Raw genomic sequence first — 116,147 nt, 5'->3', positions numbered from 1 at the left:
TGCTCTAAACGCAACATTCCGATTCGAGGGTGCAACTTTGTTTTGTCACTGTGTCTGTGCAACAGTGTGTGTGTATCTGTATGCGTGCTTGCAACATTTGTAATGCGTTTTCAATTATAGACTAGACGCGCCACACAAACCAACTGGGATTACGCCGATTGCTGAGAACGGAGTAGGTAAGTGCCTGGGCCTGAGACTGAGCCGGGACCTGCGCCCATGTTAATGGCTTGGGGGCGTGGCCAGCAATTGCCACAGCGACTGTCAATTGATTTTAATTTAAGCCGCGGCGATTCGCCTTAAATTGCCAATTATATTTAGTCGCTAGATATACGATAAAAGCCGAGCGGAGAGCCAAAACGAAACTGAACTAAGCCAACAATTTGGCGAGCGTTTTCCTGTGCGCCTTTTTCCTTTTGTGCCTTTTCGCATTGTAAATAAAACGGGTAATTGGCGGACTACAGACTGCAGACTACAGACAACAGTGATTTAATCGCAGCCGCGTCTCAGACGGAGACCAGAAATGCCAACACTTTGGCAATGCCCCAATCCCAAGTCCCAAATCCCCCAATCCCCAGACTATCCCACATCCCATACAACACCAATCCGTGCCGTTTCGTTCTGTTTTCCCCTACACTTGCTCATTAAAAGCGCGCCACACTGACCTCAAAGAGCTTAACTTATTCGCTCTGCCACCCTCTCTCTCTCTCTCACCCTTTCTCTCTCCATACGGCTGGACCAGGACAAAAACAATACAGAAACAAGTGAGAGGGGTTAGCAATCGCGCTATCGAAGCTTTTGATACCCTGTCAGATCCATGTTTTGATCAAAGTCAAATGTACCATGGAATCCGATCTGATCAGGAATTTGTATACATTCTTCCCCTTTTAGGGGCAAAGCCTCTGGTAAAACTCATAGTACCCTCGCCAAGGGTATCAAAAGAATTAAAATAAATTGCAAAAACAAACGAAATCGAGGGAGAAACAATGGGAGGGTCCGTTTGGATTGCGCTGAGGGGACGGGTGGGGGGCTGAAACAGCGAAGAGTTAACAACTTAATTGGATTTGCATGTAATTTTACTGTCCAGATTGAAAAAATCGACAGTTGTTGGCAGTTTGTTTGCCGGCCAGCATCGCAGATAAGCGCAAACGAGGGCCAAAAGGATGCCAGCCAGTGGCGAAAAAAGTCGCACACAAAACGCACTCAAAACGCTCGCGAAACGCTTGCAAAACGCAGCCAATTTGGCTTAACTTTTTTCATTTATTCATTGACATATTAAGCTGCTTTCCATACACAGTTTTGCTTAAGTTAGTTGTGGAGCAATCAAGTGGGGGAAGTGGGGGTGGCAGGTGGGCGGTGGGCGGTAGTTAACAGGCTTTTCCACCAAGTGAAAATCCAGTCTTGCCGGTTTATCGCATCGCCTTTGGTGCCCACTGTGCTGCCGAGTAATACCATTTGGCATAAATTATGTCTTTGGCGCTTAGTCAAATGGACATCGCTTGACCAGAAGTGACACTAAAGCCAATGTCTACTGTAGGCTGGATCCAGCAGTCCCCACCCCGAATATCCACTGCCTCCCGTTAGGCTGCACTCAAAGCGCCTTCGATTTCAATTAACGCTTCGCTTAACAATTTTCTGGCCAAATATTTCAGCAGCCGATAAGTGTTACCTTCGCGTCTTGGCTTCCTTGATAATTCCGATTGCTGGGCCGCTGACAGGCCATAAAATTTGGTGCTACAGAAGCTGACAGCATTTGTCGCCGTAAATGCGATTTAAAGTGGATTTTTCGGGCGCTTTTCAGCTGTCGCTTGCCGTATGACTTAACAGGTATAAACTAAGCGAGGGCTCCACCGAAAGTTTACCTTACTCTTGGTTTGGCTTGATCCTTTAAGCCTTTAAAAGTTGGATCATGTATGCAGATACTCTGACCAACTCTCAAATCAACTCTCGTTCGCCTTTAAGCCTTTTGCTTTGACAGTCGCCAAACTTCTTATCTGCGCGGCTCGAAAATTAAACATGTCAGCGCTTTAAGAGAGGTCTGATAAGCACCGATCCACTACCGAATGCCTTGTCCTGTTCCGTCTGGAGGAGGCCTCCTGGCTCTGCCTTGGCTCAGGGGATCAGGGATTACGCAATCGGAGCCTCGCCGCGCCTTATATGGCATGTCCATTGATGTGGTCCATAAATTTGACTGCCTTTTTGATTATTTCTATAAAAATAAATACTCATAAGCAGTTCATAAGTCGCTGGGGCCTTTTGTTTCTGCTTCTAGCTGGCTTTCGGTTGCGGGCCTTGTTAGGTCCCGAGTTTTGGTTGAGTTGAGTCGAGCAGAGCCGAGTGTGCATGTGCCATAAATTAACGTCAATTGGCGGCAGGGCATATACTCGTACAACAGAGACAGGCTCGGGAGCAGACACAGACACAGATACAGATGCGGACGCAGTTGCAGCAGTGGAAAAGTGCAGCCAAGCCAGGCAGTCAGGGCCGTCAGTAAGCGGCGGCGCATGCGCCCATAAATCTTTTTTTTTGTGTTTTTTTTTTTTTTTTGGCTATGGAACGGCGGCGGCGGTCAGCAGAGTTCATGTATTCATTTCTGACAAGCCTACATTCGAGTGGAGAGAAGTATGTGTGCATTCAAATTGTGAAATTAAAGTGGAAATTGGCAACAGGAAACATAAAGAAGAGAAGCCACAGGCCAGGGGCCAATTTATCGGCATTGTTTCCACATCTCTGGCTCATTTTGATTGAATTCAAATCGCAATTGGCCAAGACAAAGGAATGCTTCGCAGCTCTCAGGCTCTCCACCACAGCACAGCAAAGCACAGCACCAGCCCAGCCCAGCCCGGTGGAATGTCACAGTCATTTCGGGTCTGGTTCTGAGCTCTCCAGCTCTTAAGCTCTCAGCTGCGAGACGAACAAGTGGGGCCCAGCTGTGTCGGGGACCCTGTAAAATGTTCATCAAATGAACGCTTAAGCGGTGCAGCCCGGTCCGTCCCCAAGCCCAGCCCCACACTCGCACACAATGCAACATTTAAACAAACAGAGGGATCCACCAGCAGCAAAAGCAAAAAAAAAAAAAACAAACCAGAGACACAACCAACTGCGCAGCGTTAGCCGTAGAGAACCCAATTTAAGATGTTGTTCTGGAGCCGAGGCTGTCGGTTCTGGTTTTTGTTCATCTGCAATTTTTCACATGCCTCGTCAGATACGTCATTGTCAAGTGCGCAAGCGGCGGGCCTAATGAAAGTAACGACTGGCCACGGCCACAGCAACGACAGCGACAGCAGCAGCGGCTGGGTGCAGTCTTGGGTCCCTAGATCCGGCCAAAGTGTGCGCCTGCCCAGGCGGAGATGCGGCAATGGCGGCCCATGAAGTAGATGACATCCTTCGATCTAACTAAGAACAGAAACGGTCTTGTGGCGCAATCGAATGTGTGGTTGGTGTAGAAGAAGCGCAATGGATTGACGGGCTCTGTTGGCGGGAAGGAAGGTGGGACGGCAGGACGGGAGGAAGGGTTAAGTTAACATTATTATGGTAATCGCTGGAGCAAAGGGCAGGCTATCGAGGCACGAACCTTGTACTGGGGAGGAACGGGAAGAGCCACCATGAGTGTGGATACGCATGCTGATCGTCTGAACGAACCGCTTGATGCGAGTGCGTCGGGGATTGTTGAACATGCCCTGGTACGGCAGCTCGGCGTCGAACAGCCAGCTCATCTAAGGACCGGCACAAGTTACTTATTCCAGGTGTTGGTGCAGCTACAGGAAGACACTCACTCACCTCCTTCTTGGAGCGTTCCATGGTAACCTTGCCGAAAAACTGAAGATTGGGCAGGCGCACAGAAACGCTCGTGGGGAGCAGCTGCCTGGACAGATTCTGGTAGCTGCGCTGATCCGGACCCAGTAGCTGTGCCTCCAGCTGTTCCAGCGATATCTTGGGTCCAGGCATCAGCAGCAGTAGCGTGAGGAGGCCGTGGCCGGACTCAGTTTGGAGCGGCAGCTCCAGGCCCACGCACGGAATACGTTTCTGACCCACCAGCAGTCTTTCCGCGAAGCGAAATCGTCCTCGGGCATAGCTGAACTTTCCCACGGAACGGAACTGCTGGTCCAGATAGGCATGGAACTTGATGCCACTGTACAGCTTCACGTCCGGCGATGCGATGCCGAGCTCTGCCAGGAGCGAAGCCACACCGAGCTGGCGCTTGGACAGGACTTCAATGTTGAAGTATTCCCACACACTCCTGTGAAAGCTGCTGGCAAGCTCGTGGTCGCCGTCGTGGATGAAGAAGTTGCGCACCAATATGTCTGCCCCGAGCTCGGCAAAGTCCTTGGCAAAGAACTTTTTTACGTTGTGCGGAGCAATGTATCCGGTTATCAGGTCGACTGTCCCTTGGCGTAAGCGGACAGGCAATGGGCCCGTTAGGATTTCCGCGACTTTAGTTGGCACAAAGGTGTCGCCGTCGACCAGGCACAGGTCCTGGGCCAGCAAACGCATGTCATCCTGGTAGGTGAAGTTGTAGAACGCGACCAGAAGCTTTTGCATCGAGGCCGGCGAGAAGAGCACCACCGGCTGAGGTGGAAGTTCTGGCGCCAAGGGCATAATGAGGCTGAGAAGCAAACTATTCGCATAGGCATCCCGGGAATTCGGACTGGGCTGGATTATCGTCTCGGTTCCGCAGTAGAAGATGCTCAAGATCAGGACAATTGTTATGGCTGAATAGAGGGAAATCTAAGGGATCAATTCTAGGGAAATCAATTTGTTAAAAACTCACCCAACATCATGTTGAAAATGTTTTCCCATACTTTGGAAAATTGATTGGAAATTACATGAATGTTAGCATGAGCAGGTTGGCTACCATAAATGTGTATAAAACTATGGAGAAAGAAAATATAATAATGAAAACAGACCATCCACTAATCGAAGCAGAGAAAAGCATCCACACAGATAATGCCTGCAAAATAATTTCCAACGATGTCTGAATTTCGATTATTTTATAAATTTAAATCGAAATGGTATTAGCTACAGAGCCGACATAGAAAGCTGAAACAATTCATAAAAACTAAAATTTATCGGCTGCAACAGCTCAACAATTTTCCAAATTTCCATAATATCTTTGCTTATTTTAATGCCGGAACAACGAAATCTGTGAAATTTTTGATGCATGTTAATGCCTCTGACTTAAGCCTTGGCAGGAGGGGTGGGGGGCAACGTTTATGCAACACATGCCACCAAAGAGGATTATCTATCCCACATGCGATACGCAAAAAAGTGTGCAGCCGAGCTGGGGGCGGGGAAAAATGTTTGGCTTTTGTGGAAAATTTTCGAATTTATATGCAAGTTCATAAACAAAGCACTAAAAAGGATTTAAGTTTGGGAAGCAACAATGGGCCACAATGATGCCATAAGCAATAAACAGTCAAGTTTGGTGGAGGGGAGAAGCCTGAAAATTGTTTTTGGCAAACAGAGGCAACCAAATCGGTGGCAGTGGCAGTCCTGCTGCTGCTGCTGCTGCCTCCGCAAGCCGCAAAGCTGCACACAAAACTATGCCGCACACACTCGACTCGCAACTCGATTCGAGTGGAGCCTTGGGTGGAAAGTTGGAAAGTGCCGGGGATTTGTTGCAGCCAAAAAGTTTCACTGTCTGTGTGTGAAATTAATTGTTGGCTGCCTCCGACTCAACTCAACTCGACTCGACTCTCTGCTCTGCTCTGCAGCCATTTTTAAGCCAAAACAAAGCTATCACTTACACGCCGGGCAGGGATTAGTCCAAGGATCCATGGATGGAGACGAGCCAGCCAAAATTCAATTAGGCGCCATGACGTGCCACATTCGAAGGGGCAGGCTGGAGGAAGTTTACTTGCTGTGGCAATAAAACACAATGCAGATAATTTGGCGCTTTTTCAATTCTTTCTTGGAAGCCAAAGGCGCTGTAATTTGCCACATAAGTCACAGAGTCAACAAAAGTCGCTGCAACGCAGAAGAAGAAGGAGGGTGAAGCCCGGCAGACCCAGGCCCAACTCGAAGTCCAAGTCCGAGTCCAGACGGGCCAAAACCAACAACTCAATTCTTCTCTCCCTCTCTGCCAGCCAAGACCACATCAGACACTGACACTGACCTCTTTGCTCTCTGTCCCCCTCGCACATCTCGTACCATATGAAGGGGAGTAGAGGCGTGGCTGCTGCATGTGCCACACCCCAGTGGAAGACCCAGAACACGCAAGGCAAGGCACAAGGCAACTCCGATCCACTTCACTTTCAGCTGCTGCTAGTCCCGCATTCGACTAACAAGATTAAAGTTGAAATTGTAAATTGCTTCTTAGTCTAATTACGATACTCGTATGTTGTTACTGTTGCTGATCACCGTGATCATCAAGAGGCAGCCACAGACGACGACGCATGCAGCGGCAGAGCTCCATTCTTCAGCCTCCTCTGGGGCGGGGGAAGGGGGCCTAATCGACCATCTTGTTCTGGCTGCCTCTTGGTTTGTGGCTGCTGTTGTTACCCGTTCATTTTCGTACTTTAATTACAACAACTAAACGGAGTACAAGACTCCGTGGAGGCAATTACCCCCGCTGATAGGTCGCGGTACAAGAAGCTCACAACTCTGGCAGTTTGCTTTATTAAAAAATTCTAATCATTTCTGCAGATTTACATGGAGATAAGGAATTTGGTTTGTTGGAATGCCCCCTGCTCCTAGCCATCGATGGGACATGGCGATGTATCGGTAGAAGAGCAGAAAGGGAGCATGGGGCATCCATAGAGCAAAGTGAAAGGTAGGAGAGCCAGCCGGTCATCCCAAACGAGAGAGATATAGGAACATTTTGTCAAGCGATTCAGTGAAGCTTTGGGGGTTATGCATTTGCATTTGAATCTCTGAATTGTGTGCTGCCACATTTCTCAAATGTCAAACGGGGCTTTCTGCACTTTTCACATTCAAGTTATGAGTCGCTGCCACCGCTGCAACCGAACCCTAATCGAGCCCATACAACGGTAATTGCACTCGCAGATAAATATCACTGTTAGAAGCCCACACGACGGACTCTGTGGCCTGACTGGGGTTCGGACACAGCCTCTGGACTCGGCTGGGTCTGAAGTTGTTTGCTTAGTTGCAAGAGGAGAACACACACACACACACACACACTACAAAAAGTGGTCAGTGGCCGAATGGAAATGGCAAGACGAGTCCCAGATAGACTGGTCGCCAAGTCTCTCTCTCTATCTATCTGCACTGCCCTGTCTCTGTCTAGCTGTGTTGGCGAAAGCCAGAGCACCGCACCACAGCGGAGGAAGAAGCAGCCAAGGCAAAGATGCTTTATTAATTTTAACCGTTTGCTGCGTGCCAGGCAGCCTTCCCCCCGCCTCTCCATCACATCGATGGCGCAGCAGCAGCAGTACCAGGGTGAAGGAAGATTTCGTTGCCAGGGGTACCATACGAAGCCGACGACTGTTGTCGTGAGACAAGTTTATTTGGCTCAGTGCCGTGTTGACGTTTAATAAATTTACGAATTGTGGCCGTGCGCGGCATGTGGCCAAGACATTGGCATTGGCATTGGCCATGGGTTGGCGATTGGTATTGGGATTGGACGATGGGAGGATGGGAATGCCGCATTGGCAGTTAGACAAAGTACGTGCTCCTTGCAACTGCAACAGCCACTGAGACAGCAGCTCAAGTCGCAGCTCCAGCCCCAGCCCCAGCTCCCCGGCAGCTCTTGTGGCTTACAGTGGCTTCATCAATCTTGGCCAGACCCAGCTCGCGCTCGCCGGGCATCCAGTTGCTGGCGTTTTTAATGTGCCACATCAATCCCGGCATTAAGAGCAACAGCGAAATCCAAATCCAAATACACACAAACACACGGCCATTCCTGCCGTCCGGCTAGAACTTTTAATTTCTCTTAAATAGAGACACACTCAGCCCACTCAAGTGACAGACAAAAAGAAAGAAAGGGGGCGGTGGAGGCGGAGGAGACAGCAGCATTCTGCCGTAATTAAAATCTTGAGTTCACTAAAAAAGGCGACGTCGTTTCGCTTTTAAGAGCCCTTCGAGTGCTTCCACAGCTGTAGCTGTAAGAGAGGAGCTGCAACAATCAAAAGATAAACTGCCGCCGCCAGTGGAGTTGCATTGGCAGTCGCAGTGCCAGTGCCAGTGGTAGTGGCAGGGACTCCAAGCACCAAGCAACGAACAACGAGCTCTGAGGCCAGGCAATGGAGTCGCCACCGTTCCGTTCCGTTCCTCCTGCTGTTGCATTCATTGAAGTCCATTTAGACTGCAATTAAAAAACTCACAACTTATACGCGGGCTGCAGATAAAGGTACGGCAAAAGGCTTCAAGTTCACTTAGCTTTGGCATAAATGTGAGGCTTCCAGCTAAGGAATGCTCCGACCCAGCTCTATCTATGTATCTCTGCGTCCATGTATCTGCCCCTCTCTACCAGGAGGTATCTCTGGAGTATCTGACTGCGTCTCTGACTGTGTGTTTGTGTGTGTGTGTGTGCATTGGGTGTACTAAGTATCTGGGCAACCTGTTCCTGAACTTCAGATACGTCGACTGTCAGTGCGCGGCCAAGGAAAAAAGTGAATTAAGTGAATAAGAAAAACATGTTTGAGAAAAATTGTGCGAATGCTTTAAATAATTAAGTAGGTGGACAGACCGAGACAGAGACAGAGAGAAACAGATAAACTCGTGAAAAGTACAGACAATGTCATGAGCTAAGCTTTGACATAGCTCTGGGGGTTAAGCATACGTCATTCCTGCTAATGAGAAAGAAGTTCACTCCTAGAGAATCTTGCATATGTTAGCAATGTTAATGAGAAGCCACTAGAAGGGGTCACAGCTGCTCGAAATGTCCAGCCAGCTCAGGAATGTGGAGTAGAATGGATAGAAGAAGAAGTGGAATATTTTGAGGGAATGCCAAATGAGTGGATAGTCTCGCTAGTCTCCTTTCTAACTTCTTGAGGCGAACTCCAGCTAAATATATAAATATTTCAGTTCGGAGTATTTGAAATTAAGCCAAAGAACTTAGCTTTGGTCTCCTATCTGCACAGTAGACACCAGCAATATATCCCTGCTCGCTAGCTTCCATTCTCTGCCCATTGTTCTGTGAGAAGCGCATCGGGAATTCGACGTGAACTTCCCACACATTTAGCATAACACATGCGGCTCAATCGATCACTGACTGACGATCTGTGCGAGTATCTGTTCCATCTGGCCCGGCCCCCGACGCCTCTCCCCCGCCGAACACTCAACACGTTTGCGGTTCTCAGCGGACTCGAAGAAGACAAATGGCAGAAGCTTCTGTGGCTGACAAGCATCTTTGAGGCACATCCTGTGTTCAGGCCCCGCTTGGGACAGGCTACATCCAGTTCTCATCTCTCAGTTCTCATTTCTATCCTCACTCCATTTCCCATTCTCCACTCTCCACTCAAATTCCAATAAACCAAAAATTGTGCAAAGAGAAAAGTATTTTTATTTAACAGCTTATGGGGTAAAAGTTTCTGGCTTCATAAGGTCGTTTGTCGCACATGTTTACTTGCACTTGCAGTGGCCATAAATTAGATTGAAAACGGAATCAGAACCGAGTGCCGTCTCTGCCCCGGCCAGCCACTGTCCCGTCCCTGTTCTGGCCCTGTCCCAGTCCTGTCCTGGCTCTGGACCTCTATCGAAACCGACAACAAATCAATTTTTGTGCCATTGCAGCAGAAAATGCCACCCCCTCCCCCCACATGTTTTGGGGAGGACTCTTTCATAGTTTTCAATTTTCCCATCATTGACGAACAGGCAAAAGGCGAACACGATTCGGCATCCCCAAACCCAAACAGCTGGACACGGACACGGACTCGCACACGGTCATGGACACAATCTGTGCGGCATTTCTGTGAGGGTTACGATGGGCGGTGGGCCGGGCCTGGGGTGAGGGGCTGGAACTGTTTAGATGGCCAGTAAAAATGCCATTTCCGCTTGTTGCCGTAAAAACTTTTGCCAAAAGTATTCCGCTCGTAAAATTGCGCCTGACACATGCGAACAAAGTGTTGACTACTGTGAGCGGAGGAGTTCGACGGCGAGGGGATTGTGAATTGGAACTAGGACTAGGAGTGAGACTGTGAGACTGAGAGTACATCCCAGCTTCGAACTCCGGCAATCGTTATTACTGTTTAATAGAAGACGGCTTTTATGACGGGTTGGATCGGAGCATTTGCCCTGAACGTTTTTCACACATTCATTAATTTACTGTGCCAGCGGGGGAGGGCAGTGAACTGAAGAACTGAATGGAGCTGGGGGCGGGGGCTGGAAATAAAAGTTGGCCATCGGAATAAAAGTCGCCAATCTGCAGGGGCAATTTCAATTTCAAATTCGTCAGACTGTCGGAAATTCCACCCTCTCTAGTCACCCCATAAAGAAATAAGGCGCTCAGAGAAAAGCCAAAGAAGAAAGAAACAAAAAAAAAATCATTCAAATACATTGGGGTAAGGGCACCTTTAGCTTCGGCTCGAGGGTAAGTCCACCCGGGCGGGCATCACCTTCATCAGCCAGTGTCGCTAAGTATGGTCGCCTTCTATGCATGGCCGGGAGACCCTGCTCGCCCCCCGCTCGAAGGATATATCCACACGTAATTGGGCAACGGTGCGTAACGCATGCACATTTATAAGAATTGCAAATAACTTTAAGCAAAGTTGTCAACCGGCTCCCTTGCGCCGCAGTGCCGCAGTCCGCGGAACTGGGCCCTGGCCGCAAGATATCCTGGGTCCTGGCCCCTTCCGCTCTTCAGGTTGGTCGTGTGCGGTTATCCGGGGAGCATGGGCTGGGGCAGCCGCAAGGACGACACTTGCCGAGGACACTAGCCATCGTAAATGGCCAAGTCTCAGGGGTGGCATAAATGTCGTCCTTCAGGCTCTGTCCTTCTTCCACTCTCGCTTCCCCCCATTGACTGGCACTTTCCCTGGCTGGTCTCGGTCTCGGCTGCGGGGCTTAAGTGGCTGCATTACGAGTATTGTCGGGGTCTTTACTAACACTAAAACTGATTGATTTTAATTTCCATTCATTTACATTCATTGCAATCTTTTTATTGATGGATTGTCCATTGATGGCCGTTTTAATTGATGCCAAGGCTAATTTTGACGAAGGAAATAAAATGGAAATGTATGGGAAAGCTGTAGCCAGTGAATTCAACTGGAGTTAGCACGGGAGTGCTTTCGACTTATAAAAGATTTGTATCCTCAGTTCTGGGATTTCTTCGCCCCTTTCGCTAGGAAGCTAAACATATTATAGTCCTCTGAGGGCCTACTTTTTCTCTCCCTCCAGTCTCAGATTGTAGTAAACACTTTTATAGGGAACTCTGTTTATCTCTGTTTATCTTAATAATTATTGTATTTTGTAATTAAAAAACAAGGCGTAAGGCAATTAGTTTCTTGCTCTGATATGCCCCAGCTTGAAGATGTTATTGTCCTGTTGTCCCATTCACCTATTATTCATTAATCAGTCATTTAGTCAGGGAAAGCAGTCTTAAAAATAAGATAGTAATGTATATTTTATGGGGAAATTTTGTTTGCATTTACACTGGCAATAATATTTAACCAAAATATTATTATTATTAAGGGAAAAATGGAAACCTAAAATGTACTCTTTACTCGTTTATTACTTGTCAGTTGCCTTGGATATCCATTACACTGGGATGCAGTATCCCACACATTCTTACATAGTAGCTATCAAATCTTAATTTCTGTTGATAAATGATTTAAAATAACTAATGTGTGCATCTAAAATAAATACTTGAATAATGTAATAGTTCGGAAGGTTAGAATTTGTTTTAGTTTTAATAATTTGGTTATTTTTTTATTTAATAATACTATTTTATTATTCATACACTTTTAATTGACTTAATGGCTTGTTGAACCCTTCTCCCCAAGTACTCCCCAATGCAATGGTCGGATCAATTCTGATTGCTTTCGATAACGAACTAAATAATTCGTTTGGCAATTGCCGCCGCCAATCAAAACAACAAATCCGAAACAATCCAAATAAAAAGCGAAGAGAAAGCGGCGGAGAAATCTCTTTCGGCTCTCTTTTGCGGAGCAGAAGAGCGATTTTCGCAGTGCGCCTGTGCGTATGCAACACGGTTCGAAGCCGGCTATGGGGCAAACCAAAACAATGTGCCACATCCACACGCACCCACTTGTCGCGGCTGGTGATGGCACTTGTTCGACGCCAGACTTGGCGTCACCACCGAGCAGCGTGCAGCGTGTCCTTGCCAGACAGTCGGGCACCGCAAGGAGTCCGTAGCTCAGTTGCGGTTTACAAGCGCGGCAATACACAACGTACAGGCGGACTATAACTGTCCTTATGCCAGCTATCCTTTGGCACGCGCTTCCTTCGTCTTCCGTTTGATCTACGCGTACTGTCTGCGCCATTTCCGCTTGGATTGATTCTCGAGTTCGCCTTTGTGTGATGATTGACAGTACATGGACTCCGGGCCAGAGAAGGGATTGAGAACGGTGGTGTCCTAATGAATATTCACGTATCCTCCGGCCGGAGTGTGAGTGCCAGTGCTAGTGCGAATGTGTCGCGTGTGCGTGTCCCCGCATCCGTGCATAATTGAATAACGAAGGTGAAAATTGAAAATTGAAATGTTAACAAATTGAATTTGCACTGCTCGAGTCTCTTTGTGAATTAAATTTCGGTTCGGTTCGGTTCAGCGCGCAAATTGCTTAACGAGACAGTGAAAGTCCATCCAGAAGTCCAACAAAAAGTACGTGCCACAACAAATTTTCTAATTGGATTAGAAGTCAACAAACTCGCAGCCAAGACCAAGACCAAGACGAGGGCTTCCCTTAGACCCTCGCCTCACCGCTACCGAGTCGGGTAAGCGTAATGAACTTCAAGTTCAGTTTCAAGTCCAGGTCCAAGTGGGTCTCAACTGACAATCAAGTGGCCGTGTTAGTCCAACAATATCCCAATGGGATTGTGGATCCCATACTGTGGATTTCCATCACAACAACAGGCCATAAAACAAATTAAATATATATACCTTAATTACCTTCTTTATTAGCATTTATAATCACCTGGCTTATCTGTGCCAGAGTTCCGCCTAGATCTGGACGAGCCCCCAGTCGATCCCCCAGACAATGGCCCCAGGTGGCTCTCGTTATTCCCACTTCTATCGTTACCACTTACCAAACTACAACTACAACTATCCGTTGGAACTACAATTTATTTTAATTTTGCCACTCTGTTCGGCAACTTTTCAACCTAATGGTAGGGGGCTTTGACACGCCCACACTCAGCCGATAAGCCCGGGAATTATGCAAATGCAAGAAGTACTCGTGTACTAGTGGAAAAGAATAGAAGAGAAGAGGATAGAGAATAGGGAAGAGGGCTCTTGAAGCTTATCACCCCGAGGCGACACCTTCTAATGAATACTAATTCGCTCATTAGGGTGGCGATGACATTGTCGGGAAAACATTATTTCCACTTAACTGGGGGCGGGGCTGGGGCCATGCTACCTGCTTGAAGCAAAAGTTGGCCATGCCACACATATGAATTATTAAAGTTAATTAAGTGAATGTGACACTGTCGGTTAGAGGAATGAATCTGAAAAACCTCAAGCAGCCTTCCTCTCCACATACGTATATGAGACTTTACGAGGTTCTCCTCTGCTGCTGGCAGGAGATAATTAAGAATTTAATTATTTACACATCCCAACCCCCATTCAGACACATACAAATACAGCACTGTTTGTTAACTAAGACACACACACACACACAGATACGAGCACATATTAATACTTATGCAAACTGAAGGCTTTCCGCTTGATTTGATGGCAGAGACAGGAAATGAGTAGGGGGTTGGGCATTCAATATTCATAATTCTTTATGAAAGCTCCGCCCATGGGGAGGTAGGGTTTGTACTTCTTCTGGGCGCTTCGCATAGTGGGGTTGGGGGTGCAGTTTTCAGTCGCTTTGCACTGCACTTTTCATTGTGTTCGGCAATGTTTGCCCCGGGGCTCACGTTTTATTTGTTTGCTTATTTGCCCGTGTCAACGTCTCCTAATTGAGGGTGTTGGTTCGAACCAGTCACCCGTCCGCAGTCCACTCTCCAGTGCCATTCATTGTGTGCTTTATACGCATTGCCATTTAATTATGTACACATTTACTTTATCCCACACCCCGCCCCAATGCCATGTCCTCTTTGAGTGTTGTGCTCACATACAGTGAAGTGATTCAGTGATCACAGTTTTTGTGCTGAATTTTCCATCGCATCATCGAATGTGCAACAGCCCCCTGGACAATGCCGCCTTTCACTTTCGCTTGTTGGCAAACAAAAAATAAATATGTACAGACAAGAAACAACAAAAATGTTGGCTAATTACCTGGGCCTGTCAACAAGTTGTTTGACAAATGGGCAAACAATATGGACAGAAATGTTGATTTAATAGCTGTCAAAGCATTTCGCTTAATTCCAACTAATTTCCACCCCAAAACTAGGCAACAGAAAGGGAATAACTAAGGAATTCCAACTACAATTACAATGGGAAATGCGAATTTTCTTAATCTGATCCTGGCCGTCTGTCTATATGAACATCTGGTGCTGTTTTCACATCCCCAAACTTGATTCGTTGGCAATCTGGCAGCCGAAAATTGGAATATTGTAGCATCTTAAGGAATCAAATAAGTATTTCTACCCCTTAATGGAATACTACTCTAGTAGTATTCTTTATCCTAATACATTAAATTAACGGTTTGCCTAGAAGAATTTTAATAGTAAATTGTAAGAATTGTAAGAATGTCAAGTAAGTCCTTTTCCAGAGCTTCTTTACTAACTATATGCCATATCCTAGCTGAACATTTGGCATCATAATATCATTTCCAACTGAAAGATTTTCCTCATCTGCCGCTGACAGCAAATGTTTGTCAAATTAAAAACACAAACCTGTGTTGCGACTCCGTTCCCCGTACGGAGGCGTGAAGAATCAACAGCAAAAAACGCGGCACGCATCAACTGGCGACATCGACAAGAAGGACGACAGCGTCGACGCCGACTGGCAGCATCACGTGGCAACAACAATGCCATAAATAACAAAGGCGAATGTTGCAACACTCTGCTCATGGGGGAAGCCGCTGCCAGGCCAGGCGACAGGTGCAGACGTGCGGGGGTTGGGTTGGCTTTTGGTTAAGGGGGACTGGTTGAATGTGCCGTTAGAAGCGCAGCAACAGTCGCAGGCTCCCCAGTCTCAGTCCCAGCACGAGAACCAATGACAAACAATCGTAGTCAAATACGGGGGAGTCAAAGGAGCGGAGCGGTACAGGGTACAGGGTGTGTGCCACCAGGGCGAAGGCAGGAAAATATTTACAATCAAGTCGATTAACAAAAGGAAACCTTGTGACGCGCACTTTGAGCTTTTTTTTTTCTGCATTTTTTTTCCGCCTTTCTTCTTTCTCGCTCTCTCCCGCTGTTTGGTTTCTCCGGCGCTTCTTCTTGTTATTTTTCTTTTTTTTCCCATTTTTAATTAAAAATCAGTAAGCTCACGTAGTCTCTCCCCTCTCTGCGTAGCCCCTTCAACGGCCGACTGTCATCAGCGCCTTTTGGCAAATCAACGTAATCATTGCATTGCGTCTCCACCGAGCCACCGAGCCACCCACCATCTCTCACTTCTCTCTCCGCTGTTGCTATTGTCTTTTCCTTTCATACAAAAATATTTTTCATAAATATTACGAAGCCTCCACGCCGCATCCCCTCAGCGGGGCAACACTTCAGACTTTTTGCCACATTTCCCCGCTAGCTACAACAATTCATAAGCAGCAGGAGCAACAGCAGGCAGATGAGGAGTGACAGCAGGAGCGGCGGGGACGTCATCATTAGGGAAACATTTGCCGCCTACACAGCTCCTGTTCGAGTGTGTGTGGGTGAATCGTGGCATCTCCTGCTGCTTTCTCCCTGGTTGCTTGCCCCTCCACCAGCTGCCTGCTCGGTGCTTATTGTCTTACGAGGAACTCGGCAGGAGGATTGGCGGAGGAACTGCCACTGAGATTGGCAAGCGGATTGGTGGTACGCATCTCATTTCTCGTTTATTTTTTTCATATAAATGCTCCCTGTTGTTTGCTGCTCGGGCGGATGTAATGAAAGAATTGCATCAAGGGGCTTACAGTGGTTGAAGTTATGAAATTTTAGATATTTACAAGAAGGTATCTGCAAGGCTACCTAAAAGACGGACGCAAGTATAAGAAGTGCATGAAGTGATGATAGTGAGAGTTACACAAAAGAATCTTTCTATATATCTCTCTACCTTTTATCGCCATGATTTTCGTAGCGCTCCACTGTACCTTCACCGTTGAGCGCGCAATTGCAGCTTTACTCTTTCCATGTTCTGTGGGCATCCGTCCGCCCCATTCGAGTGCTTACGAGTGCCGCCTCCTCCTTTCTCTTTCTCATTCCCTTTCCCTTCGCACACTCGCATTATTACGTGTAAGACTGTGTGTGTGTGTGTCTTTGTATTTTCCTATATATATTTCGCAATTTTTCACTTTACGACTTTCACGTTCACGTTGTTTATGCAAATAAGCGGGAAATTCTATTTGAATTTAGTTGAAAGGAATTATGATAACGCGATTGTCAACGGCAGCCTTGATTTTATTTTTATATCGTTCTTTTTCGCGCTTCTGGGGCGGGGACGCTCATACTCTCAAATTGTTGTCATGGTCCCGCTGAGATACAGTTACGATTATGACAGGGCGCCATGTTGAAAAAATACTAATAACAGCTACGACAAGCTACCCCCCTGGCTCAGAGACACCACACCACCCAGACACGTGCTGCGTACAAGCCGCACAACAGTTTGTGTTATTACTGTTGCTTTTTGCCGCTGCTTCTCTCGCTTTTTTACAAAGTGTAAATTGTTTTAATACTTTTTAGTGCTTTATAGCGCCATCTTGCATCGCATAGTGGCGTCAGCTGTGGCAAACGGAGCTGGCAAAACATTTCCACAGTTCCACATCTCTCATACCCAGTCACAGCCCCAGTCCCATTCCATATCAGCCCTTACAACTTTCGACTAACACGTGTACGATGGCGTATCGTGGCGTGGCGCGTTCAAATCTCAACTTTTACGACCTCTGCAACGGCCCCCACTGGGACTGGGCGGATATTATCCTCGTTGTTTTACCAGAGTTACAGTTCTACGTGTGTTTTGCTGTTACTTCTCCTGCTGCGCTGACTTTTACCTGTTGGCCACTGCTGCGGAGTAGAATCCTGCTCGTCCTGCACGTTCCCTGGCAACTCTGGCAGCTGCCAACTACATTCGCTGACATTTCTCCAGTTGTTGGACTGCGTGTCGCACTTTTAATCAAAATTGTTTCATGAATTGTTCAGTTGTTTCAACTGTCAAATAAAGTTTTGACGCCCTCTTCTGCGGGTATTGCTTGGTAAGCCCGCCCGCCGGTTGGTTGGCTGGGGCATCTCGTGGCAATTAAAATACTTTGGCACTCTCTTTGTTTGTCTTGTACGCCATTTACCATTTTCCATTTGCCGTTTGCCGTATCATGTTTAATGTTTTCTGTCGTCCTCTCAATTAGTTGCAACACTTTTGGGCAATTTCGTTCTGTACTCTTTCGGTGGCAAACACAAAGAGCGAACAAATACTCGTATTTGACATGAAATGCGGAAAATTAATTTATTTGTTTTCGACTCTCATTACAGTTGGCAAAACAATTTGTACGTCAGCGCGTTACGAAATGGCAGCGCAGTTGGGAAAGTTCTAAAAGTAAGTTGCCAAGTTGTTTATTCTCTCTTGCTAAATGTTTTAAAAATGTAATTAAATGTAGCAAAATAGTTGAAGTTGTTGCAAACTTTTGCTCAACATTAAAATAATAATATTAATTAAATTCCAATGATACAAAAATCAGATCAATAGATTAAGACGAATAATATTCCTTAAAAACCCTTTTCATTGGCCAGTTTCCTTGCCTACTTTTATTGGTTATTGCCCAATGCCAAACCCAAGACTCTGCCTCTACCTGATTGCCACATTTTCACTTAGCCTAGCAGCATAATGACTGGCTATGTGGCCGCCTGCTAATGTGGCAACAAAACGCCCAAAGGCCACACGCTCCACTCAGTTCCGCTTAAGCCATCAGATTCCACCCTCCTGCGGCTGTCCGCTGTCCACTGTCCGCCGTCCGGTTGCTGCTTGAAATGGGTCAATCACTAAACGGCCTGAAATGTGTCAAATGGCCTGAAGACAAGCAAACAATCAACGTGGCTGGCAACCAGTAGCCGTTGCAGTTGCATCCACAACTCAGAAATCTGCCACTTCGAAGGCTGGCTAATCAATGTGGCCAGAATGGGCTCAAACCACTCGAAATCCACTCACAAGTAGACTCGACTCAGGCAGGCGGCACCTGTGCTACCTGCACTTGCTATACAACAGAGACAGAGAGAGAGAGAGAGAGAGAGAGAGGGGAGTGTCGACTGTGGTGGGTTCGTGGTGAGTTTGACCTGCACCAACCTGGCCAGAGCCGAGCCCGGTTCTTCGCGGCCGTCTTGGCCAGGCCAGCAACTTTCTACGCGCGCCCAAACCCGAAGCGATCTTCAGTTATTTGAGCGGCCTCGAAGCGAGCGGTTCGGAGTCGAGTGTGTTGCTGCGTTTTTATTCACGATACACCTTACACGATAAGGCGAGCGCGATCTGTCCGTGTGGATCGGATCGGAGATCTACGCGATTGATTCTCACCGATTCGCGATTCGCGCACGTAATTGGAGCAAGCGGATTGCCCGTTAATTGCTGGCGACAGTAATTGTCGGTCGCCGCATACCAGTTACGCTTTCTGCTTAAGGTGTTCCCTCGCCCCGTACTGTTAATGTGTCAATTGATTGATTTGCTCCGTGATTGACGCGTGCCTAATTCGAAATGATACCCAAACTATCGAAGAAGCGCTGGTGGAAGATCTGCCTGCCGCAGGGACACCAGGATCAGTCCAAGAACTATCGCGAGATAGTCATGATCAGCGAGTGCGCCTCGGTGCTGGCCACCACCATCTCGAGTGGCAGCACCACCACCACGGCCAGCAGCGGCAGCCCCACCCGCAACCAGAGCTGCGACAGCCTGTCCAAGAGCTCCCAGGCGGATCCGAGCAAGCTCTTCCCGCGGAATATGCCCAGCATTCGAAGGAGTCGCCGCCGCGGTGTGTCCGCAGACAGGGAGAGAGTCGCCAGCAAGGAGAGGGCCGGCAGCAGGGAGAAACCAGATCCCGTTCAGCCCGCACTGCAGCCACAGAAGAGCACTCAGCAGTCCCGCCTCTCCACAGTCACCAAGCTGTCGCCACGGAAGCCGCCCAAGTCCACCTGCTCGAAGAACCGCGCACCCTGCTCCCCCGCCACCAAGTGCGTGGTAAGGTCGGCCGTGCGGACAAAGACCAAGCCGAAGCCAAAGCTCACACTAGCCCCGTATGAGATAGCACTCGAGCTGCCCAATGAGTCGCCGGCACCCAGCCTGGCCATGGCCGTGGCCCTGAGCCACTCGCAGCAGGCGAGCCAGAAGCTGCCCAGTGACGAGCAGTTCCACTCCTCGGGTATCTCCTGCAACGGCGAGACCGACGACGACGTGGAGGTGGCCATGCTGACTGGCAGCCTGAGTGCCACACAGCTGGCCAAGTTGCAGCAGGGAGCGCCCAACCGATCCTTGGCCCTTTCCTTGCCAGTTGGTGATCTGCGCAATCTGAATCTGTGCCGCAACCGCAACGCACTCTGGCTGAACAACAAGGACACGGAACAGCTAATCAAAGCGGACAGAAAGGATACGTTCTGTTATTTCAACAAGGCCATTGCCGACGATATCCAGCTAAGCGATATTGAAGAACAATTGGCCAGGTTTGATGGCCACTCAAAGAGGCCGCCACAGCCTCAGCCACAGCCGCAGCCGCAGCCGCCAGCGACAGCCACAGTCAGAGTCATCGCAGTAGAAGCAGCAACAGCAGCAGCCAAAATGTAAGTTTCTTTTTGGCCTATCTAAATGGCCATAACTCTTGGCGATAAGCGGAGGGGGGAAAACTAATTTGAAATCCATTTGATGAGCTTTAAATTTTTTGGTTTTAAAAGCCATTAAATTGGGGATTAGTTGGAGAGTGGGACCCACTTTATGACCCAATTTAATGACTCCTTAATAGCTTTATATGCGCCGAGTTCTGGCTCCGAATCGAGCCACAGTGCGAGACGTTTGTTTCTAATAACTCCAAGACCATATTTGATGGCTTTTCCAATAAAATAATTTGGGCAAAAGTTACGAGAAAAGTTCACCAGCAGCAGCAGCAGGAAATGACTTGTTGATATTCGCCTAGCACGACTGCAGCGCCTGTAAAGGAGTTTAAGTGGAGTAAGTATTTTTTCTATACAACTCTGGATTGCGTTGGAATAATTAGAGTTGAATTTTTCCATTAGAACTGATTGTTTGAATCGCAAGAATAGATCATTAGACTGGTTCGTTGCTAAGAAGTTCCTCAACCGAACAGCTTCGCCACTGGAGAAACACTTTCCAATCTGAGACTTCCTGTAGGCCATCTCTGAGGGCACTAAAAATACTCGTACAGGTTATAATCTGCAGCAGATCAGTAGACTCTTTGTGGCCGAGCGTCTCAGTTTCAATTGTGTTGAAAGTAAAGATTGTTCAGGTCAGCGACGGAGCGCGATCTTGGAGAAATAATCCCCCATAAGCGGCTCTGTCAGCTGGAGGCGACTGGCGACTCTTTGGACCCGCTAAGAAGGTGTTATTAATGCCCAACTATTTGCAAAACTGACACCGAAAAGTTATTTATCAAGTTGCTGGGCAGCACGTGCTTCTCCAGCCACCCCCTGCTCCTGCTCCTCCTCCTCCTGCTGGCTGCTCCGCCTCCCTGTTGCATCTTTGTCAAGTTTTGTTAACTGGCAAATGAATTGCATGCAGCTAAGTGGCAACAGCAGTTGGCCCTTTTCCTTCGGGGCTTAAACAAAGTTGGCACAACTTCAGGTCCAGTGGCCACCAGCCACCCGTCTCCATCTCCCCAACTCCAGTACACCCATCCCTTCCCTTGTCACATTGTGTTTGCCTCCTGGCCTGGAAGAAGACGCAGGCCTGAAAAGTTTTAGTTCGGGTTCGGGGTCCGCACTCTCATAAATTCCATGTGTCGTCTCCATAAATTGAGTTCTTCTCCTGCTGCATGACTGAGTGCCCTTCATCGATAAGGTACGAGTATTTGGTATCTTGCAGATCTCTTGTATCTTTTAGCGCGCATCGCTGGACGCTGCCTCTCATCTTCATTTGCATCGCGAGGACTTCTGTTCATAAATCTGCGCAAACTGTTAATTAGATTTCCAAAGTTAATCACTTCTTTTTGGTGTTGGCTCTCCGAGTCATAAAAATATTGATGGAAAGTGTGTTGCATAAATTCCTGCCCAGAAACAGGCTTGGTAATCGGAGCCGACTCCAGTTGTGGTCGGTTGTGGTCGGTTGGGCCTCTACTCGCCCTTGCATCCACACGACCCATTAGCAATCAGTTGGGGCTATTAAATTTCCAGTTTAAATAAACCAAAATCAATATTGACTGGCGGCTACTTAAAGCGTAATTAAGCGCATGGCCATGGGCCCCGAGAACACTTTGCATAGGCATCCCGCTCTACAGCCCCAAGTCCCCCCCTTTGGGTCTGGACAATGAAATAAATAAATAGGGTCTGTCGGAGTCGGCGGCCCTCTCTTTGCTTTGTGCCTGTAGCCTGCTCTTGGGGAGAGCGGCTAATTGAAGTTGGCAAAAAGAAGGCCCGGGTGGTCTCCGTTCCACCCATGGCTTATCGGTTTACGATTTGCTTTGATTTCAAAATGAGCTACGCATTTGATTTTAATTGCATTGGATGTGCGCTGTAGTCGCAGATGAAGCGAAAGCGCTCCAGCAGCAGCAGCAGCATCAGCACTGGCCCAAGCTCTTTTGGCCATGATATATGGCATTTTAATTGAAATGGCAAAAAGGCCGACAAACCAGGCGGGTAGGGGTAGGGGTAGAAAGAGAGTTGGGGGGATTAATCCGAGTTTAACTGATTTGCAGACATATCAAGTAACGCCCCTTTAATATTGCTTTGCGTCAGCGGCTCGCTCTCTCTCTCTCTCTGTATCTTTGTCTCGCTCTAAAAGTTTTCTTCTTCTTTGAAATATTTTCTAATTAATTTTTGCACGGGGCGTATGTGCAATTTCTTTAGCTGTCAGCGGATGAAAGCAATCAAAAACTATTCTCACGAAAGCCAGAAATCACCGCCACGAAAAATGTGACACAATCTTTTGACCAAATGTTGTATAACCCACACAAAAGGCACTATAATGACCCAACTCCAGAAGATAGCATTGTCTCAAAGGTGCTGAGCAGCCAGAACTACTCGTAAACTTTTATTGAATCAACACCCAATCGGGAATCCATAAAACGCATTAACGAAACACAAAATTTACAAGTGAATTGGGTTGGGTGGAGGAAGGAGAGGAGAGGAGACAGACAAGTTGATTGATTTTGTCCCAAGTTGGAGGAAATTCAATTTATGTATAATCAAAAAAAAAAAAAACAATGAAAAATAAACTGAAAGACGAAAGAGAAAGAAAAGGCATTGTACGTAGCAAGGAGAAAATGTGTTTATAAAATAAAATCGAAAACCGCAAATAAAATTAGCCTATGGTGAGGAGGGCGACTAAAGGCGGGGGAAGCGGCAAATTGAAGGGCGTTGCTTTGGTAGCTTATTATATTTCCTGTTCCCTCACGGCTTGATTATGATTATCTTCGCTTTGGGCCGGGCTTGATCCCACCAGACATCCATATAGTGTGCGAGTAGAAGCAATTTAGTGGCCATAAGTCAGAGGCGGAGGCAGTGGCAGTGGCAGTGGCAGGGGCAGGGACTGTTCATGTGGCAGAGGTCGTCGGGGCTCGTTGGGAGCGTGTGCAAACCATGTTAAGCGTTCTAGCCACCATCAGGATTCGGCAATGGGCGATAACCAGTTTGGCTCTCTGCCCAGTTTAATTCACGTAATTTATGTTTAATTGAAAATGGAGGAGTGAGCAGCCGAATGTAATTAATTTAATGGCCATCGTTTTGTCCATTAAAACGAGGTGGGCAGGCAGACAGAGAAAAATTTTTTTTTTTGTGTGCTGTCATGCCCCTCACAGACTCCGAGTGTTGCCAAATTGTGGCAACTCCGAGCTGGCCCAGACAATTACCAAAATATGTAATTGCAGAGCTCTTGGGCTCTGCCCACACACCGCATTTTGTTTGTCATTTTGTGCTTGGTCAGAAAACCCCTAAAAATATATTTTAGAAATTGCCATCAATCAGGCGGGCGTCGGAATAAATGAGAATCAAATGTAAATTTAGCAAACTGGCACAAATGTCACTCGGAAGCTTGTGAAAGTGTTGGCTCGCCCGCACAGGTCTCCGTCAAGTTGATAATCGTGATTTTCTTGTAATATTTTAGCCACTCGAGAAGAGTCGAGTCGAGCTGAGATTTCCGCAAATTAATTTACCCCAACCCCAGTCCAGACCAGTCGCAGTCGCAGCATCAGCACGGCACTCTGCAGAGAAAGCCAGACCGAAATGCATTTGGATTTGGTTATTCATGGCCCAATCGCCCGATCGCAATTTAGCTAAGAAAACACGTGTTGCCTCCTGTAGTCCTCCACCTACGGCAGCACTCACAGACCACAGAGCCCAGATCCCAGTTCGGATAGGCCGGCGAGTGAGAGGACGTGAGTGGGGTCAAGTCAAACACAATCGTCAGCATCAATCCCCAAGCCGAACCTAAGCGAACCGAAGCGGAGTCATTCCCATATGTCTCGACGCCTACGCGACTCGAAAGCGTTAATGAGACGCCGCTGGGCCGCATTTCTGGGGCCCTAGCAATTCCACTTGATAAATTGGAGCCCGAGCTGCCACTTGCAACCGCCTCTAACGGTTCTCTTCTGCTCTGTGCAGACGCTCTAACAAGATCCTGTTCACAGTATTGGCGAGTCTCCCATTCAGGCTTCATTAGCAGTTGGCCGCACTACTCTTAAATAGTAAAAGTTGGGGCTCGGTTCTAGCACCGGGAACGGGACTGAGACTGGGACTGGCACTGGATAGTGGCTTTGGCTTCCTGGTTGCACCCAAATGCATTAGTCTAATGCGAGCTGCAGTGCTCTGGGTCTGGTCTCAGAGTCGAGTCTGTCCGGCTGCTGCTGTGTCAAGACACTTGGACACTCGGGCCAAACATTTGATGACTTAATTGCGCATTTTAGCAGATACACATGAATGCAGGCAGCCGCAGGCGAAGCTCTGCACTGAGCAAAATGAGTGCCCATTCCATTTATCTGCCTGCCACTGTCACTCTAGTTTGTAATGGGACAAGTTCGAGACTGCCTCAAATATTGGAGTATTTATTTATCTTTATTTTTCAACATTTGCGTCTTTATTTAATTTGAAGTTAGCTTTGTGTGAGTTTCGCTCAGTGTGGCCTTGTGTCTTGTTGTCTAAGGAGCTTCGGTTCGCCCGTGATGCAACACACAACTTTATTTTGACAGGCGGCGATTAGACGACGGCGAGGATGTTGCCTAGCAGCAGCCTCTTCCCTCATCTCTGTCCCCACTAACTGGCACCCTCTCTGGGTCTTGCCTCTTTTGTTAATTGAAATGTTGTTGTTGCTGCTGCTGTTGCAGATGCAGATGGAGACGCTGCTGCTGCTGCTGTTGCTGCTGATTCCGATGTTTGTTTGTCTCCCCGTCAGATTGCCTGTCCGTCAGATGCTTGTTGCTTTTGTCAGTTGTCATGTTCTGAGCGGGGACCTACACGATTTTGACATTGGCATGGCAATGGCCATTACAGTTACAGTTAGCTCCGTCCCTCTGTCTGTCTGCCTGTCTCCCTGAGTATCTGTGCATTTGTATCTGTATCTGCATCTGTGAAAGTATCTGTGTGTGTGTGTGTTTGCTTGAGTCATGTAGGAAGTCTTGGCGGCTGATCAAACGCCATGTCCGCCATGTCCACATGCAAAAGGTAATCCTTTTACGCCTCAATGGCATTCCAATTGCAAATGCAAATGCAAAATTGAAAATTGGAAGTGGAACGAGTGCAGTTACAGTTGCGTGCGTGAGGTTGCAGTGTGAGAAAGTATCGCTTAGCCCCCCTCTCTGCCAAACACTCTCCAGTGTGCGGCATATATGCCATCATTAATTATAAAGCCAAACATCCTTTTTGGCTGTGAACTGTGCGTTGGCTTGGCTTGTGTTTTTGCTGCTTGCCGAAGCACAAACCAAAATCGTCATAGTTGGTTGCACAGCGCCCACCCTGCCACCCCTGCCACACACCATTCCATATTCCATTTGTTGCACTCGAGTCATGGTCAGGTGAATGCAGAGAAGGAAGAGGAGTAGTGCAACCGCAAGAACGTCGAACCGATACCCCAGGGATTGTGTTTAGCTTGTACATTATTTTTCGGTAATTGCTTTTTGGCCATCTCGGGGTTGCTGCCTTCCGTCTCCGCTGAAACTAGATTCCCACGTTCCAACAGGTGAAACCAGTCACTCCCCTGCCCACCTGTTGGTCAGTATAGCCACAGACACATCCATCCATCCATTCTGAAAGTTCTCTTGTGTCTTGTGTTTGGAACTCTGCTCGCGTTTCATGCTTCGATGGATTTGCTTGGCTGTCATACGAGAACAGACAATAAATTTTACAGCACCATTTCTTGGTTTGTTTTCGTCTTCTTGAGTTCCGTTTTGTAATTCTGTTCTTATTCTCTCTGTCTCTCTCTCTCTCTATGTCTGCTTTGTTCTTCTCCGATTTCACCGAGTTTCTACGAAAACAGACTTTGTCCGTGTCCATTATTTTGGAGGATTGTAACGCACTTTAATTTAATCAACTTATTGTCTGTGTCTCTGCATCTCTCTCTGTCTATTCTTCATCTCCGATTCCCAAACATAATCTTTGCTTTGATGTGCCTTAATTTGATGGAAGCGCAGTGGGGAGCTGGAGATGGCGAGAGAGCAATTACATTTATCATCAGCTTCAATCATCAGCCCCACCATCATCATTAAGTGGAGTACATCAAATTAGAGAAGATATTTAATTTATGTCTAAGAACTGTGGGAGTCTACTGGCACCTCCCTCTCTCCTCCTGCACCACTGGCCTATCCAACTCTGGAATTCACAGCTCACAAAGTGGTTCAGTTGTAGGATGGGAACGAGTGCACTGCTGCATACATACGAACGTATTTAGCCACAAAGTAGGGACTGCCAATTGGAAATGGTTCTGCCAAGGGACTTTCTACGGTTGCATAAACAAAACGTTTTTGTTAATAACAATTAAAAACAAATATACGAGTGTATACTCGTATTTACAGCCAGCAGACAATTATCCCTTAACTGATTTCGACAGAGAAATCAATAAAACAGAGAGAACGACCAACAGCGACTTGGCCATCAACTTGGACTAATGAAGCCCGAAACGAGTTGGCTAAAATGAGCATTTAAGTTTGGTAAAAAGCAGCCAAGAAAATTCCCCAAAATGAGCAAAACAAGTGGCAGAAGGATGGAGTGGTTGAAAACGAAGAGAAGAGAATTCACGAGCGCAAAACGAAATGAATTACAGAAGAAGAACAACATTTTGCATAAATTAGAACGAGCCATGCAACATGAAAATCGCTGAAACGTGTCTAAAGCTGTTGACAGCGGGACAAGAGGGGCACGGTGGGCAGGGGGCATGTGGCAGTGGCAGTCTGCATAAAATTAAGCAAAAGCTGTTAATGACGGAACGCGAATCAGCTCAAGACACACACACCGCAACTCGACTCAAACGACTGCGACTTGAGTGGAGTTGGTTTCACATGCCACATGCAACATGCAACTTGCATCCAGTGTGGGCTGTGCTCTGTGCTCTGTGGACTGTGCGCTGTGCACTGGCTGCTTCTGCTTGTGGCCCCAGCGATTAATTATGCATTTTAGTTGATGCTGAAGCTGAGCTGCTGATGCTGATGCTGCATCTGCAGCGGGTAACAGAATAGACCCAGAACAGACCCAGAACAGAGCCAAAGACGGAGTCGCGTAGAGCTTATCACTAGCCTGGTCTAACGGTAACGCTGCACTAAATCACTACGCGGTACTTAAAGAGGCGTTGCAGCAGGCACACTCATAGATAAAGAGAGGGTTCTGCAAGATACCAGGCAGACTGAGAGTGAGAGAGAGGGAGAGTGAGAGAGAGGAACTTGTGCAACGGGCCTAACTGGCTCCCTGCCCAATGAGCAGCCAAACCCGACAAACTCTCGACTCCGTGCATCAGAGCCAGCCGAAACGATCCTAACCAACCCGTGTAGACAGGCACACAAAAATGTGTTCATGTTCATACAAAAACCCATAAAGAAAAAGAAGAAGCCGAGGCATAAAAACGTTGAGCGACAGCAACACGTGCAACATATGACGCGATTGCATGTACAGACATACATTTTCTGTGGCTGTTTTATGCTCGCATACTAAATATATTACGGGTGTATATAGCCGGGTTCGGTTCGGATCTGTTAGGTTTCGGGTTTTCGTGGCCTTTGTTCGTGTGACGTAAATGCAGTCAAAAGCGGCCGTTTAACCCGCAAGTCAGACTGGGGAGTCAGTCGTCGGAGAATGGTATGCTCGTATATGTAGAAATACATACGAGTATATTTCGGTGTTTGAGTTGGTTCCGTTCGAGCGGCAGACAATGGAACACGCAACAAGGTCACGAGTTGGGGGGGCCATTGAACGAGATTTCATAATGGGGGTGCGCTCCTGCTCGGGTCCGGCCACGCCCCATGGGCTGCACAGAGATGCGTGCAATTCTGGAGTAACTACAGATCAAATCTGGCCAAAGATCGTGTGCTAGCCGGGGGGATAATCAAGCATTAGTAGGCCTAATACCAGGCTTAACCTCCTGGCAAGCCAGGCGTTTATCTTTGGGCCAATTGTGAAAGTAATTTAGTGCGGATTGGCTGCCTGCTAGCTGCCTGCTAGCTTCCTCTGCTCCTTCTACTCGCACAACACAACTCTTTTCAATTATTAAGAATTGCATGTTACGTATTAATTCCGTTTCGTTGTAGTTCAATTGCAGCCATTCTGTGTCGTAGTGCACTTCTGATTTCCCAGAATCGAGGCCCCCATTGCATTGGGAAACAAGTTTCCACTGGGATGACTGTGTGTGTGTGTATCTGTGTGCCTAAATGATTTTGAACCAGTTACGTGGTGGTGCTGTTCCTGGTCCAGGTTTTTTCTGGGGAAATTGCGTGTCTAAAATTTAATGAAATCGTGGAAATACGAGTCCGAGTGTTGTGGAAACATCGTGGATCGAATAGAAATGCAATCGATGCCATGGTGTTGTAGATAATTGAGATATTATTAGCTCTGTGGCATGGTTTTGGCATTTCAACCGAGGAAAACGTGCTGAAATTGCGGAATTATTCGTTAATGAGCAGCGCATAGGATTCGATTGAGATTGAGATTCGGATTCGGATTCGGTTTGGGTAGCAGCTCAAACTTAGGCTGAGGCCGGAGCTGAAGCCGATGTTGAGATGTTGCAATCAGCTAGATAAATCGATTTGAAGCGAATTGTGGGACAGAGATATGTGTGGCGAATATCTCTTGATATTGTTAATGTAATGGGCCAACAAAAGGCAATCTATATAGAGATTTCAGATAAAGTTTTAATGCTGTATGGAATACCAAAGAGCAGGTGAAATAATACTATTTCAAGCCATCCGTAACTAGGGAAATACTCTAAGCATTTTCACTTATATATTTGCTGAAAAGCTACCCATGGCGCATTTAATTAATAAAATATGTTTAAAAAAAAAACAGACTTGCATAACTATGTATGAACCGTAAAAATACCGATAATTCCCAGAAGAGTCTTCAAAACTCGTGAAATTCCCAACGGACTGTAAAGAGTAAGCAACGCGAGCAAACCTGATTGCGGAATGAGTATTTCTCAAGCCCATTCCCCATTCGATTTAAGTGTCAAACAATTTTATTTTAATTATCCTGAGATGTGCGCAACGGGCGACAGGCCATCAAGGAAATGACAGACATCAAACCAAATAAACTCAAAATCTTCTTAACCCAAATTTATGTATATGTCCAGATCGGCATCCATAGTTGGTCATGCTGGTGCGGTGCGGGCCACGACCAGCACCAATTGCCTGTGGCAGCATTTTTGCGTATTTGCTCATGTGTATCTATGTATTTTGCGCCTTTTGCCGAAATGGCTTTAATGCAGAAATTGCATGCACCCATAGAGAAAAAAACGATAGAAACCGTCAACAGGTTTCTCTAACGTCGCGGCGTTGTGTCGTGTCGTGTCGCCGGCTGTGGCCGAAAAGAGAAAACCAAACCGTCTAAGCCGCTGCTGACCAACCATATTTGGCAGTTGGAGCTTGGATTTGTGTTGATTTGAATTGATCTGAGGCCGATTCCATCCGATCATGGTCTGGCCCGGCCTGGCCTGGCGCTTGGCCACTGTTTTCCGCTATCAAAGTCGATCAGCGGGCGCACAATTCATTCAGTGACAGATTATGCCTTGACTTTTGTTTGGACAATCGCGGCGAATGGATCGGTTTAGAAAGTACCCTGTGATCGATCAACTTTTGGCACTGGCACTGGCACTGCCACTGGGCCCTGGCCTTGCCTACGACCCCGGCACCTGGCCCACAACACAAATGAAATTTGCATGGGACGAGCGCTGAAAAAAACAAAAAAAGGCCATAAAACTTTCTCCACAGTCACACGTTCGGGGAATGCCAACGACTGATCTGTGAACCATATGGAGGTGTTAATGGCTCCTGGTCATCCATCAGGTATACGTACAATACAAACAAATATGTATACGAGTTTTTGTACTCCCCAGGGAGCCCCCGGACGGACGTTCACTTTCCGTAGGCTCCGTGGGCTTCGCTTCGTTAGCAGAAGGTTAGCCTCTGATTGTGATGAGATGTCTTTAATTTGCATAAATTTACAAGAAATGTGAATAAATCGCTGGCCGCTGCCTGGCAAATTGGTCTCTCCGACGGCTGATGATATTTCTGCTTCTCACGTTGATTAGTTAATACACCTAAAGTTGGACCGCCTAATGGCTACCAGCTGCCGCTTTGTGCGGCCTGGTATTCATGCTCCAAAAAGTTTCGACACTGGATATGCTCTCGGACAAATGTAAAACGTTTATGAATGAAACAGTTTAATATCTCACATGCGAGCACTCGACGTTGAGTTGTGCCCAACAAATGGCATTAATTACGAAATGAAAACAGGAAAAAAAAAGTAAGAAACAGAAAAACGACACGGAATTAAAGCTGCAACATGACCAAGCGAAGCTAAGCTCTTTGGGCCCCGCACTGTGCCATATGTGCCATGCTGGAATTTCGTTTGGATGTTACTGCCGCAGCAGCGGCTATCTCTGCTTGGCTGCATAATCGCGCAGCGTGCCACAAATCGAGTGAAAGTACAACAGAAAGCGGCAGAAAGAAGATTCCGCAGTGGCCGGTGGCCAGTGGCCGAGAGAGCTGCAGCAAAGACTTTATGACTTTGCACCAAGCTCGGTTGATGGTGGGGCCCAGCCCGGTCCAGCTGCAATTTCGGATTTTCATCAGATTGGACAACAGCACGCATGCGCAGCTGCAGCCTGCCACTGCCACAGACACAGCTAGTGGTCATAATTGCAGTCAAAACTCATTAGAAATGCCTGCAGGAACTCGACTAGAATGAGTTTTCGTCTACTTTTGTGCGAAGTCTAATTGCAAATGACTTGCATGGGGCAGATGGAATCGGGAATTATTTATATGCCTTTTACAAGGGGGAATAAAATTCCAGATGGAGCTGAAGGTTTTATGGTACTTTATGGCCCATGATTCGGGCGAGCATTGCGTATGCGTAATAAAAATTTTCACAGCCCCAAAAGTGAGAGTGGTAATCTCTCTTTCTCTCAAGTTTAATCACATCCGAAACCCAGAGACCAAAACTAATGCTGTACTTGGGTAACACTCGTACCTTTACCTCATATTGATTTCTCTTTCGGTCTTACCTCTTTGCAGCTCTCAACCCGGCCAAGTACTCAGCAAATACAAGCCCACGCCCGCACCCCGCTCAAGCGGCAAGCACCAGACCATCATGCAACAGCAGCCGCAGCCCCACAGCAGCTACTACACGCAGACGGAGAGCGAGCTGCTGCAGATTGAGGCGGGCGGTACGGGGCTAACATTTCCGCCACATCGCAGCGAGATGGCCGCCACCACCTCGCAGCTTCAGCAGGCGTCGATGAGCAGCAATGTGGCATCCACGGCCACGTCCAGCAACCTCGATGTGCCCTCGACCGGCAGCAGTGGCAGCGGCAGCGGTGGGCAGGCGAGCCACTTTGTGTCGCCCCTGCAGCGGCGACACTGCCAGCCGCCCAGTCATCTGCCACTGAACTCGGTGGCGTCTCCGCTGCGCACGGCCAGCTACAAAACGGCAGCCGCTGGCCCAGTGGCCGGTCACGGCTTCCATCACAGCCACCACCAGCAGTTGGACTTCCAGCGCAACTCGCAGTCGGACGATGATAGCGGCTGTGCCCTGGAGGAATACACATGGGTGCCGCCGGGTCTGCGACCCGATCAGGTAAGGGCGTGCCTCCAGCACAGGCAACTAGAGTTTTCAGCAGAAACACCATCATCATCATCATCTTCGTGATCATCATGTGTATCGATTTGTCGGCACTAATTAAGTGAAATCTAAATCTGCGCCATGGCATTACCCGAGGCCACCCGCTGACAACTTTTGCTTTCGTTCGATTTTCCACGCTCCCCAAATCGGAATCCCAAATCCAGTTCAATGCCTGGCTAAAGCTGGGGCTGAGGCTGTGGCTGTGCCTGTGCCTGTAGATTGGGGCCTGGTCTTTTGGCCATTGGACATCGGCCACATGCACGTTTAAGGAAATCGTTTGGGAAACAACTTTAATTACACGCTGAAAAAATTATCGCTCCCAAATCGCTATCTGTATCGATTGGAAAGCGAAAGCGTTTTGTAATTAAATTGCCGATACTCGTATTCCATTCCAGCTGCCGCATTTGGCGGCAATTAAAGCTGGAAAGCATGTCGATATATCTCAGGTGCTGGCTTACATAAGAGCCCCTGGGAAAACTGTAAATTGCCTCCCAATTTTTCATTACCTCGATTGTCGCGGCTCTCCCATGACCATTTGCCACGCCACCATTCATGTCTCCATTTGCACTGACATTCCATTAATTCGTTATGATTTGTTCAGTTTAAAGTGCAGTCGGAACTTGTTGGCTGGAACTAACTGAATTCTCCCCTTCCGTTTTGCACTCCGCAGGTCCGCTTGTACTTCAGTCAACTGCCAGACGACAAGGTGCCCTACGTCAACAGTCCCGGCGAAAAGTATCGCGTTAAACAATTGCTGCACCAGCTGCCGCCACAAGATAACGAAGTGAGTATTAGCCAAAAGCAAAGCTGACTAAAACAGAATGAAAACAAAAGGAAATGCAGTTAGCAGCACAGGCAGCTCGTAAAAATTGAAAGAAAAGCAACTCAAAAGAAAACTTTGGCTAGACGTTAGGGAGGTTCTGTCCATTTTGTTCTTAGAACTGATATCGATTACAAGGGACCAAAGTTTCAAAAAGAAAATGATTAAAATATGCTGATAATAGAAGGATAAATAGCTTGAGTTTGGGATACAAAAAGATCCTCTTGATTTGAAAGATATTTATAAAATAAAATCATAACAAATGCTGCCCGCTTTAATTTATTTTCGTGTTTAAAGAGTATAAACAAAAAGAAACAGCACATCAAAAAGAATATTTGAATGCTTGCAGAAACGAAGGAAACTCCAATCGAGATATAAATAATAAGTATTCACAGTATTCACTGCAGCCCATTCTCGTTCGTGCCGAACGGAGATTGCGACAAGATTTATAATTACCTCTTCGGGGGCATAGAAAACAGAGCATAAAGAAAATACTTCATGAGCAGTGGCAAGATTAAAAAACTTGTCAGTGCCTTTTGAGTTGCCTTAATTAAAATCCATGAATACAACAAACTTTTCGCCCGTCTACGTGTCTGTTGCAGGTGCGCTACTGCCACTCGCTGAGCGACGAGGAGCGCAAGGAGCTGCGCATCTTCTCGGCCCAGAGGAAGCGAGAGGCTCTCGGCCGAGGCGCCGTCCGCCTGCTGTCCGACGAGCGACCCTGCAAGGGGGTAAGTTTGAAAACAATTTTTTTTTACTTAATGCAACCCACCCAGCTGCACCCCAGCCCTCTGACATCTGCCCACCGTCTGATTTAATTGTTGCAAAAATTTGCATTTTATTATGAACAAAAAGTGCGCGAAGAGCACAAGATGAAGAGTCGTTTCGATTTCATTTGTGCCTGGCCGAGCCGGGCCGGGCCGGGCGAAGTTTTCCACCAGAGATTCTTTCTTGCCTGCCATGAATGGCCCGAAAGGGTAGAGGGGGGTAAGCAACAAAAAATCTGACAATGGCTGGCGAAAACAATGAGCTGTCGAGGGTAGCGGGACGGTGGGAAGGGAGCGGTGTTGCCAACTTTCAAACGTCTCGAAATAAAAGATGACAAAAAGATTTCATTAAGTACACTTTTAGCAAACGGCAAAGTGCTGCGAGGAAACCCCAACTGAAACTGAAAATGAAAAACGTTGTTGCAGAAACAATTGCAGTGACTGGGACTGGGACTGGGACTGTGACTGGGCCCGGACTCGGTTTTGGCTCTGACAACATAAAGGCTAAGAGAGTCAGCCAACGTACAAATGCAGCAGTTGGTGTTTCTCTTTTGCCTCCACTTTGGCGAAAAGTGAATGGAGTTGCCTGCCAAAGACGCAATGAAATGGCATTAAAGCACAATGGCAGTGGCATGAAACAGGAGAAGTGGTATCTGCATCGGGCTGCTATTGCCACTGCCACTGCCACCGCCACTATCCTTTCCCAGCTTGTCCCCTGCCCCGCTGCAGAAATTTGCATTGTTATTAGCTGACAGGCGGAGGACTCTACTCTCTCTCTCTCTCCCCGTTCGCGGTGCGTGCCACAAGTTCAACTTCAAATTCAACTTCAAATCCGGAGCCCAGGCATCTCTTGCTCGATGCGCACTTTGGTCACACTGGGGTTCAGTTCTCTGGGCAGATAGTTTGCAGCTCGATTTTATTGTGCTCACATTCGCCACTCGTAAAACTTATTAAAAACTTTATGCCGCATGTTGCGTGTCTGGGGCTTGGTGGGGTCGAGTCTGGTCGGGGTCGGGTCGTGTTTGTCTGCTACGTGCGTGGGCGGTTGTGGTGCTTTGTGGACAGAGGACGAGGACTCGCCCAGAGCTGCCATCGTGCGGGTTTCTGGGTGTGGTGTGTCAGATTTTATTTGGTTTGTCCAAATTGGCAGACAAGTTCCGTTTATTATGGCTAGGACTTGCACTTCCACTGCTCTCAGCTGAGGCTGCAGTTCATTAGACAACCCAAATAATCAGTGCGAAGTTTGGCCAACGAATTCAGATACAGATACGGATATACTTATTTACTGGCATAACGAGAAGCAGAATCCTTTACAAATTTAAAGTTTTCGTTCATTCCTTTCCCCTGTTAAGTTCGCCAGGACTATGCCCAGACTTATTCAACATTTTGCATGCCTCTGCAAACTTTAATCTTTCATTCATAAAAGGAAAGATTAACTTAAAAAAAAAAAAGAATTCAAAATCTAGACCCAAGCCATCCCTCAGACCGGGATAAAAGTGCTTAAAATTCACAGACCATAACTGACTTGCTAAACGGACGTTAAAATGTGAACAAAGGTCCAGTCAACCCAGGGCCATCCAATCGAATGGCGTGGAAAGCATGAGGGAAATTATGAGGGAAAATTTATGAAAACGTTCAATGATCCCGAAAGGGAGGAAGCTTCTCGCATTTGTATTCAGTCAGGCGTAAATGAGTCGCAACGTGGGCCACAAACGTGTGTCACAGCCAACTGGCAATGATTTTGCCAAAAAATAATGTGCCAAGTGGCGTGGAGAGGAGCAAAAACTCCTTGACAGATTTTCCACACGAACAGCACTCAGCAGCAGCAACCCAGCGGAAGCTGAAATTTTGACAAGGATGTGACACTAAAGGTCGTCCTGGCAACAATGAAATAATTACAAGAAAAGCCATCACAGCCCTCGACTCCATGAAATATATATATTTTCTCTAAGAGCAAGGGACTAGCAGCCATTCAAGGTAGCAACCAGCAACAGCAACGGCAAAGCCAAACAAAACGGAAAGCAAGAGAAAAGAAAAGCTGGAGACAAGGAAGGTAAAGCTCGCTGGCTGTTAAGCGAAAAGTTTATGTACTGAAAAGGGCATGATAACGAGCGTCATTAATAATTTGAGTTGCCGTTGCCCGACGCTGCCAAGGGATGGGAAAGGGCTTTGGATCAGGAATTGGGATGGACTGATACTGGTACCGGTACCTGTACCGGCTCTGAGCAGGAAATTGTCTGTCTGTCTGTCTGGGGAACTGGGGAAGTTTGTCGCTAAAAGTTGGATTAATCCAGACACGAAATGGGTTAGCAAGGACACTGCAGTGTTCGGGGTCAGCTCCGGTTCAGCACTGGTCGTATCGGGTAGGTGCTACGAGGGCACGGGCACCGCCAGCAACAATTTGTCAATAGCATAATTGTCTGTCGCTGGGCTCTCCCCTCTTGCCAGGCGGCAAACAGCCAACCGGGATTAATTGGATTGATAAGATAAATGAGCAGCGATTGCTGCTATTTACATGACATTCACCCGGTCGGGCAGCTCTCGATGAAAAATGTCATTTTAAGTGCACGGATTTTCTGGCCAAACTAATCAATGGCGGGGGGTCGCATAGGGCGCCCATCTACCCTGGAAAACTTTGGCACTTTGTCGTGGCCGCAGAAACTACTTAAAGCTCTTTGTGGGGGCAAAGTTTTTTCCAGAGTTTCTGCGGTTTTCCGCAGCAAAGTGCAGAGACAAGTCTATTCCGACTCGGGATGCGTCATTAGCCAGGGATTGCTGGGGAGTGTAGCCAGCGGTAGAGGTGGCAATGGGAGCCACACGACACGGGGTACTCTTCCCGAACAAATTAAAGTGCGCAACTCCCTCATTTGTATGCTACTTTGCGTGGGTTCCTTGCGTGGGTGGCGCTGGCCGGGTACGATAAATTTTTTTTTGGAGTTGCCAAACAATTAACGACGCATGCAGTAAGGCCACTTACATAACGGCCATGGAAATTATCAACCCTGTACAGTCAGCGCCCAAAAGCTTTCGCCTGTCAATGCTTAATGGCTTGCAAAAGTAAATGCTGATTGCGGGGGCCAGGACACAGCGGAACAGCGGCACAGCGCCCGCGCTGAGGTTTAATAGCCTGGAAAGTTAAGGAGCTACGCAGCAAGACTGGAGACAGTCGTGGCAATGGGCCCCTCTTGCGGCTGCTCTGCGGTGGCATCGGGTAATTTGCCTGCGCCAAAAAGCCGTCAAGAAAGCAGACGCACTGAAGCAATCTCGGGCAGTGTCTGGAATGGGGGCGCAAATTGGCAAAGATTCTCAGCGCTGGTGGGTCTGGGCCGGAGCGTGCATCGCTTCTGTTTCGCTTCTGGGGTAATGGAAGGAGGTCGAACATACATATATCAATGCAGTTGGGCTAATTGCTTTTTGTGGGGGGAAAGGTTAGAGGGCAAAGGTTATTTTCTAAACGCAAGAAACAGGAGAACGTTTAGGAATCATAAAGAAACATTTTGACTGTGGCTGCAATTAAAGTCAGAATAATCTTTGTGAATTTCATTCGACAACGCATTTATTTAATAACTGTCCAAGCACTCGTATTTAGCTCTCCCCCTTACCACTTTTGGTTTCCTGTCTCCTGTCTCCTCTTAAAAAACTCAATTAGGATCTAGGGTATAAAAGCGTCACCAAGGATCTCGGTCGGTCGGTACCCTTTCGCCCCGAAATGAGTTCATTATGGCGAACGCGTTTAAATTTAACGAGTCTCGAGGTTCAGGGTTTGCCAGCAGTCATTAAAACAGGAGCTTCCTGCTAGCAGCAGCAGCAGCAGCACAGTTTTCAAAAATGTACCAGTGTCCTCGCTTAAAGTGCTTCGTTATCCACCGGGGAGCACTTGGGGTGGTGGTGGTGGCGTTGGCTGACACGGGCACATGGCCGGCAGCTATTTTTGCATGATTTCCGGTGGGGAAGCGAGGATGGCAGGAGAATAAAGAGCAGCAAAACCACAGAGCACAGAGCACACAGCTCGTGCCCGAGCCTGAGCAGGCACTGCCCGGCCAATGGAGCTGGCTCCTGTTTCTGCCGTGTCCGTGTCCGTGCTTGGGGCACTTTTTGGGTGGAGCGTAGGCGGGGGGCGGGGGCTCTGAGCTTAAGCGTTTTATTACCGTTATTTAGCATTTATAGACGCTTAAATATTTTCGCCCGAGCAGCAGCCAGACGCTGCAGATTTTTATCGCTCGAAGAACTTTAGCATATTTCTCTTATTTATACGATTCCAGCTCTCCCTCTCGCTTTCTCTCACTCTTCCCATCTCTTTTGTCGTTGCAGTGCGAAGAGTCCCTGTCGGGCGGTGACATCGTGGTCTTTGCCCAGCGTCTGGGGGCTCAATTGTGCTGGCATCCGGGCTGCTTTGTGTGCAGCGTGTGCAAGGAGCTGCTGGTGGATTTGATATACTTCCAGCGCGACGGGAATCTCTACTGCGGCCGCCACCACGCCGAGACCCAGAAGCCACGCTGCTCGGCCTGCGATGAGGTGAGTGATCCAGGGCCATGTCCATCCATCTTTCCATTCCGATTCCGATGACTATCTTGAAGATCCTATCCGAATACTGACTGTTGCTTCCCTTTGGCTCTGTTTCTTTTCCATTGACAGATCATCTTCTCCGACGAGTGCACGGAGGCGGAGGGTCGCACCTGGCATATGAAGCACTTTGCCTGCCAGGAGTGCGAGCACCAGTTGGGAGGACAGCGGTACATAATGCGGGAGGGCAAGCCCTACTGCCTGGGATGCTTCGACACGATGTTCGCGGAGTACTGCGACTACTGCGGGGAGGTGATCGGCGTGGACCAGGGCCAGATGAGCCACGACGGGCAGCACTGGCATGCTACGGACCAGTGCTTCAGCTGCTGCACCTGCCGCTGCTCGCTGCTGGGGCGCCCATTCCTGCCGCGGCGGGGCACCATCTACTGCTCGATCGCCTGCAGCAAGGGGGAGCCGCCGACGCCGTCGGACACGAGCTCCGGCCCACAGCTGCGTCCCACCCATCGAGCCTCCACCTCCAGTCAAATCGCCCGCTCGCCCCGCCGCAGCGGAGAGCGGGACAGGGAGAGGGAGTCCGCGCGGAAGGGCAACCATGGACATGGTCATCCAGTCAAGGGCACGGGCACGGGCACAGGCAGCGCTGGCGATCTGCTGGAGCGGCAGGAGCGCAAGCGCATGGAGGCAGCCGGCGTGGCCGATCTGCTGCTGGGCGGTGGGGTGCCAGGCATGCCACGCCCCGCCCACCCGCCGCCCATCGACCTCACCGAGCTGGGGATCAGCCTGGACAACATCTGTGCGGGGGACAAGTCCATCTTCGGCGACACCCAGCTGACGTCATCCATGCCGGACATGCTGCTGTCGAAGGCGGAGGACTCGCACAGCTACCAGAGCATTGACAAGATCAACCTGAACTCGCCGAGCAACTCGGACCTGACGCAGAGCACCCAGGAGCTGGCCAACGAGCTGGAGCTGGACAACGAGCCGGTGCGGGAGCTGCCACACGACGGCTACGAGCAGCTCTTTGCCAGCAATCGAAACACGAAGAAGGGCCACGAGCAGCACGAGATGCATGAGGAGGAAGAGGGAGAGCAGCTGGACAATCGGCCGCTGAAGGAGGTGCGCTTCCACAGCGTCCAGGACACCATGTCGCGCTCCAAGAGCTACACGGACAACTCCAACGCACGCCGCAGGCGGCGACGTCGTAACCAGTCGCGCAGCTCCTCGGAGATGCAGATCAATCAAACGAATCTGCGACTGCACAACGCCCAGACCCAGGCCACCGGCGCCCACAATCTGCTAAACAATCTGGACAACTGCGACGTGGCCAGCATCTGCTCCACCTGCTCGTCCAGCTCTTCCAGCGACATGGACGACTACGTCTACCGCCTGCCCGCCCGCAAGCACTACGGTGGCGTTCGCGTGGCCTACGTGCCCAACGATGCCCTCGCCTACGAGCGCAAGAAGAAGCTGGCCCAGGACCCCACGTTGGCCGCAGCCGCATCGGCCGCTGTGCCCGGAGTGCCGGCAATTATGAACGAGAGCAAGAACTGCACAATATCATGACCACCTCCCATTCTGCCGCCGCCACCCTTCAACCTGAGCAGCTACTACATCCTGGACACCATCCTGGAGGAGCAGAGCCTGATGCTGCCGGAGAAGAAGCCCGGCTGCCTCCGTCGCGTGTGGAACTTCTTTGGGCTGGGCAAGCCGCGTCTACAGCACACCAGCAATGGACGGCTGTACAGCGTTTAGGTGGGACTGCACTGTAAATAACAACATATCGAAATGTATTATACACCGAAAACAGACGACAGATGAGATCATCGAAGCGGAGTGAAGTGAAGTGAAACCTTGTACAAAGCTGAACCTATATCATATTTGCATTTGCATATACCTACATATTACATATACATACCTACATATAGGCATTATCATAACTAATTAGGTATTCTAGTGTTAGATCTAAGAAGATCGGAGGGCAGGAGGAGACGAGACGAGACGAGACCAGACCAGACCACAAGCAGCGCAATCAACGAACAATAAATTCCAACGAAATCAACTTCAACGGCCAACAAAAGAATCTCCCAAAAAGAGTGAAAGTCTTTTTTGTGCAATAAATTTAAAATGGCAAAAAGCAGAACTCGCAAAAGCAAAACCGAAATCTTCCAAAACACCAATCGAAGTAAATCGATAATATAACCAAATTTTACAACATTTGCAGTTTCTATTTTTTACGACGTTTTTCGTCAAATCGAAATAAGATGAAGATTCTTTTGTTTAAATGCCAAATGTTTTATGTAATTTGCCAGCTTTCACCCGCAGTGTGAAAGGGAAACTGTTATGTAAAAGCAATGTGTCCAGAATATTTAATCGTCCTAAAGAAAGTTTTGTTTTGTTAGATCAAAAAGTACTCACGACTAAGGACTATGATTTTGTATTGTATTGGCTATTCGTCTAAGCTATGCTATATCATTCAAATGAAAATTCAACAAATGTGTATGGAAACATAATCAAAAATAAAATATATGTATGTGTATTTTATCCTACTCGAACTGTGTTTGTTTCCTCTATTTTCGTGGCACCAGGCGCATCCAGTAGCCGGCCGTGGAGTTAAGGTTGAATCCGCGAGCCTCCTCCCACAGATCTTTGACGGTCTTGGGCGATCTCTCGATCTTGTACCTGATCAGGAGGTTGTACAACATGCCCTTGACCTGCATCAAAGCATATCGATTGCCTGGGAATAGAATTTATAGTAATTATGGTTAACCAAACAAATAGACGCCAAAGCAGACTCACCTATGCAGTTTCGAGGACCCACTCCAAAGGGCAAATAGGTATAAGGCACTAAGTCATTCTTCCGTTCATCGCTGAACCGCTCTGGATCGAACTTTCGGGGCTCGGGGAAGTACTGATCATCCCAGTGGAGTCCGACAATCGGAATATTGACGCGATCACCCACTTTAAAGTCGAATAACTTGGTGCCATCCTCATCGGTTAGGGTGTAATCCTTTGAGCAGACGCGATCGGTAACGGCGGCAAGGGCCCATTTGCGTAGCGACTCCGATATGACCATGTCCATGTACTTCATCTTCTGCACTGCATCGTACGTGAGGGAGCCACCCTTCAGCGACTCCTGGATCTCCTTGACTTCCTCGTAGAGACGCTGCTGAATGTCGGGGTTCTCGAGCAGCTCCAGGGATGTGGTGCATATCAGATTGGCGTTGTTTTCGAAGGCAGCGAAGAAGAAGATGAAGCACTGGGCCACTATCTCGTCGTCCGTCCAGTTGTTCTCGGCCTCCTTCTTGGACTCCATCAGCAGCTGGATCATGTCCGGACGGTTGATGTTGTGCTCTTCGCGATATTTCATGGCATCCACCACCAGCCGTACAAAGTATTCCACTTTCTGGCCATTGAAGATTTTCATATTAAAGAACTGAAACACAAAGAAATAAATGATAGTTTCAACGCTTGCTAATGCATATTAAGAATAACTCACAACAAACACTTTTGGAAGGAGGGTGGCCAACATGAACTTGAAGAGCTGCGATCCTCTGGAGAAGGTCAGCGACTGACCGATCTGGTAGAACTCATTATCTGGGGTCTCAAAAGAGTTCACCTTTAGACCGAAGGCGGTGGTGGCTATCAGATCGTTCGATAGCTTGTTGCAAAGCACTTTCATGTCCAACTCGATGCCCTCTCCAGATTTGGAACCCTTCGATAGTCCGGACAAGTGTTCGAGGCACTCCCCAAAGCTGTCGTCCATCAGGGCGAACATGCTGCGCATCTTGGCCGCCGTGAAGACCGGCGTCAGGGTGTTTCTCATGTGCTTCCAGCGCTGATCTCTCATCACACTCAGCATGTCGTTCAGGAGTCGCTCCTTGCTCTCCAGAAACAGCTGATGGTTGGGAAAGTGATCAAAGTCTTTGATGCAGATCTTCTTGATTATTTCGGGATCGTTCAGCTGGATCATGGGCGCTCGCAAATTAAAAAATCCAACAATTTTGCTAAAAAATGTATAATGTTCTTATCCGTATCTGGGATGCCTGCTCATTGATAGATGATCACTTACTGCTCCCGTGTCCGATTGTAGAACTCGCTGAGCACCTTGTGGAACGAGGATAGGCCCACCATCGATAAACCAACATTACCGAAAAAGGGCTTGGGCTTCTCAAAGTACACTCCTCGACCATCGAATGCATTGTGTGTTGCTGTAGACCACTTGTATATCATCACACCCACGACCAGAACGGCCAAACATATTTCCAAGCAAACCATAGCAAGGTTCCTTCACTTGATTGTATTATTTCAAACTGAGTTGGACAATTGTGCGACGCTACATTTATACCCGCCGAAATTCATACGCACACACATAATACATATATGTACATAACTAGTATGCCCGCCCGTATATATTCTGTTCTCCGCAAATATTATCTACCGAAGCTCTCCACTCCACTGGCTCTTGCTGCTGGCGATTTATAGATAGATAACTATTTAAACTTTCTGTTGTGAATATTTGTTTGTGCTGTTTGTTTGTGTTCGATAGATACATACATACTTTTTACCCTTACAAACAGTTCTTTAACTTTGATTAGCAGCCAGCAAACATTTCGCAAGGGTTCGTTTTATTGCATGATAAATGTATGTTAGGGCAGCCCAGCTTTAATGACAATTATTTACATATGCATGTTCGAACAACCGAATAAAACAATTGCGTTTCACAACTTTATAATGTTTTCTCTCTCTCTCCCTCTGTCTCTCTGTTATGCCTGGTCATATAAATGTCACAGAAAGAGAGATAAAAGCAACCATAGAGAGATGAAGCATAACTAATTTGGGCTTCGAAGCTAAAGCCGAAGCAGAGCTGCCGAATGTCAGCGTTTACACTACATACATATATGTATGTGTATGTACATAGTTTGTTAATTAATGCCTTATACATCTATTATCTAATTCTGTTGGCAATAGAATTAACGACTGTCCCCAAGCAATATCAAAATTTAAACCTTACAATACACTAGCCGCCATGGGGATCTTTGATATTGCAATATCCAAATCCAAATCTTTCGATTCAAAATGTGAGGGTATTCGAAGCGTCGTGCTTGGAAGCTTCATGTGCCTTAATTTGCCTGAATTTCGCAACTGATAAACCGGTTTCACAACCCTGAGCAATGCTCTAAGCTCAGAGAGAGAACGTTCTGATAAGAAAGCTTTCAGCTGACTCTCGCTCTCTATTCACTCTTCTCTCTTTGTTTTTGTCAATATCTTTACGTTTTGTTTACTGATTACCTATCATATGTTCATTGGAGTGGAGTGTATTCATTTGCTTGGCAACGTAATCTTATCTGAAGCAACAAACACTTAATTATTCATAATCGAACAAAGTTTGGCCACTGAAATCTGAGTTCCATATCAGTTGGGAATTGTTGTTGGTTTCATCTATCGAAATGCAATGATAGTGGAAGACCATTTAGCCACTCTAGCTAGGAAATGACTCAAAAATATAAAGAGGGTACGAAAACAATACACCCCAACACTTGCCGAGGCATGGGTATTCGCCTCGATCAATTGAGAGCTGTTCTATTTATACACAACTTGCTGGAGCAATGGCATCTGATGAATTTAAAATGAATAATTGACTTAACCTTTATTCCATTTAAGGAAAACCCTTAAAAACTAACTAAAATATATACATATGTAAAAATATATACATATGTAATAATCTAAAGTTGTGGGTACCGAACCAACTACTTTTAGAAGTAAAATCCACTATTGCTTTAAGTTTTTTGGCTTTAATACTGATATTTTTAATAAATACATTTTAAGGAGGTCTTAAAATTATACGTAAGCGTTTAGCCGGAATTGTTTTCGGAGCCAATGACTTTGACTCTCTCTCTATCTCTTTATCTTTTTGTATGGCTGTTCGCTATAAATATTCGCTTTATCAGATTTGGATGTGCGGTCAGACAGACAGACATTACTGATGCCGATCTGGAATATATATATTTATATATACAACGCTATGCATTGTTTGGTACTTTCCGCCCACTCGAGAGGGCACTCTTATGTACATACATACATATATATGTATATAATTCAAATTCAATTCAACAAATACATATTTATTTACGTTTATTTGATCCTTTATCGACTATTTTCAATTAATTTGCTTGCGAGGCACCAGGCGCATCCAGTAGCCGGCCTTGGGGGCAAGGTTGAATCCGCGAGCCTCCTCCCACAGATCTTTGACGGTCTTGGGCGATCTCTCGATCTTGTACCTGATCAGGAGGTTGTACAACATGCCCTTGACCTGCATCAAAGCATATCGATTGCCTGGGAATAGAATTTATAGTAATTATGGTTAACCAAACAAATAGACGCCAAAGCAGACTCACCTATGCAGTTTCGGGGACCCACTCCAAAGGGCAAATAGGTATAAGGCACTAAGTCGTTCTTCCGTTCATCGCTGAACCGCTCTGGATCGAACTTTCGGGGCTCGGGGAAGTACTGATCATCCCAGTGGAGTCCGACAATCGGAATATTGACGCGATCACCCACTTTAAAGTCGAATAACTTGGTGCCATCCTCATCGGTCAGGGTGTAATCCTTCGAGCAAAGGCGGTCAGTCGCTGCGGCCAGCGTCCACTTGCGTAGCGACTCGGAGATGACCATGTCCATGTACTTCATCTTCTGCACTGCATCGTACGTGAGGGAGCCACCCTTCAGCGATTCCTGGATCTCCTTGACCTCCTCGTAGAGACGTTGCTGAATGTCGGGGTTCTCGAGCAGCTCCAGGGATGTGGTGCATATCAGATTGGCGTTGTTTTCGAAGGCAGCGAAGAAGAAGATGAAGCACTGGGCCACTATCTCGTCGTCCGTCCAGTTGTTCTCGTTCTCCTTCTTAGACTCCATCAGCAGCTGGATCATGTCCGGACGGTTGATGTTGTGCTCTTCGCGATATTTCATGGCATCCACCACCAGCCGTACAAAGTATTCCACTTTCTGTCCATTGAAGATCTTGAGATTGAAGAACTGAAACTCAAAGAAATATCTGTATAGTGTCAATACATAGGCAAAAATAACGCCATTAATAACTCACAAGGAACACTTTCGGAACGATGATGGACAACATGAACTTGAACAGCTGCGATCCCCTGGAGAAGGTCAGCGACTGACCGATCCGGTAGAACTCATTATCTGGGGTCTCAAATGAGTTCACCTTCAGACCGAAGGCGGTGGTGGCTATCAGATCGTTCGATAGCTTGTTGCAAAGCACTTTCATGTCCAACTCGATGCCCTCTCCAGATTTGGAACCCTTCGATAGTCCGGACAAGTGTTCGAGGCACTCCCCAAAGCTGTCGTCCATCAGGGCGAACATGCTGCGCATCTTGGCCGCCGTGAAGACCGGCGTCAAGGTGTTTCTCATGTGCTTCCAGCGCTGATCTGTCATCATGCTGAGCATGTCGTTCAGGAGACGCTCGTTGCTCTGGATAAAGCTGGGATGGTTGGGAAAGTGATCAAAGTCTTTGATGCAGATCTTCTTGATTATTTCGGGATCATTCAGCTGGATCATGGGCGTGCGGAAACTAAATAGCCCAACAATTTTGCTGAAAAATTTACATACAACATTATCCGTGTGTTGATCTGTGTCTTATAAACAGAACACTTACTACTGCTTGGTGCGGTTGTACAACTTGCTGAGTTGCTTTTGAAACGACGTTCGGAATAGAATCGATGCTCCCATATTTCCAAAAAATGGACGGGGCTTCTCAAAGTACACTCCTCGACCATCGAATGCATTGTGTGTTGCTGTAGACCACTTGTATATAAGCACAGCCAGGCCAAGAATGGCCAGACATATTTCCAAGCAAACCATAGCAAGGTTCTTTCACTTGATTGTATTATTTCAAACTGAGTTGGACAATTGCGCGAAGCTACAATTTATACCCGCCAATGATATGTACGTACATGCAGACATACATGTACATATGTTCTATATTATCCACAATTAATGTACACATACAAGCTTTTCTTCTCTTTCTATTGTTGTGGGGGATCTCTAGATAGATGACTCTCACTCTCTTTTCGTGGTACACTATCAAGCAGTACTTTAACTTTAATCAGCAGCCTGAAAACATTTTGCAAGGGGGCACAGAATAGCTAAAGAATACTAGCTGCCATCTTGATCTTCGATATTGCCATGGTCCAGTAGTTTATGTTATCCGAATGGCATTACAGTGTATGTTTGGATTCAAGCTGTAAGGCTATTTGAATCATCGTGCTTCGAAGCATCTTAAATCTATTTGTTTTAAATTTTGCAACTGAGGAGCAGGTTCCCCAGCTCTGAGCTCAGAGAACGTTCTGATAAGAAAGCTTCTAATTGACTCTCGCTCTCTATTTCTCTCTTTGTTTTTGTCAAAATCTTTCCATTTAGTTTACTAACTATATTTACATACATATACCTATGTATATAGGAATTTAATATTCTAATGTTTGGGTTGCCAAAATACACTTTTTATGTGGATTTAAGTGGATGTGAACATTTCCGACCCCATAAATATATATATATATATATATATTCTTGATCAGCATCAATAGCCGAGTCAATTTAGCCATGTCTATCTGTCCGTCTGTACACTGTACATTTAAACTGATAAAATATCTAAAAATTCCACATATGTAAATACACATATATGTATACATATATATGTATATATAGTGACTGAGTACGGGTATAAAAGTAGAGTCGCGGAAACAGAAGCTACTCACAACGTTCCTTCTCGTTTTTTATCAGTGTTCCACCCTACCAGTCGAGTATATTTGTTTACCAATCAGACTGATGCAATGTCCAGAAATATGTGTTAAATTGTTTTCCACCTTATCAGTCGAGTGTATTTGCTTACCAATCAGACTGATGCAATGTCCAGAAATTTGTGTTAAATGGGGAAAACCTCGAAGGCTTGAATATCTGTAGAAATAAGAGTAACCAAGACCTGATAACAAACTATCAATTTATATATAATAAATTATTCAAGGGCTTATCAGTATTAATTTACTAAGTTTTCGACCTTGCCCTTGGCCTAATAAGAAGCAACAAACTCCGAAGAGCTGTCAGCTCTGTGAGATCCAACTTAATTTCAATTAAGTTAGAAAACTTTCTCCTCTCCCCCTCATCAATCTATGTGGGCTTATGTCATCCAACTAGAACTTCAGTCTGTCATGTCACGCGTGGCGGCCAAAAATGATGTAAACCCGGGCTTTGAAAGAGCTTCGACTCCAAAAGTATTGTCTTCGTGCGGAGGTTTACTGTTTGAATATTTAAGCATATTGACCGACGGCGAGTCACAGCCAACAACACAAGCAATGGAGCTGAGCTCCACTCCGATGGGGTAAAAACAGTTAAAGCATCAAATTAGCCGCAAGCGTTATGCCAGAAATATAATTAAATATTTAGACAGTTTTGTTATCGAGCAGAGTTTTGGCTCTGACTGGCGGATGTTTGTTTGATTGTTGGTTTTGCTGCTATTTCGCTTCATTTTGGCAGTTTGGAAATTTGCAACAAAATTTCTGTGACAAACGCACAGTGGAGGCAAATCAAAGGCAGAAGAAGGGAACTGAAGAAATATTTCAGCAGCTATCATCCATCAAATGCCATTGGCAAAGGCAGAAGACGGTAGAGAGGTACTTGTGCAAGTTTCAGACTAACAAACTACAGTGTATACTCTTGTGGAAAATAAATCACCAAGTATTCCCCTTAAATTTGTCGTATAATAGTTCCATGGAAGATTGTGAACATTTGAAGCTGTTTTATTAAATACGATATATGTATCTTTAATCTGTCAAAAAATTGGCTTGTGGACTAGTTGTGCAGATTAGTAAATTATCACAATCTGGATACACGTTGTAAGTTTGCTTCTTAGCCATCTTCACTGTTGCAGCGTAACCATATTCATATGGGTGTTCAGGGTTTATTCACCCCTTTCTGCTTGGGAATTCACACATGCATACTGATATGTATATGCATGTATGTATGAATGTAAATGTATGTACATAAACCCCCATATGTACATATGCATGCATTCCCCATATAACTTTCGTTTGCTTGGCTGTTTCCTCGTATTTATGTTATATGAACGCCTTTTACATTTTATGCGCAACTAAAATGTAGGAATATACATACATACATATATGTATATTTATGTATTTATATGTAGGTACTGGTATGTGCTTAGGTATCTGTGTGTTTGTGTGTGCATCTGTGTTTATGTGTACTGCATTTTATCAAAGCTTGCCCAGCAACTGACAATGTCTGTCAAAAGCTATGAAGCTCTCCAGCTTCATACTCCTTCTCTACTCCTACTACTGTATGCTCCACTCTTTGCTTCACTTTGCTTCTATTCCATTTCATTCTATTCTATTTCGCTTCTTTTTTATGCTCAAATCATGCTGCATCATTAAATCTTTTCCGCTGTGGCTGTCGCTGCTGTCGCTGCTGCCTCTGAGTCTCTCCTTTTGTAGCTGTTACTATTTCGCTTTTTGCATTTCCTTTCGCTTTCTGTTCAGTAGCGGGCGCTGTCTCTCTCTCTCTCTCTCTGTCTTTCTGTGGAGAGAATTTATAGCTTTCAGCGTTGATTTTGTTTGGGAATCATTCTGTTCTGTTCTCCCTTCTCCATTTTCTTTTTTTATTCGGGTTTGTTCTTTTTTATGTGTTTTTAAGTAGTCGTAAAGCGTAACACTTGATGAGATATTAAACGTTGCCCCAGCAGCAGAAACAGAAAGGATACCACATAAAACAGGAGCAGGGATCCGGATCGGGATCACACATTGTTGCACTTTGTTTGATTTGATGGCATGTTAAATATTGGTTTTTGAATTTTTCATTATTTCCTGGACCCGAATCGACGACGAGCAAAAGACTTTGAAGGGCCGTTTAATAGATTTGAGGCCTCGTAAAAAAGGGAGAGACATGGAAAGAGTGTGTATGATAGAATGAATGGTGGCCTAAGACATGAGGAAGTCGTGAGGCAGGCACACCTGACTGCCATGGCTGTCTGCCTCATCAGGGCGCATAAAGAGACCACAAAAACCCGAGGACCTTGTCTGCAAACTTGTCAATGAGCCCTGGCAACTAAATATTTTATTAGGCAGTTGGCAGCACCAAACACACACACACACACACACACCGAAAAAAATACGGTGGAAAATTGAAGAACAAGAAGAGGCAGATGGAGAATGGATGTGTGTGGGTATGTGTGTGTGTTCGTGATTGCGTGAAATTTAGTAGCTCTTGGGGCAATGTAGGGACAGACAAGTTGATGCTGATGAGCCTCATGATGATGATGATGATGATGGTGGACGAGGATGTGGATGATGTGGATGCGGCTACTGCCTGATGAAGTTGCCACTGCCTCTGCCAGTGGCAGTGGCTGTGCCTCCGCCTGTCAGGGGAATTGGGGATATGGCGGCAAAGTTCCTTGAATCCTCCCCAGCCCTCCATCTGGGGCATGTTTGCTCACAATTGGCTGTACGTGTGCAACATTTTTAAGTAGCTTTCCTCTTGCTTTCTCCCTCTGCCGCACTGTGCCGCTTTCCGTTCCTATACTCTCAGGTTTTCTTTTTTTTCTTTGCTTTGCTTGAAGAAAAATGCCAGGGAAACATATGTTTTCAATTTGACTGGCAAATGGAGGACCTTGATTGAATTTACCTACGCCCAAATGAAGATCGATGCTGTGTCTGGCCCAGCTTTAAGAGCTTCAAGTTCAGCTAACCAAAAACTATCCAAAAGTTCATCTGTCAACTGGCAGAGTCCCCAAAGAGGGACCAAGGGAGAGAGACAACGGGGAGAGACTGAGTGAGAGTCACAAATTACATTTGCGGCGTCTGCTTTTCTGCATCAATCATACGCACCGTGTTCCGGAGTAGCAGGACCAGCTGTCGAGGCGACGGGGGACATGTGCTGGGGCAACGGCAACCCCTTGGGGGCGGACACAGCGTTGACAGCAGGAGCAGCCTTCGCCTCCGCCTGTCTGATGCCAGTGAAAGCGTCGCCTAATTGTATGCTACATGATTTGCAAGTGAGAATGCTCCCAAACTCCAACTCCAACTCTAACTACTGGAATCGTCTGGCAAATTAAAATAAATTGTCAAAATTAAACAGAAACTTTTGCTTTCGCTTCATCCTCGACATTGTTCGTTCCGTAGCTTGTTTGCCTGCTTAGGAATTCAAATGCCGTCGTTCAGGGGGATCCTACATGGCCATGACTTGTCGTACAAGCATGTCTCTGCCTCTGTATCCGTATCCGTCTGTGTCTGTGTCGGTAACACTAGTACCCGCTCTCCCCCCACTTTCTCCAGTCTACATGTGTGTGTGTGCGTTTGTCCTTTGGCTGACATTCATTTGGAATGCGACGAGCATAACGATGGAGCTCAACTTTTTGCATATTACGCACTTGGTCACGTACATTCCTTATATTTATTTTGCATAAGTCACGGGCTCCCGCGCTGGATGATGGATGCCAGGGCCAAGAGTTTGCAACTTTAAGACCGGATTCGGTTCAAAATTAGCTCAATTAAGTTGGGGCATATGCAGACAGTGCCCCCGATAAGGCCGAACAATGGTGGTAGGCAATTTTCCTTAGACACGGTAATTGGACACAGTCCAAGGAGAGACGACGACGGAGGCAGTGTATGAATTATGGCCCAGCACTTATGAACGTTTTTTACTGTTTTCATTTTATTTATTTGGCTTTTCATTCCCGCTCTGTGACCTTTCGCCCAGCCACAGCCAGCCGTAGCAAGTTCAATGGCTGTGCCACACTTACACACCGCCCCTCCCCACACCTACGGCAGCAGCAACAGCCCCAAAAAGCAGGAGCATTTTTTATTTCGCATGTTGTGACGCTAAGTGCTTCCTGGCTGCCCCCTGGCTGGGGTCTGGGCAAGGTGCCACATCAACTTTGGCTGCCATGCCATAATATTAATTGTGCTCCGCTTGAAAATGTATTTTTTTGTATCCCCCCCACTCCTTTGCTCTATATATATGTATATGCGAGTATATCTGAAGGGACATTGCTGGAGGCCACTTAAATGCCATTAAATTTTTATACATTGCCATGAATGATGTGCGTGCGCAGTTAAATTTTTCATAATTATTCATAGCCCGGCATTTGCCTGATAATCGGCCTTTGTTCTTTAGCTGCCTTTGGTCCAGGCTCGCAGCTATTTGGTCAGCAGCCATTAAAGCCAGCTTTTGGAGTTCCACTTGGCTTACGAGTATTTGCATTTCCGCACTTCACTTTCCCTTACTCGGGGGCTGGGCCGGCGAATTATGATTATTTTTAGCAGCCAGATGATGCAGCCCACAGACAAAGAGGGTGTCAGTGGCTGCCGCCTCAGCTGTTGTCAGACCTCCAACTAGTTCCACTGTCAGCGTTTGTCAACCCTCCCAAGAGTCTTGCCCCCCGTCATCATACGGTTCGTGGGTCGCGTCTGCAGCAGATGACAAATTGTCTCATCAGTCAGTGTAGAACAGAGCTGAACAGAATAGAACAGAACTCAACAGAACGGTGTGGAGTAGAATAGAACGCACTGGAACGGAAGTGGACCGGTGCTCGAGCAGAAGTTTTTTGTGGCTCACTGGAAAAACAATCATTATTATTGTCTACTTTCGAGGGCTTCATCTGCATCTACACAGAGAGAAATGCAATTAAAGACGGAACTAAGCGGTGCGAATTGAAGAGGATACAGAAATAATACATGATGAAACGGAAAAGAGGCAAAATATTTGTCGGGTTTATTTGTCAATTGTTTCTTTACTACCATCTACCTTCATTTCTCTCAGTGAAACTCCGATTCATTTCCCTCCTACACACACAAACACTCACACTACTGACGCACCAACTCAGACAGTCAGACACATGTGTTTCTGACAACCTGCCGCTCATCGCCTCGTGTGACATCATTTATTATATTTCATTTGCCATGTCTTACCTTGTCTGCATGCGTTTCCCCGCTCTCCGTTCTTGGCTAAGATGAGTAATGGAATGCAAAATATATGAAAACTTTCCGCTCCTTGGCTTCGCTCAGCCATTTAATGAGCAAAGTTTCAATTAAATCGAAGCTTTTTGCGCCATGTCTCTGTCGCTGTCCTCCGCTGTAGTCTCAGCTGCTGCGCAAACAAATCGAAACAAATAGAAACCATCTCCCACCAGCTACACCCCCATCCACCCTCCCTCCCCGCCCTCATTCGCTGACAGCAATGCCAATAAAATACAAAGCCAAAAGGGAGCAAAAAGTTTATGGGTTTTTCAGCGATTTTCCCGACTAAATCACAGCTAAATCTCTCATCCTCTCAATGGGTGGATTTTATTTGTTTGTTGTTCAATGTTTTTTTTTCTTCTCTGCTTTTTGTTTCGTTTCCTTTTTTTATATTTTTTTTCAATGTAAACTGATAAAAACAATTGAAAGCAAACAAAACCAAATGGGGGGAAAAAAGTAATCTTTAAATTAAGGGTCGTACAGTGCCTTTCCTCTGGGGAGAGTGGTGGAACCTACCCCTCTGCCCGCGCCATCTTCGGTAGAGCATATAAGTGAAGTCATTTGGTTTCGATTTGAATTTAAATGGTTTTCGGTTTTGTTCTTTTGGCCATATTAAAGTGCTTACCACAAAAATGGAAATTAAAGATATTTCTGCTGCCTTTATGCGTGTGTGGGACTTGCGCTCACACGCACACCAGTCTGTGGGGGCGGCGGCACCCAAAACGCGTGCTAGGCTTTAATTGATTTTTACTCTCTGACCCGCGCATGTGAAGGCCTCATTATGATTTAATTAACTGTTTCACTCCGGGTATATGCGAGTATTTTCGCGGTAATTCATATTTAGCCCCCCATTAGCGTGCCTGGCCCAACAATCGTGCAGATGTGTGTTTGTTTTATAAATTAACCGCTGCCTGGCCTGGCCCTGCATAATTTTCCCATTTTAGCTTTATCTAAATGTTTAATTTAGTTTTTCATTATTTAACACAATTTTTGGCGTGTTGCTAGCATGTGGGTGTGTGACAGATTGACCTTGGGAGCAAACTTCTTTTTCGATTCCTGAGGCAGTGAGGTTGGAATGATAAAGAAGTCTTGGTCCCAAAAGAATAGACAGGCTGCAGCCATATCTCTGGAATATAAATATATTCTAGATTCTAAAATGTCGAATATTTTTTAATTGTTTTTCCAAATGTACATTAATTTCATGATAACTTTCGAGTTAGGATTCCATATTTCCACTCCCCATTGCTTGGGTAATTTGCATAATTCCGCCATTTAATTTGGCATGCTCTAATTAACCAAGTTAATGGCCTTTTGCGGCTGTCGCCTCTTCGTCCAATTAAAACGTTTTCTAGCTGCTGAACCCACTAGCTCTACTCTTGAGACGTAGTTCTTAGTGCCAGGCAGGGAGGGTCCTTTAAGGCGAGCGCACTAAGGAGCAGCACTTAGCTGCGTATTTTACAGTTCATTGCATTGTTATATAATTTAACAGGCAAACACCTTGCCCGAGTGCACACACTCAAACACACATTTCCGCACCCATTGTGCTGTGATGGGGGGTGGGGTGATGGGGGGATGACCGAAAGCCAGGCAACAATGTAGCCAAGTTTATTTGTGCTAAAAAGAGTTTTCCCAGACTTAGCTCCCCCGTCGCTTCTGCTGCTTGGGCAGGGGTCCCATATCAAATGTTCAGCCAGCCACCACACACACCCTCGTACTTATGAAATGGCTTTGAGGAGAGTGTATATAAAAAATTGCTACAAAAGATGCCATTAAAAAATCTTTGTGTTGCCACAAATAAATCCAGAGCACACACACACGCTCCAGCACGCACACACACTCGCAAAACAAGGAGCTTTACATCCATCAAAGTGAAAACTAAGTCACTGGAGAGGTAGGAGGGCAGAGACCAGGGCAGGCCAGCAACAAAAGTTCCTAAGCCGGTTGGGGGGAGTGGAATTGGGTGTGGAGTGGATGGGTACCTTTCTATCCACATTTCAGATGGCTTAACACATTTTACACTTTTACAATTGTTTTGCCCGGCCGGCGCGCACTCTCACTCTCCACCTTCCCCACTCACTCGCACTCTCCGCTCCCCACTCACTCACACTCTTCTCTCATAACACTCAACTCTCCCTCCCACTCTACACTTTCAGGCGGGACCCATTTAAATGTCACTTTAGACGCGTCAGGAGGGGCTTCAGTCCGAATCCGAATTCAAATCCAAATCCGAATCGGAATCTCGCACATTAACACATCTTCGTGTGGCGCCAAAAACCTCATAAAACGCACTCTACGAAACTATTTTGGCAGGGGCGTGTCGAACAATAAATTTTGTACCCCCTCCTCAAAAGCGTTGCCTAAACTCCCTTCTAAGCCCTGTTCGTGGATCGTAAAAAGTGGCAGCGACAATTTCCGTGGAAAATCCGCTTTTAAAACGCACATGTGTGTGTGTGCGTGGATGGGTGTGTAGGAAACGCGATTTGAACTTTTTGGTTTCAGTGTATTTGCATATAAAGTGAGGCAAAGATAGAGTGACAGATGGGAAAAGGATGCGTGCCCTGCTGTCGCTATTCACACGCCGGGTTAGAGCCTTTTAGCCAGTGCCAATACGTCAATAAATTGGTTCGCTGTGGGAGCAAAAACTGCGCGAAACTGATGGACAGTTCAATTTGGGCTATGCTACTACTGGGGCCATTGTCTTTACACCCTTTCTTGGAGGAGTATTATTAGAAATATCAGAAGCTTCAAACTTTGTTAAGTATTTTCATTCATTTCAGCTCTCCAGAGACAGACAAAGACAGATCTTTTTCTATGCAAGAGGGTCCTAGAGGTAAGGTGAAAGGGTATCAAAAGCCTCGGACCCCAAGGTTAGTTTATTTCTGCCTATCTACATAAGACTTCTTTTTATTGTCTATTCGCTCATCTTGCTTATTTATCTTTTCGCTCTTTTCTTTGTTTCCATTCCATTGTCGCTGAAAATCGACTGTCAGCGACAAGGTATACTTTCAGGCTAAAACGGGAAATGGAGTTGCATACCACGCAGGGAGATGGCCAATCCAATACATTTTATGGCGCTCTCTCCTCGTCCCTTTCGACCTGATCGATGTGTCATTTTGACAAGCAAATTAGCATACTCCAAAGGAGAAACGGGGGAGGTGCAACAAGAGGAGACAGCGTCATTTGTTGAGGATGATCGCCTGGGAGCTGCAATGGGGATGGGTTAAGGTGGGATCGGTTGAGATGGGATGGGACCAGGACCACCATCATCATCATCGTTATCTTCATGGCCATTCCCGCTGAGCGTGTGCTTTGGCCAAACATTTCCATTTCGAATGCATCTTCAAAGACAGCATTTGCAATGCAAAATGTGGTTGGCCCCCGCTGCCGTTTGAATGGGGATCGTTACATAAAGTACGCCACCAGAGCCGCAAAGCACAGCACAGCACAGCGCCAGCGAAAGGCCAGGAAAGAAAAGGAATAGAAATGGCTGGCCTGGCCTGGCTGGTTGGCGAAGATGGCGAAGGTGCAGCCCGAGTTGGAGTGCGGCAGCAGCCTCTGGCAACGGCATCTTGATCATGTCATTTGTTCTGGGCCGTGGCACCGACTTCTGTGGCAGTCGCTTCTGCGGCTGGTCTGCCGCAGCCGCTGCCGCTGCCACATCCCGTTGGCCATAAACTGAGTCTAAAATAATTGCCCCAGAGCTGATTTCAATCAGCTAATTGACATTTTATGATGGACACATTCCTCTTCAATAGACAAATGAACGTCGAAGGTTGCCCAAATATTACATGAATTGATATGTTGTCCATCATATCGAGAACGTTCCTCATCATCATCATCATAGTTTTCTCCAATTCAATTCAATTCGATTTAGTTGGTTCGATGGATCACCGCTCGATCGCTCGATCGGTCTGGAGATCGTCTGTTCTGTTGCTCAGTGCCCACTTTGGGCATAGCAATCGACTGCCTAGGCGGCTGTCAGATGCCTTAACGGACGGGCTACAACATGGTGTGGCATGTTTCCTCCTGATAGATGTCTCTGATTTCGTAGAAAACGAAAGGCTGCCTAGGGTCTACGTCTACCCAGCCGCCTCCTGCCCTGCGCCCTGCCCGCTCTCCTAGTTGCCTATTTTAGTGCTAATTAATGAGAAGTACAAGCAGTCGTTCTAGTCGTTGCAGCTTAATTTGTCGCGGCTAGAGCGACTCGGATTGGCGAAGCCAGTTCCATGTTGCATGCACCAAGTGGGTAGCGCAAGATTGACGTGTCATCCGTGCTGTTGTTGTTGCTGTTGCTGCTGCGGCGTCTGTCCCTGTCAGTGACTGGACCTCTGTCGCCTGGTCAAGTGGACTTGGACTGGAGTCCGACTCTAACTCCAACTCCATCTCCATCTCCGACTCTTAGTCCGCATCGAACTCTGCTGCGTGTCTTGTGCCTGACTTGTCGAGTAGTGTGTGGTGTGGCAAGTTTCTATTTGCATACGCTGCAAGTGCCCCGCTTGATTTGAATGAAAGTTTTTCGGCACGGCCAACGCCTCGCGGTTTTCACTAAAGTGCCTCGGTCGAGCCGTCGATTAGATTGGGCCACAGCATTTAGCTAATTACCGAGCTTGTCGAAGAGTTGTCTTCGCATTAGGGGGAGGGGAGCAGCGAGGTGGAGTCACCTGAGTGGCGGTCAAACCGCTTAGAAGATGTCAGCCTGGTCGGATAGTCAAGTCGGATGCGGATTTTCTGAATTACTTCCAGTTAAAGAGTAGCGAAAGCATAGCCTCTGAGGATATACAGCATGAGCAGTAAAATATATTGAAATAAATAATAGCACCTGATGCACAAATCACATCAGTTGTTGAGTTATGTTGAGGCTTTGATGGGATGGGGAAAGTTACTCTGCACCAACACTGATAAGACGTTTTAAGCTATATTTATTTTTTGTTTATTAGGAGAAGAAATAAACAAATAGAAACCATATTCGATTTTGATTTTACTACCAGAAATGTGTTAACTCAACGAAAATTGTTCAGTAGCAGCAGCAGTGCTTTTAATTATGTTTTTAAAATATTTTATATATCATAATTATTTTATTATGATATTTACTCTTTATTTTGTAACATTTTGTTACTAAGCTGAATACCAGCTATATAGTGGCAAAATCCTTCTTTGGAACTCTCAGCCATTCTGTTCTCCCACAACCTGCCCATCATGAGTGTCTACCCCACCAGCACCACCAGCACCACCACCACCAGAGATACCATTCGACCATCAATTGTTCGGGCTGTGAACACGCACATCCAGGACAGGGCTAATCCCCCTGGGGGATACTCCTGCGATACTATGCAAATTTCGAGTATTCTGTTTTAGTTATGTGCAAATTTATTGTTTATAAAAAGCAGCAGCACCAGCAGGGTGATGGGAATGGGCTGGGAGCAGTGGGAACAAAGGGACAGTGGAGAGCGATTGATGCCATTGTTTTTTTGTTATTTCTGTATTTATTTATTTATTTTTTATTTCGGTGGTGTTTGGGGAGTTTTTGTGCCCCGAGTTGTGCTTCTGCTCTATCATCAACTGGTTTCGGGTTACGTGCACGCACACAGAGCAGCGTCCGGCGAAGAAGAGAGCGGAGATGCAGCAGCGATCACATAATTCGTGTTGCTGCCTCATCATTCTTATGCTTTTCCAAGCTGCGGCTCTGGCTGGGGCTCAGACTGGGGGCTTTGGCTTTGGCTATGGTGTACGAGAGGGAGATGGAGATGGAGAAGGCAGGAAGGAGCATCAGAACAAGAAGACGTTTTTTGCCAAGTTTATTTTTATCAACAGCGGCAGCATTTTGCTGCCGTTGCATGATGCCTTCTCCTCCTTAGCCCGGCCAGTGCCTCTCTCTCGCTCTGCTGCTGTGTGTATCTATAAAGACAAGAGCCAGGGCTTTTTTTGCGGCCCAGCATCTCACGATCTTTAACATGTTTTGTCTCGATCAGTGAAATCATTCAATCAGAACGGTCAGCATCGGTCTGCGGTCGTTGCCAGGAGACGGTTCACACACAAACACAGAAACACACACACACCACACACACTCGGAGAAACAATCTTGTAGTTGTAAATTATATAAGGCTAAACCGAATCTGGTTTTGTGCTTTTAAGGAAGGATGCCAAAGCCACAGCCACAGTCACAGCCACATTCACATCTCTCCCCAGTGCGATCGATCCCCAGCGATCGATTGAAAGTGTTTGCCTCTTTTTGTGCCGCGTAATGCTCCGATCAGCTCCGCAATTCATCTCACTTCTCATATCTATACCGTAATTATGCAATATCTGAATACATCCACCCATACATATGTATCTGTAACGTAATTCTGCAAGATCTCACCAGCCATCAGTCAAATGCAGGAGCTGCCCATCCATCCCACGGTAGCTGCCAATTTATGACACCCCAAGCAGCAGAACAATATAAAAGGTACTTCAATTTTTTCCAGAGTCATCCTCGTTGTTCCTTTTTGGAGCAGCCGCAGCAGCAGCAGCAGCAGCAGCAGGAGTGCGGGTCCCGAGTCCATAAAGCATGTTTTTAAAATTCCATTAAAATTTATTAGCATTTCACACAAAATGTGCATAAATAACCTGGACCCAAATCGGGACTTTTGATACCACAGAGGGGCAAAGAGATAAGGACAGAGAGGTAGCTGGAACGGTACCCGCGCGCCCTTTTAATGATAAAAAATTGGTTAACGTTTTTGGCCTTTGATACGCTCGTTGAGCATGCTGTGATTTCGATTTTTGGGGTCTTTTCAATCTTTGGGGTTTCGTAAATACATTATGTGTGTGCTGGGCAGGGCAGGGCCTCTACCCCTCCGATAAACAGTTTATGCGCAACTCTGTTTGCTTTCGTTTCTCCCCTTGCCCAACTCCATGCACAACCTTTGTTTATGGACGCATTATCTAAACAAATACGAAAATAACTCATTAAATTCAGAGGCAATAAAACAGGGGCATTTTAAGGTGTTTTTCCTGGGAGGTGGAGAATACTCGAACAAGAAATTAGAGTTAATGAAATCCCCATCTAGTACGTACGCTCCTCCACCCTGTTGCGCCACTGCTTCTTCCGCTCTTCCCCATCTCTCTTTTATTCTCTGGTTCTTGTGATCGCTCTCCAAGCAGGCATGTAAATAATTTGACAGAAGAGTAAATCCCGAGAGGTGAGACACAAGTGCAAAAGGCAACTCAAGTGCACGTCCAAAGGGTATTAAGACAGGGTCAGGCTAATCGCAGAGAACGCTCTCGCAATAAATTCGTAGCTTGTTTTGCTGTGTGGGAGAGCGGAAATGCGCTTCACCCTATTTAATACACCTTGCGCACAAGTGCATTGCAGACGAGAGAGAGGAGATTGTGCGAGAGTGAGCGAGAGTGAGTTTGCGTGCGTGGAGAGCATGTGGAAGACCCCGTTTCGCTTTATCTCTTCCCAGTATTTTCAGCTGTTGCTGCCAGAACCTTCCCGATCGCTCACATTCTCCATCCTTTCTTTACTTCTTTTATTGCGTCGCTTGTTCTTTTTCTTCTGCCTGCAATGCAAAGTGCATTAAGCTGCTGTCGCTGCCTATGTCGCTGCCTCTGTTACCGTCACTGCCTCTGCTGGCGCTCCTCTTGGCCGTGATTCCTGGCGCGGCTATAAATGACAGGTTCCAGGCGCTTTTCCCTTTCAGTCTCGACTTATCGACGCAGGCGCAATGAATCGCTGGCTAACCTGTGAGTGCCTCTGCCGCCCCAACCACAATCTACACCACATCCCGATCCCTATAATCTCTCCCTCTTCTCTCAGTTCTACTTTTAGTTGGAGTGCTGTCTGTACCCGGAGGGCGGTGCAACACCATCAAGGAGCGCAATCTGTTCGCCACGGAACTGTTCCAGACCCTGGCCACGGAGCGCCAGGACGAGAATGTAATCATCTCGCCAGTGTCCATCCAGCTGGCCTTGGGCCTGGCCTACTACGGGGCGGAGGGCAGAACTGCCACGGAGCTGCAGAAGACACTGCACGCCTCGGCCAAGGAGAGCAAGGACGGACTGGCCGAGAGCTTACCACCGGCTGCTGCACTCCTACATCAAGTCCAAGACTGTGCTGGAGATCGCCAACAAGGTGTACACGCGGGAGAACCTCAAGGTCGCACCCCACTTCCGGGAGGTGGCCCAGAAGTACTTTGACTCAGACGTGGAGGCACTGGACTTCAGTCGCGAGACGGAGGCCGTTGACCGCATCAACGCGTGGGTGAAACAGGAGACCCAGGAAAAGATTGAGCGGGTGGTGGACAGCCTGGAGCCGGACACAAACGTGGCTCTGGTTAATGCCATTTACTTCAAGGCCCGCTGGGCGAGGCCCTTCAACGACGATGACACTCGGGACCGCGATTTCTGGCTGGGCGAGCGCCAGTCCGTCCAGGTGCCCACGATGTTCGCTGACAACTGGTACTACTACGCCGACTACCCAGAGCTGGACGCCAAGGCCATTGAGCTGTTCTTCGAGAACATCAACATGACCATGTGGTTCATCCTGCCCAACCAGCGCACCGGGCTGCGCGCCCTCGAGGAAAAGCTGAAGGGCGTGGACTTCAAGCTGCTCGAGGACCGCTGGCAGTGGCAGAGCGTGTCCGTCTATCTACCCAAATTCAAGTTCGAATTCGACACTGATCTGAAGCCCACTCTGAGCAAGGTAAGAGAAATGGCATGGGATGGGCCAATGCATCCTCATCTTTATATTTGTCTCTCTTTCAATTTCCAAGATGGGCATTAGTGCCATGTTCTCGGATGCGGCTGACTTTAGCAACATCTTCGAGGACTCCCCCATTGGCACTCGCATCACCAAGGTGCAGCACAAGACGTTCATCGATGTGAACGAGATCGGCTGCGAGGCAGCAGGAGCCAGTTGTAAGTAGTAGCCTGTATAATCCCCTCCATTCCTGGTTTATCCCCCATAATATTCCATGCCAACAGATGCCGCTGGGGTGCCCATGTCACTGCCCCTGGATCCCAAGACCTTTGTGGCAGATCATCCGTTTGTGTTCATCATACGTGACCAGCATGCAGTCTACTTTACCGGACACATTGTCAAGTTTTAGATATATTCATACATGTATCATCATCAGTTCATACATATAAATACATTTGTAATCGCTTCAGTAATGAATAAATTGAAAGCTCTCCACAAGATCTAAAAGGTCACGGTTGTGCAATATGGGGTTTGGGTCTCGTTGTTGCACACTCCCTCAGAGACCACTTTCACCACTGAAATGAAACTCTGCTATAGGGAAATGGACACTAGATTTGGCTTTCCTCGATCCTTACCGCTCATTCCCTTCACCTGGCGATGGCAGTTGAACGTTTTGATGGTGCAGAACTCCGTGTTGAAGAAGCAGCCGTTATAGGCACAAACTGTTTTGCCATCGGGAGTCGGACAGGTGTTCAGGCATAGTGATTCGGGTGTAGCCACTTGGATGAGGGCTAATACTGTAATAAAGGATGGCAATAAAATCTTGTAAAAATCCCATTAAATTTCTAGCTGATACCAAAGAGGAGAACTGCAAAGAGCTGCATGTTCGATCGATCCATGAAAATGATTCTGAAAACTAGAAGGTTCTTCCAAAGTGGCAGGCGTGACTTCCAGCCGTGCCAAATCCATTATACTGGGTTAAAGAATCCAATTATGATAAATGCAAGTCACAGAAAACCACTTTAGTATTAACGATCGCCGGACAATGGGGCATCTGTGTGAGTATTAACTTAACCCTCTATCTTGGGATCTGTGGGGTGCCCGTCCAGGAGAGATTTCTGTGATATTTCATAACGTAGTCATGTTTACAGCGACCTGTGTGCAGTGGGTCTCTTTTATTGGCCTTCTCGAAAGCTAAAAATAAACATTAAAGGCGTGGAAAACAATAAATGAATATTATGGAAGTCAATTGCAATATTTAACTCGAAACTGAAAACCAGAACGTGCGACCCAAAAAACATTTAAAAAGTGTGGAGAAATTAAATTTGAACGAAAGCCCGTAATACGACCACTGTATGCCCTTTCCTTCCATCAACGATTCCATCAAGATTTAGTTGGATTATTCTCCCCACTGCGATAGGCCCCGTCTAGGATCTGGGATTAGTTAAATGAACTGTCAGATCTACGAAGAAACGAGTTTGTTTGTCCAAACGAAACGATCAAGATCTCTAGCCTAGCCCTTCTCTGGAGCGGCAGTACTTGTAGACAGGGACAGAGATATTTCTGGCATTTGTTTTAAAAGCGCCTGCGCCTGCGCCTGCACCTGCACCTGCTGCTGCACTGCTGCTGCTGTTGCACTGGGGAAGGGGTTAAGCATTTTAAAATTCCGCTCACAAAACAAGAAAACAAAGAAAGAAAAGGAGAAACAGAAGAAACAGGGAGAACTTGTCAGGGCGCACATAAACAATTCTAACAAAAAGGGACGGGCACGGACGGACACTCGCGAGGAGACATGCCACATGCGAAGCGTTCCAAGAGGGAGCACTGCAGGAATTACAATTACAACGGCAGAGGCAAGGTATATTCATATAAGGTGAATCAGTACCCCCGACAGTTGCATTTTATATTTTGCGCGCATAAATGCCAGCCCTTGATTTAATATACTTTTGTGGAGCGAAGAACTGGCTGTGTTCCCACTATCCATCGTTCAGCAATTACCAGTATTTCCACTGCCGAAAGAGCGAGCGAGAGACTTGTGAGAGAGAGAGAGGGCGACCCCCAGTAAGAGCGCGTGCTAGGCGGCGGACGACTCCCCGATTGGAGTTCGTCTTTGGGGCCGATCGCAGCGCGCCGTCAGTCTGCTTTCAGACACGATCACGCGCGCGCGCTCTCGCCCCACGTTGAACAGTCCATGCTGCGCATGCGCGAAACGGAGCGAAAGAAACGTTATTGCAACTGCAACGGCAACGGCAAACGGCAACGGCAAACGGCGACTGCCCCCGCGTTTTGGCCAGGCCTTGTTATCAAGTGGCGAGGATCGGATCCGGGGCAGCTGTCTCAACATCTCCCCAACCGCCCGAGGCTTGCGTGTGCACCGTCCCGTGCTACTGCCAAAGGAGTTTTAATGAATAAAAAATAAATATACATATATGCAGCAAGTAGCCGCAACCATACGAGTGTATGCATATCAGTGTGTGTTGTGTGTCTGTGTGTGTGCTTTTGTGTGTGTTTTTGGTGAAGTAAGAAAATGTGCATCAATTATTTTAAATGGTCAACTTAATGCCCCTGTTGCAGTACCCCTGCCACAGTGCATGCCCCTGCCACAGTGCGACATCCAATCAGCGCGAAATGTCCACCACTTTGTGCGACTTGCCCCCAAACACAGATCCCCAGCAGTAAACACAATTAAGGCGAATGGTAGCCAGAGCCAGAGCCCCGCCAAGAGCCAAACGTAATTCGGGCCCGCGAACCAGTTTCTAATGCCAATCCACCAATCGACAGGCACACTCCACCTCCGCCTCCAATCCCGCCAATGTTTCTCCCAAGAAATACAACGGCAAAAAAAAAAGTAATAGCCAAAAAATAAATAAAAAATAACAAACCTAATAATAAATACGCCTAAGCTCAAATTGTTGTCAGTTTTGTGCGGCTTTTGTTGATTTATGTCCGCGATTAAAGGAAACAGCAACAGCAACAGCAGAAAAGTCAGAAAAGCAGCGACAGAATACGATAATAAATAAATCCGAAGGAGAAATATATATGCTGCACCCCACCCTTGCCCCCAAGTGTTTTCCCCAATCACCAGTGAGATACCCATGAATGCAAATCAAGCGAAAAACAAAGCCAAAAGGCAAAAGCTGATAAAACGCCAGAGATAAGCAAAACAAGGATAAATCCCCAACATGGATAAACCCAATCAGATGCCCATGGAGCTAGAGAGGTGAGTTTGCCCCCAAAAATACATAGCGAAATACATAGATGTAGATTTCTTGTTATAGTTTTTATTCATGAAATACCGAAACAAAAAAAATCATATTGCAAGTTCCTTCTAAACGAGTTCCACTGAATACATGTCATCCAAAAAGTTATCTATGGCTCACAGATTTGTGGACGTTTATTTTTTTTTCATTAGTTAACATCAAAAGAAAACACTTGACACCTCTCTTGGTTGGTTAATTTTTCGCAAGAATTTAATTTATTTATTATTGTAAATTCAACCACAATGTGGCTTTTTAAAAAGCTTTTACTTAGCTGTTTTTATCAACAATAAGTGTAATTAACAAAGAGTATAAAATATGCAAGAGTACGCCTCAGACATACGCATAGTTGGCAATGTGCCCGATGAAGGCTATCGAGTCCCTGTACTTCACAGCAAACACGAATGGATGATCGGCCTCGAACTTCTTGGACCTCGAGAAGAGGCCCTTGAGTACTATTTTTGGGAGAGAATAAATATATACATATATATTGCGGTTGTAGAGAGACAGAAGACACTTTGAGGAATCGTTTTACTCACCGCCTGATTCCAGGGGTAGTTCGACGCCCGCCTCCGACACTTCAACATTGGCCTTGTGCTCCACGGCATTGATGAAGTGGCTCACAAACATGCGGTACATGTTGCTAAAGTCTCCGTCCCGGGAGAACATGGTGTGGACACCCAGCTATACGGCAGAGATGGATAAATACTGTACTTCTATGGGGGGGGTGGATAAATGCGGCATAAAAACTCACCTGCTTGAAGGGTTTCTCGAGGCTTAGGCCAAAGGTAACGCTGAACTTAGGCAGCTGCACCTCCACCTTATGCTGGCTCATCTCTCCGATCTCCGCGAGCAGATTCTTGCCCACCAGGGACTGCTGGAGGGACCTCAGACCATCCTTGCGATTGGGCAGGAGCAGCAGCATCGAGAAATCGGCGTTCTGGTAGGGCAGCTCCACGACTTTGGCATCCAGGGTGCGCACCTCGGCATAGTTGAAGTTCTGCAGGGTCCACATGGTGTCAACGCGGACGGACTGTCCGTTGCCGGTGCGGAAGGAGCGCTTCTCGGTCTTGTCCAGCTTGAAGGCCTTCATCCAGGGCGCCGCAAAGGAGATTCCATTCACAATGACGCCCTCGGTGCGATCGTTGAGCAGCTCGGCGGCAAGGATGTCGGTGATCTTGCCATTGGTCTTGGTGGCGATCCCTCGGTTGATGCCCTCCGCTGTCCGCTTGTTGTACGGCGGATGGAAGTCCAGCTTGTCGATGTTCGAGTCGAACTGGCGCTGGGCCACGTCCCGGAAGGAGCCCTTGAACTCCAGGTTCTCGTTGATGTAGATGTTATTGGCCAGCCGCAGATTGTTGTCGCGTGTCAGCGACTGCTGGTAGCTCCCAAAGCGCTGGCTTACCTGGTCCACATCCCCAGGGCCCAGCCTCAAGCCCTGCTGCAGCTCGCTGGCCGTCTGACCCTTGGCTCCCACAAAGGCCAATGCCATGGAGCTCTGTATGCTAGCCGGTGAAATCACAACATTCTCATTCAGATGATCCGCGCCCACCGCATTGTAGAGATCAGCGGCCAGCAAATTGCGATCAATTGAGGCATCAAAGCCCGCGTTGGTCTTTGCATGCGAGAGACTCGCAAGGAACACTAAAGGAATCAAGCGAGAAGTTTTTTAGTTGGTGAGAATTTCCTTCTGCTCCTATATTTTAAGAGTGACCCCACAGTAGCCCTTAGGATCGAGTCCCTTTATCATAAGCTGTTAATAAGCTTATAAGAAAATAAACACGACAGTGTCCGCAAGGGTACTAAATGTTTCGGCCCTCAAGTGTGCCTTCTCTTTGGGTTTTTTTTCTCTGGATGAAATATCGTGGCTCTGAACCCATAAAACCAGATCGTATGAGCGTATAAATTGGGGCTTACGTAATAGGCAGCTGACGATGACAGCCATGGTCGTGGCCGTTGTAGCTTGAATTTATATGTGTATGTCGTATAAATGGTTGATTTGATGGGGCGGCGGCTCCTCCACTGATTCGCACTTGAGACCCGATCGCGTCGGAATATGAACTGAACAGGCAGTCGCACGTCGATCCGCCTTGGAGGCTGTCCAAGCTGCGATTCTCACCGAATTCAATTCAATTGCGTTGCGTTGCTCTCTCTCTGAGAGGCGCACACGGCATGGAGTATTTACAAATCATTTGTCACCTTTGGCTTATTTTGGTCTTCGTTTATTTTGCTACGAACTAAAACTGATTTGAGCTGAGCAGGGTCTGATAAGACGATAACCCCAGTGTGGCCTTCCTCCGGCTGGAGTGAATCGCATTGAATATACATTAGGCGGTGGCGAGGGCGGCTACGGCGGCGGAGGGCACTCAGATGTCGACGATGTGGCCGGCCAGCAGCAGGGTCTTGTCATTGCCGATGGCGTAGAAGAACGGATGATTGATGACCAGGGGCAGGGCGCGTCGAAACAAATCCCCAAAGGCTGCAAAGACAGCAGCTGATTAAAGAGAGAGGCTTCCCTGGATACCAAACCGGAGAGCAGTCAACTTACAGAACGAATCGCCAGCGGAGCCACCCGCCTCCTGCAGCTCCAGCAGTGTGCTCTGGGCCATCTCGCCCAGATGGGGGGCCGAGCTGGCGAGCAGCGAGCTGAAGACTTCGCTCAGCTGAGCCTCCGCTGTGAAGAGCCTCCTCAAACCCAACTGCAAAGTCAAATATGGGTTGGGCACACACAGTTTCTTTCTCAGACGGAGATGCCCCCTTTCCTCACCTCTTTCAGAACCTTGGCGAGCTGTGCGTGGACCAGCACCTGGAACTTGGGCAGTGTGAGGGCCACCTTGCGCTCACTCATCTGCCCCCTCAGATACTGAAGATCGTACTTGCCCAGCTGCTGCTCCAGCTCCGGCAGTCCATCCGCTCGCTTCGGGAAGATGAGGAGCAGCCGCAGATCGGCTGTGGCAAAGGGCAGCTCGATCAGCTCCGCGTCCAGAGCGGCTACCTCCGCATACCTGAAGCGATGCTGCCCAAACATGGCCTCCACCAACTTGGGCCGCTGTCCCTCGCTGAAGAAATTGATGCGCTGCGTTTCGTCCGGGTCGAAGCTCTGGGCCCAGGGTGCCCGGAACGTCACCGCCGACACATGCACGAAGGGCGTGTCGTTGTCGGAGATGCTCCCGAGCTGCGAAGCGGTGACCAACTCGCCCACGCTGTAGTTGCTGCGGCTAAGGAAGTCATAGTTGATGGCCTGTGCGGCGCTGGCGGGGGTTTCCCAGTCGAGGCGATGGCTGCCGACTCCCATTTGGTTGGCGAGTGCCTGAAACTCATCCCGATAGTTGAAGGTGAAGCGCTGTAGAGTGTAGAAGTCGCTGAGGAGGCGCAGCCGACAGCCCACGGCAGAGGATTGCTTTAGCTCGGAGAGCAGCTCCCGGAGACCATTGAGCGACTGTCGCGGGCTGCCCGTATACGGCAGATCGAGTGCCTCGCGCAGCTCCCTGGCCGCAGCGGAGTCGGGCTCGGTTCCAGCATACAGTAGGCCGAGTGCCGTCTGCACGAGGATGGGCGAGACGGCGACGTTGACATTGGGCTGACTCCGTCCCAGTCTGGAGGAGAGTCGCAGCCCAAAGCGATAGTTGGAGGCACTGGCTGCGGCATCTCCCGGACTGCCCGAGGCCTCGCCACCGACTGCCAGCAGTTGGATAGCCAGCAGCGTCAGTATCACAGCCAGAGGTATGGCGCGGGGGAGTCGTCCCCAGTGGGTATTGATCATTGCTTCCAGTTTTAGGGGGTGCGGGGGGCTACCTATGGTTATTCCAAGCTTTGGCTTTGCGTAGTTAGTGATCGATCCAGTGGTTTACACACAACTAAGCAGCGTCGTCACACGATCACGAGCGCTCATTCATGGAAATTCAAAATGTTTCGAGACATTGAGCCGGTCCACAGATTGTTTTTATTGTCTCTGTGGGTCATTGATTGTGAAGCCAAAAGCTCGGCATTGAAATTCTTGTAGTGATACGGTGGGGAGGGTGGGGAGGGAGGCTGTCATGTCAGAGAGCCAGAGAACAAACAACAATCACAGCCACACAATCGAATTCGGAGAGAAACTTTAAGAGAGAAGGCAGCCAGCCAGAGGGAGGTAGTGATTCTATCCAGTTTTATTATCGCACACTGCTCGAAATAAATTCAAGAACAGACAGTGCCTCTGCCTCTCTATGCCTTCTGTACACTCCAAGAAAAAGAAGCTATAAATATTCAGCCATAAATTCGAGCCTTATTCCATGATAGTTTTTAGTATATACATTTCTAAGCCCCCTTTTTTCTTCGAGTGCAGTGGCAACCTTGAGTCGAGGCTATTAATTATGCGCAGCTTTCAGCGGGTATTCCAATTACTCATCTCGCTTACGGCTGCCACTCGGGCTTTCCCCTCTCTCTGGCTGGCTTTATCTCTCTCTCTCGATCGATTCAGATATACTCGTACGTATTGTAGTGCGCATGAGGAAGTTCTGCTCGATTTGAAAAATGATTGAGAAATTCGCTTTTTATTTATAGCTAGCCACTTCAGGCAGCTGGAGTCGTGGCTGGGTCCCCAAACGGGTTTGCCAACTTACAGAAGCGGGCAAACAGCAATCGCTGGAAATTCTGAATCCAAATCAGCAACAGAATGATTATCTACGTGCGCTGCCGGGAAAAGGCACCCGCCCCGCGCGCTTTGGAATCGGATTCGCAGTCGTAACGATCTGAAGGTGCAGGTGGGGGCTGTGGGCTGTGGACTGGAAAGGTTATCGCATTGAAGTTCTCCTTCAGTCCAGGAATATGAGTATTTTTCACTTTATTATATGCCTCACAAATGCATCAATCTCTAGCCTAAGGTATGTCGCGGGTTTGCATGAGACGGGGGACATTCTCAGGCCATCGCCGTGGGCTGCAGCACGTGGCCGATGAAGAGCACCGAGTCGGGAGTGCGGAGGGCAAACACGAACGGATGATCGGCATTGAACTCCCGCGACTTGACGGGCAGGGAGAGTGGCACGAACTTGGCATCTAGCGGGAGGGAGAGAGAGTTTTAATTAGTCCTGAACCATGTACTGGGAAATCGTTTTGGGAGTACTCACATGATGCAGCGGCCGCCTCGGATCCCGCCTCGTTCACATCGATGAAGGCCTTCTGCAGGATCTTGGACACGCGCACGGGGCGGTTAAGCATTTTTGTGACCTTGGAGCTGCTCGTGAACATCTCCCGGACGCCGAGCTGCTGCAGGGGCTCCGTCATGTCCTGCTCGAACTGAATGCGGAACTTGGGGATCCTAATGGTCACCGTCTCCTGGCGCAGGCGTGCCGCAATCCTATTGAGATCGTTCTGGGGACGGGCCAGCTGCTGCTCGAGCTGTGCCAGGCCATCCACCTGGTAGGGCAGGAGGATCAGCATGCTGACCTCACTGTCCGCGTAGGGCATTTCCAGGGCAGTGGCGCCAAGGTCCGGCAGATCGGCATAGCCGAACACATCGTCGTTGAACATCATGGCCACGTTGCTGGGTGCGCCGCTGCCACGCCGGAACTTGCCGGAAACCGTATCCGTGGCGGAGAACTCGTTTGCCCAGTGAGCCTTGAAGTAAATGGCGTTCACCAGCAATGCCGCCGTCTGGCCATCGATGTCGCTGGGCTTCACCAGCTCCCGGATCTTGGTCCGCGTCTCGTCCGACACCCAGGCATTTATCACGTTAGCCGTGTCCCTGGAGCGGCCCATGTCCACGGCCTCAATGCCGGAGTTATAGTAGTAGTCGGCGAAATCCGGATAATCGTGATTGATACCCCCCAGATTCTTGTTGTAGAACATCTGGCTGACCATAGTCAGCTCCGCGTTCTGCAGCTGCCGCCTCTGCTTGATCAGCTGGCGGAAGTCCGCCCCCACGGCCAGCGGATCGTTGCTGAACTCTCCTGCCTGCTGCAGCTCCTGGGCGGTCCGACCCTCGGAGGCGCCATAGATCATGCCCAGCAGCGCGTGCACCGATACCGGCGAGAAGACCACATTCTGCCTCTGCGATCTGCTGGCGATCGGCTGGAAGAGCTTCGAGCTGAAGCGATCCTTGAAGCTCTGCTTGGCCGGCGGTCGCGCGGGACTGTTGGATACGGTGGGAAGGGGTACCGCATTGGCACCCAGCACATTTAACGGCTGTCTCTGGGGTGGCTGTCTCTGGTCATCGGGCGTCTGGGGCTGTCTGTTTTCCGGCAGCGGGGCCTCTTCCAGCGGACGTTGGTTGTCTGGCAGTGTCTGGCCCTGAGCTCTGGCCGTTGGTGCAGCTGCGAGTGCACCTCCGAATCGCAGTCCGATGGGGATGGCATATGTGCGGGGATAGGTCTGGGCAGCCATTAGGTAGGGCCCCAACACCAGTAGCAGCAGGATTACTGAAAGAATCGAAATTGGAATACAGATCGTGCCCCCAAAGAGATCTCCTCCTCTGCTTACTGCATTTGCTTGGCATTTTGTTCTGTTATCTCAGCTGCTTGACCCGTTACTGTTCTTTCTGTTTTGTTCACTAGATTCAAATAAATATGAACAAATTCCTTGTCGCTGTCCGGCCTACTGTGGCGTAGTGCTGAGACGATCAGCACGATTGCAGCTTTAATGTAAAACTGATCACGCCAAATTCCCAGAGGCGAGCTCGGACTTAGAGATGATTGCGAATCGCAGATCGGAGCAGAGCTGAGAGCAGCCCCAGAGAGAGAGAGAGACACACACAGAAAGAGAGAGAACCGGTCCAGAACACTGTGGCTTTAGCATATACAATATGCTACATGCTGGAATGGGAGAGCCGCTCAGCAGAACAATCTGGCAAACCAGTTGAGCGGTGTGGTGCTGAGATGAGCTTGACGCTGCTCTCCCGTCTGTTTACAGGCCTTTCGAGTCGGGAAAAACCCCAGGCACTGCTGATTCTAATTGCACAAAGGCAATACGGGTACAGACATCTATCTTTGCATAATGCCACCCCCCTCCCGACTCGAGCTCAAGCACAAAAACACATAGAATGATGCCTGGTTTTCCCGATCTCTGCCCCCAATTGGGGGACGATCTGTTTGCGCGCGTGGGTTGCCGTTGCAATTCCCATTTCCAATTGCCACAGTAATGTGACTCATCCGAATGGATGCGGTGAAAGAGTATCTCCAAGTGGAAACCTGTCGAGAGTTCTGTTTGCTGTGTGTGTTTTGTATTTATAGAAGCATTATCTTGGTCTGGAAATCGACTCATAACTCTGCCACTTCCTGCTGACATTTTTATGCTACAAAATGCTACCTAAGCCCATTAGATAACTTTTCCATTTCCATTTCGTAGTCACAGAACATAAATATTAGCGCGAGAACCTAATTAGGTATTCCTCTCGGCTCTCGGCATCCCGGCAGCAGATACAATCAAAGAGAAGAACAGACCGCACACGGGGTCGGGCCGGTCTCTGCATTGCAGCCTCTCTGCTGCAGCTCCATTTCCAGTTTCCAGTTTCTAGTTTCTGCCCCAAACGCAACCTTCTTAATTATGTAAAACTCGAACACACGAAATGCATTTCATATCAGCACTCAACCCCCAGCACCCCTCTTCCGCCACTCAATCTGGTTGGCGCTGTGACCCAATTGCAGGCGGCCGAATGTGTAAACATAATTTACTCCAATTAGAGTGCTGCCGCCTTATTAGTGCGCCACGCCCAAGCCACGCACACTGCCGCCTGTTGCTTCTGCCATACGAAATTGGGGCAAATTCAAAGTACATCGCAGATAGTAGGAATACCCAGAGACGGGCAGGCATAGGCATAGAATGCAATCAATAAATGGAGTGGAAGCGGAGTTAAAAGTGGCCAGAGAGGTAGAGGCGGCACTCGAGCTAATTGTAGTGCCCCCCAGGTGCGTTCATTCCATTCCATTCAACTCTGCTCCTCTCTCTCTCTCTGTGTCCCCCCTCTGTGTGTTTTGTCTGATATGTCGTTAAGTGTTTTGCCAGTGCAAACAAGAGCCATAGCATAGCTCCAATAAACAGAGTGATACGATTTTGGTCGCGTATCAAGCGGCTATGCAATGGATTGGATCTGTAGGTAGGCAGCTGGCATTTCCGTGACAGTTATTCAGATAACTTTTGGAACCACTTTCAGCTGTCATTTTGGTATAAGAATTGCCTCAATCAGATGCTATCTGCCCCTGCAGCAGATAATGGAAAACATTCTATATACAATTGGAATGTGAATGTGCAGACAACATTCGACTAGAGGATAACCTTTGAAGATCGCAATAAATTACTTTCATCCTCTTGTTGAATTCCAATGAAATATAATTATTTTTGAAAATAAAATACTGGCAAATAATTCCCCAGAAAGGCAAGAAAAGTCAAAGATCCATCAGAGATTTATGGGAATTTCCGAGAATGGCAATGGATGCTCTAAAGTGGAGTCTGCCATTTATCTGCATTGCACTTTTCATTGCGATTTCCTACAATTATTCACTCAATTACCCACGGACACATACACCCCCCACTACTCCTGGCCAACACAGGCCACAGAGTCAGTGGTGCAGACCGCATGAAAATATTATAAATTGTCACTGCAATGTTGCCTCAATTAGCGTGTGCAACATGTTGCTGGTGTGGCAGGCGTGGCAGGGGCGGCAGCGGCGGCGGCGGCAAGCAAACCACAAAAGCAATTTGTTGCTGGCAACCGACTCTAGTTACAACTCATTAATTTGCGTGTTGAGTGGAGAGTCGTTGGAGCATTAAATGGCATAGTAGGAGGAGGAGTGGGTCTCAGATGGATTGGAGGTGGCAAATGAGGCACGGGCACACACGGGCTGTCCGCTGGACTGACCATTGGACTGTCCGTTGGCGTCGCTTACAGAAAAATCGCATTAAATTGCACGCTTGCCGCACGATTTGCCCGATTTGCATATAATTATGGTAAATAAATCATAAAGTTGCCATCAAAATATTTACACATGCGATTTCCATGTTGCGTATGTATGTGGCGAGTGTGTCTGTCTCTGCAACATGTTGCTAACGAGCCGCATGAATGCGGGTTGATGCCACGAAGTGGAGGAGAGCGGAGTCGCACGCTCCTTGTAGCCGCTCTGCATCCGGAGCTGGCATCAATTAAAGCGACATAAAGGAAACTTATAATTTTCCAGCAACTTAATCATAGTCGGCATTCTTTGGTTCCCCCTCTCCCCTTTGGTTTTTCCCCCCCGTTCTGTGGCCACGTAAATGCGGCCGATCAGGCATTTAGCAGCATTTATAGAAATTGCTGGGGAAGATCCGCTCTTTTGCTACCTCTCTCTCTTTCTTCCTCTGTTCTTCCTCTGCTTCCCAAGAATTGGACAGCAAAGGCGGGGGTGCTGGTGGAGTAGTAGAAGGGAGCAAGGGACAGAGGAGAGTCTGGGGGTAATCGCTGTTTAAATTTGTACTTCGTGATGCAATCATTCTGAATGTCAGAGAGCTCAGGAGAGACTCTCTGGCTCTGTCTCTGCCTCTCGCCTGCTAAGCTCTTTGTACGTTAGGCGCCATAATGGGTTGAGCCTTAAACACACACACACACACACACACATACAGATGCATTCAGCACACCCACACAGCTCTGAGGTCAGCAGCCAGTTGTTTTGGGCTCCATTGTTTCCAGCTCCTTTTTTGGGCTTGGCTCTGGTTCTGGCTCTGGCTCCGGCTCTGACTCTGGACCTGCACTCTGCGTGTTCTTTATTGATCTAAATTTGTGGTTTGCAAATTTGTTGGTCTCTCAACTTCTGGGCAGGGGCAGAAAGCGGAGCCCAAATCGCAGTGTCTGCTGCTTATCGTTTGGCATTCCATTGGCATTTGGGGCCGTGCAATTGCTGTTATTTCCTTTATAGATTTAACTCCACTCTAATGAGCCGAAATCTTAAGCACTGCCATCTCTGCTGGCGGCCCATGTCGGGCCGTTGGTATTGTAATCAGTTAACGCTTAATTGGGGCCCCAGCCACGCCCCTAAATCTCTCTGTTGGGGCATGCAATGGTGGCCACAATGGGGAATCAGCAGCGAGATTAGGCGGAAGTACCGCTAAAGTTAAAGCTAAAGCAAACTGCTAATGCCAGTGCCAGTGCCAGCGGCCTGGCATTTTGTTTTATTTCTTGTATCCAACTACTTGACTTGCCAATATATCAGAAAAAAGAGCGGATAAAAAACGAAGGGAACAACCCGCATGTAACAAGTACTGCGAGTACTCGTACAAAAAAACGAGCGGAACACCCTTTCATTAGAGTAAAAGAAAAAAAACCAAAGCGAGAAGAGCCAACAACTACAGAATAATGATGAATTGCGGCATTATCGCACGGTAATACCCCCATGGAGGAGACGACGAGACCCAGAACTACATGGGAAACTGGAGCAGTCAGGCACGAACAGTGCCAGGCCACGTCAGGGTGGAGCAGGGCAGAGGAGAGGCCAGGCCAGGCCAGGCCAGGCCAGGCTGGGCCAGAACAGAACAGACCCAAGAGCCAAGACAAATATGTAATTGGCCGGCAGACACGAAGGTGCGCGAGTATCACGTACCACATAGCCAGGCTCAAATGCATCGACATGATGATTTATTTGCATTGCAAAAGCCAAGAACATGACACTGTGAGAAATTGGTGGCACAGTGAAGGGGGAGAAAGAAAGTTGATTATTTCCCATCAAACTTCAAGGCAACAGATTCGCGTGGCTACAAAACTCTTGGGGAAGGTCAGAGGGTAGAGGAACTGTGGGTTTGTATTGCCAGATTATATTTCAATTAAAATCCATAGCAAATGGGAATCTTTTCTTTGCCCAAGCATTTCTTTCAGTGCGCTTGAAGTGAGGAAAATCCAACACGTAGTCGTGGCCAATTTCCCGAACAACTTAATTGAATTGTGCTCTGGGCTCAGTGCAACGCTTCGTATACGCAATGTTTGCTCCTCTCCTGCAACGCGCCACTCGCGGTGGCAGTCGCTCATTTGCATGTTTCATTCAGCACGCACGCAGACCAGTCCCAGTAGCAGACCCAGACCTCTCCCATAGATCGACCTTAGATGCATAATGTGCTTTATTTCTGGTGTGTACTCTGTTGGCCCCCAAAACCCTGACACACCCTCACAACCCAAGCCGCCTTCAACTTTAACATTTTGCCATGGATCGCAGACTTTGGGCACTTTTTGTGGGTTTGCAATTAAAGTTTAGTTGCCTCAAGAGCGAGACCGAGAGACTGAGGCTGCCAGCAACGCCCAAAAGACTCTCGCGGATCCACCCATGACAATTGCCTTTGACATTTGGGCAGCTGGAAGACTGAAAAACTGGCAAACAGGGAAACAGGGAAACGGACAAGCGAGGAAAACTAAAACCAATTTAAAAGCGTCAGGGATTTGAGGCAGCTTTTTGTTTCTGTTGCTGTATCTGCCATAACTAAGCCGAGGCCCGATCGCTCTCTCAGATCCACAGCTCCACAGCCCCACAACAGAGCCGCACCTTTGTCGGCCTGTCAAACTGGAAAACTGGCCAAGAGCCCCCAAGAGCAGCAGCCGGCCAACAGTTTTGACAATTTACCACCAGCTCGGACTTGGATTTGGACTCTAAACTCGATGTCCGACTTGAATTCGGACGTCTGTCTGACCATTTGTATAATTGGCATCTCTAATTTTTTGCTCTTTGCCGGGAATCTTGGCGGGAATCTCGATCCTCTCCGCATGGACTCACTGACTGGCATGGCTGGCTACCAGTTGGAGTCGCCTGCCCGCCCGGTGACTTATTATGGAGTTGGTAGCTGGAAAATTCACGATCAGCGAGCGGTTCTGGCCGCGGCCGGTTGAGCGTGAGTAATCGGAAAGCTAAGCGCGTTGCATAAATATAAAAAAAAAGGAGAAAAAAATGGGAAAAATTGTGTACAATAATGAAACTGGTTTCTGGTTTTGGGGCGGCCGCTCTAAGAATTACAAGCACACACTCTTAGAAAGAGAGAGAGCGAGAGCGAGATGGAGCGACATGAGCCAGTGTTGCCATAATGCTTGTCATAAATTCTCCAAATTACCCAACACGTCGCAGTCTCTCCGCATCGCAGCCAATGTCGAGTGGGGCTTTCGGGGTTCTCGGGCTCTGCCTGATTGCAAATTGTGTGACAGCGGAGTGCGCTCCGCTCCGATCCGCTCGGCGTAAATTGAATTTATGTAGCTCTCTCTCTCATTCTCTGTGTCGGACTCTGAGCTACTTACTCAAAGGATTAATTGTCCCATGAAGCTAGACTCCAGCCTCAGTACAGTCCAGTCCAGTCGAGTCCATCCGTCAATCAATGTCTCTCTCTACCCCAACTCCTTGTAGCCTGATAATTGATATTGATTTCAAAACATGATCTTCAATTGGTGGCAATTTATATACGGTTTCTGCCCAGTCCATTGAACTTGCCTCGGCTGGGAGATCTTCCATTTCACATCAGAATCCCCTTCACGAGAAAGCCAATCAAATTTTTTAATTTGTTAAAATTTTATGTTTCGTTTAAGCGCTGAAAAAGGATCATTAATATTCAACAAAGATATTTCTTGTGTTCCTTGGCCTGCTATAAAGTCATAAAATATTAATCTCTTGGCATGGCGTAACAAAGATTACATTAAGCCCAGATTGAAATAACAAAATGTGGAAATATCTGACAGTAAAGAATAAACTGGGAATAAATTATACCTCGGGGGTCACTTCGTTTGTGAGCAGTTTTCTGTAGTTAACAAAATAAATAATGTTAATTAATCATAAATTAAATATGAATTATTCCCTGAAGATTCACTGAAATGCATTAAGGAAATTCCATCTAAAAGTTCTTACTCTAAATATTGAATAGAAAGTAAAGTTCTCCCACACAGGTTTATTGCTAAGTTCTTGACTTTCAGCGCCCACCCAGATATTGGCCAAACATTAGCTAAAGTTCTTCTGGCTGTGCGAGGACCAACTTGGCTTGGCTAATTGCAAATGTCAAAGTTGTTCGCTCCCACTGATCTATGTACGGGTATTAGCTCTGTTACCTTTGACTGTTCTCCGTACATACATATGTATGTAAACATTTATGTATTGTAACTGTGATTCATTTGCCGTAAAGCGCGACGAACTTGTTGAAAATGGTTTCTAAAGTTAACTTTATGGCCAACATTTTGTAAACTTTATTTCGCTTTGTCCACTCGGAAGGCACTTGAAGTGGTTGCTGTCGTTGTTGTTGTCGCTGTCGCTGGTAGGTAGCTCAAGTTCCTCACTTTGAGTTGTTGTCAAGGCCCACGCGCCTTCAAAAACGGCTCAGGCTGAAGCTGACGCTGACGCTGAAGCAGAGGCTGGGTCTCAGGCTGAGACTGGAACTGAGACTGAAGGCCTCAGCGACGAAACGACTTTTAACATTCTGTTACCGTTTCTTGGCCTTTCTACCAACACTCGATTATGGTTACACATGTTGCCGCATATCCATCCATATTCATGCGCATTACGCACATTTTCGTAACAGATTCAAGTGCGCGATATGGAGAGTCTCGAGTGCCGCGCGCTGGCGAGAAGAGAGAGTGACAGAGGAGTGGGGAGAAAACATTAAACATTAACCACAGAAAACAAAAAAAAAACAAGAAACTGTTTAAAAAAAAAAATTCATACATACATACATACCTTCTCCATGTGGCGGCCCCATAGTTGGGAGCATTACGCAGCAATACAAGTTTTCAAGTGCCCGCCGAAAAGAAGGCGGAGGGGGGAGGAAGGCGTTGAAAAAACTCAAACTCAGAAACTGAAATATTTTTCTGTTTCGTATTGGATTTGATGTTGGGGCCCCGTAATGAGTCTGCAGAAGTTTTCGCCCCTCTCCCTGGCTGGGAACTGGTTTCCTCATCGTTTCTCATTTTTTTGTTCGTTTTTTCTTTTTCCAATTTGAAAATTAACTGTGTTTTGATTAATACCCGATTATTCCGAACCAAACTGAACGCTGCATGTGTCTATAAATTATGCTTCCCCTTTGCCGCCGCCATCGCTGGGGTTCTGGCTGCGATTGTAATGTGTTAAATGAAGCTGGAAAGTGGCTCCAGCAACGATCACAACGGATGATGGAAGGTTCTTCGTCCCGGATGACAGACGTAAATTGCAGGAGTTTTTGTGTAATTTATGAGCAGTTTTCCCCAACTAATTGGCCTAATTATGGTGCAGTTTACTGCGAGGACAATATAAATTGCAGCCCAGCATTGGTCCAATGTCTCTCTGTCTTCTCCCCCCGGGAGACGATGGCGATTCACACTTCCGCGATTGGTCCAGAGTTTGTTTTAGCCGTGGCAGTTGTGGCATCAGTTGTTGCTTTTGTGGCAGTTGCAAACGGCAAACAACAAAGGCAGGCAGGCGGCATCGACAGTCAACGGTCGACAGCTTGAGAGAGTCAAGAGTCGCCATTGCCATCGCCATTGCCGTTGCCGTCTCTAAACTTGAGAATCGAGTGCAGGGAATGGCACCCAGAGCCAGACTTCAAACTGCAGCATGTGGCAGTGGTAGGGGCAGGGGCAGAGGCAGCTTCGGCCTGCAGTGTGTCTGCTGCCAACATCGTGACTAATTACATGCGACATAAAATGAAAGAAACCCCAAGCCCAAAGCTACAAGCTTCAAGAGGCACAACTGCCAGGGAGAGAGAGAGAGGAAACGATAGAGGCAGGGGCACAGATAGAGACGGAGAGAGAGAGAGAGAGAGAGAGAAAAATCTAGCAACCAGGTCGTATACGTAATTGAAGAAAAAGTATCTGAAAATTGCCAAACAACAACCAGCAGCAGTAATTGGCAGGAAAAAGGCAGCAGCATCATCCACAGCAGCGGCAGCAGCATCCAGCAGACTGGAGTCTTGCAACTTGACAATTCAATAAAACTTGAGCTCTGATTGCCATTCCAGTTGACAAGTCTAATAATCAGCTTTTGGCCATGACATGGCCTGGGTTTCTGATGTAATTTGAGGATTTCCACTGCTGTCAGCTAATTGAAAGTCGCCACTCTCTCTCTCTCTCTGTTTGGCATCTCCCTGTGGCGGCTGTTCATTAAATCTGCATCTGTTGCATTCTCCCGAGCTGAACAATTTATGTGGCAAGTATTTTTAGAGCTGGCCACAAAAAAGTGCAATTGCAACTGCAACTGCAATAGCAATAGCAACTGTTGTTCTGTTTCTGGTTTCTGGATGCTGCTCTCTGTTTCTCATCTTGAACGCCCACTGGCATGCCATTGCCATCTGCTGTTGCAACTTGCGATGCTGCCGCTGCCGCTGCTGTTGCTGCCACACGAAAATAGCGCAAAGTAGTGCATCAATAAACAATAACAATGCTCCTGCTGCCGATGATGCTGCCGCTGCTGCTGCTGCTCCTACGGTGCTCCAACAAAACAGGAAAAGCCAAAGCAGATCTGGCCGGCCACATGTGCGGATGTTGCAACAACTCCAGCCGCTGGCAAGCAGCGGCCTGTCAATAAAAAAAAAGAAAAAGAAATAGGAGGAAAATCCGAGTAAACCGAAAAGTAAAGTAAAGTGTGGCAGGGGAAAATAAAACATGTGCAAGTTGCAGTGGCCCGCGGTTAAGTGAAAGAAATAGCTGCCAATAGCGGAAATATTAGCGTTTGGCCTGACTGCCGTTCCCAGTCGAGGGAGCGCAGCAAGAAAACTCCAAAGAAAACTCCAAAGAAAGCCCCTTACCACCTAGAAGACAATGTGTTTATTATTGCATAGAAAGATGGATAAGAATCGCTGGGGATTTGAGGCGGAGTAGAAGGAGTGGGCTAATGACTGACGTTGAAAGCCTCTGGAATATGGAAAGTATTCACTAATAAATCGATCCGATTCTGAACTGTTGCTGTAGCTGCATTATATGTATAATTATCCATTGAACTTGTATTTCCAGTTATGTGCTCTAACAGCCACCTATTCGTAGATTGAAACGGGATCAACATGTAAGAATTTTATTGATTTGAATATGTTAAGTAAAGTCTTGAATTTCGAACTGAAAGCTATTATTAGATAGCTACAGTTAAGGATCTCCTAGAGAGAAGACTGAGCAGAGCAGATCTGTATTATGGGAATGAATGATCTATCCACTTGAGTGGGTAATCAGATAATCAAACTCAGACGTACTGCAAATTTTACCAAATTGTTCTTGCCCAAATATTTATATTCATTTTGTACCTTTATCCATTTGCATTTCACTGCCATCCTTCAATCTCCAACTGCCCATCTCTTTGTCAACTTCGGCCTGACAAAAACTTTATGAACTTCCCCCAGGGCAATCTGGGGAATGCCAATATCTGAAGTATGCTCGATTACATGTCACCCCATACACATACTCGTATATATATGTATATATATAGAACGAATCAATGCCATCCTGGGCCTAATCCAATTGTCGCTGAAAGGGCAGCAGTTACTGTTACTCCAGGAACCCTACCCTACCCGTGCGAGCATGGGCATGGGCCCAACATCAAATGCCTTGACATGGCAGCAACGGGGACGAAACGGGGAAAGTCAAACCGATTGTGTTAAATCAAATGAAGCATAATTTTTACTCAATTTATGTATGTACGGGAGGGGGGAGGAAACTGCAGGCAGTTTTCCCAGTTAGCGTTACCGTTACCAGAGCCCAATCCCAGTGGATCGCTTAGCCTGTCATTCCATCACCGAAAACCGCCCACACTCGACTTAGCAGAGGGTTGATGCGATGCTTCTGCCTGCTTTGCTGACTTTGATGAGAGCGGACAGGACAGGATGGAGTAGAGATGGAGATGGAGCTGGAGAGTGCCTCGGGTACATCATATTTCTATTAATGACTTGCATATTTATGAGCCCTGAAACCCATTGCCATAGCCATAGCCATAGCCAGCAGTCTCGCCCCGTGGGCAACTCGAAATGAGTGCAAATAAGCTGATTTTAATAATAGACAAACACGAACCCCCCAAAAACACACAAACACAAATACGACTAGTACTCGTAGGCATCAAATGTGTTCCGAGTTTGTTTGAGTTTTGGTCTTGTTCTTGGCCCCCGGGCGATGGATGAATCTATAAAGATACACCACGTACATGGCAATACATAGTCTTGGCCTACGAGAAGGGAGCATTTAACTGGAATTTCGGTTTCCCATTGCGAAAGGCGTAATAAAGGCGGGGCTATGGCAGCGAGGAAGAACGGAAGAACCCCCCCACCGATCTCATGGCGGCCGGCGCTTTCATCCGCATTTTTAGTTGCTTTGATGTGGTTCCCTGGCCACGGATTTCGTCAACATGTGGCTCCGGCTAACGATGCGTGGAAAGTCTTTAAATAAACAGCAGAATCAGCAGCAAGCAGCAAGCAGCAGCAGCAGCACAAAGGCAGGCAGGCCTAGACCAGGGGCCGCCAAGGAAGTTGCCAAACAATATGAACCACATTTGCATATGGTTTTTTCCCCCGCTATATTTTTTTTTTTGGCAACGAGTGTAACGAACCAGAGTTAGGATAGGCTTATGGCTCAGCATTAGGTGGCCGAAAAAAAAGTGGACTAGTTACTGCCAAGTACTCGGAGTGAGCTCTGCCTGCTTTATGACCGCTTCTGTGTGGGCCCATCAACTCTGGGGTTCCCACATCAGACAGGGACAGAAACAGGGCCTACAAACTAATATGAAGACGGCACAACAATGGGCCTATCAAAGTCAGGCAGACAGTCCCATTCCATTCCCATTCCACCCATTAGTGTTGCAGTCACAGACAGCGACAACTAATAGCGCTCCCGTAATGAAGTGTTAAGAAATATCAGACAACGAACAAACCGCTAATGAAATACTCAACCGGCATGTACCCCTAAATAGAAGTACTCCAACAGCGCCGACAAAATTGTAATTGAGCAGCCCCTTTGGTTGTTATTTCGAGCTTGTAGCCAGTTTGGTGTCTTTTGATAATGATGGGAAACATCTTCTGGGCTTGATATTGTCATTATATTAACGGTACTTCAAGGTGAAGTCACTGCCTTGTATTTTTCTTGTAGAAATTCTCCCTGAGAAAGGGGAGCTCTTATCCGTTCGATGATCATAATGTTCCCCCCTTCTATGTGTGTTCCTTGTCCCATATTTAACCCTGAAATTCTGAATACCCAAACTTACATCGATTTCCATCGAAACGATCCAACACTTGAAATTTTCCATGCCACAAAGACCTGCAATATTTGGGTAAACGAACCATAAACCAACCAACCCCAAAAGCAGACAAACGCGTACTCGTAGACCGAACAACATGTCTGGCAAATGGAATTAGGAAATCTTTTTCGCCAAATCCAACAAATCATGTTAAAGGCGGCCCAGAGCGAGGTGAGTATCGTGTCTGGGGTAGAACGAGAACGCCGGCGGGCTGAATGTTTATACCGCTCTCGGTTTTTGGCTGTTTTGAAAACTGTGCGGTTTTTGGGGGAGGACAAGAACGAGGAGTTGGACCTGGACATGGACGGTCTGTGTGGGCGTGGGCGTATGACATTATCGAGGGTGGAAAAGCGTTGCAGGAACGGACCCAAAGAGCAGTCGAAGAAATGCCAGACGGCAAGGGCATAAAGTTTATATAATTATTTTTATGCCGACTCTCATAACCGTAGAGTGGAGTGGATTCGAGTGTGGAGTGTGGGGTGCCGGCCTCTCCTGGGGCTGTGTCAGCGTCAGCCCTTTCCCAGTTCTGTTCTGTCTCCCATTTTGTATCCGAGTTGCTAAATATGTGAGTTATGCAATGAATAAAATTAAATTACACAAATGTCATTGGCTGTGATGTTGCTGTTGTGGCTGCTTGTGGCAGCAACATGTTGCTAATGACAGCCAGGCCTCAAACCCCCCAAAAAAACACCCCAACATCAGATGCATTTTAATTAAAATTTTGTAAAAGGGCTCAGCTCACTTTAATCGAAAGCCTCTGCCCCTGTATCCAAAGCGGAAATTGTGTGCGGCTGTTGAAGTGTTGGTTGTTATTGCTGCCCTCCCCACCCACACCTGCCATTGTGGGTGATCAGCCTCCACTGCGATATGCATGTTTGTTGTCCTGTCTGCAGGGTTGATTTGGCAAACGACGCAATTTGTTTGTGCTAGCAACAGTAACAGCAACAGCAACATGAAGCAACCTCTGCCAAGCAGCGGCGTAGAATGGAGTGGAGTGCCATGGCTTGGCCAGAATGGTGGGTCAGTGGGTGTCAAACATCGCGGAGTATGAGATATTTGCACATTAAATACCGTAGCGTAACCCAGAAGAGCTTTCACTTTTCCCCGAGTGCCAGGGGGCGGTGCAATGTGTGTGTGGGTGTGCATCCTATTCCCTGGGGCCTCGTAAGTGTTGCCAGTTTGATTGTTTTGGCCTGCACTCGGTGTGGTGCGGTGCGGTGCGGGTGTGTGGCGTGGCATGGGGTACAGTTGTGTTGACTAAACTCTTTCCTTTACTTTCCTGTCCTCTATGTTCTGCGTGTTAATTGCTCGAAAAAGCTCTGTCAAGCTGGGTGGAGAAACGTCTCTGTCTCTCGGTCGGATGTCCATGTGGCTCTGGGCATAAGCAGCATATGAAATCATAAAATTTAACGATCGCTGCGTTGGCTGGCATCGAGTGAAACCACCCCTTGGACTGACCAGGCTGCCACCCAGCTCTGCAGCTCTTCAGCTCTTCAGCTCAGCTTCTCTGCTGTTGTGCTGCTCTGCTGCTTGGCACGTGTTCAAATTACCGTGAAGACGCTTAGGGGTGCATTTTCCACAGCACAACAGCCGAGAGGCAAACGAAATTCAAATTGAGTGAGTGAATTAAAAAACCTGGCAATCAGAGAGAAACAAACTACAGACACACCGCGAGAGACTCTCTCTCTCTCTCTCTCTCTCTCTCTCTCTCTCTCTTTGTGTGTGTGGAAAATGTGCTTGCAACAAAATATGAGCATACGTTAGAGCGTTCGTTTCCTTCCTTCCTTTGTTTGCTGTTTTTGGGGTTCGTTCGTTTCGAGTTCCCTTCATGGATATGCTTAGAGGTGTGTGTGTGTGTGTATGTGAGGGGTAAAAGGTTTTCCTGAGCGTATCTGTGTGTGTGAGTTCACGGGGATCGTGTCGGGCAGACTTTTATGGCTATAAGTTACAACTGAACTGAGCACAGTGGTGCGTTGGTCATTGGTTTCTGCTGCAATCCCTTTGCGGCGAAAGCGAATTGGAATTGAAGCGAGACTCGCATAAGATTTAGTAAAGTTTGCCAATTGGAAATCCACATACAAATAGGAGATAAATCATGTCAGAAATTAATTAATAAGATATCTCTTAGAAGATATACAAAAGTTGAAAAGGAATAGGTTTTTCTGTTATTTTATTTTTGATTTATGAATCCGAGTATACACAACGATAACATTTCTTCAGATCTTTTTTAATTGTACATATCTTAGATTTGGCTTTTTTCATTCTATTTATTATCTCATTAAGTATCGGAAATTACAATACCAACTTCATCTGCTCTTTGCCATCTTTATTACGTGTCCCATCTTTTCAACCACTGTACCAATCCATTTTTCGAACTAAATTCAAGAGCTTCAAAAGGTGAACACTCACACACACACCTATGTACCTCTCCACCCCCTGTTGCTGGCACTTTGTACCCTCTCTTTGGCTACATAATTTCAACAATATGCGTGCATTGAACACAGCCCACCCACTGCCTTCTGCCGCCTGCCGCCTGCCTCCTTCCAGCCCACAATCGCTTCAAACCGAAATCAGACATAAAAACATTACATTACAAACCCTTATTTTACACACACACAAACACACACACAATTGCATTAAAAAAGGGAAGAAGGAGCAAGGAAAAAAGAACGGTAACGTAAGGCGAGACAGCAACCAAAACTGAAACTGAAACAGAGAGTATGCAGGATTTGGCAGGGGGGCAGCAGTGGAAGGCGACTCAAGGACGCGAGGCGAAACGGGGCGAGTTCTTCGGCATCGACAAGGGATGCAAAAGCGAACGCCAGATATTAACCCCTCTTGTACATTTGTGTGTGTGTGTGTGTTTGTGCCTGTGTGCCTTTGTGCGATGTGTTTTCGCCGTGCCCGTCAATTTTGGTGCCAAAACAAACGCAACGAGCATTTTCGCCGATTAGAAGGAAGAACAATCCGTGAGTGCAACGTGAGCGGAGAGCAGCGCGCGCGCCCGTCGTCCGCCGTCCGTCGTATAATTTCGTATAATTTCTGATAACCCGCTAAACGATTATCTGAATAAATATTATTAATAATAATTCCCAGATGATGGTGTGGCAAAAACCCAAAATGGGATTCCAGTGAAATTCAAAATCGGGAAAAACGCAAAAATCTCACGAACCAAAAATTTCTTCTGTACGTACAGCCGGCTGTCTTTGTTATTGTTTGCTGCTGTGCTGCTGCTGCTGCTGCTGCGGCTGCTGCTTCTTCTTTTAGTTCTTCTCTCAGTCAAGGAATAGTTCTTCTTTGTGTTGGTGTTCGTCTCTATCTGTGTGTGTCTGTGTGTATCTGTGTGTGCGGAGTGGTCTCTCCCAGGACTTGTGAGTCAGCGCAAATGGCAATGCGCATCTTTGTTTACCCACCAAATCCCCGGCCAGAAGTGAGACTCCCAGTGAAAGCGGCGCCAAAAGTATTGTGATTTTTTTGTTGTATTTTGATTTGGTTTTTCGGTTTTTTTTTCGGCCAGAAACAATGAACGATTCGTTTGATAATTTGCATGCCGATAGCGCTAGCCAAAGTCATCATTTGAGCCACAGCAATAGCAACAATAATGGGAATAATGCCAATGATGGACCCCATAATGATGGCGATTCGGATGAGGAGGTTATCGAGGGCATGGCCCTGCTGGAGGGCAACTATCAAGTGCTGCGCCAATGGGTGCCACCCGCTCCCAACTATTGGGATGCACCGCCCAAGGCCATCATCAAGTCGGCCGAAGTGAGGTAAATATCAAAAGGAAATTGTAAACCAAACAACACTACACTGTGGGAAATTTAAAGCAGTACGGGAATAAAGTTTTTACAGTTTGAGTGTCTGAAAATGGTATCATAAAATATAATGTGAAAGTGAATAATCTTTTTGGTGAATCTTTATGGGTAGTCTGTCCATGATTCCAATCTCTGAATGTGGACACTTCACATCTAAGGGTTATGGCCAGTCCATAAATAAATAAAAACAATCCACCTATCCGTTCTTCCTTCAACAACTAAAGCAATAACTTTTCTGTGAGGTACTCTGTTTTTTTACTTAAAATATTTTTCAGTGTATCAGCATCGACATCTGCCAGAGCAAACACTTGTGTCAGCAACATGCTTATGCAATTAAAAGTGCAATTTTTGCATTTACATTTGGCCATTGCCTTCAATAACTTTTAATTAAGTGCTTCGCTTCGGCATTGATTTGACAGCGCATTCCATTTTGCTGCTCACAAATTGCACAGCAATTAACTCGAATCAGCTAGATCTGCCCCGCATCGGCTCGATTCGAGTAGAGTCTGGAGTCTAGAGTCTGGTCTGACTTGAAGCTTGAGCTGGACATGGAGGTGGAGCTGGTGCTGGTGCCGCGGTGTGGGGACAAGGCGTCTCTAACGGTCCAAGGCAATCGCTGCAGTCGGACACGGAGACGGAGTCGGTGCCATTCAATAAAAGTGCAGTTATTTGTAACGCACTTTTATGGCCACACAAGCGATGGCCAATCTGGTTCGACTACTACCACATACCCCGTACCCGTACCCGTACCCATACCCATAACCGCCGCCCCGACTCCCTGCTCCGAGCGATGGAAATCTCAATGGATTTGGCCTCGACGCTTGACAAATAATTTTCGCATTTTTACAGCCTGCAATTCATTCAATAAAAATTTGATTATTATGGGCATCATCAAATGCTGCATTTACATTTGCATGACAGGCAACCGAACTTACCGAAGGAAATTAAATTGTAGTGCATATTTTCTATACCCTGGATATTGAGTGGAGTGTATACCCTACTCAATTGAGTGGAAGGATCATTGAAGGAATTGATCGGATATGCAAAGTACCAATATTTATATTAGAAATATTTTATTTCTGCTTCACTTGAGTATATTATGGCCTTTTCATCATTAAAAGTTTATAACATACTCGTAGCCACACAGACGGTGTCCACTAGTCGCATACCCTCCATAGTCCCAGCTTTTATACTAGTTTTATGGGTTAATCCAAGAAAAAAAGAAGACATAATCTCAGAGACATCAGTCAAACCGTTGTGGCATGTGCACTAAAAGATAATAAATATTCTTATTATATGGGGAATGTATCACCAACCTCTGCTGATTGGAGCGGGAAATTCTGGGAATGGATCACAGACTTACCCGTATTCTTTTGGGGTTTCATTCACTGACTCAGCTAAGACTCTCCACGAGATACGTGAGATCGCCATTGTGCATCGATAGAGTATAAACAGATTGTCGGCTGTCTGTCAGTCCTCACTCGACGAGCGCCAACAGTTGGCGCTGTCTGGATGCCGCGTCTGCAGAGTTGAGAGTTGCTGCTGTGGCTGTTGTCTCACTGTCAACACCAAGTGGTATGCAACATGCAGCTGGGACACGTGGTGGGGGCAGCTACAGCTCCTCTACAAGTGTCTTCGTCCCAGTCGTCCAAGTCGTCGTCGTCGTCGTTGGCGTTGACAACTGCAGCATGAGTCTGCGAAATTGAGTTGCAGTTGCCGGCTGCCGGCTGCCTGCTGCCGCAGCCTCCTCTATCTGCATGCCTTCTTTTGTGCTGCTGCCTGCTGTTGCTTTTTCTGGTAAATAATAAATGCGTTACTTGAGAGCATTCGAAATGGGAAATCAAAATGCAAACGCTGCCAGATTTCTTGCGGCTCGCGATGCACTTGATGCAGCAACAATGTTTTTCCCGGTTTTGGCCTGGCTTCGTTTTGTTTTTATCCGCCGGGCCGTTAAGTGCAACAGCAGCAGCAGCAGCGGCAGAAGGAGGAGAAACAGCGGGTTGCGCATTGCTGAGAGTATCTTTTGCACGTTCTCAATATGCATTTCTGAATTACAATATGTTGATTGCATTTCGCCGGCACGTAGATGGAACACATGCACTCCACTGCACTGCGCTCCGTGGCTTCCAACTACGCCGCACTCCCCTCTACACCATACCGTCTGGCCATAATAATGATGAGTATTGAAATTGGTAACAATGCAGTGCATTTCCGCACACCACAAGCAAACTCCAACCCCAACCCACTCTCTCTCCCCGTTTGCAGACAGTCGCAGTCAGTGCTTCCTCTGCTGCGGTTAGTGGGGCCTTTGTTCTTGGCCAGGATACGGATACCATACCCCCTCTCCACGACTCTACTCATTCGGGTCTAAATTACTTTATACTCGCCACAGCATATGCTCCTCGTATTGTTGGTTGCCTGGGTAATTGATATGGCTTTGTTTCACTTGGCCAACTCGGGTTGTTCGCTCTGTTTCGTCTTTTGCTTTTTGTTGAGCGAAAAGTTTCCTACGAGGACGAACTTATTTCACTTCCCTTCAATGGGAAATCCTTGACTGCGTTCCGACCTCTAACCTCTGACCCCTAACCACAATAAAGCTCTGCCTCTGCCCTCGGCTCTGTCGAAAACCGCAGATGACATAATTAATGAACCTTCGAACCATCATAAATAAGGAATGGCTTATAGTTATTCCTTGTTGTTAATTTTGCACATGACTCGTATATAAATCAATTTCATATTTGCCCTTTTTCTCTGTCTCCATCTCGTTTTAGGTAAGTTGATATACGACGACGACAACGACGACGATTCCTTTCTCTTTGCCGCTAGATGTTGTGTTGCCTTATGGCTGTTGACGGTGCCAGTCACAATGGCAACATTATTAACTATACTTACTATTTTGAATTGTGTGAAGGCGGCACGTCAATGTCATTGAGTCTCGAGGTAAATGGAAATGGAAATTCCAGGTCGAACAGCCCCAGCGGAGTCCCAGCGAGCTCCCGTGAAAATTACGATGACTTGTCACACGAGCAAACTTTTTCTTTACGTAGAATATATTTTGGAAGGATTGTTAGCGAATTAGCACAACAGTAAGGTAAACCTCATAAATTGCAATTTATTTTGGTAAAACAAAATGGGAATTTCCTTTTGCTAACTTGCTTTAAGAATGTTTCATCTTTAAATTAATTGAGTATACGCACATATAAATGTTTATTGTATGCTGCCAAATATTGAATACAGGAAATACAAAACTTAAGTAATCTTCAGGGATTTCCTATTGATTCGGACACATCAGAGCAGGAATCTATTAGCCCGAAAGAAGGGAAAGAAAATGGGGAAAAACTATTTCCATGCCGGTGGACACACCTGTGCCCCTGATGTGGCGCTAACTTTTCCCATTATTATGGCCTTTAATGGGCCCAATAGAATTGCCCATTTTCGAAGATGTCTGTCCGCCTGCGTCACACCACCTGCCACCCTGCCCCAGTTCCTGCCGCCCCTTTTAATGGGGCTGCAAATGTTGCCCGAAAAAACTTTGTATCCCCCATTGGACTGGCATTTTGCTTTCGGCTTTGGCGCGCTGACGTCGATTCGTGCGCTAGTTTGCATTGATTTGATGACACTTTGGGGGTTCTTTTATTTCACTAATAAACGATCCAACCCCACCCCACCACCGCCCCGTCCCAGAGATGGCGTGTCAAAAAGTTGTCTGCACATTCGGGCTGCTCGTTTGACGTTCCCATTCTGATTCTGGCGTTGACGGTGTCTAACGAAAAGTGGCAACAAACGAGGTCATTATGTTTGCAATTAGCCAAATTGATTTTGTGATAGCGTCGACGGCAGGGCCCTGACACTGTCCCTATGCCTTATGGGCGGTTCTAACCCGCAATCCTAACTCCAGCTGCAGCGCACCTAACGAATTCATTAGGTCCCCTAATTAGGCTTTAGCTAATTGCATTTGATTTTCAGTTTTTAGCCAGTACGTACCCATCCATATGCGTACTCGTGGTACACGCATCTTTGATGGCGACGGCACCTCGGGAGCTTCACACGCCACGCACTGCCGCCGCTCCATAAATCATAAAGGCATAAAGCATCTCGAGCATCGCAGCTCTTGGTGCAACAAGCAACAAAAAAAGCATTTCCGCTCACACTACGTTCCACGCCTGGCATCTAATTAGCCCAGAGACCGCATTAAGAAGCCCTAATGTCATGCCCAGACAGGGGGGCCTAATGATCTTGGGCCCAGCAAACGCATGTGGCTGTGGTGACCAACTAACATGGTCAATGGCGAATTAGCCTTGAACTCTTCACATGGCTAACACGGTTGACATACGCGCTTTTTGTCACTCTTTAATGGTTGAAACAGCAGAGGGCTGGGGTCGCAGAAGCCGCCACTGCAGCCGACATTCTCACGAGTAAAGTTCTCAGAGAGCCACGAGCCATGTGGTCGACTTTTAGAACTATTCAAGTCTACATGTATGAATGTTACATTACATTCTACAGTGATCCTACATCTATAAGGAAAAAAAAAATAGTTCGGAGTGTATCAAAAATTTTTAATTTTTATATTTTCAATTCAAAAAAGTTTCCAAATTTAATTTTTTATTTATAAAACTTTCAAAATGATGTATTAAAACTCTACAAAAACTTGAAAACTCTTCTACAAATCGCTCACATGGCGGCGTACACGGCGCAGAAACTTTATGCATACTTTTAGGATGGGCCATCCATTCAATATCCACCAAACGCGATCCACAGCCAAAGGGTGACGCAAAATTGAGCTTGACTCTCTCTCGGCGCCGCTCTTTTGCTTTGAGTGTGAATTGAGATTAACAGCAACACTCGACAAAAACGACTCAATAAACTTATGAGTCAAGTTCGAGGTTCACTGTAGTCAATTCAGTTTGATGTGAACCAACTGTGTTTATTTTATTCATGGCTTTTACACGAGAGAAGATATATTTCTAAAGATATTCAACTGGCCATCTTTGAGTTGAATAACATCTAGATTTTTTGGTAATTTTCAGTTGAATATTTTACGTAGAGTCACTCAATCGCTAAGCAAAAGCGATCCACAGGCAAGGAGATCCGCATTACCTCTCCTCCGAAACTGTAACATACTTCTGGGATGAATGAGCTTCAAAAAAAAAGTTTTTTCCAAGATAGATCAGATTATGTGGTATTATCTTTACGGATATATCTAATATATAAAATATGATCAACATTTATGGCTTACAAATTAACCTTTAGCTTTTGAGACTTTAGATTGGGATCATTTGAGTTGGTTGAATTTCCTACCAGCAGCCTCGCTCGCTCTCTACGCTCAAGCTCCACTAAATGCGATCCACAGAGAGCACTACAGAGTGCTGATCCACATTGTGGCAGCGATCGTTCAGCCAATCCAAGTTTACACCTGTTGCCGTGCGCTTCGTACCTTCATCGACCGGTGGTTCATTCATTTCGTGGCACGTTCGGGTCGCCCCGTTGATGTCGATGTCGATTTCGGTTCATGTTATCTTGCGCCAGATCTGTCATTTACCGTTCTCGTACCAGATCGGTGCAAAGTGCACAAAAACAACATCGTTTTTAACAGCAGCTGAATTTACACAAATTCGCGACTGCGGTATATAGAGTGAAATCAATAATCGCAACGCTACCCAAGCGATCCATATCTCAGTGTCCCGTGAGTGGAGTGGAGTGTAGAGTGAAGTGCGAAAAAGGATCACAAAAAACTGTGTTCCCAATCCCCAATACCCCCTCGCAACCAAGAGAACTCCTTTTACAGCGCAACGCAACGCGTTCAATTATGCAAAGAGCCGGGCCTCGGGCTCCAGTGAAGGCTCCAGACGGCAGTGGATAAGCCGCCAAAGTGTCGAGTGAGGTGCGACCAGGGCCAGCCCAGGCATTGTCACCAGCGCATTTCAAACGATACGGATACACAGATACCTCCAATACAGATGCAGCAGCTACAACAAAATTACATTAAAACTCAAATGAAATTCGAGTCCGATTTGATATTCGAGGCACAGGCAGCGGGCCGGGCCGGCTGCCCCAGCATAATATTTTTATGGGCTTTATCAAAAATTCAGAATCGGTCACACACACTTCTGTAATGTGTGTGTGTGTTTTTTTTGAGTGCCGAAACTCTTTCGATATTGAGCAACGAACTTGAGGGGATATACCTAAGTATCCACCGACAGCGTAATGGCATTCATAAGCCAGTGGCAGCAGCAGCAGCAGCTCACTCTTTTTGATTTATTTAGATGCGTTAAATTTTAATAGCCGCTTGCTGCGCACTTTCACCATTTCCCATTACCCATTGCCCATTGCCGTGGATGTGGATGGCACAGCATCGCGGAATGAAGTCATAACCAAATAGGCTTACGACCCGCTCTCAGCCATAAAACATGGTCCAACTACACATTACTTGTCTAGCCATAAAAACACTTGGCAAAAAACCCAAAAATAATTTGATTACCGAGCCACACAGTGTGCGGCTTTGGCTTTCTCTGCCTCTTGATCCAATTAGCCAGAAGGAGAGCAGACTGGCAGAGTGGCAGAGCTGGGCTTTAGCCACCCACAAGCCAAACCGACGATTGTTATGGAATTGACTTACATACATGGTCTGCAATGTGTCAACAATGGCTTGTTAGCAATTGAGTCCCGATCCGACTACAAGTCCATGTATCCGTGTGTGTGGTGTGTGTGTGTGTGTGGGACGTCGACATGGGTTTTGCAATGGAAAAAACACCTTATTGACAAGAGACATTTGACTCAACCAACTGCAACGTGTGTGTGTGTGTGTGTGTGGTGTGTGGCGAGCAACTGCGTGTGGGCTTTGGTCAGAATTTATCTTTGATTTCTAATTGCCTGACATGCCAATTTAAATTTAATGCTCGGCCGATAGCAATTTCAAGAGAATTCTTGCCAGATATCCATAAAATTCAAATGCCAGACAGACAGATCCCGAAACGGAACCCCACAATTTGCCACAATATTTTATGACTAGCGCCTTGGTTACAACAGAGCGAGAGACAGAGCCAGAGCCAGAGCCTCGCTTAACCTAATCAATTTTTGCACTGATCGTTTTTGATTTGGCTTTATTAAGAAATTCTTCGTAATTATATACGGATAGCCGCTGGCAGGCGGCAGGCAGCAAATCGAAAGAAAACTGTTGTTTATGGTGTTGCCGCGTTGTGGCAGCAACTAGTTGTCTCAATTATGGCCCCCGACTGCATCAACTTTCTCCCTCACTTTGGCTGCTGCTGCTGCGGCTGCTGAGGCTGCTGCTTAACCCAAATCGACGCCTCTAACTAACTGGCGTGTTAATTTGTTAGTTTCCACTGGACAGACAGACACGCAGACCGACAGACACTCGGAAATTGTCAGAGCATGAAGACTGTGAAGAGAGGGAAAACCAAAGAAAAGAATCTCATCTCGGAATGTGGGGAATAGATTGGCCACTTTACAGTTATCAGTGTGTGGTTAGCATGACAATGGTCCAAAGGGGCAGGGCGGTAGGGGGGCACGCCACACGAGTGGGTCAACAACCTGTAGCCAAAGTCGAGACCCGATAGCCACTTTTCGTTATGTCAAATCGAGTTCGTTGGCAAAGTCTTTTGTCCCAACTTTATATGAAATCACAGTCCAAACAGCTCAACTCATCATTTGCATATTACACATGTTTTGTGTCTATTTTAACCAACAATTAACGAACTATTTCGTGTGACTGTTTTGGCCATTCATCATGGGGCCAGAGGAAACCTCCAGTTATGAGCATTTACGGAGGGAAGTCATAAATAAAGTTATACGAGTATGAGTATCCCACGAATGTGGTGGGAATGCTGTGGTGGGACGGGTGACTGGGGACTGCTGCAACACTGTCGTACATCATCATCGATAGATAGGCAAAAACCCAATTTGATCTGTCATTCTGTCGGGCCGCGTTAGTTTCCCAAACATCTGCCCCAGCGATAAGCCGAACGAGCGAACGAACGAACGGGTTTGGGTTTGCCTGGAAAATGGAGCAGCAGCCGCACTCGTTGGCGTTTCCTTTTCCGCGACGCTGTTTTGATTGCATTTGACATTTAACACGAGTGAGTGCGCCGCTGCCACAGATTAGAGTGGCAACCCGCCCACACACAGCCAGCCAGCCAGCGGAGGGAGGAGACGGGCCCGCGGCTGATATTAATTTTGCACCTCGGATCGCTGCGCTTTGTCTGCGATCAAGTTTCATGTAATCGTAATTAAAATTTAATAGAAATAAAACAGAGATCAGGAATTCCATGGCAATGACAAATTCCCATTAATGGGCAATCAATTCCCAGATGAGACAAAAGCATTTAACACTCGCCACTCGACTCGATTAGGCCAGGACAGGCGTTAGATTATTATCGGGCCCAATGAAATATGAGACTGCCCAGACAATGCCTCATTAGGCCCGCGTCTCAGCTCGGCCCCGACTTTCCCGAAAACTAGTTCTAGGCTCCTCTAAGCCTAAGCTGTGTGTGTAATTATTATGAGCTGAAGAGGAGGCAGTGCCAAAGAACAAGCCAGAACCCCAGCTAGAGCGAAGCGAGGCTTTAGGAAACCTAAATTATAGTTGGGGCATAAAATAGACAAACAAGTTAATCCATTAGCGGGCGCTGTCTCCACGAGTGAGACATCTGCCCACCCCACCCCACCACTGTAATGGTAGAACCGGAAAGAAGTCAACATTGTGTGTAGACCTCTATTAAACGCATATTTCTCATTGTTTATCTGGCTGGCTTTTCGTATGTTAATATTGGAAAATGTGCCAGCTGCCATTGGGCCATCAGACTGCATAATAAATTATGAAATTTTACAGTTGCAGCAGCATCTGTTAGCTGGAAGCTGGAATATGAAGCTGCATGATGCGGCGGGGGGAGGCCGAATGAGTTGTCATGTCTGTGGCGGCTTTCTAAACCACTTAACCAGGCAGTGATAAGTCCATAGATATGCCAGATTCTCTCCACCGCTGAATGGGATTCTTGATAACACAATTCCAGAAGATCAAAAGAGAAAAAAGAGACCTTCTTTTGGAGTTAAATGAAATGCAGTTGAAGTAGGCGGCAGCGGCAGCGGGGACACACACAACAAAAGGTTGAATGCGGTGAATGGCTTAAACAGTTTTTCGGGGTGGGGAGGGGGCCAAAGCCAAAGCCAAAGCCAAAGGAAAGTAAACCAAGACAAAGCAATTGACTTTTTAACCTGCATTCCTGTAAATTAAAGATAGTCCCCCGCCGTTGCCGTTGCCGTCGCCGTTGCAGTTGCAATTGCAGCTACACTTGCAGAAAAATCTACATAAATAGCAATAAAATTAATTGCGCTTGTCTGCCACATTTTCCACGCAGTTTTCCAGCCGCTGGCAATGAAAACCTGAAACTGGACAAATGTCCGGCAATAAAAGGCTGCATAAAACAAAGTGCACAAAAGCACAAAGCACTCTACGTTGAGCAGTGAGTAAAGGGGAGGTAGTGGAGGTAGTGGAGAGGGAGGAGAGAGAGAGGAGAAATCCTGACAAACTGGGTAATTGCAGTTGAGGATTGATGACAGAGCCGCCAGCGAATAAAACAGAAATAAAATCATGCCAAAACATGGCCAAAACAAATCACTTAAAATTGTGTGTAATAATAGTCGTAAAAGGCACTTCTGTATTTGGCTTGATTTGATATTGTGGTTCTATGCAAATTGCTTCTATGTACGACCCGTTATCTGGCCTGCCTCAGATGCCTCCAATCAGATTCATTTCAATCAATTTACCGACTGGCACTGGGTCAGGCCATACTCTCGTATTAGCACTGGCAATTTCCTATGGGGATAAATTATGCGACACCACACATAGATCGATCGGGGCCGTTGATGGCGTCACTTACACATGTCCGAACAGGCATCAATAAATACTAACGGTGCCTGGCGGCATTAAGTCCGACACTCGTCAGAGTCTCCAGTAAACAGCAAGCAGCAGCAGCAGCAACAGATACTCTCCACAAGAGTCTCCACATCTGCCATAGCCGGAAGTCTTTGTTTGGGCATTCTCGTTGGTTGGACTCCATTTTTGCTTTATGATTATTGTGTGATCGCGTTTTAATCGCCTCAAGACTCATTGAAATGGCTGATGCTGTGGCTTTTTGTGGCACATGTGAATCATGCACAAGGTGCCGCTTTTCTTTTGTAAACTGGTTTATTCCCACCCCATGGCCACTTACCCACTCATTGGGCTCTAATCACACCCGCCGTTGCCTATTGCCGTTTCTGGTTCTCGATTCTCTGGCTCTAACTGCAGATCTACCCGCGATCGCGTGCTGTGGTCTCCGACTTTGTTGCGGCTGGAAATCATCTTCAGTTCTGTTTGTGTGTCTGTTTGTGTGTGTGTGTGTGTGTGTGTGTTAGCCGGAAGCCAGCGACAGCCCCACATTCTGCCTACTAGTAGCAGTACCATGTGGGCGGGGGCTCTCAGTTATGATTACATTTGTTCTTCCTTATAATTCAATTATGTACTAGTTTGGGGGAATGAAGAAAAAAACTGGAATTCCTGGCTCAATTGTTGATTCTTTCTGAGTGACTTGGCATGTCTGCCTCTGCCCCTCCCTTGATGGCTGCCTGGGAAGCAGAGTTCTCCTATTTCGAGTGATCTTTGATCTTGAAGCCTTGGGTAATCTGATAAATATTGCCTCCACTTTTGATTGACAGCCTTCGTTCCTTCCTTTCCTCTATTCGCATTGATCTCATAAATATGACTCTTGCGATGCCCCCCACCCCCTAATGGAGTTGGCTTAGAGTTCTAAGAGCACTAAGCTAAAAGCAGCTTAATGCACTCTGGGATAGACACACACACACACACACACAAAACACACGTGTATGGCATGTTGGTTAGCTGCAATGGCTGTTAAGGCATTTGGCTACCACTCAAGCTTGATGCTGCCTCATCCTCAACCTCATCGTCGTCCTCAGCAGCTGCCGTTGCCTTTGCCATTGCCATTTCCCATTCCCGCTGCTGATGATGATGAAGATGAAGTTATTATTATCTGACAAGGGCATCGCCGCCATGGAAAACGGCATTGCAGTTGCATTGGCCTCGCACTTAGCAAAAATGTTTTCCACATTTTCCATCCATCCTCTGGTACCTTCTACGTGTCTTGTGTCTTTATTAGAGGCGTGACTAATCGCCTGATGGCTGTTGGCTGGTGGCTGATGGCTGATCATCATCCTAGCCTGGTCTGGCCATTACGATTACGCTTACTACTGGAAAACGTGGCCAACGCTTTGCTATTTACCTTAGATCCCATCACTATTAAGGCCACAACACAACTGTCAATTTTCGGGGTACACAACAATTTTCGATGATTATTTCTTGGGGAAAGTGTTGGCGTTGGCGGGGCCTTGATTCTGTTTCACAGATTTCCATCTCGTTTCGAGCGTAAATTATGGGCCATCGATCAAACGGCTTTGTTGGCCTTGCTTTTTCTCGCTGTGAAAGTTCCTCAAGATGAAATTTCCGTATCGTTTGAAATGCTGCTGGAAAATGGAAAAATATAAACAAAAGTACCACAAACTAAAGGAACTTTCCCAACTAATTAAAGGCCTCATGAAAAATAATTCTTTTAGAAAAAAAAACTAAACAAAAAAACAGATTAAATAAATTTAAAAACCAAAAAAAAATAAAAGGAAAAAGCTAAAAGGAGTATAAAGAAGGATAATGTCATTGCTAACAAGGAAAGACAACGCGAACTGAAAAATAATTACGGCCCCAGAACAATAATAATAAGCAACATGAGCAGCCTGTCAGCACCGCCAGGCGGCAGTGGAGGAGATGTTGCAGTGGCCACTGCCACTGCCACAAGCACAGCGACAGCGACTGCCACCGCAACTGCCACGGCCACGGGCAGCATGGAGCCAGCGATGGTGCCACGTACCGCCAATTTGCTGGCATGCAAACAATGGTGGCGCGTCTGCTTCTTGTACGGCGACCAGCAGAAATATTATCGACAGCTCTATAGCAAGGCAGCGGCCCAGCGCCTGGCCGGAGCCAATCAGGAGAACGACAATGCGGCCCGAACGGGCGAGGAAGCGGGCCAGGAGTACGACACGGTCGCGATGGGCGATGGCGATTTTATCGCGGCGCAATTAGATGCCGGAGAAGATGCGGACGATGGCATTGATCTGGGAGATAGCAGCCAGCTAGGAGGGTCAAGAGTGGCCAAAGGAGCTGCAGTAGGAGCCACAGCGACAGCAGGTCGCCCACTCTTTCCACTCTCCTCCTCGCCGCGACGCAGCAAAAAGCTGCTGCGCTCTCTGAGAGGCCACGTCAAGGCAGAGAGCAGACCGGAGAAGCCTGTGAAGGCAGCCAAGCTTCAGAGCGAACCGTCCAGCGAGCTGACCAAGCGCAATGCCAGGGTGACCGTGCTCGATGATCCCTTCCTCTTCGGCATCGATGCCGATCACCTGGGCGATCTGGTCAGAGGCAAGGGCAAGCAGTACAGTCCGCTGGAGGCCACCGAGAACATAGCCAGATTCTACGAGCTGCAGCTGGAGACGACGGAGGCCACGGCCCAGGTCCTGGAGATCATCGAACAGGAAGAGGAGCCCGAGCCACCCAAGCCTGCGCTGCCGCCCAAGCAGAAACAGCCACGTCCTGTGCCCCCGCTGCCGGCTCGGATTACCCAGCCAGCGGTGCTGCAACCGCTGACCGCCGGCGATCTACAGTTCCTGAATCTGAGCCTGCGGCATCGGAGTTTACCGCGCAGCATGAAGCCGTTTAAGGATCCCCACGATATCAGTTTCACTTTCAATGAGCTGGACATGAGCACGGGCGCCACTGCCTCAGCCACAGGCCCCGGAGCAGCCGCAACGGAAGTGGCCACAGGAGTCGGCGTCGGCTCCGCGCAGCAGGAGTCAAATGAGTGAGTAACTTTCCGCCTGGCATCTCTCGGTTCATTTGTCAGATGCAATTTGGCTCCCTATCCTCCCTTTTGCATTGCGCATTTAGCATTTCTGGTGCTGCTTTGCTGCTTCTGCTGACAATTTAAATGCATAAGTTTTGTTGCCTCTGCCCCAGTCGCATAATGATTGATTACCGCTGCCTGCGGCAGGAGATCCCGAGACGGCGGCAACTTGTTGCGCAAGTTGGCAGCCAACAGAAACTGAAGCTGGAGCTGGATCTGCAGTCGATGCCAATGTGAGATGGTGATGCTAAAGCAGAAGTCAATGAACACACATTGCGTGTTCTTCGGCCGGCCCAATCCCAGCCAGACCGCAAAATACACGCAACAACCGACAGCCGACAGCGAACCAAACAGCCAGCGACAGCCAAAGTTGGGGGAACTTGTTCTTGTCTTGGCTGGCAGCCTGAAATTGAAACCCACCGAAACAGTGGTCGAAGCTATGGCCAAATCTGATGGCAGAAAGCCAGCAATGGCATTGAACTGCACCAATTCTTGGTTCTATAATTAAGATAACTCTCATCCTTATTGTTTTCCCAAAACCAAAGATGAAACCATCAAATAACAAAGCAAATAACTTTTGGGGACATTTTGCAACCAATTTCCAAAGCAATTTGTGTGCCAAAGAGCATTTCTTTGATAGTACAAATGAATATATCAACTCCCATCCAACAGTTCTTATGGGCCCCACCAATGAGCCCTAATAGACATATAATTCTATGGCAGCTCTCCCACGTAGCTTTGGCTCGGTTCCCACTATCAACAGAATTACCTCTAATAGTTCCCACTGTCTACATTTACCCAGTACTATAAGTAGTGCTTCTCCTGCTCTTTTAATTTGCATTTAACAAAGCAATCTGCTCCCCCCATTCTATGTACATTCCATTTGTGATCACACCTTGCACCAGTGTGCCGCAGCCGCAGCCGCAGCCGCTGGATGTCTGGTTTCGTTGCGCTGCGTTGCACTCTGCTGCTGCCCCCACTCCACTCTCCACTCTGCTGCTTATACGCATCACTCACATCGGAGTCAGAGTCGGAGTGGGTAGCTATGAGTCTCCTCTTACCGGGGCATACTCAGGTTACGCATACGCCGCTTTGCCTCTTTGGCCGTTGCGGCGGTAAACAAACGACAACTGCCAAAGTGTGATTTACCAGAGGCCTTTGTCCGTCCGTCCACCTCTCTTTCTATCTCTACCTCTGCCACTGCCTCTCTCTCTGTCCGTGTCTGTCCATTGGTTGCAGCATAGGTTGCATCGCTGCTGCGCACCGCTGCACTGCTGCACTGCTGCACTCTGCTCTGGCGAGCACAGCTCCGCTTTCATGTCATGATTTTGCATAATGCCATGCAAATATCGGGGGCCACTGCGAGTACGAGTGTATGTATGCCTATGCCTCCTAAGTTATTGTGTTTTGTGGATGGCAGGCACGCAGCTTATGAAATATGGCCGGCGATTGTTTTCCCGCAGCCGCATGACATTTCCTCCTTCTTCTTTTTTTGTTTTTGTTTGCAAGGGTGGGGCGTGGTGGGGGCAGAAACACAATATTGGCATATATTTCTATGGACATTTAAGGGCTTTGATTTAGTATGCAAAGTTTTTGCTGCTAGGGCCAGGCGCAGGCCCTAAAACAAAAGACTTGGGCAACGAACTTGCTGCAGACTGAGAGACGGGGAGAAAAACGAGAGACATGGAGCCACAACTCAATTAGTTTTCATCATGATTATGATGCTGCCCGTCCCGTACTAATGCGGATACTCATGATGCCACACTGATGATGTTGCCACACTGATGATGATGATGATGAACTTTGGCAACTGCAAATTAGAGAGCGGGCCAACACTTGGTGCCCGAACTGTAGGCTGCACTGCCGAATGGCCTGCTAACAGGAACTGCCACCGATGCCTGAGCGAAGGCAATCAAAGCATAATTATTGATAATAACAGACGCCGTTTTGATGGGCCCTGACATGAGTCCGCCCCCCTCTGCACGAGTACGCCTTCCTGTCCCCCCTTTAAATCCGGTAGCCACACGCGATACTCGCCCAGAAGCAACCAATCGATGAAACTCCAGAGAGAGAGAGCGACTCCGATTCCAATTCTGCCATTTAATATTTACCATCTACTAGTTCTATGCAAAACCCGAGATTCGGCATCGGGAATCTGGTTTCGACTGCGTCGGGGATTGCTTAATGAAGTTATTAAAAAATTGCACCGCAATAATTTCTTTCGCGTCAGCTGCAGCCACAGCCGCAGCCCCATCCTTACCCTGTCACTCCGAATGGCTTCTGGTTGGCTCACATCCAACTCTGGCAATTAACTTGTGTTCAGCTCGTGTCTAAGCATTCAATTCAATCTTAACTGCCATCGAATGCCGCATAAATCTTGAGAGCTTAACCGGGAATCCTCCTCACTCCGACTCCGACTCCGACTAGGAGTCCCAGTTGCAGGTCCAGTCTTCGCGGCGTGTTAAGGGGGCGGTGCCACGGAAAGACATTTACGACTTGTTCGGCCGTCCAAATGACAAAAATTGATGTCTTCGACGGGGCAAAAGAGCAGAAGAATTTCCGCGGGTATTTTTTGAAAATATTTTTATATTCATTCTTCGGAATTTTCTGGGATACTCAAATTTAATGGTTAGTGCGAGATCAGTGGATGTTTCGGCTTGGGAAAAATGTGTACTTCCCAGGAATGATGTTGAAAGACTCCACAGCCGCAGCCAGAGAGGGGAGAGATTGCAACAGAGGTCTTGCGGCACATTTATATTGATTTTGGTTTTAATTAACAAAGCCATTAGGAGCACTTGGCCACAAAATGCAACAGCCTCGCCTTCTAGCAGCAGCAGCCACCGCCTGACAAATGCCCACATGTCTTGTGGGCGTGGCCGTGGCACTGGCTCTGTTGCAGATGCAACTTAATTACAAAAACAAAATGCAGCCAGAGCCAAAGCCAGAGCCAAAGCTAAAGCCAAAGCCTGATGGAGATGGAAATGGAGATGGAGCTGGTGACGATGGCGGCAACTTGCATGACTTGCCCCAGACAATTGGCCAACTCTTGCTTGCCACTTGCCACTTGGCAGACGGCGCCAGAGAAGTGCGAGGCAAGCAGCAACATTGCCAGGCTTTGTGATTTATTTATGCATGGCGATAAAATATGATTTTGTTTTCGTTTTTGTCTTATTTTTGAGCTGTTTTGTTTCAGGTTCCACGGTAATGTGAAAATAAAGCAAGGCCATTAAGAGGCTCCTCTCCCTCTTAACATGTTCGCCATGCTAATTGCCTCGAAGCCCACAAGAAGAGGGGGGTACATGGAGGCAGGGGCTGAGGCAGAGGGGCGGGCCGTGCTTAGACCATGTTTATACGCATTTATGGCCACAACACAACTGCCTCGCATATTAATAGGGTTTTGTGAATTTCGTACCCTAGCAGAAGGTATACTGGACTCCAGCAGTCGTTTGGCTGCACAAAAAAAAAATATAGCTGCCAGTGAAATAATCAGACAATTAAAGGATATCCACTACTTCGACCTACAAAAAAGCAATCATTCTTTTTGTTGCTGTTTTTTTGTGGGTGCTTTTTTTGAGGCATTTTTCAAGCGTCTTAAGCTGCTGTCAAAGTGTCTGAACTCCGGAGGGCAGAGAGAAATTGAAATTGAAATCAGTTTGGAGCTCACTCCACGACTTGTCTGCGCCCACATCAAAGCGATTCGTTCAGATCAGATCAGCTCAGATCAGAAATGGGGCTACACAAGAGCCATCAAAACAAGTGCGTTTTTCTAAAGGGATTGTTGTGGATTTTTGGGATTTATTTGGCCAAAAGTTGACACTTGAGTGACAGATCGAGACAGAGACAGAGACCAGGAAATTCCTCAACGGAGAATATAGAGACCGCTCTCTGTTACTCCACCCCCTTGGATCTAATTAATTAAACATTTAACGCACTCACACAGACACGCAAGGCAATAAATTAATGGCTGCTGGTGTGGGCAAGGGGCATGCGGCTTGTGGCAGCGTAGAGGCAGTCGCGTAATTTTTATTGACAGCTTCACTTTTTGCATTTAAATTGCCTGCATGCCACTGGACGCGTCCAATCCAGCCGCAGCGGCAGCGGCAGCGGTGGCAGCAGCCTGCATTAACACTCTTTGCATTCCTGCCTCGTTAGCTCTTGAACTTGCCACAAGCTGGTTTCTGGTGCTCGCAAACAGGGCAGAGCGGAGCAGGCAGTTGCAGGGGACAGGCAAGCGGCTAAATGCGATCCACCGAGAGTGATAAGCGGACCGGCCTCGGAGGCGGCGAGCAGTTGACGCTTCACGCATTATCATTGTTTGAACGGGGATTAGACGCTGGTTTTTCCCAGCCAGAGCGTAGAATGGGGCACGGCAGCATCTAATCGGCTTTCTCATCGCCATCCGGCGACTAAATGACAAATCAGCAATATCATTTGCCCCCTTTAGCCACCAGCATTCTCCTCTCAATGGCGAGACCTACAGCCTGCAACCTGCAACGTGCCGCATCATTTAACTGTCAGGGCATCTCATAAAATGCAATTAGCAGCTAATTATTTTCAGCATGCTGCCATGTTGCCATGCTGCCACGGTGCCATGCTGGCAGTTGTCAACGAGCCGCAGAGAACAGTTAGTGCAAGAGTGCACTTTACCGTTTTAGCTTTTTGTCAAACATTGGCCAAATCAAAAGCAACAAACGGCTGCCCAAGGCGGCCCGAAGTCCTGAATACCCTGAAACTGTTGGCAGTGCAGCTATTACCGTGAGAGGAGCCATTCGATATGATTGTCAGATGTGGCAAGATTACTTGGCGGCATTTATTCGTTATTTATGGTGTGCTATTTGGTTATCATTCGAGAAGCATATCTTAAATGTTGTGTGCCCGGTTTTAAGAAATTTATAAAGAGATTTGAACAATTCTTTTTCGATTTTATAAGGCATTGATAGTTTTGTGAATTGATTGTCCATGGATTGGCCACAAGTCCCATGGACGGTCTTAAGATATCTGGCTGGTAATGCTAGAATTTTATTACTAGGAAACTGAGAGTTATGGTAATTAAATGATGGAATAAACCAGGCCGAAACCTATTTATTAAACTGTGATAAATCGATATACGCTAAGCAGCCCATTCAGACTTAAAATGCTTTGAAAATGCAAGCTTCTGGCCAACACCGTCATACCCTCCCTGTGCACTCTTCCAGAGCCAAGAGACAAGATCCACAGCAGAGCTCACTGCGTAGGCAGACGAACACAATTTCATTGCTGCTGGTTTTGTTAATGGCCAAGAAATTAGATTCCAATTTCAGTTGGCCATAAATCAAAATAAGCCAACATGCAGCAGCAGCAGCAGCTGGAGCAGCGGGAGCAGCAACAACCACAAGAGTTCTGCTTTATTACGGTTAATTTGTGAACAGTTTTGTTGAGATGCAAGCCACATAAATCAAATCGGATTTGGCTGGATTGGAGTGGACTGGACTGGACGATGCCGACATGTTTTAGCATCCAAATGTGTCATTAATAATTATAGTTTTCTAGTCTTGAATGCAGTTTTGCTGGCCCTGGGATAAGCTGGATGATTTATGCCCTGAACACTGTTTCGAAGAGCCATCAAGTGGAAATCTCACAGCTCAAAATTCATCAGCTTAAGGCTGACCTTCGAGGCAAATGTATCCGATGGATACACACGGCAGAGACTCAACGAGGTCTGCTGCCAACACTCAAAGCGTGATATCCCTCACTCTCTATCTGTTTGCATTGGTGCGGATCCACGGCCAAATAAAAATCAATCAATGCCAATTTGTTTACCGAATCATCATAAAAACCAAAGCAGACCCAAGTTCCAATCGAATCCGCTCGACCTAACGGTTGCCGTGTCCGGGCGCGGAAGCTGGTGCGGGCGCGGGGGCTCTGGACACAAAGGAGGGAGAACGAAATGTAATTATGGTCAAAAACAAAATTGAGCATAATCACTCTGGCAATAAAGCCAGCATTAATGTATAAAAATCGAAGCATCAAAGCAACAACAACAAAAAATAGTAGGGAAAAAAAAAAGAAAACCCAAAGACGACAAGGAACAAAAAGCATGGATGGTGGAAGAAAAAAGAACAGAGAGATCCAAAGACACGGCTTCAATTAAAAAATAAGTGCGGAAAGGGGCCACAGGTAGAGGCCGTTGAGGCAGCAAACGGTGGGGGTATGGGGCACAAGAGGCAGACTGGAGAAAACAAGTTCATAGACCAAAGACAACGACCGCAGAAGCAGCAGCAGCTAACAGCCAACAGCCAACAGCCAGGCAACGTCTCCAAATGGATGCCGTAGGCCTACTACTCCTCCTTCCCTTCCTACCCCTTCGCCACCTATTCCGCTTGTGGAACACACACAGCCAAGCGGTGCTTGAGATGGAGATGGAGATGGCGATGGAGTTGGTCCAAAGGAACGGGTGTCGTGGGTAGTGTAGTGTAGGCTCTGTGGGCCAGGCACGGGTCGGAACGGAACGGAACGGGGGCCTGGTGGGCGACCTAGAGCAGCACATGATGCGTCTGCTGGCCATTTGTGTTCTGCTTTGATGTATTGGCAAACAAAGTTTGGAATTAATTGGTGTCCGCTTCGAATAAAAATTAATGCCCTGAATCAATTACCATGAAAACAAATTGGAACTTTGGCCAACACACCTTCTGCGGCGACCCTCTCTCCCCCCTCTCCCTGCAGCAAAATTTGCATTGATGATGCAACAACAAGTAGAAAAGCTGTTGCAAGGCATTCACCTAGCCATAACATTGAGCTGCTGCTGCTGCTGCTGCTGTTGTTGCTGCGTCTTCCACAAACCTGATCACTGTTTTGGTTGTTGTTGTTGCTGCTGCTTCTGTTGCACGTTTCCAGGGAAGCGAGTGTCTGTGTCTGCATTCGCGGTGTCTTTGCCTGTTCTGAGCTGCCTCAGAAGAGTGTTGCATGGGTATGGGGAGATGAGGCCTTCGCTTCAATGTTGCCGCTTAGCACACAAATTGCTGGCATAGTTGTTGCTGCTGTTTGCAGCTGTGAAAATTTGCACGCTCGGAAAACAATTTTCCTGCCCGTTACCACAGTAGAGCAGAGCAGAGCACAGAGGAACAAAGCAACAGAAATGAATTAAAGCAGGGGCAGCGGCAACGGCAGCGGCAGCGTTGTGGCAGCAACATATTTGCCGCCCAACCTTTAATTGGTTTAGTTGTTACCCAAAGATAAGCCGCATAGAATTTGCTCTGCCGCACAATGATGCAACTTTCTAAACTGGCAAATTGAAAACAAGAAATTAGCGGGCAATCGGAGGGTACAGTTGCCTCATACAGCAATTAGTGCCACTTGGCGTATGCGTAATAAACGCACCCAGAGACCACCCTGTCGGGCAGAGGCAGCGGCAGCGGCAGAGCTGCAATGGCATAGAGTCGCGTGGGGCAGCAGACTCACATTCTTAATCAACTTTCAGGTTGAGTGCGAACAGAAAAATGGTTGCCTCCCCCCGCCTGCCGCTTGCCGCCTGCCAAAGTCAATAAAAATGTCAACACGCCAAATGTCATTGTCATGTTGACAAGGCAGACGCGGCAGAACGTGTCGTGGTCCATGCGGCAGTCACTCTAGGAGGAGGGGAATGTAGCGAGCCACGGGGAATATGGACATTCTCTCTCATAGAAACTTTACGAGCTTTTCCTCTCGGTGTCGTGTCCTTTCACTGCCAGCCAGTTTTATGGACAATTCAAAAATCGTTTATGACAATCGCAGCGAACACGACGCTGGCGCAGCTTTTTAATAAACTTTTGTTGTTTCTGCTGGGGGTTTTCCTGTATTTGTGGCTCTGCAAGGGACAGTAAAACAATAAAAGGACATAGAGCGGAAGTGGGGCATGGGCATGGGCATGGCAGTCCTGCCACATAATTGTTGGCCAGCTGAGAGATGTCGTAAAACTTAGACGGTAAGCCAGTCTGGACGGGACTACAAGTACACCTGCCCCGCATGCCATGAGGGAACAACAGAAGCCATACAAGACCCTGGTTTTATGTTGCACGGTGTAACTTTCGCTGTAGAAATGTTTCCCTCAATGTTAACACACACACACACACAAATTTCGACTGCTGCTGCTGCTTCTGCTCATCCGACATTAACCCAAATCACACAAATGACTTGTAAGAAAACCGCACACAAAGTGCCAAAGTGATTTGAGGCTAACCTTTTAAGCCATTGTCTGTCCATCGTTTAGCCGTCTTTGGCCGGGCATTGAGCCGTCGCTCATCGCTCGAGAGCTTTTGGCAATTTGTCAACGCGTCCGCCGCATAATGATCATTCATTGGGATGGATGCCGGATAAAGCTACGATCTGATCTTGCTAAATATAGGCACTGGCACTGGCTCTGGCCAGACACCCCCAGACAGACAGACAGACAGCCAGACAGCAGCTGCTGCTGCAGCCTCGGTTCCCACCTCCAGTTTGCGGTTATCAATGGCCCTCTCATTCGACGTGCCGATGCCGAGTGCCTGGCTTTGAACTAGTTTTCCAAAGGGCCCCTAGAACGGGCCTCGTCAGCGCAAAAAATAAAAACCAGTTCTGGGTCAACGACTGCCAAAGTAATTGGTGCGAACGGAGAACGAATAACACAGAACGGAGGGGTTCCTACTGTCCCCAGAGTCCAGTTCTCGATCAATGCAAATACGAGAAGTGCCAGGCAGCAGCTGCAGATCGGAGCGCGCGCTTTTATGCTGCCACGACAACAATGTTGTGCAACATTTGTGGCACGCACGCACACACACACACACGACACATGTGCTTCTGCACTTTCCATTTTGTTCTCCAGGCCTTAATGACTTCATAGACCAGACCCAGTCGCAGTCCCAGTTCCAGTCCCACTACATTGCAACCAAATTGAAACTTGCCACAATTGCTTTGGCAATTTTACGCAATTCGTTGCAGTCAACAATAAATTTGTAGCGCAAAAGAAAAAACAACTGTGGGACAAAAGGAAAAGAAATGCAATGCAGGTCGGTCGCCCGAGTGGATGGCTGGATGCCTGGATGTGGGTCTTGGATGTTTCCATGTTTCGATGGGGCTGGCCAAAAGTCATACTATAAATTTAAACACGGACCCGCAGGCTCCCTCTCTCTCTCTCTCCTCTGTACGTTCCTGGGTGCCGCGGGCCGTCAACAAATTTTGTGTTTAGGCACAGTTTCGGTTTGCTTTTCATTTGTGGAACAGTTGGAGATTGCAGCAGCTTTGGTTTGGACTGTGGTGTGTGCCGGTCGCTGCCCAGTTGGGGCCATTTGTTTGGTCTGGTAATTTGAGTTTGAATGCAGCTGATTTGACAGCGGACCAACACTTTGGGTACCGGCCGTATCCAGCTGGGACGCTGCACGTGCATGTCCAGCGACTTTTGATTCTCATTTCCCCCCCTCACACAAACGCAATTACAATCCACAGACTGAGTCCCACGCCACGCCACGCACGCCAAAAGAATTCTTTTTACGGACAGTGTACTACAGCATTTTCTACTTAAAAATTCAAATGTCAAACGCTTTTTGTTTGGTTTTTGGCATCCATTGAGAGTACAAAATCTGCGCAATTAATTTGCTGGCAAACCGCAGCAACCGCTTGGCATTCGCACTCGCATCGGCCAGATATTGACACATCAGTGGATACAGATCCAGCCACCACCCACACTAGCCCACTCCCTATGGCTGCTCGACTAGAAATGGAATTGGAAACTGCTGAATGCTGAATGTTGAATGTTGAATCCGGGAGAGAGAATGAAAGAATTCACTGGTTGAAAACAACAAAAGGGCGGACAGCATTGTTTTGATAAAACGCCCGCATGAACTCCACATTTGCAGTTTGGTACAGTCGACGCCCTCATCCACTCCCCACTACATCCCACTGCTCTCTCTCTCTGCCTTTCCCACTCAAAATTCGACGTGAATGTGCCTGCACAGACAATGCACAGTTATCCTTTGATAAAGCAAACTGGCATGAAATGGTGCGTGTTCATTTCCCCTCCGTTGTCAGAGAGCGCAATGCGGAATGCTCTACAAAAGTGGGACACTGAGAGAAAAGCTTTCAGATTTAATCAGTGTTCCTACAGGAGAAAGAAAGAGCGAGAGAGAATTTATTTCACACACAAATTAGTCACAGAGTTACAGCTAAAGCTTAGCTTAGAGAGCGATCGCTGGCAAGCGCTCAGCAAAAGCTCAGCAACCGAAAGCTCCAGCCGTTGAAGCCGCTGCAAATGGATTACAGGGCATGCATTCATCCAGAACCGATGCGATAACAATGTCAGGCTTTAACATGAATGACAACGGCGACAGCCCTGCGGGCTTGGGCTTGGTTTGGTTTTGGTTTGGGGGCTTGGACTTTGGCGGGCGCCGGGAGACAGCGCCAGACAACACACAGCAACAACGTCAGCAGCACGAAGCTTGGCTGTCGATTTGTTTGTGTAAGTGCCATGAAGCGTATATTTTTCATTTTGACGTTTGCAAAAACAATTCCCTCTCCACTCTCCTCACTCTCTCACAGCATATGTACATGTACATATAAAAAACGCATGAAAAACAAACTAAAATTGACAGCTTGTTTGGGAGCGGGCAGAGGCGGCGGCGAGCAGGAATAGGAAGTGAAAAAACCGCATAAATCCGGCAACTTACAAAGGGAATACGAGCACTCGTACAATGCGAAAATGATTGCCATGCGGTTTTTATATTACATTAACAATTTGATCCGAACCGACGCTGCGGCTGGAGATTAACCAGCAAACCTCTAACCCGCCATGTCCAAGCCTCAGCCTCATGCAGGAAACACTTTAATTGGGAATTTTATTATTAAATTTGAAATTAGTCAAGGCTCGACTCTAAAATTGTAAACCTTTTTGCACCTCTTGCAGGCCCATCAGCCGGACGCCGCTAACGCAGATCTCCTATCTGCAGAAGATTCCCACCCTGCCGCGCCACTTCTCGCCCAGCGGCTGCCACCAGGGACTGCCGCCGCCGCCGGCCCTCGCTGGCTGTGGCTCCGCCTTGGGTCTGCCCAGCAGCTCCTCGGCCAGCGCTCTGTATGCCGCCCAGAATGCGGGCATGCTGCCCACCTCCCCACTGCCCCTGCAGCGCCATCAGCAGTACTTGCCGCCCCATCATCAGCAGCATTTGCCGCCACTGGGAGCTGGAACCGGACTTGGACACGGCCTCGGACCGGGAGGATCAGGCGCACCGCAGTATTCGCCCGCTGTTTCGGGCTGCTCCTCCACTGCCAAATACTCGAATGCCCAGCTCCCTCCACACCATCATCAGCTGTCGCCGGCGCTGTCCACACCGTCGCCGCCATCGCTGCTGCATCATCCCGCCGCGGGAACGTCCGCCTCGGCACACGCTCCCTTCCTGGCGGGACCCCACATGGATATGCAGCGGCAGTCGCATTCGGACGATGACAGCGGATGTGCACTGGAGGAGTACACCTGGGTGCCCCCTGGACTGCGACCCGATCAGGTGAGACGCCTTTTAAAACTTTCAAACTCCAAATTTCAGGCCTCCACTTTTAATCCCGCAGTAAAGTATTCCGAGTTACATATATGTTAAAGTTAGTCCTAAAACCCTTTTCTATCCGATGGATGCACTCACGCTCCCATCGCCAGAATGTGCGGCGTGCAGCGCCAAGGGCGATCCCGACTAGGACTGTCGCGTCGCGGGCCAGGCGAGATTTGTGGGCTGGCGATAAGCGAAATACTTGAGTTATTGTGCGTTATTTTGTCACTCGGAGCGAGCTGTAAATAAATACACGCGACGAGGCCATAAATCAGCGGGCCATAGCCATAGCTGGGGATCGCCTTGCCAGACGCAGATGATAGTCGCATGTCTCCTCGACTCAGAGACCAAAGCAGAGAGCTGGCTGATAGCACTGGCACTGACTGGGACCGGCTTTATTGGACTGTGTCAATTAGGCGAAGGTCCACTGTGTCCGTCTATCCAACTATCGAATTAGATTGTGCTAATGAAAGCCGGGACTGGGACTGGGAATGGGACTCTGAGGCCAGGGCCATTCTTCAATGCGAATTTGACTTTAATGGCCAATTCAATTGCGGCAGAACTGAACTCTTTCTGGCCATCGTGACGTGCCTTTTTCAATTATTTGCCAAGCTGCCGAAAAAAGCGAAACGAACTCGTAAATTATTCGCGTGAAATATGCGACAATGCCAAATAAATCTTTCACAATCTTCGCCAGCAGAGGCCCCCAGTTTGGTCGCCACCATTTGCATTCCCTCCTCCACCTCCAAATTTTCCAAATCTTTTTTTTTCGCCATTTTCCGCTGAACTCTTTGGCTTCCGTTAAAGCTGTCCCATCGCATCCCGTTGGGCCTATCAAATGTCTAGCATTGCATTTCTTTTTTCTTCTTTCGGTTCGGTGCGGCTTGGGTCGGTTCGGTTCGGTTCGCTAGCTTTTTTCTGTGACTTTTCAAACAGAATTGAAAATTTATTTACAGCCATGTGGCAGCAATTTACGTTGATGCGGCATAAGCCATGTGTCAGTCACTCGCTGCGAGAGTTGGCATCGCATCTCTCCCTCTCTCTCTCCCTCTACCCTACTAAACCCCCAGCCAGCGACTGGGCGAACGGAGAACGTTCTGCGGCCTGCTGCAAGCGTGGCCAATAAAGTTGGCTTAGCACGTTGTGCACCTTTCAACCTGGCTCAAATGGGGGAAAAACGAAAGAGGAAACCAGAATGAAACCCGACAGCGAGAGAGAGGGAAATCAACGTAATAAAATCAAAAATCTTTACTTTACCCGCTGTGCTGTGCGATCTCAGGCTAGACTCTGGCTAGGCTCTGGCTAGGCTCTGGCTCGGCTCTTAACCCTTTTGCAGAAACTCCTCTCACCAGCAGCAGTCTCTTCCCTACCCTACCCTTCCCTCTCTTAACTGTATTTAAACATTCCCCAATGTATTTCAATGTGGCTGTATTTTTTTTTTTTGCTCCCGCAGGTCCGCTTGTATTTCTCGCAAATACCCGACGACAAAGTGCCATACGTTAACAGTCCGGGGGAGCAGTATCGTGTGCGACAATTGCTGCATCAACTTCCGCCGCATGATAACGAGGTGAGTACACACACACACACACACACACACACACACACACAAAAGTGAGGACTGTGCTTGCCCCACGCTCCAGGGACTCGCTGAACCTGTCAATTTCGTGGCATTTATCCAAATGCTCGCATGGAGGGGCCGGCAGACTGCCGCTTTATCGTGATTGAAACCGACTCGAATTACGGGCTATGACATTTCAAAGTCAAATTGTCCGGTGATTTTTCCCACACACACAACACAGCCCACTCTGCCACCCCCTGGGCGCTGTGTAACCTTTAATTAATCGGGGGAACAACAAGTGCAGCCAGTGCAGAGTTTGCAGTCGGTATTTAGAGCAGACGCAAAAACCACAAAAAACTATCCAAACAAAAAGGCCTGAGCGGATTCCCAGATATCAGTTACGTGGGCTGGAGGCACCCAACCACTGCCATGGCCATGGCCAACACTGCTAACGATGGCTAGAACACTCATTGAAGGCCAAACTGTGTGCCCGAAAAAATAAGTGGATAGCAGCCGAAAAAAATTTGCATACAACACACAAACGAGACGAGACGAGACGAAACGGTATGGGAGATGCTGACCACAGTGGCTCCTTTTGGCAGCGCAGCCAGATGGGGCAGCAGATTCCGATAGAGATGGAGACGGAGATGGAGGTGAAGCGTTGATGGGCAGCCTTGGCTACCGGCTACCGTTTTGCCTTTTGCGGTTTGCTTTTGGGCTTTGTGGGTTGTGTGGATTGTGCTATTGGGGTCTGGGTATGTCTGGCCACCCCACTGACTGCTGGATGGAGGCTAGCTAGCAGCCTGCAGCCTGCAGCCTTCAGCCTTCAGCCGAGACAAACAATCTCCGCCTGTTCTATGTATGCGCTTCTTGGAAAGATCACTTGAAGCTGCTTTCTGAGCTGATTGTGCTGGGACTCCAGCACTCCTCTCGGCCCACGGTTGCTTCAACATGTTTGAGACTCTACTTGAACATATGATTTCCCTGTCCAAAGCACAGTCAAAAGGAAAATGGGGGGGCAGAGAGGTTTGCCCGAACGGTTTTCAGTTACTTTCTGTCATTGCAGGTTCGTTACTGTCACTCACTGACGGATGAGGAGCGCAAGGAGCTGCGGCTCTTCTCCACGCAGCGCAAGCGTGATGCCCTCGGACGCGGCAACGTCCGACAGCTGATGAGTGCCCGGCCATGCGACGGCGTAAGTATACCCTGCCGCCCCACATACAACCCAGTCCGTTTCTGATCCCCCAAACCCCCTCCCGCCCAAAAACTTGCAGTGCGACGAACTAATCTCCACGGGCGACATTGCTGTATTCGCAACGCGCCTGGGCCCCAATGCCAGCTGGCATCCGGCCTGCTTCACGTGCTGCATCTGCCGCGAACTGCTGGTGGATCTCATCTACTTCCATCGCGACGGACGCATGTACTGCGGCCGCCACCACGCGGAGACCCTCAAGCCACGCTGCTCGGCCTGCGATGAGGTAAGTCCCCGAAACCTTTTACTCTCCAAGAGAGAGAGAGGATTATCCTTTCTTTATCGTAGATCATTCTGGCCGACGAGTGCACGGAGGCCGAGGGACGGGCCTGGCACATGAATCACTTCGCCTGCCACGAGTGCGACAAGCAGCTGGGCGGCCAGCGGTACATCATGCGGGAGGGCAAGCCCTACTGCCTCCACTGCTTCGATGCGATGTTTGCGGAGTACTGCGACTACTGTGGAGAGGCCATCGGCGTGGATCAGGGCCAGATGAGCCACGACGGCCAGCACTGGCATGCCACCGACGAGTGCTTCTCGTGCAACACGTGCCGCTGCTCGCTGCTCGGACGCGCCTTCCTGCCCCGCCGTGGAGCCATCTACTGCTCCATTGCCTGCAGCAAGGGGGAACCTCCCACGCCATCCGACAGCTCCGGCACCGGCATGTACACCACCCCCACACCGCCCACGCAGCGGGTGCGCCCCCAGACGCGCATCACCAGCAGCCACGCCTCCAGCTCGCCGCCCATGTCGCCGCAGCAACAGCAGCAGCACCAGGCGAGCTTCAACCAGGCCATGTACCACCTCCAGAGCCAGCAGATGGAGGCGGCAGGCGGTCCAGTGGCTGGAGGCGGCGGCGGTGGCAGTTTGCTCGGCCTGGGCGGGGAGCTGTCCTTGCTGGAGCAGGCCAAGCAGAGCCAGAGCTACGCCACCTCCGACTCGGATGCGGGCGTGGTGAAGGATCTGGAGCACTGCAGGGTGGTGGGTCATGTCGGAGGCGGCGACTTTACCGACTTCTCCGGTGGTCGCGCCTCCAGCACCTCGCAGAACATGTCGCCCCTGAACTCGCCCGGGGACTTCCAGCCGCACCTGATGCCCAAGCCCATGGAGCTGCAGCGCGACGGCGTCTACAACTTCAACGAGATGTCCTCGAATCTGGACGCGGCCTGGCCCGCCAAGCCGCCGCTGGGTGCCACCCACAGCTACCAGCTGCAGCGGCAGCTGATGGAGAATCCGCACACCTCCAGCTTGCCCGAGCTGGCGGGGAAGGGTCCAATGCTGCAGCACCAGATGGCGGCCCACTTTGGGCAGCAGCCGACGCTTCATTCCTCCGCGCAGCAGTTCCAGCACGAGTACGCGGACATCCTGCATCCTCCGCTGCCACCCTGCGAGAGGGGTGCAGGTGGAGAGGTGCCCGAGCTGCCCACGCCCAACCTGAGCGTGGCCTCTACGGCGCTGCCACCCGAGCTCATGGGCTCGCCCACACACTCTGCCGGTGATCGCTCGCTGAACACGCCCCTCTCGACGCACTCGGCCACGCATGCGCCCACGCATCCCGTGTCCATTCTCAGTGGGGCATCCTCTTCGTCGCCGATGAGCGGGGAACCCGCTAAGAAGAAGGGCGTCCGCTTCGAGGGAATCCCAGACACATTGCCCCGCTCCCGCAGCTACTCCGGCAATGGAGCTGGCACGAGCGGCGGCGGCGACAAGGAGCGCGATCGGGACAGAGAGAGGGACAGAGACAGAGACAAGGAGAGGGATAAGGATCGCCATGGGCCAGGACATTCCTCGAGGCGTAGACGCCGCCGCAAGTCCACCACCTCCACCTCTTCCACGTCTGGACACCACCATCGCAGTGGCAGCGGCCATCGTTCGCACTCCACCAGCCGAGCAGACACCTATGCGCCCGCCCAGCCGTTGTCCTCCTCCTACCAGAGCCCGCCCTCCGTTCTGCAGGCGGACAGCGAGACAGCCCACAAGTCACCGCGCCAGCCGAGGGAACGGGAGCGCGAGGAGTCCGCGGAGGAGTCGGACGTGTGCTCCACGTGCAGCTCGAGCTCCTCCAGCTCCGAGGACTACACGATGATGTACCAGCTGCCGCAGCGGCGGCACTACGGCGGCGTGCGCGTCAGCTACGTGCCCAACGATGCGCTGGCCTACGATCGGAAGAGGAAGCCCGCGGAGCTGGCCAACGACAAGGACAAGAACTGCATCATCTCGTGATGCTGCCGACCCGCACCCGAGGGCATTTTAATTAGAGCTGATTGCCGAGGAGCGGGCGCAGGCGCTGGCGCAACAGAGAGCAGGCGAAGCATGGCAAGGGGGGGTTATTAATGAGGCGCCCTGGGCACTCCACTCCTATTCGACGCTAACGAAGTAGCCACAGAAACTGCGAGGGATCATCAATTGTCCGCATTGAGACCAGAATGGAAAGGAATGGAAAGGAATGGAATGTAATCGAGGAAAGAACTCAAGAAAGCAAAGTAAAGTTCAACTTGACATTAAGGCGCCTAGTTAGGGAGAAACACACACACACACACACACACACATATGCAACTCTATCAGAGGACGAAACCATACAATAAGAGCCAGCCAAGTGGGCTCAACACTGTTCCAAATACACATCCCTAGTTAAGCTACAAAAGATCAACTTGCAAAACTATTTTTATACGCGATAGAGTGAAGATATTTTAGAGATATTTAAAACTATTTATACGACGGACAATTAAGAGAGAGATAAGAGAGATACATTTATGCATATAATTTAATTGTATTTATTGCAACCACTACATAAATATATCTACAGGATGCCAGAGAGATCTGTGGCATCCGGGCTAATGATATATTTTAAATTAATTCTAGCTTAAGCCAGTAAATTGTATTACATTCTCTTGAATAAAAAGAGTGCAAAGAAGGTATGTGCAGACTGTATGTGCAACAAATGGAATCTGTCCCCTCTGTAGGGTCAGTCCACTCAGCGCTCTGCGTTCTTGGCTAGGCAGTCGAAGACGACCCGCTACTTGCATCTGTAATTATGCATCGGATAATGAATACAAATTATGCATGTCGGGCATTTGCATTTGCATGCCGCACCACCAGGGGCGGGCAACACGAAAATTAAAATCGAAACTACTCTTACAACTGGCAG

At 47.7% G+C, this 116,147-nt stretch overlaps 10 protein-coding genes across 12 annotated transcripts; 3 read left to right on the top strand and 7 right to left on the bottom strand.

The window, feature by feature from the left end:
* Positions 1-3,064: 3,064 nt before the first annotated feature.
* Positions 3,065-4,905, bottom strand: LOC111076229. Its single transcript, XM_022369924.2, has 4 exons — positions 4,769-4,905; positions 3,778-4,709; positions 3,572-3,713; positions 3,065-3,468 (listed from the first exon to the last, which is right to left on the bottom strand). Exons 1-4 carry the CDS (start codon positions 4,776-4,778, stop codon positions 3,311-3,313), a joined length of 1,242 nt encoding a protein of 413 aa, XP_022225616.2. The 5' UTR covers positions 4,779-4,905; the 3' UTR covers positions 3,065-3,310.
* A 13,704-nt stretch (positions 4,906-18,609) lies between these two features.
* Positions 18,610-40,325, top strand: LOC111080847 (protein espinas). Its single transcript, XM_022376691.2, has 6 exons — positions 18,610-19,965; positions 31,056-31,617; positions 32,333-32,446; positions 33,085-33,213; positions 37,561-37,764; positions 37,885-40,325. The coding sequence occupies exons 1-6, from the start codon at positions 18,890-18,892 to the stop codon at positions 39,334-39,336; spliced, it is 3,537 nt and encodes a 1,178-aa protein (XP_022232383.2). The 5' UTR covers positions 18,610-18,889; the 3' UTR covers positions 39,337-40,325.
* Positions 40,192-42,108, bottom strand: LOC111080848 (cytochrome P450 9b2-like). Its single transcript, XM_022376692.2, has 4 exons — positions 41,843-42,108; positions 41,270-41,777; positions 40,570-41,206; positions 40,192-40,507 (listed from the first exon to the last, which is right to left on the bottom strand). The coding sequence occupies exons 1-4, from the start codon at positions 42,046-42,048 to the stop codon at positions 40,341-40,343; spliced, it is 1,518 nt and encodes a 505-aa protein (XP_022232384.2). The 5' UTR covers positions 42,049-42,108; the 3' UTR covers positions 40,192-40,340.
* Positions 42,109-43,675: 1,567 nt separating this feature from the next.
* Positions 43,676-45,683, bottom strand: LOC111080841 (cytochrome P450 9b2-like). The gene is made up of 4 exons (XM_022376684.2): positions 45,444-45,683; positions 44,873-45,380; positions 44,169-44,805; positions 43,676-44,106 (listed from the first exon to the last, which is right to left on the bottom strand). The coding sequence occupies exons 1-4, from the start codon at positions 45,647-45,649 to the stop codon at positions 43,931-43,933; spliced, it is 1,527 nt and encodes a 508-aa protein (XP_022232376.2). The 5' UTR covers positions 45,650-45,683; the 3' UTR covers positions 43,676-43,930.
* Positions 45,684-59,433: 13,750 nt separating this feature from the next.
* Positions 59,434-60,991, top strand: LOC111080843 (serine protease inhibitor 42Dd). The gene is given in 5 exon segments (XM_022376687.2): positions 59,434-59,538; positions 59,612-59,865; positions 59,867-60,496; positions 60,567-60,711; positions 60,778-60,991. Coding segments are annotated over 5 exon segments (1,173 nt in total). The 5' UTR covers positions 59,434-59,519; the 3' UTR covers positions 60,903-60,991.
* LOC121404138 lies at positions 60,885-61,450 on the bottom strand. The gene is made up of 3 exons (XM_041593136.1): positions 61,350-61,450; positions 61,129-61,290; positions 60,885-61,068 (listed from the first exon to the last, which is right to left on the bottom strand). The coding sequence occupies exons 1-3, from the start codon at positions 61,390-61,392 to the stop codon at positions 60,995-60,997; spliced, it is 279 nt and encodes a 92-aa protein (XP_041449070.1). The 5' UTR covers positions 61,393-61,450; the 3' UTR covers positions 60,885-60,994.
* Positions 61,451-62,645: 1,195 nt separating this feature from the next.
* On the top strand, positions 62,646-115,920 carry LOC111079807 (protein prickle). 3 transcript variants are annotated; one of them, XM_041593248.1, is made up of 6 exons: positions 62,646-63,713; positions 109,556-110,153; positions 111,643-111,756; positions 112,814-112,942; positions 113,022-113,225; positions 113,288-115,920. In XM_041593248.1, the coding sequence occupies exons 1-6, from the start codon at positions 63,676-63,678 to the stop codon at positions 115,220-115,222; spliced, it is 3,018 nt and encodes a 1,005-aa protein (XP_041449182.1). In that variant the 5' UTR covers positions 62,646-63,675; the 3' UTR covers positions 115,223-115,920. The 3 variants fall into 3 exon arrangements, with proteins under 3 accessions (XP_041449182.1, XP_022230804.2, XP_022230803.2); XM_022375112.2 differs by lacking the exon at positions 62,646-63,713 and adding an exon at positions 85,405-85,657; XM_022375111.2 differs by lacking the exon at positions 62,646-63,713 and adding an exon at positions 94,877-98,625.
* LOC111080846 (serine protease inhibitor 42Dd) lies at positions 63,946-65,817 on the bottom strand. Its single transcript, XM_022376690.2, has 4 exons — positions 65,668-65,817; positions 64,505-65,394; positions 64,290-64,434; positions 63,946-64,205 (listed from the first exon to the last, which is right to left on the bottom strand). The coding sequence occupies exons 1-4, from the start codon at positions 65,693-65,695 to the stop codon at positions 64,084-64,086; spliced, it is 1,185 nt and encodes a 394-aa protein (XP_022232382.2). The 5' UTR covers positions 65,696-65,817; the 3' UTR covers positions 63,946-64,083.
* On the bottom strand, positions 65,957-67,625 carry LOC111081187 (serine protease inhibitor 42Dd). The gene is made up of 3 exons (XM_022377176.2): positions 66,518-67,625; positions 66,299-66,449; positions 65,957-66,229 (listed from the first exon to the last, which is right to left on the bottom strand). The coding sequence occupies exons 1-3, from the start codon at positions 67,511-67,513 to the stop codon at positions 66,117-66,119; spliced, it is 1,260 nt and encodes a 419-aa protein (XP_022232868.2). The 5' UTR covers positions 67,514-67,625; the 3' UTR covers positions 65,957-66,116.
* Positions 68,556-70,369, bottom strand: LOC111080844 (alaserpin). The gene is made up of 3 exons (XM_022376688.2): positions 70,207-70,369; positions 68,856-70,145; positions 68,556-68,784 (listed from the first exon to the last, which is right to left on the bottom strand). The coding sequence occupies exons 1-3, from the start codon at positions 70,220-70,222 to the stop codon at positions 68,648-68,650; spliced, it is 1,443 nt and encodes a 480-aa protein (XP_022232380.2). The 5' UTR covers positions 70,223-70,369; the 3' UTR covers positions 68,556-68,647.
* Positions 115,921-116,147: the final 227 nt, after the last annotated feature.

The sequence above is a fragment of the Drosophila obscura genome, unplaced genomic scaffold (genome assembly GCF_018151105.1).
Source record: "Drosophila obscura isolate BZ-5 IFL unplaced genomic scaffold, ASM1815110v1 contig_186, whole genome shotgun sequence".
Taxonomy (NCBI): Eukaryota; Metazoa; Arthropoda; class Insecta; order Diptera; family Drosophilidae; genus Drosophila; species Drosophila obscura.
The sequence above is the reverse complement of the archived record's forward strand: the minus strand, read 5'-3'. Positions and strand labels throughout refer to the sequence as shown.

Bases quoted from the DNA above. Each gene is read 5' to 3' on its own strand.
- LOC111081187 (XM_022377176.2), bottom strand. From the start codon at position 67,513: ATGATCAATACCCACTGGGGACGACTCCCCCGCGCCATACCTCTGGCT. The intron at 66,450-66,517 runs GTGAGGAAAGGG...TTGACTTTGCAG, and splicing joins TCGCCAAGGTTCTGAAAGAG to TTGGGTTTGAGGAGGCTCTT. The intron at 66,230-66,298 runs GTAAGTTGACTG...CTGTCTTTGCAG, and splicing joins CTCCGCTGGCGATTCGTTCT to CCTTTGGGGATTTGTTTCGA.
- LOC111076229 (XM_022369924.2), bottom strand. The intron at 3,714-3,777 runs GTGAGTGAGTGT...GCCGGTCCTTAG, and splicing joins TGGAACGCTCCAAGAAGGAG to ATGAGCTGGCTGTTCGACGC. The intron at 3,469-3,571 runs GTTCGTGCCTCG...TCCCGCCAACAG, and splicing joins CCGTTCCTCCCCAGTACAAG to AGCCCGTCAATCCATTGCGC.
- LOC111080841 (XM_022376684.2), bottom strand. From the start codon at position 45,649: ATGGTTTGCTTGGAAATATGTCTGGCCATTCTTGGCCTGGCTGTGCTT. The intron at 45,381-45,443 runs GTAAGTGTTCTG...TAAATTTTTCAG, and splicing joins TACAACCGCACCAAGCAGTA to CAAAATTGTTGGGCTATTTA. The intron at 44,107-44,168 runs GTGAGTCTGCTT...TTCTATTCCCAG, and splicing joins GGGTCCCCGAAACTGCATAG to GCAATCGATATGCTTTGATG.
- LOC111080846 (XM_022376690.2), bottom strand. From the start codon at position 65,695: ATGGCTGTCATCGTCAGCTGCCTATTAC. The intron at 64,435-64,504 runs GTGAGTTTTTAT...TCTGCCGTATAG, and splicing joins TCGAGAAACCCTTCAAGCAG to CTGGGTGTCCACACCATGTT. The intron at 64,206-64,289 runs GTGAGTAAAACG...TCCCAAAAATAG, and splicing joins ACTACCCCTGGAATCAGGCG to TACTCAAGGGCCTCTTCTCG.
- LOC111079807 (XM_022375111.2), top strand. From the start codon at position 97,496: ATGAGCAGCCTGTCAGCACCGCCAGGCGGCAGTGGAGGAGATGTTGCA. The intron at 110,154-111,642 runs GTGAGACGCCTT...TTGCTCCCGCAG, and splicing joins CTGGACTGCGACCCGATCAG to GTCCGCTTGTATTTCTCGCA. The intron at 113,226-113,287 runs GTAAGTCCCCGA...TCTTTATCGTAG, and splicing joins GCTGCTCGGCCTGCGATGAG to ATCATTCTGGCCGACGAGTG.
- LOC111080844 (XM_022376688.2), bottom strand. The intron at 68,785-68,855 runs GTGAGTACTCCC...CCCTCCCGCTAG, and splicing joins CGAGGCGGCCGCTGCATCAT to ATGCCAAGTTCGTGCCACTC.
- LOC111080848 (XM_022376692.2), bottom strand. From the start codon at position 42,048: ATGGTTTGCTTGGAAATATGTTTGGCCGTTCTGGTCGTGGGTGTGATG. The intron at 41,778-41,842 runs GTAAGTGATCAT...TACATTTTTTAG, and splicing joins TACAATCGGACACGGGAGCA to CAAAATTGTTGGATTTTTTA. The intron at 41,207-41,269 runs GTGAGTTATTCT...TTTGTGTTTCAG, and splicing joins TCCTTCCAAAAGTGTTTGTT to TTCTTTAATATGAAAATCTT.
- LOC111080847 (XM_022376691.2), top strand. From the start codon at position 18,890: ATGATACCCAAACTATCGAAGAAGCGCTGGTGGAAGATCTGCCTGCCG. The intron at 19,966-31,055 runs GTAAGTTTCTTT...ACCTCTTTGCAG, and splicing joins GCAACAGCAGCAGCCAAAAT to CTCTCAACCCGGCCAAGTAC. The intron at 31,618-32,332 runs GTAAGGGCGTGC...TGCACTCCGCAG, and splicing joins CGGGTCTGCGACCCGATCAG to GTCCGCTTGTACTTCAGTCA.
- LOC121404138 (XM_041593136.1), bottom strand. From the start codon at position 61,392: ATGGATCGATCGAACATGCAGCTCTTTGCAGTTCTCCTCTTTG. The intron at 61,291-61,349 runs GTATCAGCTAGA...CCTTTATTACAG, and splicing joins CTTTGCAGTTCTCCTCTTTG to TATTAGCCCTCATCCAAGTG. The intron at 61,069-61,128 runs GTAAGGATCGAG...GTTTCATTTCAG, and splicing joins CCAGGTGAAGGGAATGAGCG to TGGTGAAAGTGGTCTCTGAG.